Source organism: Diadema antillarum, unplaced genomic scaffold (assembly GCF_040938485.1).
Source record: "Diadema antillarum isolate AM-2024a unplaced genomic scaffold, OU_Dant_1.0 scf00000197, whole genome shotgun sequence".
Taxonomy (NCBI): domain Eukaryota; kingdom Metazoa; phylum Echinodermata; class Echinoidea; order Diadematoida; family Diadematidae; genus Diadema; species Diadema antillarum.
Window position 1 is genome coordinate 1070927 of NW_027271086.1, and position 139074 is coordinate 1210000.

The 139074-nt window shown below is 39.0% G+C and overlaps 1 protein-coding gene and 1 non-coding gene across 2 annotated transcripts; both read left to right on the plus strand.

Moving 5' to 3' along the window:
* Window positions 1–5850: 5850 nt before the first annotated feature.
* On the plus strand, window positions 5851–107088 carry LOC139723646 (dual specificity testis-specific protein kinase 2-like). Its single transcript, XM_071634872.1, is given in 12 exon segments — window positions 5851–6037; window positions 15445–15807; window positions 23120–23241; window positions 37487–37535; window positions 84013–84162; window positions 85145–85221; window positions 91695–91779; window positions 97821–97904; window positions 103279–103365; window positions 105034–105124; window positions 106239–106459; window positions 106462–107088. Coding segments are annotated over 11 exon segments (1692 nt in total). The 5' UTR covers window positions 5851–6037; window positions 15445–15513; the 3' UTR covers window positions 106894–107088.
* Window positions 107089–117796: 10708 nt separating this feature from the next.
* Window positions 117797–117868, plus strand: Trnag-ucc (transfer RNA glycine (anticodon UCC)). Its single transcript has one exon. It is a non-coding gene; the product is annotated as a tRNA-Gly (tRNA).
* Window positions 117869–139074: the final 21206 nt, after the last annotated feature.

Sequence of the window (139074 nt, forward strand, 5' to 3'; positions counted from 1 at the left end):
TAACTCTTTATGTGCAACGTTCGCATGCATGACTCAGTCGACGGCGTGCCCAAACTGATCGATAAATCACCAAATGCCTTAGGACAATGTAAGTTTCACTCATGATTCCATTCCTCTCACACGTATCTTGCATTGTGTGGTAATTGAATATCAAGCAGTGTTCTCTTATTGGATTTTCGGGTAAATTCTAGTTTCTGTCACTGTTCTGTGCGCAAAAGGCATGCATAGACAATCACAGTGGCGCGAAAGTACACTAGCACTTAAGTAATATAGCTAAAGGTTTCGGTATAATCGTGATATAGTCCCCACCATAGGCCCCACCGCAGTGCGCATGCACCCGCGGACTAGGGTTAGGGTATAGGGTTAGGTAGGGTTGTATTTAGTACGGACACGCAGCGGTGGGGACTATATCACGATTATGCCAAGGTTTCTACTGCCAGTACTGGTCATTTGAAAGAAAAATAATCATCTATTGGATGACAGATTTTTCTAAAAGTTTACATCAAGCAAAGCAGCACTTGGAATTTTCTCTAATGTTAACTACACATGTATTACAACTTAAAATTATTGCATGTCCAGCAAAACAAAAAATTATAGAAAATTGCAGGAGATGAAGAACAGAATGTTTTCCCAAAGCATACCTGCGTTGCAGTCTCAGAATAATGTGGCACACAGGGAGTCGAGTTTAATGGCACGAAAAGAGTTGACTTCCCTTGTTACTGCATTTGCACTTGGTATTCATCAATGGCTAATGCCAATGGTATTTCACACGCCACGGTGCGTCAATAAGCACCGATATACTGGGCCGTAAAGTGCACAAATGCCGTAAAAGTAAACCTGCAAAATTAGGTCGATGAGTATAATTCTTGTACGCAGTACAGTAACGAGTAGCTGTTCTAACCTTCGGCATATTTTTGCTAGTTTGCAGCGCAATGAATTCCGAATTCCGCGCCTGTGCTGTGGTGGCACTGACAGCGCTGTGCCAACAGTCACAGCACCCAGTACTTCGGCGACGAAAATTGAGCGGTCGTTGGGGTGCAGCCGCAGCAGTAGTCTAGCTCTACAGGATAGAGAAGCAGCCGGCAGCCCGTCTACTATAACGTCACGTAGAATATTCCCATGGACTTTTACATGCCGAATCATAGTAACTCACCATCCATCCCCTTCTTTGAAGCTATTTGAGTTTTCAAGTGGTCATAAGTGTAATCAGTTCGCAGAAGAATATGGATGAACAGCAACACAGCAGAAGGAGGCAGCAGCTTAACAGTCCTTCCCGATCGATCCCCAGCAGACCTTCAACGCTTCCGGTTTTCGCAAAGGATCAACGGATCTACGGAACAGTAAACGTAGAGGGCAGCAAATGCTCTTCCTTCATCAGAGCCGCGATCGCGAGCGAGAGCCATTTGTGACCCCTGCACCACAAAACAAACTAAAAGTCGCCAGACATGGATTTTTAGTTAAGGTCAGATTCTGAAAGAGCAGACTCTATGCTTTAAAATGATATATAACTCAATCCAAATGGACTCTCCTAGCCTATCTAAATATTGGAAAGAAAGTACGCACTCTGGATAAGTGTGAACTGAGAAAAGAGGCTCTGAAGGACAGGGTCTATTCAATCTTTACCAAGCCGCGCTAGCTGTGCCCTATGACTGGAACAAATGACAGGATGATAACCATCAGAGCAACAACAATGAAGGGATTACTCAATATCGGATTAGGCTGAAATTGTGCATGCTTTATTAACACATTCTGATCAATGCCAACTTTCAAAGCAGTAGCATCATCCCATCTAAAGTCACTAGAGTTGAAAATGATGAGCATGGACAGGGTTTTTAAGAAATGAAAAGAGGACTCTTTGAGAAACACCTAATCACACTATTCTACCAAAAAGTGTTTCAGAAAAACTGCTAAAAACCCAATTTCCTTTTTGTTTTATGATCCCAAACTTAAGTAATATATAGAAGAAGACTTGCTCTTTCAGAATATATGAAAAAGTCAAGATTGGCTAGGTTGACCCTATTTCACCTACAGGGCCGGCGCAGTGTTTTCAAAAGTGTGGGGGCCCACTTCCGGGTTTCATGAGCTAACAAGCAAAAAAAAAAAAAAAAGAAAAAATAAGGTCCTCAGCTCATCTCTCCCCGTCCACTTCCGGGTTTCTTCAGCTGACAAGCAAAAAAAAAAAAAAGGTCCTCAGCTCATTCTCTCCCCTCCCATTTCCGGGTGTTATAAAAACAAGGTCTTCAGAGAAAACACATAACCTTACCGCCGCCATACTTTAAGATCTCTATCTATTTCTATTTTAGTGCCACTTACGTACTTCCGGGTTGAAAAAAGTGTGGGGGCCCAAAGTGATGACACCTTATGTATTCCTTTGTATGGTGCACAAAAAGAGTGGGGGCCCGAGCCCCAACGGCCCCCACGGCTGCACCGGCACTGACCTATTTTCAGCTCTCACACAAAATCAGTGCGTGCGACTTTTTGTTCGTTTTGTGATGCACGGTCAGATTTTAAACGTATTGATCTGGCATACCGGCAGGGGTCAGTTTCATGAAGTCATCGATACCAGAAGTGAATCTCAGAATGGCCAATATTATAAGTCGCTCATCATGTAGCTTTTGAGCCTTTCAAATGCTATCCATTTCATGGAGTCTCTCATAAATGTGTCTTATGAGCGAAAGGTCTCTTATAATAACGGACCCCTGGTCGACGTATTTAGAATAGTTAGAATAAAATAAACATAGCTGTTTGTGGTGTCACAATACATTACTTTGTGACATCATTTCACAAATAATACCATCAATTGGAAAGTTTCGTCATAAAATGTGACGTAATTTTTTAAATAGTACGCCATGGGGTGTCAAGTATGCCAACATTCTGACATAACTGAAAAATATAATACCTACATTATTATTTTGTATTTTTATAAGTACTTCTTTTGTAGAATAATAGCTGCTGCTAAGTAGCTACAACATTATGCTACTTGAATTCATTCATGTTTCCACCTGTATTGCCATCAAGATAACAGTGAACAAGATGAAAAGGATGGTATAGTTCTGGTTGAAATGGGGCTTCAGGTTTCCAACAATTTTTTTTTTTAACCTCATATGAAATCTGAAAGAGCATACACTTTTTAAAGTGGGACCCACCATTTATCAGAACCACTTTGTTTTACTTTGTTTTTAGATATCTCGGCCGGTTCAAAAACAATTTTCCTCAAATAAACTTTTAATTCCTGTTAGAAATGTATGCTCTTTAATAGATTTGATACTGAGTGGTTTATAATCATCTCGCAAACATTCAAAATCTGAATTCCCCATCTCAACCAAAACTATATACTATTCCTTTAAAGGGAAGGTATACGAGTATTGGTGGAGATCAGAATTGGGCTTTAACTTTTTGCGAGATACCAAGAAAACACTTATGAAATAGTGCATAACATACCATTTTAAGAGGAATTCTACGTTTATTTGATGAAAATCGGGTTTGGAAGGACTGAAACATCCAAAAACAAAGAAATAATAATCGTAATAAAGTGTGGGTCCCACACTTATTAGAATCGCTCTGTTTCGGATATCTCAGCTATTTCAAAACCAATTTTCATCAAATAAACGTTGAATTCCTCATGGAATTACATGCTCTTTCATATTTCATAAGAGGTTTCTCATTATCTCACCAAAAAATATTAGAAACCTGAAATCAGGTCCCAACCAAAACTATACAATCCCTTTAAGGCATGGGTAAATCAGAAGAACACGAATGATGTTTTAGCGCGCTCTACACTTTAACACAAACAGGATTCAACAACTGTCCGTGTAATCAATGGTTTTGAAAAAGAAGAAAAGAGAACGGGATATACATTAGAACAACTCAGGATACATTTTCTACCTTGAAACGAAAAAAAAGAAGAAGAAGAAGTTCAACAGAGCAACTTTTTTTTTAATGAATTCTATAGGAGATGATTAACGTTCTATATGCCGGTGCCGGTGATTAAAAATAAATAGATATAACAAAAATGTGTTGCATACCAGAAAATTGTAAGTTTCAAACTTATTATAGAACCGTGTATATTTCGCTCAAGGATTGTTTCCTATAACTATTCCCTTGCGGAACAAATTATTGGTTTTTTCATGTTTGACTTGAATACCAAAATAGGCATATTATAGCCCAATAGCCTACCGTAACTGCAACCAAAAGAAAAGTGTGGCAAGACGCAATCCATGCATTTCTAATTATGTGCCTCTTTTCTTGAATTTCTCCGATAAAACTATTAACATGACTCTACACACCTAATTATAGTTTTATTGTGTTCTTCTTTCATTAGTATTTCATCAGTGTATGTAAGAAAGTGCACATACTCATTGAACCTGTGTTCTGTGCCTCAAACTAGATAATGTTGGCATGAAAACATCATCCGATTGGAGGTGATCTTTCAAACTTATTACAGGATACAGTGTGTAGGGTTTTGTTGATAGGGCTAACCTATTGCTATTGTCTAGATAACACATCTCCGCAAGGTTGAGTAAAAGAGCTGTTTCAATTTATTATGTTTACATGGCCCACTAGTGTGTTTAATGTTCCATGTTCGTAGTGAAGAGTTTGTTGGCAAAAACCGATAAGTCCTTATTTGTCAAATGGAGATATTTGCGATTAAAGGTCAAGAAAAATAAGGAGAATAATAAGAAAATTTCGCTTCTTTTGACCATAACTTCAAAAATGTATACCTTATTATGTAGTGACCAATATATCATTTGAAAGGTATTATTTTGTACTTTATGACAGAGACCGTACTTCAAAATCTTCAAAAATGAACTTATCGGTTTTTGCGAACAAACTCTTCGTATAATCTTAAGACACTTTGCCCAATAATGCATTATTTCACAGAAAGTGAACCTAACAAAAATAAAAAGTGATTAAAGCAACTTTGAGATAAAAAAAGAGAGAAAACAAAAATGCCAGTTGCGGAAATCTGGAAGTGTACTTTTTCAAAAAAAAAAAATTAACAAGATGCCGCGGAAATGAAATTTTTAATCATAATTTATGCATTTACGTAAAGCATCTGAATGAGATCTTAATACATTCTGTGTGTGAGTGTATGTATGTTTTTATTTTTAGTTGACCTGTATAGCATTTTTCATACAGCAAAGTAAAACAGAAGGAGGTAAGGGTGCATTCTCGAGGGAAACAATGTAAAACAATGATGTATAAAGAGTATTTTCACCACGTTTTGGCGTGGCATGTCCAATGGAGGTATTTTTTTTTTTCAATAAAATTACTCTTGTAAGGAGCATTCATCGGATAGTGACTCGGGCAAGTGACGCCCTGTTTTCGCCGAACGATCATATAGGAAGGAATCATTGTGCTGTAGATTTTAATTCCATTCGTATAAGTGTGACACAAGCTAATCCCGAGTCCTGACTCAAACCTCAAGTAATCCACTTCGGTCGTTTACAAGGGGGTTAATCTGTTTCATTCGGCATTCTCTCTGTACAGTCCGGTCTGTTCGTTTGTTTTTGCGGTCACGGTACAAACAATAGTGACGACAGGTGGATTGAAGTTTGCCGCCCTCTCTTGTGCTCATACCGTGGAACACTAGTCTACACACTACCCATGCCTTCGTCTGAATGGTGGTTTGTTGACGGAAATAAACAGGCCGGGCGTGGGAACGAACTCTGGAAGCTGGCTGCAGCTAGCGTACCATACAACATACGACTCCGAGCTAGCTCACCGAACTAGCTAGCTGTGCGTATCGCAGCTTGAGTGCTGTACTGCATGGTGATTTGTTACGCACGCCCACGTACAATTACAAGTGTATGTATCGCGTAGGCTTGAGCATGCATGTATGCATGCATTCACGATGTGATGTTGCCAGGTACTAGTATATCATCTACTGGACGAGATATCGTCGAGCGCCAGTGGCAAGTTTCACATCTATCGCTCACTCTGACCCCTGTTTTGATACGCGAGATCTTCGTTGCAGAATTTGACAGACGGTTTTCTCCCCTGTTTTCATCCCAGAATATGTCTGCCACGATGCTGGGTAAGTTGTTAATACTTTTATTTAGATTCATGCTGCTCAGACTACCAGCCCCCCAAAAAACCTGTGATGCTGACATGTGTACAGACGGAACGGAGCTCGTAGCCGAGCCCGAAATGTACATCTGTGCACGGAGCGCCCGGGGTTTATCACCCAGAGCAGCTCAACGACTTTAGATATAATTCCTGTAATATTATTAGGAGCTATTAGAGATTAAGAGATCTAGACCAGAGCCATTATCGGTCTATGACAAATGTTTAATGCATTTGTGCATGCATGCATGCAAATGACAATGCCCGACTCAGGCCCAGGGAACAAATTAATGCCATGGTTTGTTTTCGTGGTCACATGCATGCATGAGCATGGCCTTCTCTGTATTTGACTATGAGTCTTGTATCTTTGAATAGGGTGTCTGGAGCATTTTTGTAACTTTTGAAATTCTGTGAGAAACGAATTGTGAATTATTTCATATGAAAGAGAATTACATCATTAAGACATATTTCAAATTTCATGGCGAAATGATGTTTCTATCTTGAGAAATTTAACTTTGAAATCACAGCAATATCACCCCTTTTTTTACGAGCACGCATGAAAATGTGACCCAAATCATGTTTGCAAACAACGCCGAAAAGCTGCATTCGCGTGTGGATCCCCAGCGATCAGATAATGAGCGTACAGCGGTGAGAAAATCTGCGTAACAAGCGCAGAAGCCACTCCCCCTATGTGTTGTCATACCCTGTGTGCGCTGCGTGCGTACGTACGTGCTCGGTATTCAGTTTACATTCGATTTACATGTACCGTATTGAGCGCCCTACAACACGTACGAACCCCGCGTATGTATGCAGGCGCAGCTAGCTAGCAGCAGCTAGGCAGCCCCGCGGGTAACTCGGGGAGCCAAGCGGAGAGCATCGCGATTGTAGGCCAGGGCAGCAGGCATGGCGAGCATGGTTTGAAGAAATATGCAGTCGATTGTCGAGAGCAGGTGCACGCAGCTCGCGTGAAATGTACAAGCTACAACCTCTACAGCCACAGGCTTGGAATTGATGCCACATTACCACTATTCGTACATGCAAAAATGACCAAATAAGAGTCTTCCGAAATCTTTTGCACGCCCTTTTTGTCGATCGGGTGTTCGTAATACACCGCTGCCGCTACCACCACTAACGTTAGTTTATAAGGCCTACTTCGTTCGCACTTGGCTAAGCGGACGTGATTGTATTCACAACCGACTTAACGGCTTAGTGCCAGTGACTCGAGCATTGCGAGTGCACTTTCGAAATATAAATGAACAACGATAAGATCATAACCAATCCACAAGTAAACTAATAATAGTAGACAGAAATTTAGTAGAGTCTGGTTGTTTTGCAAGACGTACGTGATTTGTGAGCGTGACTGTATCCGATATGTACAGTACAGAGTGCATGCTATGCGTGTTGTAGGAGCTATCGCAAGCGACAGCGCAGTTTCCTGCCTCGTGATATGCACATCATACACAACACACACACACGTAATGACACACACACACACACAGAGGTAGCTCTTTGCTGGCAGCATCTGGCGCGCGCCGCATGCACATGCGATCCATCCCCATACACCGCAGAGGCCATGTGGTTTTAGACGGCGATGCGTAATCAAATTTACATATGCATTAGCCCCTTCGCGCGAAGTTACTATGGATTCTTGCATACGAAGCCCCGCCTAAAACGTTCGCTGTGACCAAAAAATTATTGCAAGGGGTATCTTCAAGGCGATATCCCCACACCTAGGCGTGGAGCTAGCGAAAAACTAGCGACACCATCGGATTCAGCATGTCCTCAACTACTAGTATGTCTCACGGCGATACAAATACCGAAGCAGACGCTGAGATATGGGGATAGATGTGCTTCTATCGATTTTTACATCAATTTATCGTCGGATTCATGTACCGCCATTCTGATAGGATATGGAGAAAAACTTCCTCTTTCATATGATACCAAATTTGTCAGGATTCGTTAATGGCATGGTCTGGGGATTTGGCAATAAAGGCGAAATTTGGCTCAAAAATGCTGGGTCAAAACAGCGTAGGCGCGCGGCTCCATTGCATTCTATGGGACTTGCGTGTTATAAGATAGGGGCGCGTTTTGGTCGAGGGTTAGCAGTGCGCGATCAGACACCCTACTTTGAATTGATAGGAGTCTCAAGACAGTTAAATTAGTGAGAGTCAGAGAGTAAATAGATCTCTATCTCTAATTTTATGCATGTTTTGTGTCTTCCAGGGAAGAAAAAGCAGCATTCGCCAACAATAACAGACACTGTATTACACATCACATGTACAATTTGTAAGGATCTAACGTTAGACTCCACAACTTGTAATGCACTTGTCAATGTAATGACTCACCCCACTACCCCCGGACATGGGTGCGTCATTTCCTCGTTTGGTCCGTCAAATTTGTGACCCACGTGTGCGTCATTTTACCAGCTATGTCCGTCAAATTTTTGACCGAGAGGTGCGTCAAAATCCCATCATTGTCGTCAAATTTTTGACCGAGGGGTGCGTCATGGTACGTCACTTGGCTATGGAAAATAACACGCATTATTCTGAACCGAGGGGTGCGTCATGGTATGCACTTGGTTATGGAAAACTGCACGCATTTTTGCATGCTACGTATACCAGTACCGGATACACGTACGTACCGCGAGTGAATTTACAGTGAGCGCTTTCCCGCGGCAAGTGAAAATCAAAGTCGGGAAGCGTTTAGGAGTAAGCCTAAGAGGGGAAAATGCTTGCCCGAATCTGGTTAAAAGCCACCCTTTCTCCTTACATTTTCTTTCCAACAAACTCATGAAATCACGCATACTCAATCTCAAGCCAGACGGACTGTTCAGCGATATAACGATTTCAACCTCACAGTACTAAATAGTAAAATCAAAGATCGTATACGGAATTCCGTATACGATCTTTGGTATACCGTTGCGTGGTGCGTACTGCGCGTACCTGCAGTAGCAGGCAAGTCGAGTGTTAGTGGTGCGCGACTCGCTCGCTAACGCTGTGCAATTCGCAAGTGAGCAGCGTGCTCGTTTATATTCCTCATCGAACGTACATCGTCCATGTGTTGCATTCAACCGGACTAGAAATGGCCGCGCACATACAGCGCAGCTGCAGACAAGTCATATGTATGGCTGTGGATTGCATGCACATACATTCGGAATATCGTAGCAGCAGAGTGATGTACGGTGAATGACGGTACGGTGCTTACAGGGCCAGGGTAAGGAAACTTGCCGAAACTTTGACAAATTGTGTTTATGAACTGAAAGAAAATGAAATTGCTTGAATAAAGCGTATGCAAAAATCCTTTCAGTATTTACGGGGGTGCGTCAAATGTACCGAGGATGTCCGTCAAAAAAGTGACCTAGGTGTTCGTCAAAAACCCCGTGTTGTCCGTCAAAAAAGTGACTGTGGTGTTCGTCAAAAACCCCGTGTGGTCCGTCAAAAAGTGACTGTGGGGGTGCGTCAAAAACCCCGTGTTGTCAGTCAAAAAATGACCATGACGCACCCATGTCCGGGGGTAGTGGGGTGCGTCATTACATTGACAAGTGCATAAGTTGTCAATTGACATGGTTGGTTTGAAGATGGCATAGAGTTTCAGGCCTAACATTGATGTTACCGTGTCGTTTGGTAGGAGAGTGGATCATATTACCAGAATGTTTGTGTGCATTTTATTTTTGCGAATTTCACGAGCGCCAAGATTCACGAAATTAAAATGCACATGAAAGTTCTTGTCTACACTATATGCATTGAACGCCAGTGGTCATCTGCAAAAATTTCATGCCACAAAAAGGCCGTCGGCTCCAATTCGCGAAAATTTCATGCCGCGAATATATCATGTTTTACAGTATACGGATGCCTGCCGGTCCTGACGTGGCCAGATAATCAAGTCCTGCTGTATTCACAGTCATGAAAATTACGAATATTGTATTGCAAAATTATGTAAATCATTCACCCCGATTTTGGGAATAGACTTCAAATTATCCCCTCTTCAAAAAGTTATCTTTAAGCACGGTGCAAGATAGCATTATAATTCCGGACACGATTTTCGTAATGGAATAATTGACATCTTTCACATCTTATCCATACACCAGAATCACTATTCATACCCACGATCACTGTACACATTTGTACCGAGCAGACAACAAAGAGAAAAATGGCAAATGAGACTCAAATTTTATATTGTACTGTAAAAGATCAAACATGAATTTTTCGAACAATTTACGCAATAAAATCTTGTGATAAATTTACATCTTCTCCTAAATCTGAGGTGAAATGATAAATCTTAGTGTTTCTATATTTAATGTGTTGCATTTTTGATGGTTTTTGCCCATACAATGCTCAGAGAAAAGTAACGCATGAATAGATTTCTGCAGTTTCTTCAAGATTCTTCTTTTTCTTCCATGTAATACTAGTAGTTCTACATACATGTACAGTCAACCAAACATGCCCTGTCACTGTACAGGCTAGCCGAAGGTGTATTCAACACTCTAGGGGATCTGGATCTAGTGTGTTAGCAGTCATGATGGTGCAGATTTAAATTTATACAGTGGCATTGATATCAAATGTGCTGTGAAAAGCTAATAAGATTTCATTAGGCAGTCACACAAAATTGTCATGTACATAATCATCACACTTTTCCAGGAACTATTTTGGGTTGACTCGGGTGATTGGTCAATTCATCCTGTGCATTACCCAATTGGCTTTTGCCCATTTCCCCCATGGAATGAAACTTGCTTTATAGAAAAGGAATGATTATTTCATGGTGTTTTGTGAAGATCCTTTCAAAATGTACAGGTGGTATAATGATAGGTCAGTTCTGTAGTAAAATCAAGTCCTTCTCAAAGAGGAGAAAGTATCATGAAATCTGAAATGCAGACAACCTGTTGTAAAGGGAGACAGAAAAAAGTGGTCTTTTTGGGCAAGTGGTCTTTATAGACAGTTTCATGAATATTTTCTACGTGCAGGTGTACTGAGGGGAAAGAATTTTACGGGTCTATAGTTGACAAGTGTTTTGGTTTTTTTTTCTTCTTTTTTTTTAGACCTTGGTGATTTGTAGCAGGCAGATATGATTACTGTACAGTATTTGTGCCTACAATGTATGTTTGCTTCTTGGTACAACAGTAAATTTGCTGCATGAAGGTTGCAGCTGAATTGAAGTTCTGTACAAGACACGCAATGCAGTACTCTCGTATTGACGCTGCATAAAAGTCACAAAATATTTTCTCCACTGGGGAAAACGCATGAAGTCATCCTTTGTGTGATGGGTTTTACCATGTAGGCCTACATGTATGCTCTTCGGTTATTGTGTTCGCATCATGCTGTGTACATCAATGATAGACATGAATGAGTTCCTTGTCCTAATTTCAATTTATAATCAAATGGATGTACACCTCAGTGCATTCATGAGTGGAAAGCAAGAAAGTGCAGACGTTCTCTGCCCTTTGAAGATGGCTGCATGGTCAGTGTGTCAACTGTGTCCACACTCTGCAAGAGCATGGACTTTGTATAAATCACGAGGCTAATTGTACCAGGTATTGTGTGTCATACATTTGATCTACGTATCTTCTAGGATTCCGGTTTTTTGGCAAAGCAATTTCTGTTGGTACGGCAGTGAAAAAGAGAAAGTAGAGACACAGGGAATCCATACATTGTGATCATTAAAAGATATGGCCTATAAAATGTATTACAGGCTTCCTAAAATGTTCTCTTTAAAATGTAATGTCTGTATTGTTAAAGTGATACCCCGTACAAAGAATTCAACCTAAACTCTATGTAATCCCATTCCTTATTAAAAAAAACAACGAAGCAAACAAACAAACAAACATACATTTTAACAAAACATTGTGAATGGCAAGCATAGGGTTAGTGTGACTGTAAAATATAATCTTTAGTGCTGATTGATATTATCAACCAACTTGTGACTGATGAGTCTGGCCTTTTCTGTAGAAATAGTCTGGCACCTAGCTGGGCCTTACATGTAGTACTATCCCATATGAGAACATTTGCTGCCAAGTAAAGTGCACATTATTTTGTTAGTCTTGAATTACAACCATCAGGTAGAGAGTATAAGAGAGCAGACATTGCCAAGTACGTCTGGGTTTTGTGTTTTCTGTAGACATTGTGTAGTACGGTTAGGTACAACTCTGTAGTACTGTCATCTGACAGCAAGTGGCCTTCAGAGCAAAACGTTTCTTTGCACTTCACCTGGCGGTTTTGTTTTCAAACACATGACACGGCAGTGTACACTTGTCCCTCAGATATAATATGTGTACCCTCGAGGATTATAAAGCTGTGTAAAAAGTCAGTTTCTGTGGTAGGTTCCACTTGAACAGACAATGGTCATTGATACCGAATGTTTGCTGTTACACTGACATGATGAGGTCAAAGATGGAACGCTATTTTTAGGGATGTGGTCACGTTTTGTGCATGTGAGTGTTGCGCTATACAAATTGTTCAGTGGCCAAAGTCAGTCAGGAGGGAGATATTAACAGTGCAAGTTTGTTTCACATCACATCCACAGAAACACTGAGGAGGAAATTCAGAGTAAACTTATGTGTTGTTTAAACATCACTTCTGAACTGGCTCTGAGTATGTAATGTTTTTGCCATACATATACATGCACTGTACATTGTATGCAGGCTTCTTTCAAAGGAAACTTTTCTATTTATTATAAAACGGGAAGGGGGAATAGTGGGGGATGATGCAACAAAAAAATTGTCCAGTATATTTGAAATCCTTGTCTCACAAGGAAGACAGGATCGCTGGAAGTGTTTGAACAGCGAGAGGGAATAGTACAGTATTTACACTGTGCATTATGTTGATTGCAATGGGCGTCACGCACAAGCATGGTTTCAGGATATGAAGGCTAAACTGGGTTCTATGCCTAGACTTCCCCTTTGCAAGCCTGGCCATCCGCCAATGATGGCATGAGGCCTGATTTGAAAATGGAGTAGACAGACGTCCAGGGTCGTTTGGACTCAACCTGATGCTTTTCCACTTTATTCCAGAATAACACGACAGAGTTGTTTAAAATCAGAATACAGCTACACTGTGTATGCATGTAGTGTAGATAAAAGTTTTGGTTTAAAAATTGTTTGAATTATCCTAAAAACAAACTTGAATCATATTCCTTAAAAACCTTTTTTTTTCCAGTCCTACTTGTAGTTACAGAGTGTGGATTTCAAGTCAAGTTTTGCTTAATTTTGGATGCATGTTTTTAGATGCTGAACAGTTAAACCCTGTAAAACTTGTGTAGGAGAATGACTCATGAACAGCCTGACCTTGTAGCTTCTGGGATGTCTCTTCCCACCTCCCTGGTGTGAGTGTATAGTACGTACAAACTGCACTACTGTAAAAGTGGAAATTTTCGCGGTGTTGAAATTTTTGTGCATTTCGCGCAATCAGAAACTAGCGTGAAAATAAAAGCACACGAATATTTTTGCTTGCCATACAATTGTATGTTCCTGTAGTTGATGTCTTGATCCTGCCGAATTGAAAACACGCGAAACTCTTCTTACCTCGCCGAGCGCGAAAAATTAGTCGCACGAAAATATCCACTTTTACAGTACTCTTTCATACTAAAGTACATCAAGAGTTGTGAGCGTAATCAACATTTGTTGTATGGGATGTCACATGCGGTTTGAGCAGTCAGCAAGTAAAATCCATCTTTAAAGTGTCTGAACAACCAGGATTTTGCTCAGACACCTTGCAAGAAATGTTTCAGAAACACTTGCAACTTTAATAGCAAACAAGTTTATAGGACTTTTACAAGTCTGAAACTGCTTCTAGATTGTATAGTTCTGAAACTCTGTTGTTGTTTTTGTGAGCTACAATGATGTAAGCTTCTTAAATTTCTCTGGTGGGACAGTTGATTTATAATCCAGTTTCCTTGTTGGAATAGTGAATCCTGTTTTACCAATAACTTTATTGTACTACTGTACATGATACTTCTTCCGAAATATTAAGGCTGATCAATGCATATGTGATGTGAGTAGGAAAGATTTCATCAAAATTCCGTTCTAAAATTTCCTTTAATACTCCCTCACTATACAAGTAAATATCTTCAGGATTGTGAGTCTGTGTAGTGTGAGGTGACTTCGTTTATCTTAAAATTAAATGTTAAAGGAATGGTATAGTTTTGGTTGAGATGGGGCTTCAGGTTTCCAACTTTTCTTTGTCAGATGAGAAACTTCTTATGAATTATGAAAGAGCATATAATTCTAAAAGAGGAATTCAAAGTTTATTTGATGAAAATTGGTTTTGAAATGGCTGAGATATACATGCAAAACAAAGTGATCCTGATAAAAGGTGGAACCCACCTTTTATTAGGATTACTTTGTTTTTGGAGATATAGTCATTTCAAAACCAATTTTCATAAAATAAACTTTAAATTCCTCGTGGAAGTATTACAGGGTATATAATTTCATACGTGGCTTCTAAGTATCTTGCAAATAGTTGAAAGTTGAATCCTCATCTCAACCAATACTATACCATCCCTTTAACACTGTGAAGATGAATACACACACTGTGTACATAACGTATGTGTCCTACAACAAACAGAACTTGTACACTGTATTAGTGATGATGGTGATGGTGATGATCCACAGCATTTGTATAGCGCCATACGTGTATCTGTTATAGAAACATTCAAAGACGCAGACTCCGAGAGAGTTAACAATTGAATGCCTGGTGAAAAATGTGAGTTTTGAGTGAGGCTTTGAAGTGATCCAGTTCGTCAATTTCATAGAGAAAAGATGGGAGGGAGTTCCATCTTAGGCGAGGAGCGATAGAGAAAAATTCGCGGGTCTCCGTATCCCTTGAGATGTGTAATGGGCATCTGGAGAGTAAGGCCAGATGAACGAAGACCAGGGGAAGGCTGCCAAATCCTGCAATAAAGATGTTTGAATTTTTTTTCAAATTCAAGAACCTTATAAATTACCAGTATTTGCATAGGAAAGGATATTGCCCAACTGCAATGTAGGCAAGTGGTACAATTGTAAAGGCATGGTGTTTCAGTATGATACACCAAGCTAATGTAAATCTTCATACATGTCTCATACTATGTTTGTTATATGTTTAGTCATGGAAAAAAGTTCTAAGTTTAGAAATATTGAGTGTGTACAATGTCATGCTTCCTCGCTCTATATTACAATGTATGTACGTATGTGCATCCCTCCTATCAACTGTGTTCCAGCGAGTTTAATGGGGATATCGTCGAGGAATACAATGTACATCATCCATGTGCATTGAGACATTGAAATCATTATTTATCTCTACTACATGTAAAACAGATGAGGGAGTTATGAGATGGCTATTTTGACCTGTGATTATAGAGAACTGATTTTATCAAGATTATTATTTTTATCTTCCAATTTATGCACAGAATCTCCAAGATGAGAACAATACTCTTAGAATACCCATCGAGGTGATAACCTTCCTCCATCCCATCACCATGGACGCCGTCCCGTCCGCCAGCAATGGGTGCCCCAATGGCGTCGGCAAGCCCAAAGGAGAAGAGGGCGACATCCCGCTCCCTCTGGTCGGTAGGCCGTCCCCGTCTCCATTGCCGGGGAGCCTCCAGCGGCGCTTCTCCACGCAGGGTAACGACTTCCACATGCGGTGCCGCGGTGCAGGGGAGTCCACCTCGTCCTTTGGGGGGCGGGCCTCACCCCTCACCAACATCGTCTTCTTGGAGGACTTCACCAAGGAGAAAATTGGAAGCGGCTTCTTTGCCACTGTCTACAAGGTAAAGTATGCTCTGTATTTAATGTACAATCAATTAAAATATCAAGATACTCATTGGCACCACCCCCCCCCCCCCCCCACAAAAACAAAAACAAAAACAATACATAAACAAGCAATCCAACTGCAAAGTGGTGGAAATATGAAAGAAAATATCTGCAGGAGTAAGATTAATTGAATTACATTGTATGTTGAGCAAGTGTCTCAATGGTTTTAAATCATCTTTATTAATCAACAGTTTCATACTTACATGTTAGTATACAGTCTGTATATCACTTTGAAAATGTTACAGGGAACTTCCACCGATAAGGCAATTCGTGCATCAGGCTTTGTGAGCATGTCTTGTCATAAAAAGGAAGAAAAAGGTCTTACCAGGGGAATGGAGAGCTCTCTGCTGTTATGCAGAGTCTGTCAGTTCTGAGAAGGTGTTTATCGACTTTGGTGTTTGTGCTTTCAGTCTCGTAGCTCTGAAGCTATTTGAAATCCCGTATATCATGATATTAAAATTTCCATTTTAAACCCTCCCCTCCCCTCGTTAAGAAGGGAAACATCCAACATATGTCACATTATGATTCAAGATATTTTTTCTCTTTTTGTGTAGGTCTACTCAGAAATGAAACTGATCTTCATATTCTTTCTTCAATACATTTTTTTTTTTCAATTCTGAGGGTAATTTGTTAAAGTTACCTTTTAAGAGAAAAGAAATTAATTCACGATGTAAGAGACAACAGTTTCACTTTGAAACTCATTAACATCTAGCAGTTTCAGTAGTAATGATCTAAAATGCGGATAGAAACATTGCGCAATACTGTTCAAATGAGGAATACCGTCTTTTTTATAATTCACCTGACCGAGAAACTGTGCACTGTAACTTGAGCGTTATACAAAATGTACCTTATTTTACCTTGTTGATAAACAGTAATTTTTATCCCCATGATGCCTGGAGTTGCTTTTTCTGCCATTGCAGGCATGTTACAAGTTACTGTATAGCCTACGCTGTTCTTTGCGCGTACAGATATTTTCACGAACGAGAAGGTCATAGACATTTTTGCAAGATGTTGTTTTCGTGAATTGACGCCAACGCTAAACATAAATGCACTAATATTACCTTAGCACATGGAGATATTTTTGCGTGTTGGTAAATTCGCAGTCCAAAGTATGTGATTCGCAAAATTCTCGAAAATCAAACCCTCGCGAAAATAACAGCTTGTACAGTACCGTATACTGGACACGTGTCCTGTAGCCATAGTGGAATGTCAAATGATAGGATGGTGTTCAGATGAAGGTGGGGGGGGGGGGGGGGGGGATAATGTATGCCGGGTCAGTAGGAGAAGAAGGAAGTACACTGCTTCAACAGGGTTGCTTTAATAATCTCCTTTTTGAGGCCTTTACAAATGACAAGGAATCATTGCTGCCGATACCGGTACTGGGCTCTAACTGTATGTTGGACTTCCCCCACAAGCAAAATAATGTTTACTCAATGTTGGCCAAGCTTCTGAGTATGAGCTTCACTGTGTTGCACCATCGAGCTACAATGTGTGAACGCTTGCAATGAAGGGAAGTAGTATGGAAAAAAAGACTCTAACCCCCTTTTCTTTGTTACAAAATACACTGTATGTGACTGTTGAAATATTTAAAGCAGCCTTGTGTCTGTGTCTTTGTGTTTTTATATTATCGTGTGCTTAATCAGTGAAAATAGATTACAGATGCCTGCAGGTTTTACATCAAAATAAATACTGTAGTACTTTGTACATGTATAGAGGAGACATTTGTTCACTCAGTTTTAGAGTGGGAGTAGCACGAAGCAGTCGTACAGTGTTAAAAAGCAAAATGCATGTAATATTTGAATCAACAAATACCTTTTTTGCCTTTACAATATCATCTGAAAAAAATCCTTCAACATGAATTGTAGGCAAAAATTGATGTAATAAAGCTGCCAGAACAAGGTAAATGTTAGTATGTGTCCTTTCAGCCATTAGTTTCAGTACGGTACCCACTAAAAGACCTTTGATATACCACAGAGTATTTAAATGTGAATGTGGCTTTAGTTTAAATGACAGCAACATATTGTAAATTTGTTCTACAAATGTGGGAGCAATGTACAAGGTAATTTTTGGATCTACTGTAAACACCCTCAAGCATTGCTCCATCATTTACACAGCCTCTGTTCAGTTTGTATGCTCAAAATGGTAGTTTGATCGGAATTTGTCATACTGTGCACTTCTTCTTTGGACGATATTTTATGGTGAAGCTATGATGGCATTGTGACAAGTTTTGTAAGGAATGTGAACTTCAGACTCAGACTATTGGCAATGGGGGGGGGGGGGTGGGCGACCACTCTAGGGGCAGTATAAAAGTCAAACTGATGTGTGACTTCACTGATTTTGTACTCTGTCATGTCCTTGAAATTTCTGTGGAACTCATCATTGTCTCACAGTGTAACCAAGAAAGCCAGTTTATTGTACTCCCGTAGGTTTTACTGTTCTCAAGGCTTCAATTGTGAAGGTGTATGGGAAGTCTCCATAGTTTACTCTCTCTATGTATTTGGTGGACATGGTTTTTATTCAGGTCATGGCAAAACTATTAAAAGTACAGTATGTACATGATGAAAATGACATGTGGACGCTTTTGTAAAATACTTATGTAGCATTGTAAGCCATTGAGCTGACATACATGCCGTATACTGTATATATACAAATCTGTAATAGTCCTGATTTTTCTATTTGTTTTTTCTTTTTATAAACATGTGGAAATGTTAGGATTGAAGATTTATACGGTACCTATAAAAAGTCTTACAAAAAAAGAAGAAGAAATAATCATACAATGAAATAAAGAGTTTTTTTTATGGAGGGAAAAAGTCCTTTTTTTCAAGTGGCCTGGAATATACCAACTGTTTAGAAAGCAGCAAGCAGGGACTCAAAGTTCACATGTTATTCCAATTCAGTTTTGTATCAGGTCTTGTGTACAATTAAGTTACATGTAGGACCTACAATGTATGTAGGCATTTACATTTGTATAACAAACATCCCCAAACATCCTACTGCTTCAGTGTACATGTAGATGTTTGTCATGACAAGGAAACTGCATTTGATATTGTACTAGCATCTCTGTAGCACAGTTGCTCCCTGACACTCATAAAGAACACTGTTCTCAAACCTGTCTTTTTACAAAGTTTTTATTTCTACAGATCCCCCTCCCCGAAGTTTGTTTTACATTCCTTGATGTCAAAGGTCGGCATCATGAGGGGGTAGAATTTTGACCCTCTTGCCTGGTTTCCATGGTAGAGGTTGTTGGATTTTTCTTTGTTTTCCCTCTCTGCAATAATACCACCATTTTTTTTTTTTTTTTAACCCATTAATCATCTTGGTAACCTGCCAAGGGAATTTCATTTTCATCAGAATGCTCCACTGTAGTCTAACCTGTAATTTTTGTATTTTTTAATGTGTATGAGTAAAACCACCATGTACCCAATTTTGGATATGACTGCATTATGGATTGTATGATACAGTACATGCAAAGTCACTGGAGAGGACAGTTTGATATTTTGGTATTTCTTGATATTGAAGCCATGATTACGTGTAGATTTGGCAGAGGATTGGAAGCCTTCACATGACATGTACTTGGTATAAATTTGTAGTAAGGAATGCCTGGAAAGTTTGCTTGTAATGGTTGCTTGGCTGATGAAATATTGTTTGTGCAATGTTGGAAGCCAGTGTACAATTGTACGCGTGTATAAAGGGGCATCTGATTCACAAATCACTTTGCTATGATTGTAGCTTTAATACACAGGTCTTTCAATATCAGCAGTTTCCATGGAAACATGTACGCATCTTGATACAGGGTCATCTACACATACAAATGTACAATAGTTCACAATGAGTATTGTAGCAGTGGTCTCTATTGCAATATCTGTAAGAAGTGGACCCCTGATGAATTGATATTTTCCACTTTTTACAGATTTTCATATAGGCCTACAGTCTATTGTATTTCAAAACTTTGATGTATCTTGGTCATGTGTCATGTTCTGCTTTATCGATACATATTTGTACATTACAGACAGATTCTCGTTGGGGATATCAAAAAGTATAAATTGAAAGAGAGATCATTCCTTGCCTGAACCTGATTTGTTATTGGCATTCCCAGTTTACTCAGTAATTTGTGAACATGTCTCTCCTTAAAGGACAAGTTCACCTTCATAAACATAAGGATTGAGAGAATGTAGCAATATTAGTAGAACACATCATTGAAAGTTTGAGGAAAATCAGACAATCCGTTCAATAGTTATGAATTTTTGAAGTTTTTTTGCAGTACCCGCTGGATGAGAAGACTACTGCAGTGTATGAATAACTTAGATGTCATATGCGTACAACAATATAAGGAAAATATAAAGAGAATTTCACAAAATTCCATCTTTTGAAAAAAGTACACATTCCCCTGACTTGTTACCGATAAATGTTATGGGTAATATTATTCCCCCTGCCTTTAGAAAGAGGCAAGTCAATTACTCTTTTATTATGCGAAAAAAGTGAAAATATGTTGAATTTTCTTTTATATTTTCTTTATACTGTTGTACGCATATGACTCACAAGCTGTAGTAGTCTCCTCATCCAGCGGTTCCAACACAAAAATTTAAAAAATTCATAATTTTTGCATCAATTGTCCAAATTCCTCAAACTTTCGATGTGTTCTACTAATATTGTTGCATTTTCTCAATCCTTATGTTTATGAAGGTGAACTTGTCCTTTAAATATGACCTCTCCCAATTTTCACTGAAATTTCTATCTGTGAAAAGGTTGCCCAATATCACTTCAATGCCATTCAAGTGCCAAATATTAGCTCAAACCACACATTCCTTACACTGTACAGTGTACATTTGTTTAATGAAGATAGCTGTAAGCCTTTATACTGTATTTGTCTAATTTCCTCTTCAAAGTTTTTTATACATGTATGAGAACTTTGAATATTTCCTACGGTTTGCTGTGAGATATTTACATCAGGAAATTTGTACTTTTTCAAGTTAAAGGTCCTGTTTACCTTTGGGAGCAGTGATTTAAAAAATGTTCAAGATATCACTTTTGATGCACAAATGTGTTGGTCAGTTCTGTCACAAAACATCCTACCATATAAATTTTTTGCAATAAAGCCTAAAATATAAGGAGATGTCACCATTTTTCTCATTAAACCATACAGCTGTAACTGTAGACGGTTTCATCTGGAGACATTTTTATTACAACTATTTTTCACATTTTGTATATTTAACAATAAGATACTGGTTCAAATTTTTACATTGGTTGTTTCTATCCCTAACTCACATTTTAGAACTACTTTGAAGCACTAATGCTGGGTTTTTGATTCATCTGCGAATGTTAAATTACGCCTTTAATGTCACATTCATAACATTAAATGCTTCACTGTATACACACTGTACACAATCACTGTATCTGTTTGTTATTAGTCATACACTGTACATAATTTAGCCTGACGCTTGCATAGAATGACAAATGATGCACTTCTAGCAGAGAAAGAAAAAAGATAAGGAATTGCCCATAACACTGTTTGATATACAAATTTTTGGGAAACCTGTTAATTTGACAAATTAATACATTTACAATATAGTCCTGCAGATTGTAAGCAGTAATATAGCATTTAATATGGCATCATCTGTAGTATTGATGAGCTGTTGGCATAATGGCATTGATTGTATTCCATGTCCTTTGTACATCATTGACTGATGGAGCCTTTTTCATCATTTTATAGCTTTAGCTGATACAGTTAATACCTTTGTGGGTGTTCCGGAAATGTATGCTAGATTAGCCATGGGAGCGACTGGGTGTGAAGCCACTGGACTTGAAGTAAATCACTGCCAAGGCTGAAGTGATCAGTGGCCTAGAATTTATCTTTGTTATGTTTTTTTTTGTTTGTGTGTGTGTGTAACTTTGTGATAGTATGGGAAAGGGACAAAAAGTTGTTAAGGGGAGGGGGTAGGGTGATAAAAAAGGTTTTTTTTGGGGGGGGGGATGGGGTAATTGAAGAAGTGAAGGTGAGACATTTTCTTCCCGTGGGTCAGTCGGGAGGGAGGTGATTAGCATTTTACAGAGCAAACACCTTGACATTTCAGCATCTGAAAATTTTATGACATCTGAAGCTGCTGTCAAATTTAGTCGTCTGTGGATGTCTGCAAGTCTGTGGATGTATTTCCAGTGTGAAAGTGCTACGTGTACACTGTGATCAGTAGTATCTTGTGATGCTATAATCTATGGAAGTGAATAGGAGACCATCTGCTCTCAGCGAAGTCAGTCAATGCATTAGCTGAAGCCAAGTTTTATGCACACATAATGAATGAATGCTTTAGGGTAGCCTTGCTTTGGGTTTTATTTCAGCTAATTATTTTTTTAATGCGAATTCAAATGTGTAAAAACTTGTATCTAAAAAGAAAGAAAAGAAAGGTATTTGTCCGAAAGAATCAGGTGACAGAAACTACTTTTCATTCACTCACAGCGACAGCTACCAAAAATATTCTGAGGACTACAGTATACAACGTACTTGTATGATACATACTTGGTATATATGCAATGTACTGTACATTTTAATGTACATTATCCCCTTACTTTCATGCTGTTTATGTGTGCTTTATCGTAAAGGATTACTTTGAAATCCCTCCTCCCCTCTCTACTCCATATGGATATCAATGTACATAGTATCTAATGTCATGGTGACACAACAATGAAGCACATTTTGTTGAGCTTTTCAATGAAAACATATTCTGGGTAACAGGGCATTGTGACACTTAGGTCATATTTAGGTCTACTGGGATAGAAATCACAAAGGTACCATGAGGCAACTGGTCTACAATTGTAATTGTACAAAACTTTGCAAGAAAAAATCATAAAGTCACAGTGTGATTTATCTCTATTCTCACACCCTGCTGTTACTTCCTTTTTTATATAATAGAAAAGGACTCGAATAGGGTTGTTTTTTTTAAAATCAAGACAATGTTTTTTGTCAGCATCAACAACTGTATGGCATGAATAAAAATCATATCTTTCAATATGTTGTTATACATAAAATAGAAGTGGAAAGCGTGTTGTGAACAAATAACAGGAGCACTCAATATGTGAATTCTGTCTATCCCAGCTTCTGCCTCCATCTTTCTGTTTTTCGTTCACTCAATTTCTATCTCTCTGTTCCTTCTCGTCATCCATGCATACACAAATTTTGTTATTATTACACTGTATTTGCTGTCTGAATTTCCCCCTTAAAAAAAAAAGAAGTAAAACAATCACTCTCCAACGCTGTCTTTTTGATAATATCCACAGGTGCAGCACCATTGCACGGGCCAAGTCCTGGCGGCAAAGATTAACACATGCGAGAACAACTGGGACAACGTGCAGCACGAAATCCAGTTCATGTGTCGCGTGTCGCACCCAAACATTGTCAGGTAAGTTGAACCATGGACCTACGAACCAAATCTCTCAGCTTGAAGGCTCACACAGGTATAATGCAGAGATGCTGTGTTTCTCAGCTGGCCGGGAGTGAGAAACAGCGATTTAGCAAAGCACCCGTAGGGGGTGGGTTGGAGCGGATGTCCATCTCCCCCCCCCCCCCTCCGCCCCCTCCACTTTAGCTTTTTAACTCACCTGAGCCAAAAACTCAAGTGACCTATTGCGATCGCTCTTTGTCCAGCATCTGGCATCCGGCGTCCAGCGTCCGGTGTCCGGCGTCCAGTATGTGTATCAACTTTTTACATTTTCAATCTTCATGAAAACCCCATCGCCGATTTTCACAAAACTTGTTAGGTAGCATGTCTAGGGGGATAGGATCTCAGTTTGTTCAAATGGGCACCATTGCCCCTCCTTGGGGGCCCCCAGGAGGCCTAATACCCCCCCCCCCCCAATTAAGGAATCTTTAAAAATCTTCTCTCGAAGCATCCATACTGTCACACAACTATTAACTCCTGTAGTCTATATAGAACATCCTGCACGGGCCCAATGAGGGAATAAAGACATTCGCTACAGCAATGCTGAGCACTGTCACTGGTCCTACGGTCAAAAAGAAAAAAAAAAATCACTGTTGGATCAGCAACTTTTCAGGGATTGCTGAATTTACTGGTCCAACACGGCAGGTAAAATAACAGAATAAATATAATATAGCATTGGTCGGGGCCAGTAAAAAAAAGTAAAAAAAAGTACAGGACTATACAATACGGAAAATGCATTAGTGTGCTAGCATACTCACTCAATACTACCACAGTTCGTGGTTGCTAGATATCCCCCTCCCACCCCCCCCCCCCCCCCCCCCCCCCCTTGAATGTTGTCTCTGCATGACTACTGCAAGCTTGGTCTGTGAAGGTTGGTGTCAAGTACAAGTATGAAATTTGCCACAGTACTTTTCACTCTCACATTGTGTTTGTCATTAAAATGAATTCATAGTAATTTATCGTCAAGCAGAATTTGAAGAGCTTTGCTGTCAGATAAATGTGTACTAATTTGTTATTAAATGAAATTAATAGTAATTTGTTGTCAAATGACTTTATAGTAATTTTGCTATCAAATAAATTGAAAGTCATCTGTTTTCTAATGAATTGACAGTCATTTATTGTAAGCAAATGATGTGCAGGGCTTTACATTGTTGGTAGAAACAAACTCTCCTGCTCAAAGAAGAAAGCAAACAAACATTTCTACAATTGTAGTTTAAATATTCAGTGTCAGTAGCACATGAAGACAAGAAATCCAAATTATCATAGATAAATTAAGTGCTTGGATCAGACCGTAATTACATGTATTTGTTCTGTAATTGAGGAGAATTAGTCGCGTGAGTTGCCCAGACAAATGTACCACTATTCATCATGCTTTTTATGTTCTATTATCGTTGTGTGTGTGTGTGTGTGTGTGTGTGTGTGTGTGTGTGTGTGTACCGTGATGGATCACAGTGTAGTCAGGCTAATCCATCACAGTGGTTGCCTCAACAGTATGGTGGCCTTAAAGGTGCCAATGAAAGCAAGAGACTGAATTTTGCATTGTTCTTTCAGAGTGCGAACTCGCAAATCGCACTGTTCCCAAGGGGGGGGGGGGGGGTCTTATGAAGGAAGAGAACCCATTTTGAGTTCGTAATTTGTTGTAGACTCCATATCGACGATTTGAATGCTGGTTGAACCAGTCAAGAAGTCATGTTTAACATGCTACTAATAGTACTGCTGCATCATTACATATCCCAACCCAGGAATGCAAAGCTCTTTGTTAGATCGTATTTGGTGGGTTTTTTTTTTAAATCACACTCCTGGCATTAAAAGATGTCATCGTCAGTGACAGGGAATACCAACTGAATGACTGTACACATTGACTGCAAAGTCCTCTTGTGTTTACCTTGGAGTTGAGAAAAAGGGGAGAAAAGCTGGTCTTTGAACTTTCTCACGAGTTTCATACAATGGCAGCGGAGAATGTAGCAATTGTTCATTCATTGTCACTTCCCTATGGGGCATAAAAACTGCATTGTACTACAGAATATATGCTGTGTAGTTGTCCTACACTATACGTTGCATGTGGCTACTGGCACTTTGCCAGATATTTTTACAGTCTAAATAAAAAATGTTGAAGACGGTTGAGGTGAGGCTAGCACACAGCACACTTCAAATTGTCTGAGCTTCAAAATACTCTTGTACACATGCCCCCCTCCACACACACACACACACACATACACACAGAGCCAAGGATACAATACTAGTCTATGGTTCAGACATCATTGGTTTGTTTATACAAATGCTCGTTATACTGGACAAGATGACAGCAGTACACTCGTTATGTACACTGAGTACTTTACACACTGTAGACAGCAGCTGCATGTGTGTATTTCAAAGTAATTGGCAACAAGTTAGATACAGTGCAAAGGAGTTTTATAGATGGAGAACATCTGCATACAATCTACGCGTACATATAGCATCTTGTAGACTTGATGAACTGCAGAGCTGCATACCGGTACACGATTTGCGGATAACGCAGACAGTATGTAATCGTTGAAGACTTAGGAATCCAGAGAATGCAGTGAATGTCTGACATTGACTGTAGATGTCATGATCACATTTTGTCTGCCTGTGGACCAAATTGGTTGCACCCAGACACTCGCTCACTGTCACTGTCAGTAAATTGTGGGTATGGTTTTGGAGCAGGTCTATCAAAGGTGAATTCACAAATTATCATATATACAGTTGAACCTCTATTATCCGGCCTCCCTTTATCCGGATCTCTCTATTATACGGACGCAATCTCGCCGTGATTTTTTTTTTTTTTTTTAATATAATTACGGGAGGAAAGGGGGATTCCCAACTCCTTGAGAACTCCTACACAAACACACATGAATTACACTTCCAACATGATTAACATACATTACATCAAATTTCCTTCCAAATTGCTTACCCTCAGACATTTTAACATCCCCAAACATCCCCAAATGTAACAATGAAAAGGTTGCAGTATACACATTACTACATGTGGTACTACAATGGGCTACATCAGTACTTGTGTATGTATACGTACATAAAGCAATGAGTCTCCCGTATCCGGCCAAATCCCTTATCCGGATGAGCCCCGGTCCCGACTTGTCCGGATACGAGAGGTTCAACTGTATTGTGTTAGGCAGTGATCTGAAAGATGCAATTCAGGTCAATAGGCCATTTCATCAACACTTTCTATCTTTGTAATGTATTTCTTCTGTTTTGTGGTTTAGTTGTTTGTTTGTTTGTTTTTTGTTTGTTTTTTGGTTGGTGGTTGTTGTTGTTGTATCTTTTATTCATTTATTTATTTATTTATTTATAATTATTATTATTATTATTATTTTTTTTTTTTTTTGGGGGGGGGGGGGGGAGTCCACGTGGGACCTACAAGTGTATAGTATAATTGCAGGTTGTTTAATTCACCAACAGATTTATTCTAAATTTACTAGAGTTCTGCACCTGGAATTCAGTTTATGTAATTTGCTTTTACAGATCATTCTCGGTAAGCCTAGGCAAAGCTTTTTGGTCGTCAAGAATGACCTTTTGTTATAATGGTATGCAAGACATTTGGTATTTACAATGTATGTTAAATAGAGTTGTACACTAGTATGGTCTTTTGTGATGAAGTGGTCATGAGAAATTTACTGTGAACATTGTACATTTTATTTTGTACACTACAGTAAAGTGTGTGTAAATTTTTTTTTTTTTACAATGATTACAAAATTTAGAACCTAGAATACAATGTTTGTTTTTTCTCAACATTTCAATGCTAAAAATGCTTTTTGATATTTGAATAGCATTAATGTTGCCCTTATCACGAATGACTGGATATTTGATCGTGGTCATACATGACATTGTACTGTACCTTTGCAATTGGCAGTCATCATATAGTTAAAGAACATATTTCCACATGCTCCAAATAGCAAAATTTTCCCATTAAAACAGAGTAAACATTTTACATGTATGACTCATACAGTTGTGCCAAACTGTGAAGTGTATTTAAAGGACAAGTTCACCTTCATAAGCATAAGGATTGAGAGAATGCAACAATATTAGTAGAACATATCATTGAAAGTTTGAGGAAAATTGGACAATCGATGCAAAAGTTATGAATTTTTAAAATTTTTGTTTTGGAACCGCTGGATGAGGAGACTACTACAGCTTGTGAGTCATATGCGTACAACAGTATAAAGAAAATATAAAGAAAATTCAACATATTTTCACTTTTTTCGCATAATAAAAGAGCACCTGACTTGCCTCTTTCTAAAGGCAGAGGGAATAATATTACCCATAACATTTGTCGGTAACGAGTCGAGGGAATGTGTACTTTTTTCAAAAGATGAAATTTTGTGAAATTCTCTTTATATTTTCCTTATATTGTTGTACACATGTGACATCTAAGTTTTTCACACACTGCAGTAGTCTTCTCATCCAGCGGTTACTGCACAAAAACTTCAAAAATTCATAACTTTTGAACGGATTGTCCGATTTTCCTCAAACTTTCAATGATGTGTTCTACTAATATTGCTACATTCTCTCAATCCTTATGTTTATGAAGGTGAACTTGTCCATTAAACAGAACATGTGATAGTAGAAGTTTTTCTGTTCCAACACCAGTAAGCAAACTCTAACTAGTATTTATCAGCCAAATGAAAGCCACTAATCAGGTATCATGCTTGCTTTTTTGTGTGTGTTTGATGTGGAACCTAATTCTTGTTAAATGCAGCGATTATTTTGTTAACGGAGAACGGTTCAGAGTATCGTCTCCATCAGAACACAGGCAACTGCTGATATGTGGCCTGTCCAATACAAATAGGGAGAGAAAAATATTGAAATACTATGTTGTATAATCACTATATAGACCTGTGTATTGTGTGTGTGTGTGTGTGTGTGTATCTGAGTGTGTTTAAAAAGGAGAGATAGTGTATGTGAGGGAGAGGTGTTTTGTGGGTACGTGAAAATAAAAAAGAAGATAGTGTGCATAGTTTATGCAGGAATGCCTCTGTGTGAAAGAGAGAAAGAAAGAGAGATGGGGTAGAGGAAGGGATGAAGAATATGGTATTATACAACAGTATTGTGTGTGTATGTGTGTGTGTGTGTGCACATATAAAGAAAGGAGAGAGAGAGAGGGGTAGAGCATGTTTTTATTACAGTGTGCACATGTCTCCGTGTGTGTGTGTGTGTGTGTGTGTGTGTATTAAAAGTGTATATTATGTGTGTGTATATGATGGGGTGGGAACAGACAGCTGCCTCTGCAGAGATTTCCTGCACAGAAGCACGGTGTCAGCCCCATGGAATTCATAAACATAAGAATTCCCATCATTGTTTGAATTGTTTGGAGCTGATATCACCGTGAGCTCGTTACAATGTACTTCAGGTCTAATTGTGTCATTTTAATGGGGACACCAGTCTGATACTTGAACAGTAGACTTTCCAGGAACTGAAAATTGTGCTTTTTACGTGTGTTTGGTACAACAAGGAGGAAGAAAGTTAACAAATAGAGTGGTAAAAGATTTAAACTGAAGGACAGCCTTTTAGTGAAAGTGGCCATCAAACTACAGATTGATGGGAAAGAATGTTCCTGGTCTGCAGAGCTGAGCTCTACACCAACATGCATCAGTGCAAGAGAATTTTAATATGCACTTGAGGGGGAAAAAGAATGTTGCAAGTGAAAGGGATGAATAATGTGCTCCTTAGTGATGCCTGAAGGATGTTAAAGACAAGTTAGTACTTTGAAAGTACTGTCTACAGTAGGAAGAGTGCTTACATTGTGTTTTGATGTACTTCATGTATTTACTGAAAAGCTTTCATATTAGGACTCAATTTATGATCATTTGCACAATACACATGCCTCAAACAAATCTTGGTACCCTTAACTGTGAAATTTTGTTGGAAGTCCCCCCCCCCTTTCAAACTTTGCTTCCCTAGTTGTTTGAAATAAAGATTATACATTTGCACAGTTCGTTTTCAGCATGATGTATTTCCTTGTTTCTGGATTCGAGTATTTTATTTTGAAATGTTCCATGTTGATTTCCATTTTATATTGATAATCGTGAACCTGCAATTACATTCTATACTTCAAACCCACAACATTTACAACATGTTATGACAGTAACACTCCTGCCAGTCTGGAGACGAGACTACACCACCAACTGGCATGGCATTTTACTGTCTTCAGTAGATAGCAATGCCTGTGCATACATAAGTTGTACACAATCCTACAGAGTCCGAGCCACATTGCATAACCGCAGAGTTTAACAGACTGTAGATTGCATCTAACGCCTTACGCAATCACAAGGATGGTAGTCTGTTTTGTTGTTGTTGTTTTTTTTTATTGTATACATGTACAATAACAGTATCATGTTGTACTGTATGCAGTTTGAAGCAAGGTCTGGAAAATGGTGATATTGAGGCTGAGAAGCTTCGAACATACTCAAGCCTTAAACAGAAAGAATGCTTTGTCAGAGGTCAGCGCTCAGAAGCCAGACCATATACATGTAGGCTTTGTCCAGACTGCAGCCTTAGTGACTGATGGCGTTTGGAGAGTTCTGACCATCGAAATTTGTTATTGGAAGGGGTATCAAAATGAAAAAGAAAATGTCACATTATTTGACATTTGTCTTAGAAATATAGATAACCGTACTGTAGTGCATGAGGTAGTAGTTCATGTAGAGTGCAAGATCCTTTGTTATGTGCTTTACATATATTGTATAATCTGTCCAGTTTAATACACAATTACAACAAATAATTCATAGAGGCTACATGTGTAGCACTCCTCAAGCTTTATAATCATCTGAAAAAGAGAGGCTTAGTTTGAAAGATTAAGGCCACCTGTTACAAAAACAATTTTCTGTCATCTGCAGATTCTAAACAGTTCTTTGTACTGTTAGTGTAATCCTGGGCTCCAGCAAACTACTTAATCCAGTGCAGTGAGCTGTAGAGATTAAAGGGGGAAAAAAAAGGAAAGGACAGACAGACAGATTGAGAGATAAAGGAAGTCAAAAACTGTTTGAAATGAAAAAATTCAGCGAAAGCGGAAATCTGCAAGACATGCTTTGTATCATGTCCTTCGATGCCTCCTCATTTCCATTTATCCGGTTATCTTTTTGCCAAGTACTCTCTAGTGCTGTGGCCGTTGTTGCGTATGTCAACACCGCTCTAGATGGCTGCCCAAGTGATTAATTCGAGCAGATCACCACTCTCAGCCGCTTTTCGGTTGGGAGTGTGTGATTGCGGTGCGATGAAAGCCGTGATACTTTGAGTAGCTCTTGTATCTTGCACCAGCAGAGTGGGCCTCTCTGGCAAAGACTTTGTATTATTATGTAAAAGAGACTATGGCATGATCTATAGATGCACATACCCTATTGTATGTTTACATTATTTGTTCTTTTATCAGAGCTACGAACATGTATATGTACCGTTCTTGCCAGGAGGAGGTATGCTCAACATCTGTGTGACTTGTGTTGGGTCTTTAAAAATATTCTAAGAGTCTGCGATCAAGGCTATGGTGATATGTGTGAACATACTGTAAATGATGTACCTACTAGTGTACAACTGCTCTGGCTTATGTTTTCCAGCCTAGACTTTGAGTTACTTTCACACAGAGCCCAGAACAGGTAAAACCTGTTCCAGAAACTGCCTCCAGCAGGTTGGCACAAGAAAATGGACCATGATACACTGCAGAGCTGAGTTTAAAACTATTTTGAAATAATAGTTACCTTAATATAATTATCACTGAGAGAAATTCCATAGTCTGGACATCCAAACTCCTGATGTAAAATGTTGACATTAATGCTGTTGTAATTGCACTCATATTTTTTTTTGTCACAATCCAAATTTTCAAATTTTTAGTGTGACAACAGAAATAATGTGTTTTATGAGATTTGGATTGCAATCCAAATTGCACAAATTTGTGTGATTTCTTGCAAAAAGTCTAGGTGTGCAGTTGATAACGGTGACTGCAAAGAACTTCTAAGATTTTACATTCCATAATGCACCATGCAGTCCCTCCTTGCTATCTTTTACTATGCTCTGGCTTCCCATGATACATTGAGTTGACCTTGAGATGTACACTAGTATAAAAGTAATACCATTCATAACATGCACCGGTCAGCTCATGATTGCGACCCAAATTTCGAAATTTTTGCAATGAGAAGACACTGATGTCATTGAAATCGCACAGAGCAGGGCTTTTGCTATTGAATGCCCTCTAGGCTTGAATGGCCATTGAATGTCCCCTATGAAGGTTGAGTATCTGTTGAATACTCCCTTTTTTCACCATTTTACAATTTTCCAATGCTGCAAGAGTTCATACCGCAGGAGGGGCATTGGAAATTATTGCCCATCAAATTTTGGTTGCACCCCACAGAAAAATAAAGGATAAACACTGATTATACTCAACAAAAATTGTCCTTGTTAATTGTGCGTGGCAGATGGAAATCAAATGCATGGTGTGTGGTGCTCTCTTGCATACTTGTACAGTACATTCAGAGGGGTTATCAAGAAAGAACTCTTCGTGGAAATTTAAAATGAAGTGGATGTCTGGAGAAACACCTGCATCTATACAGTGTACATAGAAGTGTATATGCGGACAATGTTAATCTGTAGTACAGTTCTCTTGTTTTTCAAGGTTGCTGTCTGATGTTCCGTGACGATTATTTTCTGATCACCCTTGGAGGCCACAAGGCTGCTGCTAATTTGGACCGTGTTATTCCATACCAGCACTTCGTGGAAAATGTAGATGATACAGTAGACATTGCAGCCGATCTTTCTTGTTAGAACGCTACTATATTTGTACCAAGCGCTACCAGCAAGCAGTCAAAAAAGCATAATGAGGTGTGGATGGATATCTGTGACCTCTATCTTTTGACACATGTTCTTCTTTAAGTATGGGTATACATACGGATTGAAATTTTTCATGATGAATAAAAGGGTCGTTCTGAATCAGGGATAACGTTTTCACACAGTAGTTGGGCTGCAAATACCAGTAATGCCCCCTTCATTCAGTTCGAAGCTTGTTTTATCTAGATGTGTTTAATCTCTTCTCAAGTTGTACGGAGAGAAAAAGAAATTGTGTGAGATTAATGGGCTGGAGACTGGTTCGTGACCTGGTTGTGACTTGACTCTCGCTAGTCGCGGAGATGTCTCCACAACGTCTCTTGGAATGTAGCCAAGTCTCTGGGAAGCCACGAGAAAATTGACATGTTCAATTTTTAAGAGTCTTTTTCCAGTCTCTCGCTGGTTGCAGAGACATTTCTGTGATGTCTACAAGTTGTGACCAAGTCACGGAGTCTAATTTTATTCATGAGGTCTCCGAGACGTCTCTGCAACTTTGCGGAGACCCATTAGTCACTTACCAAGCACGTTGCGGAGACGTCTCAGAGATGTTGCAGCGATGTCTTCATGACTTCCGCAGAAATGAATTAGGCCATTATCTTATATGGAGACATCTCTGAAGTTGTCATGGAGTCTCCTTCTTTGTTAGAGTGCAGACCATTGTTTTATCTCTCGAATCGCACAAGTCGCAATGACTGATCAGTCGCGGCAGTTGTGGCAAAGTCTCCGGTGAGATATGCCCTAAATAAAGCAAAGTTACTGTGAATCAGGGAGAGGTACAACGAGTGTATGTATCTGGCTCTAGTTAGGCCTGCATGACATTTTTTTTTTTTTATCTGCAAGATTCAAATAGTAACATGAATTTTTAAACTTTGATGATTAGCTTATAGTTTTAATTTAAAATACACTTCTACATTATACCTAATCTTTCAAATTGAACTTTTGAGTGAGAGCCCCACTCAATGATTAAACCACAAAACCGGAAGAAATACATACTGCAGTGTATGCAGCATTTATGGCGATATTAAAACGTGCTGATGTGTGACGATACAGTAGTGTACAACAAGCACTAGAGATTGACCTGGAAGCTTTTTGGAAAAACATTTTGTATGAGTGTGTACATATACGTATTTGGTGTTACAGTGTCTTTGTTCTTGTGTTGGAAGTTTGTCAATGATAGGGAGCCTCCCACACACTTTCGCGAGAAGTGAGAATGATCGGTTCAGGCAGAAACTTCTCTCCACCAGTGAATTTGACAATTTGACTGACCAAATATTGACTTTTGTGTCTCAGAATTGAACATCAAGCAAGGGCAACACATCCTTTAACTTCCTCAGTAGATGTTTCCAATTTAGGTGGTTTCTAATGCGCCCCAGGCTTGTTAGTACAGGTACACTTGCGCAGTGCTACTACTAATCGACCATGTCAGCAACGCCACTTCCCATCCTATTTGGTAAGCTTCTCAATGTTGGTGCACCACCTACACGATACGCTGGAAAAAAAAGAAATCATCTTTGTTCAAGTGATGCACCATGATGTACTCAGCAGCTCAGTGAGGTTGGTCAGCTTAAAGTTGCATCCGTGGATATAATTTCTAATGTCACGCAGATGGTGATTATGCAACATCTCAGGGGAGATCCCCTGATATGCATGTGACAGTGGTTTGCTTTGGGTTGTTGTTGTTTTTCTCACCCAAGAGTGTGCTTGGATGAGGCATCAGTTACTGTAAGTGGAAATTTTCGCGCATTTCGCGCAACCAGAAACTAGCGCGAAAATAAAAGCATGCAAATATTTTTGCTTGCCATATGCTCTTGTACGTGATGTCATGATTCCGCGGAATTAAAAACACGCGAAACTCTTCTTACCCGGCAAAGCGCGAAAAATTAGTCACGCGAAAATATCCACTTTTACAGTATGCTAGCATTGCATGCTGTACACACTTGGTTGCCGTGGGAATCATTTCAGCATTTCATGAAATTTGTCAAGTCACTGACAGCTGTTTTAAGCTACTGGAATCCTTGCATCTGATTGGCTGAGAACAAATTTGTCAGTGAAAATCACTGACCAAACACTCAATGAAATGCTCTCTGATCTGTGTTGGCAATACTTCTTTCCTGTTAATATATTTTGAAAATGCACTCAAAATATGACTTTTTAGTCTACTCATACGGTGTACGTCTGGTGCAAAGAGGGGATTCATCATCATGACATTTCATATTTCACTTTTGTTTTAGATAACTGTGTTAGATTTGTCCCTGTTTATCCAAATTTTTAAAGCAATTATGAACATGTCCTATGCAAACTGTATTCAATGCATCCCTGTACACTAATGCACATGCAAATTACATGTATAAAATGAGGGTATGAGAACTCACAGAATGTCAACTGACAGTATATTAAAGTTAAAGAAAAAAGATACAAGGACAAAAATGTGCTACCATTGCCCAGCCTGCTGCTCATCAGCAGATGGATGGTTGCTAGGCGACGTCATGTGACGGTGAAAGTGATGCCGACTTCCTGTCCGGATTCCGCAATAAGATACATGTATGCGCAGGGATAATGGTGTCCCCGTGGGAGATCAGATAATTTCTTGCAGTTGGCAGGTGTGACCGAAGCTCCTATTTACACTGCTTCAAAAGCCTGACTTCCTCCGCTAGTCCGCATTGCTGGAGGATTTATTTTTCTTCCTCCAAACCACCTCGTCTCCTAGGCAACAACCTCTTATGTCCATACTATTGAAAATTTGGGCTAAGAAAGTGTCAGCATTTACATTGCCACTTGCCAGTGAAATATAGCCACATTTAGGGGAAAAGATTGTTTGGATGAAAGTTGCGAGGCAGCTGCATCAAATTTGCAGATAATGGCAGAGAAATCACAGGCCAAAGTTCATTATTTTTATAAAAATTTGCATGTGCTGTCATGTTTTGGAAAGAAAGTTATGCCAAAAGAAAAATATTTGCAATATTTGTCATGAGACTTCCCGTGGTGTTGGTACTGTTGCATCATACAACAAGTAGCTGTAGTTGAGTGCTGCAGACTGCCAAGTCAATTATGAATTTAAGCATTACCTTGGGAAAAAATTTTATATAACTTAGGCGATTTTTCATTTCTTTGCAAGTGGAAAGCTCAAACATCACATTTTGTAATGTTGCAATTTTTCCCAATGAAAGGAAAACAAGTTTCGCCTGAATTAGGTGTAGCATGCAAACAAAGCTTAAATTGTGAGTTTGTACTCATTGCATGATTTCATTTCATATTGTTGCCACCAACATTTGCTGTGCACTCACACACCCTCTTTGTGTTTTGGGCAGCGTACACTAATTATTGGGCAAGTACAGTCAAAGGAATTAAAAAGCCTATTGAAAGTGTAGTACTCACTTTATTGCCTGTTAAGTGGGAGAATGGGATAGATATTGATTTAATCATGAAGGGAATATTTGCTTCTCTCTGTCTCTCTTCTCCTTTTTTCTTTCCTTTAATTTTTCACAATGTATCAGGTAGAACAGCTCCGTACGACTGCTCCTTTTAAATCACAAAATTTCATGTGGAGGCAGTCATATGTTTCTCATGTCATAAGAGATAGTGATATATTATATATCATAAATGTTTACAGAAGGCAGATGTGATATATTGATAGATGAGATTCTTTTCTGCAATACAATCTGATCCATGTAACATGCTATCTGAAAGTATCAAGTATCTAGATTTCAGTGGTGGATATGTAGAGCTGGGCCCCATTTCTTCTCTCTCCTCTTTCTTAAAAACACAACAACATATAGAGCTGCAGATATAGTTATGATTTTGTTCTTGCCGAAACCCATACCGTCTGCTAACCCCAGAATAGGGCTGAGACAGTATCACTACATAGAGAACAGTCTGAGATCTACAATTTGTAGATGATGCAGAAATAGCACAAATTGCAGCAAATTATAGTATGACGTATGCACGCAATTTCCTCCAATGATTTTGACTGTGAGGTGAGAGACTGCAGTATCCATCAGTATGGCATGCTGTCTTTTCCAAGTTGGAATTCCATCATCGGCATGGCATGATATCTGTTGAGAATAGTGACAGCACTGCGAAGTTACCACTGGGAAAGCACCTATGTCATACGACTGTCAGGTGTATTTTGACAGTGTCTTGTGTTCGTGACCTCTCATGTTTTTGACCTCTCCGTGTCAAGTAGAGTGTTAAGAGGAGAATGTAGATCTATTTAAAAACAGAGGCAGTTGTTTTTGAGTGATAGTTTCGATCTTACTGAGATTCATAGTACCATGTACGCTGTTTTGATAAATGTCGTGTTTCACTCCAGATTTTGTTTGGAGCTGCAGCTTTCGTGCTTTTGTTTCCATTCCAAAGCAACTTTTTCTCTCTTTCTGCTTTGGCAGTTGATTCTCTTATTTTGCCATTCAATTCAGTGTACCAAATTCTTGCCGAACTGACCTCAGTCTCAGAATACATTTAATGCTTTTAGAACCAGCTCTTTGAGAAATAGTTGGTGCATATTTGAAAGAGAATGATTAAAAGCAGCATTGAAAACAACTGAATAATGCAAGAATGCAGTTAATAAAGAAGCCAGAGATTGGCTTAAACTTGCACAAAAACTTTGTGAGAGGTACAAGTGTAAGATCACTTGAATGCATAAGTTGATTGAATTCAAAGGCTTCAGATATGTTATTCAATGGATTCATGGAAAAGAGTGTTAAACATACAGGATGTATCATGAACCATGAAATCCTGTATGAAGCATGCCATTTGTGTGCTACCACTCAGAAGGCCCTCATATCACAATTTTTTTCAATATATTTCGAGATCTAGACAATTAAGTCCTCATGGTATGAGTGTGTCCAATTAATTCTTAATGATTTTGGTCACTATGCATCATCTGAAAGATGGACACTTGCTGATTTCTACTTTCAGATTCAAGGAAGGAAAATCACATGATTGTTATTTTATGCATATTGTGTATTTGTATGTGTGTTTTTTTTTAATTTGAAATTTTGCAAAGAGAAGAAAAAAAATCCAGATGATTTCTACATAACAAAGTTATGTTCAACTGATGAAAATAGCTGTTAAGAAGGTCTGCAATTTAAGATATCCATTCTGATTTTCTTAAATGCTTCATATAGAAATATGATTTGATGTTTTGATGCCCTGTGGCTTTGATTGTATGCAGTTCATTCATCTTCCTCGCACTTCCTCCTCCTTTTCGGTGAAAAGTCCCCTTTTGTTTGAACTTTTTAGTCTCCCATCAAACGAATGAACATGATGTATCATTTATGCTGTAAAGGATTAATGGCTTTGATGTTCTGTACATGTGTATTATTCATCTTTTCCACTCTCCCTCTCTTTGCCTTTCCAGACTCATGGGACTATGCATTCATGAAGGGAATCTACATCCGCTGCTTGAGGTAATACATCCTTTAATGAATTAAAGTGAAAACATATTTTGGTAAGGGGTTGAGAACCCGTGTTGCAACATTTCATATTTGCTTGCTATATATATCGAAAGAGTCTACCAAGAAACTTACCTGGTTGACGCGATTTGCTGGGATGATGAGTCGTTTCGGAGTGTTCTGAGATCAAAAATAAAAGTCAGTATGCCGACTTTTATTCCAGAAGGATCCAGGTTAACTCGATCTCAGGGACAACTAGGCCCTATTTCAGACAATTAATACGCAGTTTGTGATCGTCATATTCTATACATAGACGCACATTAATTTTGTAGGCGCGCCAAAGAGGTTCGTTGATGTGCACGTTGTATCAACTCAGCCCATAACTGCGACCAGCCAAAATGCGAAGCGCTCCCATAGTACAACACTGTACAATCCAGAGGGACAACTCGGCCCCGCCGTCAAAGAGAGACCGAGTTGTCCCCTTTTCCGAGTTAGCCTGACCCCGATCGGGTAAGTTTTGAGATGCGAACATTTTGGTTTAAATTTCACATTTTGGTCTTTACCCAACGAATATCTTGTTATTACAGCATTATTCCACACATCTCTTAGGCATACGTGAACATTTTGGAGCGAAATTTGACAATTTTGCAGGCGTACCAGAACTATGCTTTGCCTTTTAAAAACCAGAGTAGATTTAGTACTGAACTTACTGCACATCCATCTTGGTAGTGTATCAGAGCAGATTGTGGTGCTGCAAGGGTGAGGGAGCTTTTTGCTCTTTAATAGCTAGACTTTTAAAACTAGAAAAAAACAACAACATTGTACAACAGTGTCATGTATCATCAATTCCTCTATCCTTGTCGGATATTTCCTGCTGCATAATCTGCATCAGCCAGTCTGCCTTCTCGACTGTTGTGTGCTGTGAAGCAAAGCCAAATTTATATGAGGCATGAAATTTTCACGAATTGAAGCCAACAGCCTGTTTTCGCAGCATGAGATTTTTGCGAATTGCCACTGGCATTCAATCCATATAGGGAAGCATCAAGAACTTTCACTTGCATTTTAATATCGCGAATCTTGGCTCTCGCAAAACTGAACTGTGCTAAAATTTGTGGTTTTACAGTACATGTATAACGTTTCAGGAGTTTTTCTGTATTTCCTATTGTTTATTGAAGATTTTCATGTCAATATGTTATTCACTGGCATGGCCCTCATTATCATAGTGTGGATTTGAACACACTGCAGACACATTGATATTCAAGCATACATGACCTTTTATTTATTCTTATTTGAGATAACTGCTTAATAATACTTATACATTCACCAACAGAGTGTGATATGAATCCCAGGTATGTCAACAGCAAGAGAAACATATCAGCAATACATAAATCTGTGTTACGATGTCGAAGTCATAGGCACACACCAAGTAGCTGCTTGTCGAAGGTCCTTAGATCACCCATGTATTTGATTAGCAGTCCGCAAAATTTTCGAACAGGAGCAGTGATTGAACTAAAGTGTACTTTGTTCATGTACATTTGCACGTTCTGCTGCACGTGCATGTAGGGAAAATATTGACGATTCAGTCGCGAATGGTATGTTAAGTTGGCAGTCTGTTGGTTTACGGTCACAAAATGTTTCACACAATGCAAATACACGACATACTGTACTTGGCACACACACACACCCCATACCTCCCTATCATGATATGATCTATTCAGTGGATGGCTATTCTTGATTATGTACAAATTTGTACACTGTACGTACAGGCTGTATACATATGAGTCACTCCTGGACAAGAGAGGAAATCTTGACCTTTAATATCTATTGATTATGAAAGAGTTTAAGTTATTACTCCCCTCCCCCTCGCCGTGAATATTCAGTGTTCATCAGTTCTTAAAATTATTACGAAAAAAGCAAACACAGTGATGCAAGAATTCTTTTTCAATACTTGATGGCCTTTCAGATTAATATTCTTTTCATTCACTTTCAATAATAATGTGAAAGTATGCAATCACATACATTTAGGACATAATGCATGAACTTTATCAAATTGAATTTCAAGTTTTCTTACAATTTCTGTACCTCAGAGAGTAGCTGGAATGACAGAAAAGCAGATTGTTGGCTTTTCATCTGCCATTACACTATTTCTATTGATGACTACAGTGTGGTATTAAACTTTATCAATAGCATATAATTTCACACATTAAGAATTTGAAGGTTGAAAACAAAGTTTGAAGATGTCTGTGCCTCAGAATATTTTGTCATGTAGCAGACCTGTTTATTTTTTTTTTTTAAATCTATACGAAATAGGAAATTATCATTGTACATACTGTATACCTCTATGGTTCTTAGGGTTTTCAGGGTCTATTTTGTCTTCGATCATTTATTGAAATCATTTTGCTGGTGACATATTCTATGAAACAGCATTTCCTAGGGGTGATGACCCTTTAGATATATCTTGCAACTTTTAGTACTAATGGCTTAATTTACATTTTGATTGAAAGAAAAATTACACCATAAAATGTATGCTGGAGAATATCATACAAAGGAAGTATAAACTCTACAAAACACTCCGATTGAATGAAAAGTGGCTGAAGAATTGCACACAACCATGGATACACCATTTTACAAGAATTGTATTCATACTGCATGATTCAGCAATCCAAAATGAGCTAATTGCATCATTCAAACTTAATAACCACACAGAGTTCAGAAGCCAATGGGCTTTCCTACATCAGTAATTTTCATCTTATCAATTGTGTTTATCTTATTCACCCTGAGACCAAGAAGCTCCTTGCTGAGACTAAAGTCTGTGTGGAATGATGTGTCAATTTAAACTGAACCTTGTCCTACAGGGCCCTATAGCCCCCCCCCCCCCCCCCCCCCCCCCCCTGCTCTGGGCTTACAAAATTTGTTGGATTGACCCTCAAAGGTCAAGTACTCCATCGATTGGTCTGCTATATTTTTTTTATGATGTCCTGACAAACAATTTATTTCAACAGGATTGCTTCATAGGTGATAGAAGTACAGAAGTATAGCCATCTGTTGTCATGATCTCATTTCTTAAAAATAGGACACAAAGTGAACGAGTATTGCCAAGTATGTATCTGTAACATCCAAAGCATTGTGAGATTACGCCCAGGCTACCGATCCAGTATTTTGTTCAGTCCCGTATGGATGCTTCTGTGTCTGCTGTTTTTCTTTCACTCTTCATACTCGCAGTACAGTAGGATTCAAGTGGTTTGAAAATACAAACACAGTGTTTGCCGATACATGGTTTCATATCCCTTTAAGATTATGACCCACAGACTGAAGTTGCTAGAGTAAGGCTCACCAAAGTCCAGTTGACTTTTTTGTTTTGTTTGTTTGTTTAAGGTAGGGGGAAAAGTCATACCAACATTATGACCGACTTTCAAAAGTGAAACATACATTTACTTTTTCATACTCTATGATATATGTTAGTTGCAATCTTATGAATCATGTCAAGGTTTCATCACATATACACACTCACACACACACACACACACACACACACACACACACTCGCACTTCATGCACATAATGATTGATTTTTCCTAGCGTATTGTAAAGTGAAACTCATGAGTTGCTGTCTAGCAAATATTCCCTGAAGTGCAGGCAAAAACTGCAGATATCATTAAAATCTGCTCAAACTACAGCTTTTATAGAAAATGTGCCCTCAAATCATATACCAGTATATATACATATGTAGTACCCGTTAAAATCTGAAATCACATTCTGTAATGAGCAGAAGTGTGCACAATGTATTTTTTATTGTATTTATGGGTTTTTTTCAGCCATTTGTCATTATTGCCATCTTCTCACCTTTTTTTCCCCCCGCTGTCATTGCATTTTCTCATTGAGGGAGCATTTTTTTCTGCCAGGTCAGCAGAACTCATAACTCGTATGCAGTGCTGTGCCCAAGTTAAAAAAAGAAAATAGAAAGAAAGAAAGAAACAATTGTAAATCGAGAGTTGAGCCAGGCAATTTACATTGTACAACAAACATGATATGTTGTATGTACTGGGTATGCAGTAGAGAAGTAATCATCAGTTCCACCGGCATTTAAATCAAGAATCTCTCTTGCAGAGCTCCGTAATTAATGTTGCAAGTTGCATATATACATGTAGTCGGCTGAGTGTTCGAGGCACCTAATAACGCCCTGCTCATAACGCCCTCCTCATTTTCAGCTGACGATATCATGTCCATTTCTCACCCTTCACTTGTACAAGTATGCCATTGTTGTCAAACTTACATGTATGTGGATACAGTGCATGCATTGTGTTCATTCTAAAAGGGGAAAAAAAAACACAAACATGACAAAGCAGAAGCTGAATATACAATTGTAGTTTTCAATATTTGTGTGGATTAGGCTCCGCCCACTTATCAAGGGAAGCCCCGCAGTACTTCCGCACACCATAGAAGGCAAGCCATTGATCTTTTCAGCTGTGAAGGAGAAATATAAATTGCTTCTCCATATAGGTGTGAAATTGTTAATGACTTGGAAGGCATCTTGTCAGCCGCTGGCATAATTTATGGTAGAGTGAAATATTTAGTTTGCTAGAAAACATGCAAGTTATTTGAGTTTGTTAGCATTCAAAGGAGGAAATGAGCAGAACATAATGCAATATTTCTTTTTGTGTAGCAACTGAAATTCAGTGAAAAATCTGCCCAAAGAAAAAAAATATATATATTTAAGGGCAGGAAAATTTAAAGTGTGGTGATGATTCCAGCAAAATTAGATTGACAATAGGAACCCTGTTATATAAACTTGTCTTGTACTCTGACATAACCTTTTCAATCAAAACAGAATTATTTGTGTATTTATTTCTCTCAGTGTGATATCCAAGGACACATTCATTCAGGACTGTAGATTGATGTTTTCATCAAATACACACCTCTGTGTTAATGATGGTCCATACTATACATATGTACACGTAGGTGCATCAGATTCTGTTTCTGTGGGTGTGAATATCAACAACAGTAACAACAACAACTTTTTGCGGTGTTTATAGAGCAGGCAAAAATCACAAATTTCAATGTCCCTCTTTGCCCCCATGGAGAATGGCCCATGTAAACACATTGATGCAATTGATCATACATCGCGACGCATTGTTCCACCCCCAAGAGTAAACTACTGGGCATCATCTTCAGAATGAGCTCAGAGCATCATCTAATACAGTACAATTTTGCTCACAGTGTATATTTGAATGAAACAGTGAAAGAAGAACAGATTGATGAATGTAATTGACTGATAAAGCTCTATAAAAGAGGTGCTTATTTGTAGTCTTGTGTATTCTTTTGAAGTACAGCTGTATCATCTATCTATACTGTATCTTATCCATTGAAACTTAACTTTGAAGATCTGCCTAAAGTCCCTTTTTGCTCATTTTTTTTTTGTTGCGTGTAACCATATTTATGGAGATTAGTGCACTCTGTGGTTTTTACATTTCTTGAGTTGTGCGAAGATAATCTCTCCAGTATTATAAACTAGATAGAAATGAAACTTGTAGTGCAGTATTAACTCTCATTTAATATATTATCATTTCATTATTGCCATCATTATCATCATTATCATTATCATCATCATCATTATTGTCGTCATTGTCATTATTTGTCACTGTTTTCCCAGCATTTAGAGACAGACAAATTGATTGCTTGATTGATTACTTTATTGTCTGCAATGGAAATTCTTCGTACACCGTACATTGGATATTACAACAAAATAAACATCAAATGTTCAAAGTCTTATACTGGTATTCATTGGAATGCATGAGCCTAGCTACATGTACATGTAGCAGTGGCGTAACTATGGGATGACAAGAATGGACTTGAAGCTTTTTGCCAGTAAACACATTCATTACATGAATAGAGTCTATCAACATCGAAGAAGAATACGTACATACCTAGGAGGTAATGCACATTGTTTGCACTTCCTTATTAGGGCATGATGGATTGCTCAAGAATTGAACTGTTCCATTCTGTTTACTGACCTTTTTTTTTTTTCAGCGAGTGCTATTCTCCTGGTTGTCGACAGTATATATTGTTTTTTTTTTTCCAACTTGCCTAGAGTATATAGACCGTCGATCTTTGTGTGTAGATCTTCTTCCATGTATCCAGGGCAGTGATCATAGCATGTCTCTCTGAGCGCTACACTTGAACAATTAGAGCAAACACGCATGCAGCAAGTACTGCATTCTTCTTTAGATGTCTCGCCAACTTTGCGTAACCTACGCAAATCCAACCACTTATGGTTGTACATGTAACATGTGTGTATGAGTGTATAAAATCTCATTTATGGCAATCTGATTTCCATAGGACTTGGGGTTGTGGGTGTAGCGTACCTGGACTAATCCTGCACACAGTCTTTCTTTGTGTATGGTGCAGTTGTGCATTCCCAATTACGCTGGTAATATCAAATTTTCTGGAGACGCTTTTTTTATATGAAGCATGAAATCAGATTCAAACTAGAGAAGCACTCTGAGAGCGCAGACCTCCGCCAAGCATGCAGCTCATTTCCATCACTGATCTTGTTCTTCCATAGAAATATCAGTGATTTCCACCCATACGTACATGTAGGGCCTACTTATACGTCATGCTGAAAGTGTTTATAATAGTGTGCTGAAAGTCTCCCGCTTTCGCAATATAGAAGCCTTTGTTACGTCATAAACCCTCAGCTGCACAGCGCGCCTCGCCCTAGCAGAAACTAGAGCACGCACTTTAGTGCGCGCATGCAAACCTCAAATACGCGCAGCCTGAACTCCCAAGTTCATTGACCCTACCTGCCAAAATATCAAAAATCCTTCATAAATTCCTAAAAAATTATCGGATCACTACCACAAGTTAATCGTTTCTTACTTGTATCATTCTAAACCTTTCCTGCAAGTTTCATCCAAATCCGTTCACTACTTTTTGAGTTATTTTGCACACGGACAAACGAATGAACGAACGAACGAACAAATGAACAAACCAACGGTAATGAAAACATAACCTCCTCCCTTGGCGGAGGTAACTAGAAAAGCACTCTGAGAGCGCAGACCTCCGCCAAGCAGCTTATTTCCACCGATGTCTTCCCGAAGAGATTTTCTCCTCTCCACCACTGGGGAAAAGCTCTTTGACCTCTTCCATAGAGATCAGTGATTTCCACCCATATGTACAGTATAATATTACATCCTGAAAATTCGCCCGATTTCCCAATATAGACGCCTTTGTTACATCATAAACCCTCAGCTGCACGGCGTGCCTCGCCCTAGCAGAAACTAGAGCAAGCACTTTAGTGCGCGCATGCAAACCTCAAATACACGCAGTCTGAACTCCCAAGTTCATTGACCCTACCCGCCAAAATATCAAAAATCCTTCATAAATTCCTTAAAAATTATCAGATCACTACCAAAAGTTAATAGTTTCTTACTTGTATCATTCTAAACCTTTCCTGCAAGTTTCATCCAAATCCATTAACTACTTTTTGAGTTATTTTTGCACACGGACAAACAAACAAACAAACAAACAAACTAACAAACAAACACACAAACAAACAAATGAACAAACAAACCAATGGTAACGAAAACATAACCTCCTCCCTAGGCGGAAGTAATTATGCGTAGATTCTTTGTCCATGGTATCATGCAACCATATTTTCTGTTCACTGGAGGTCGCCATGTGCACCGTGGAACATAATTGGTTCAAGTGCAGAATTAGAGGCATGAGTTCACAAAAATACATTACTGTGAAGAGCATCAAAACCTTGTCCGTGTTTAGCTCTCATTGATACACGGTTTGTAGTTCTTTGTCAGTTACCCTCAGTTGTTAAAGTTTTAGTGAAATGTAGATATTCCCTCTCCGTATAGGGAAATGTAGTTTCACCGAAGAAAACTTTGCTTGCTGTTAAGAGTAATGTTAGTCGAGATGCTGAATTACAGTTACGATTGCAATTACAATTCTAGTTATGAATTGTCTGTAGACACTACCCAGGGAGGCTTCGTGGATTATGCTCTTTTTGAAAAATTTATTTAAAAAAGGAGGGGAGGTGTGGCCTCTTACCGAATTTTCATCAATCACTTGTGAGCAGTGAGTAGGGCTCCTGTGCTGTGACTGCAGTGCTACCATTTAAAGAGCATGGTTTTTCTGTGAAAGTGGTTTAAAAGGCCACCAAAGATTCCGCCCCCAAAAACGCAATTTGGAAGTCAGTCTGCATACGACTGTTTCATTCCCCAATTCTGGCAAATCATAATTGACTGTCATTTGAATGACAATAGGAATTATGATTTGAATCATCTTGTGCGTTTCCAGTTTTAACACGGCAAAGGTGCCTATTAAATTTGAATCATGGTTCTGGTGATGCATCATTACACTTGTGTTTCAAATTATGCACTCTCAGTACATGTATGTGAAACACTCTTTGTAATATTTTTCTTGCTTTCTCTTTAATGTTGATATATTTGAGAGTAAATGGTACATTACAAGAACAGGTGCAGGAGATCCCAGAGACCCACAAGGCAACGTGTTCTTTACATCCTGTTACTGATACACTTACAGGACGTGTATTTGAATCAAGTTCAGCTGTATGAGATTAATAACGGAAAGGATATCCAGCTTCACATTACGAAGGGAACTGTGGATGAAATCACATCAGATAAGGCATTTACTGTTTAATGTTCCTTTAATTTGATAAGTGTTTGATTTCCTGTTTCTCTGCTCATATGTAAAACTACAACTTTTTCTCTGTTTTTTGTGGTTTACCCAGGCATTTTTGTCCTCGAGGGTGCTTCCTGTTCTGAACAAGTGGTGGCATTAAGATAACCAGTCTAGGTCAAAATCTTTATCCAGTTTATGAAGATTATAAGTTGCTAAGCTGATATCTGCCGAGTTGTGATACGACACGCCCTTCGCTAGGATGTGTTTCATATTTTTTTGATTCACTGCTTTATTGATATTTTATATTTTTGCCCACCCTTAACTAAACAATAACTGGAAAGTCAGCACATAAAGAAAAAAAAAAAATCCCTCGAGAAAAAAAGAAGAAAAGAAATAAAACTGGAAAAATATAGAAAATGCAAAACATGCATTTACAATGTATGCAGAGCTGAACATTAGCAGTGGCCAGGAGCTTCTAAAAACTTATCTCAGGCCACCAAAGTACCAAAAAGGATTTTAAGCTTACCAGGTAGCAATACAGAATTTGCTCTGCACTTTGCTAACAAAGGAATTACTCGATTGCCAACAGAAAAAAACAAACCACACAATTCTTTATATTCATATTTCCATTCTTGATGCGTTTCTGCTGCCACTTTAATTGCTCATGAAAGAAATGTTTTGATTATGATTATGCTTTAAAATGAATGATGCTATTTGAAATTCACATCCCTAAACACAGATGAATTTGATAATAGAAATGATGAAAATTATGGCATTTTTATCAAAATAAGTTGTGCAAGGAAAGGAGCAACTTGCATGCGGCAATGTAGTATAGTAGACAAAGATGGATAGTTTTGTATCTACATGTAAACACTGTCCCTGTTTGTGTCTGTGATAGGTGCTCTTTTGTTTTGTTTTGTTTTTTAATGGAGAACAAATGGCAAGCAGTTACTGGTGTCAGGCTGCATGGTCATGCCATGTTCAATGGCGCTACAGCATAAATATGTGTGATGCCACCAACTCATTATACCTACAATGTGTACAGTACTATATAACCAGAAATCTTCACTGCATGAAATTTTCGAAGAGTGAAGCTGACAGCTTGTTTTGTGGCATGAATTTTATGTCCGAATTACCGCTGGCATTTGATGCATATAGTGTATACAAGAACTTTTGTGTGCATTTTAATTCTGCGAATTTTGGCTCCTCGCGAAATTCTCGAAATTCATGCACACAAAAATTTCTGGTTTTATATGGCATTCACATCCGTGATTCTCGTGATATCATAAGACACATTCATGTGGAACAGTCCCAGGGGTTTGTTTGATAGAACAGTCACTGCCATTCAAATGTTATGATCATAAACAATAGCCTCAGTAGCTTGTCTTCTCCTTCCAATAATTATGGAGTATAAACTGCAATGTGTGCATTCACACCAACGGTGAGATATTGTGGTACAGTTGAACCTCTCTTATCCGGCCTCCCTTTATCCGGATCTCTCTATTATACGGACGCAATCTCGCCGTGATTTTTTTAAAAATAATTACGGGAGGAAAGGGGGATTCCCAACTCCTTGAGAACTCCTACACAAACACACATTAATTACATATTACTTCCAACATGATTAACATACATTACATCAAATTTCCTTCCAAATTGCTTACCTTCAGACATTTTAACATCCCCAAACATCCCCAAATGTAACAATGAAAAGGTTGCAGTATACACACATGTGGTACTACAATGGGCTACATCAGTACATGTGTATGTATATGCACATGTATATTAAAAGCATTGAGTCTCCCGTATCCGGCCAAATCCCTTATCCGGATGAGCCCCGGTCCCGACTTGTCCGGATACGAGAGGTTCAACTGTATTTCAAATGATGCTGCATTTTGCACCAATCGTACAGAGTTGTACAGGGTATATCTCATGTGACTTTACACACCACATGTCTTCTCCTGTATGAGACATATATGCATGAGTGCAATGCTTACCAGAAATATTATGATATTTTGTAAATGAGAATCGTACTAAGTGAATTACTGCGATATCTTTTACCCTGATATTTTTGCTGGTGAGAACGTGGCTGACAAATTACCAGGGTATTGAATACCACAGTAATTCCAGTATGAATGCATCTATTGTAAGTGGTTGGGGGGGGGGGGGGGAAGCAGTTTGATACTCAATGTGTATTCAACCAAAAATAGAATGTAATGTTGATACAAGTCAAGGATATGCTGCTGATTGAAAAGAATTTTGGAAACTGCCAGAATTAAAGGGGAATTTCTATATGAGGACAGACCATTAGAGTGATAATGGTGGGTGAGGGTCAAAAGATTATTGGGTTGTGGTTTGTGGTCTGTTCCTTGCCCTGATTAACCTGTGGTTCTAAAAGCACATTGTATACAACAGCACCATTTTTCGTTTATGTCTTTCTAGGGTAAATCAACCTACCTTAATAGTTTTTTCTTTTCTTTTCATCTGAAATCTCATCTGTGATTGATGACCTGGAAGATTTAGTGTATTTTCCGACTGTGGCAAGATTCTTTGAAAAGACCTCAGTAACATGTGTTGTAATTCATGCTTGAATCCTGGAATATCCAACCACATCAATATGTTTTTGTAATTTGTGACATTTTTCCAAAGGGAAGTATTGTAGGAGTCATTGTTGTTTTAGCCTAAATACAATACCACCACAAAAAAAAAACTAGTAAAAGCTTCATTTATTTGCAAAAGCAAAGGTCTGTCACCCAAGAACCAGGAAGTATGGACCATATGAGATGGAGTTGGGGGGGGGGGGGAGGAGAAATGTTAAAGGTACTGTTTACCATTGGGAGCGGTGATTTTAAAAATGTTAGATTCATCACATTTGATGCATAGTCTGCACATAGGTCAGTTGTATCACAAAACATCATACAGTGGACCATGTAAAAATTTTGCGATACAGCCTAAAATATAGGAGAAACATGTATCACTATTTTTCTCAATAAGCCTTAACTGTAGACGGTTTGTTCCAGAAATAATTTTATTGTAACTATTGTTCGCATTTTGTATATTTAACAATACTTACCATTGATTATCCTGATTAAAATTTTTACATTGGTTGTTTCTATCCCTAGAGTCACATTCTAGAACTATTTTGAAGCACTGAAGCTGGGCAAATATTGCCTTTAAAGGTGTATGGCCAGTTTATTACCAGAATGCCAGTGGACCGAAATCATGATATATCGTACAGCTGTACGTGTGTAGTTCCACTTCGCACACACTCAGATATGCCAGGCAGCAATGAGCTTTGTCTGAAATTGGCAGTCGTATACAGGTTCTCCCAATCTATTGCTCATATGCAGAGGTCGATTTCACAAATATGACTTTATTGGCTCTCCCCGGAACAAACACCACCTATCACAAGTCTCGCTTGCCCCCTCGTCATCGTGATTTGATTCTCAACATCGCGCTCGTGGCCGCAAATTGGCACGCCGCTCTGCAAGCGCCGCACTCTAATCAGATCACAAATCGGTCAAGCAGGGATAGGGGGTGTAGTAGGACCAATCGTGTTTTGGTCTGCGTCGAGTGTTGGAGGGCTGTCCAGCCCACAGGGATGAATTTGCGACCTTGGGGGAGCTTCAAGCATCCATCACAAGAGCGCTAAATTGAATTTTACCCATCTTTACCGCCCATTGCCCTCATTCATGGCATTTGACGTCCCAAATCAGTGCTTATGTAAACAAAATATATTGACTGCAGAATTTATATCACTTTCTTGGATTTCTAAATGATACAATGTGCAATTTCCTCTGGGCACGAGACACTGTAAAACTAGAAACACTCGCTGCATGAAACTTTCATGAGTTGCAGCCAACAACCTTTTTTTCGCAGCATGAAACTTTTGCAAAGTGCCAACCATGATGTGGTACAGCATACGAAGAACTGACATTCAAGGCGTTTGTAGACAAAATCTATTATGTGCAGTTTGCTCTCATGAATCTTGGCTCGTTGTGAAATTCGTAAATATTTGTGCTTATGAAATTTCCGGTTTTACAGTAGTATTTTTTACACACACACACACACACACACACACACACACACACACACACACACGCACATACACACATTGTATTTACAAACAATTTTTTTTTTAATGGCCATTTTTTTTCTTCCAGGCGGCCCTTTCAAGAACTTGTTTCTTGGTAGCAGAAATTCATTAAATTGTGAGCAAAGATACAAAAGAAAAGGAAGCTTTTGTTTATTGTCTTCTGTTGGAATGTTCCCTGAAAGAATTTGTGCCCTGTCGTGAAGATTTCCTCGTTCTCTTGATATTGATTCAGGACTGTTCACTGACATGAAGTACCACTAGCAGTCCTCCACCCCCCCCCCCTTTTATTTCTTTGTTGTTGAGGCATGTCGAAGAACAGGAGTGGGGCAAAGTACTTTTGAGACCAATCAACCGAGTGTATGCCATTCTCATAGATAATGTAGTCTGTAGAAAGGAAATTTTACTAAATGCTGTATGATACTGTTATGTTGCTTTGTGTGGAAACAGAAAATCAGTAGAGGTTAATTGGCAAAAATCAGGGGAAAATATTAATCATATGAAATATGTTATGAATTATAAAAGTTTGGAGAGTAAGATGAATTTTCAACTTGTGTGATGTAGGTGCTAAGTAGCTCTCCATTTTTATTTTGAAAGAAACTTTGACTGATTTTAATTCTTATTGAATACAATGTGTATATGGGTGCAGGCAGAACTCATGCACTGAGGAGGACATGTAAAGATTGATTAACATATATATACCAAGTACAGGTCTGAAGAAAATTTTTCTCAAAAGAAAAATTAAAAATTGATTTTTTTTTTTGCTGGTGAAAATCAAATAGAGAGCTACTCAACACCGACATTACACAAAGTTGCTAATTTGCATTATTTCCTGGACTTTTGCAGTTCATAATTTATTTGTGTGTGCATCTGAATTTTTATCAAATTTTGACTAATCTGTTCGGTCTTCACACAAAGTAATATATCAGGATGAAATATTCCCTTTGAAACTTGCAATTCTAAAAGAAAAGAAAAGAAAAAAGCCACCTGAAAATGCACTCTTCAGGACATAGAACTCTGTGAGAGAAAGTGCTGTCAAAGAAGAGTATAAAAAAAGATTAGATTTTTGGCCCAAAAGTGATATTGATACATGAAATAGATCACCACTGCCCTCAGGGCAAGTCGATGAAGTCCTGAACATGATGAAATGGAACAAAAGTCAAGGAACTCTGAATGTGTCGTTCACCGGTGAATGTGAACGCCTGGAGGTCTGCAAAGGACAGAGACTCCATGGTAAAACTACTGTAAAACGAGGAATGTTCGCGTGCATTTTGATTTCGCGAGAGCCAAGATTTGCGAGATTAAAATACACGCGAAAGTTCTTGTCTGCATAGAGGCAACTCGCGAAAATTTCATGCCGCGAAAATATCATGTTTTACAGTATGTCGCAATTGTAGATGAAAATTCAGCCATGAAGAGTGAAGCTCATATTCATTTTTAAAGTGGCCAAACAGTCTGCATGTCAGCTATTTGAAAAGGAAATGACATTTGAGAAGAAAAATAATGGCTCACTGCTATTTTAAATGCCAACTGATATTATAGTTGTAACCACAATTGATACCTTTCGAAGTATTGATTCCAAGTTATGTGCACAGTCAATGTTGTTGTTCTTGTTATCCTCAAATTCTTATTTTGCCTTCATTATGTGCATGTGTGTTTGTGTGTGTGTATGTGTGTGTGGGGGGGGGGGGGGGGGGGAGGAGGCAGCAGCCAGCTCTTCCAGGAATACACTAGATTTACAAACTAAAAGGGTGAATCCTGTTTGATAACTGATACTGGTTTATTTGAGTCACTTCAAGTAGTAAAAGAAATGTTTCAAGTAGTGAATGTTCATGAACCACCATGGGATGCATCATTTTCCATTTACAAGTGAATGCATGAATAAAATAAAATGAATGAATATGAAGTAGATATTACGAAAATGTAGGAAATGGGAAAAATATGATTTAAGATCTGTTCTTGGAATAGTACCACATCCTTACAGTATCAGATCTACAGTAGTATTTTATGATTGAAGCCAAAACATCAACTACCAAGTGGGAATCTGCCATTTCTTTGAAATAGCAAAAATGAATGGTTTACATTGTGTTTCATGTTCTTACCAAAATCTGTCCCGCAGGTCAATGCACTCTGCCAAATAATGACACTTGATGGCTACACACCAAAGTATTGTTCAGCTACAGTGTATTATTTCCCCTTCCTCCTTGCCCCTTGGCGACCTCTTTATTCACTGACAATTGTAATGGGACTTGTCAGTGTGAAAGGGACCTGCAGTCTAGATTAAAAAAAAAAAAAACATGAAAGAATAACTACTGGTACACAGGATAGGTACACACTAAGGTATTGTACAGTACATTGTATTATTTCCCCCTTCCTTTTCGCCCTTTAGAGACCTCTTCATTCATTGGCGATTGCAGTGGGAATTGTCTGTGTGAAAGGGACCTGCAGTCTAGATATTAAAAGAACCTTTAAAGAATAATTACACAGGATAGGTACACACAGACGTATTGTGCAGCTACACATGTACATTGTACATTGTATTATTTTCCGTTCCCTGGTGCCCCTTGGGGACTGCTTCATTCACTAGCAATAGTAATGGGAATTGTTGCTGTGAAAGGGACCTGCAGTCTAGGTATTCAAAAGAACCTGTATTTCATGCATGCTTTGGTGTTGTCAAAAACAAACTGACACAGTCAATACAACTGTAAAGCAAGATGTATTCGCAGCATGAAATTTCGAGAATTGCAGCCAACCTCCTTCTTTTGCGGCATGAAATTTTCGTAAATTGCAGCTGGCATTCGATGCATATGGTGTGAACAAGAACTTTTGCGTGCATTTTAACTTCGTCAATCTTGCAGAATTCACAAACTGAAATGCACAAGAAAATTTCTGGTTTTACGACTTTACAGCTGTACATCGTATTTAGTATGAATGACTTGGACATGTACAAAATACTTGGTATATTGTCATTGGCTAGTATTGTATCTGTAGTGTTGACCTGATAAATGCTGGCTAGATTGTCTTGGCCAAAGTTTGTAACTGAACATACACAAGCACATACACACACACTCAAATATAAACACATACAAACAAACACCCACACACACTCAAACACGCACATGCACACAGACATACACATGCACACAAAGAAGAATCAGTCACCAGTACTAATAGCCACTGTACAAGCAAGTAGCAGACAACTGGGACTTTTATGGCCGATTTGGCAAGCGGTGAAAGAAGCAATTGTGAAAGAAGCAATTGTGATGAATTGTCAGCAATTTGTCGTGAGGGTGTCATATGGGGGCGAAAGAAAATCTTCTATAGCAAAGATCAGGATGAGAAGGTCAGTGACACTTGGACAAGGATCTAACAACTTCCCCAGAGCCTCACTGTAAAAGGAATGAAATGAAATAGTCATAGAAGCTGAGAGAAGAAACATATAAAGAAGAGGAAATACTATCCCTAGCCTCCTCCCCCACCCCCCCCCCCCCCCCCCACCCCAGTTTGGTTAGTCTTTGATCAAGGCCAATGCCGAGGTTCCTTGTCTCTCCGGAGATTAGAAAGAGTTGCAGGCAGTATCAGTGCTCTTGTTGTTTTTTCCTCGTCCTGTGAATATGTGCCTGTCATATATTTGAAGGCCTTGATTGGAGGTTATAGTGGTGGGATGGTCTATGTCAAATATGTAGGGCTGGATTGGAGGGATACACTGGGTTAGGCTTACACGGATATGGGGTTGATAACCTACTCTAGCCTTCCATGGACAAGTCATATAAAAACAAACCAACCAATAAAAAAAAAATGTAGGATGTGAATTAATTCATGAGGCACTTTGAAGTGGGGCACATGTACATGTATGAACTTGGGATGGTCATTGAACCATCAAAACAGCATGAAATACATTGACAAATGAGAAATGTTCATAGAATGCAACAACATATCTCACAATTTATGAACAAGGCAAAATGCAATAATGTATCTCACAATACAAGTACACCTAAATGAACAAGGCCATTCTTTTCATTGAAGTTCTTTCATAATTTTGTCAATATTTTAAGCTTGATTTTTAAAGATGAAGATATTTTGTTCGTTTCAAATTCTTCCATAGCAGTGATGACTTTGGCCAGGGGAAGAGAGTTACAGTTGATGAGTAATTTGAATTATTATTGAAAGAATAATTAGTCTTTTACATCATGTACCTTGTACTCTGCCATGCTGAGAATTTTGAGTCCATATTCTGTCACTACTTAATGTGCAACTGCTTTATGATACATTATATAAAACATCTGTGATTTGCAAGTTACACACACACAAAAAAAGTGTTCCTCACCAGTTTGTGTGAAAGCACAGCACATTTAACAATTTCACATCTCATTCTTTCAACCAGTTTAGGACAGTTTGATTTTGCTACAACACGTATTTCCCATAGACGCTTGCCCAAGTATACTCGGGACTCGTCCTCAACGGCTTAATATCCGAGTTGACGTAAATATATTCTGTACTGTTCTGTGTGTTCTCTGCATACAAGTTGCCGTGAACATGAAGTGGAATTTTACTTTAATTCTCTACAAAGTCCCTGTAATTAAAACCCAGTGCTGCCTCATTGGAGATCATCATTCAATCACTCAAACCATCATTAGAGATGAAATATAGCTGTGTCATGCATACTGGGTGTTACATGATTTCAATAAATCAAGACTGCAAGTTGTGTGTTAGGGTATGGCTTGCTGTCAAGCAAATTATGTGGGCGTGATTTAACCCTTTTCGCACAAAGATCTTATGGGGCCTGTACAATTCTTGGATGGGGATTTCTGACTCTTGTATAGAATGGGTTTAAAAGGCACATGCTACATGTATTTAATTGCTTCCAACAGAGCATGTACAGTTTACAGAGTGTCTTATTTACGAGGAACGTATCTTCTTGTTTCGAGAGGAATTTGCAATATGAGAGACAAGGCTCGTTTTCAAAGCATTTACAAAAGTTAAACAGCGGGAGAAGAAAAAAAATATGAAGGAAATGAAACCAATACTAGTGTCAGATTGTGATACAAATTTTCTAGCAAACTGCGGGCAACACCCATCTATAATAATTATGTTTAGGTTTTATTTTCACTGAGAAACGTGCTGTTCTAATGTGGCTGAAACGTAATGAAGATGAAAGATGCAATTTCACTTTCAATGATATTTTATAAACATATCAGGTTCGATGGTGTAATGTTGCCTTTCCTCCACACCATAATTTCAGGGCGAGTCATGCAATGTCTTTTTCTTTCATTTCTTTCTTCTTTGCAATCACCAAATGGGGCATTGTACATTCAAAATTGAAAATGTTGTGAAGGGAATTTACACCCAAAACAAACGTTTGTGGATTCAATGAGAACAGAATGAGTAGAAAGAGCGTGTCAGTAAAGTTGGGGAAATTTGAACGAACTATTAAAAATGATCTACTGGTACATGTATGTCTGAAATATGACAAACTGAAACATTGCACTCACAAAGAAAGGAGAGGACAATTTGTGAGCATGCAGTATGAATAATCACTAGGGGGTTGCATGATATTGTGGCTGTGTGAGTGCAGTAGCAGACCTCAATGTGTTCAGGCTTGCTTCAACAGAAAGCTGGAAATGAAAGTGCAATTTGCTGCTGTTACTATTCTTGTTGTATTTTTCTACAAAAATGTGAGAGGCATTGTCAGTCAAACTTGAATGGCACAAAGTGCAAGCTGTCACTCAAAACTGGTTGAAGACAAAAACTCTTGATTGACGAGGAGATGGAAGTCCATGAATTGCAAGCAAGAAATTTAATATCCAGGCTGTAATGAAACTTGTGCTGTTGTTGGTTTGGATGAGATCTATATGATAAGAGTCAACTTAAGCATATAATTGTGTGTCACTTTTTAAAGACAACAAGAACAACAGAAATATAAATGCTGGACGGACCAGGCTTAGTTCCACCAATGTTATAGGATGTGAAACAGTATACTTTATTTGCTTCACTCTCCTTCCGTAAACCGAAGACCACTCTGATTTATAGTGTGCTGGTAGCCGACAGATCAACTGCAAGAACTCTGAAGTTGAGTTTTTAAGTCTCCCAGGTCTGCTGTTCAATATGCCATGGATACAGTTTCACAGATAGGTTGCTATCGGTAACGAGTGAGTTCAGGCCTTTGAAATCATTTTTTTCTAAGGATCCATGAATGGGTGTGGCGGACTCTTATCCAACCAGGAGTGATGTGACCCAGTTTATAAAGTACTATAAATTTAATCTTCCATATCCTTATTGTTACCTTTTGCCCCATTAGATATGGTTTCAGCCAGCTGCTACATAAATGATACATGTACATGACATGCAGGGATCCAGTAGGCATTAATACATTAAACCTTCACACTTTTTTATTATGCAGAAATTCTTCATCCAAGTATGAAGGTTTAATACCCATTGCAATTTATCTCCAATGTGAAAGCTGTCTGTATTTTAATACACCAATGTGAAGATACGCTACATGGAGATTGCATGATTTTGCTTCCTGTGGTTCTTAGATGATATATTTCTACAAAGAGAAAAGTTAATTCACCACAATCAGGCCTATTCAGAGTTTCAATTTGCATATGAGCAGAAAAAGGTCATTTGTACCAACAAGGATGTTGGACTTTAAATTCAATGAGATATAGCATATGTGATACAATGATTATTCATTATTGTAGTTCATGTAATCCTTGGCTTATGATGGTGCTTGCCAGCACATCCACCTGACAGCAAGCCTGGTATTTTTATAGCAATATTAATTGAAAAAGTTTGTTAATAGATTCAAAGCAAAATAATATGAAATAGATGCTTTTTCAAGCATTACCTGACAGACTGGGTCATTCAGGTCACCAGGGATCAGTTTTATGAGGTAATCTCATAAAAGTCTTTACATGAATCTCAGAATTGCCACAGTCATTAATATCTAGCTAAGCGAGACTTTCAAAGAGAAGTAAAATTTATTTCATGAAGTCTGTCCTAAATTTGTCCTGTGAGCAAAAAGTCTTTCGTAAGACTTTCATGAAATGGGCCCCTTGTCTACGCAAGATCATTCTTTGAACATGACTGTTGAAATAAGTTAAACCAGTTGATTGCAACCATCATTTATTTTCCACTTTCCCTACAAAGAAAAGCTAGTCAGGATATAAATCAAGCTCTGAGTGATAAAAAGTTCATTAATTTTGAGATGTCAAGTATGTTTGAACTTCATACATGTAGTACCAAAGCTAGGAGGTTTTAGGTTCTTCATATTTTCTGGGTGTTCTTAACTGCTTCGTGTAAGATGTGAAAGCCCTAAAGCACAGCAGATGGTACAATGTATGTTACCATTAGATGCAATCATTCCTTGCAACCAAGGTACTGTAAAACGAGAAATTTTCGCGTGCATTTTAATTTCGCGAATTTCGCGAGCGCCAAAATTCACGAAATTAAAATGCACGCGAAAGCTTTTGTCTACACTACATGCATTGAATGCCAGTAGCAATTCGCGAAAATTTCATGCCATGAAAAAGGCTGTCGGCTCCAATTCGCGAAAATTTCATGCCGCGAATATATCATGTTTTACAGTATTTTGCATGGTGTGTACATTATGTTTCTAGTCACATCTATGCCATCGTGGCTGATGCACCTTTAAGCTTATTTCACTTGGGTACAAAACTATGAACTTATGCAAGTGGTATTAATAAAACTTGATAGCGAGGTACAATGTCGACAACTGCCATCAATTAATCTTTGTTTAATGATAGGACATGATGCTGTAAATTACTGAATGTGTGCTCGGGTTGTCCATTACCATGTCATGCTCAAAACCTGGATGCTGTGCCACGGTCTCAGACATGCAGTAAAAAAAAAGAAGAAGAAGAAGATCTGTACTTTGAGTGAAATTGATTAACCCTTTGTGCCCATCAGTAGCACAGAAAACCCCATAGCATTGTACACACTGTCCAAAGTCTCTGGCATGAAATGGGTTAAGAGAGGAAACTTCAGAGAAAATATTAATGGGCATTTAACAAGATAAAGCAGTTTGCACACAGAGCCAGAATGTAATACCACATACTCTGTAGCAATGCAGGTGATTCTTTGTCAGGTCATCTTGTTCTCCTGATTTCATCTCACACAGATTCATTTCCATCATGTACAGTATGACAACTCCTGTGCCACCGTAGATTTTTTCCAGAATATAACCATGGTGGGCGTGTTGTCATTGCCCTCTTCTGGATGAAAGCTAGTCTGCCAATTGCTGTTGACCCCAATGATTTGGAGAGGTGACCACTTAGCAAGGTGTCAGGACCTATCCACTTGACCTCCAGAGGATCGACCTCAACTGAGGTCAATATGCACACACTGACAAAATAATTATCCCTATGGGCAGATCCTTTCTTCCTACCTCCCCCCCCCCCTCTCTCTCACAGAGTGTTCAGACGCAAAAAATGTGTACTAGAACGGTATAGCTATACCAAAGCGGTATAGCTATACGATGAAGTTATACGTCTGAACGCTGACTAACGGCACGACGTTTAACGAAACAACGTATAGCGAAACGATGGTCAGAGCATCATTTCGAACCAGAACTCGATAACAAATCAGCATCCCATCATGTCCATTATACGTCTGAATGCATGGTGACCATAGAACGGTATAAATGGGCGGGGCTTAATGGGAGTGCACATGAAAGGTGACCCCACACCTGTCACTCATGACCATAACAGCATGCCCGGTGAGAAACTGCACATCTACACAACGTTTTCCAGAACGGTCGAGATTAGTGTCTGAATCGTCTGTCGGCTGTACGATGATTCTTTATACGTCGTTTCTTTATCAAGTTTTGGTATAAACTGGCCTACGTCTGAACAGGGGATCAGTGTGTATGTGATACCAGGGAGGTGAGATGAACTCACCTCCCTGGCGATACCCACAGGTGTATTTACACCCTTTTACATTTTTGTAGTGGTAGAAGAGGAGGGGTGAAAAGGGGGCTTGGCTGTGAACAAAACTGTTTTCACACGTACTTAGAGTACATAATCCATGAAGCCTTCCTCGGTTGTGTATACGGACGACAATTCAAATCGTAATTTGAATTATAATCGTAATGCAGCATTTACGATTTCTCAACCCGATTGCAAACGGTCTTACTCCCAAGTCCACCCATCTCTTGTTTGCTGTGAAGATAGTTTGCTGTCGAGAATGATGAATCGAGGTCAATCTTATCTGATGTAATACCTACAAAAAAAGAGCGAAAGAAAAAAAAAGAGCCACTTAGTGGTTGTGGCATAATCAAATATGAGCCAGGGGTAGATGATGAACTGAAGGTGCTTGCTGATTGATGAGGATTTCTGCATAGTTTTGCCCATTCACTGAAAAGGTATAACATAAAGGAAGTGGTAGGCCTATAGAATGCGTATTGGTTTCATATGAGTCAAAGGATTTTTTTTTTCAATAGATAGGTGATCAGATTAATAGGCTGTTCATACCTGCGAAATATGATGATTTGATGGAAAAATCTAGGGTTGGATTGAATGGATTTATAATCACATTGACTTTTAGATACCAGATATTCATAGCTGGATAGGTAGATAGAAAAAGAAATGAGAGCAAGATAAAGAAATAGATTACTCAATGAGAAAATTGAAGAGGAATACAAAGACAGATGAATACCTTCATAATCATAGGTAAGAATTAGAAGAGACGTAGGTAGGAAGAGGATGGAGAGACAGACAGACAGACAGACAGACAGGCAAAGAGACGATTAAAGGGATGGTACAGTATTGGTGGAGATGAGAATTGGGCTTTTAACTTTTTGTGAGAAACCAAGAAAACACTTTATGAAATTGTACAGAACATACCATTTTAACAGGAATTCAAAGTTTATTTAATGAAAATCGGGTTTTGAATGACTGTAACATCCAAAAACAAAGTAAAACAAAGGGATAGTAATAAAGTGTGGGTCCCACACTTTATTAGAGTCGCTCTGTTTTGGATATCTCAGCCATTTCAAAAACAATTTTCATCAAATAAATGCTGAATTCCTCATGGAATTACATGTTCTTTCATATTTCATAAGAGGTTTCTCATTATCTCACCAAAAATGTTAGAAACCTGAAATTAGGTCTCAACCAAAACTATATGATCCCTTTTAAGGATAGAAGCAAATCTATAACCTCTGATAAATTTTCTGATGTTATCCCCACAAACCTCTTTGTTCAGGATTTTTTTTTTTTTTTTGGGGGGGGGGGGGAGGGGGGGGGGAGGGGGGGAGGAGGGGATAAGTTCTGTCTTTATGAACATGGCATTCATAAAGGAAAACAAAAAAAGTTGTGCAAAACTGATTGGAGGTGTGGATGATGTGAGAGTGACATCACAAATTATTTTTAGAAGATCTGATGCCGTTCCAAGATAACAATTTTCGCAAGAAGAGAGAATTGAGCAAGGAAGGAGCAATGGCCCAGAAATGTGTCAATGAAACTACTTTTCCAGAGCAGAATAGATTTCATTGTTGGTTCCCGAAGTTATTTTCAATTTCCATCCCTCCAAGCCCCAATCAAAGTCCAATAACCAGAAATGGGCCTTTGTTGTCACACAGAAAAAAACAGATGCTGGACTGTTCTTGAAAGACTGACCCACCGACCGTCCTGAGCCCATTCCAGGCAAATTGAGCCATTTATTATTAAAATATATGCGAGGCAATTTTTTTTTCCCTCAATGACAGAATCTTATTACCAGGGATATTGTCTGCATTGCTGTAGATACCAGTACATCACTCTGATGTCGCGTCCCTGTGTATGAGTCACTGGCAAGGTGGTTCAAAGAAACACAGGTTGGGAGAGAGGTTAGTGCCCTGGTAGGAAGTACACAGGTTTAATTGCCTGTGGGGGATTTGTTACAATCTTTTTTTGCAAGACTTGATAACTTGAAAATAAATGAGATTATCAAATTGAGCCAATGGAAAGCCAGCTGAGGACAGATATTTTGTTGTTGTTCTTTTTTCTCTTTTATTTTTCTCTTTTATTGTAGAGATGACAAAGGAAGATGAAATTAAATTAATCGAGACAGCTGAAATTCTACAAGGGAATAAATCATCCACGTATTTGCAGCGTCACATGCTATTAGATGGATTACAAGTAATGTCTGTGGTAAAAATATTGATTCATTTCAACAGAAATTTTATTGCATGATTTAACGTAAATCCCTTCATGCATTCACTGGTACATATCATTTACAAAAGTTATGAAAAATTGCTCAAGGCCTTGCGTGTGACATCTGATAATGTCTTCTTGTATACAATCTGAAAAATATGTTTCTGAAATGCATACTCCTTCTTTAACCCGTTGAGGACGGGCTAATATTGCTACAACACGCATTTCCTATAGACACCTGCCTGTGTATACTCGGGACTCGTCTTCAATGGGTTAATTGGGTTTTTTCTCAAAACCTCTCAAGACCTTTTGACTTTGTATGTAATCATATTGCTGATGGATCTGAAAGTGTCAAACTGTAAATGGGCTTCATAGAGCTTGTCCACCAGATGCTGATTTGAAAGTAGCCTACATGTAAAGGTTCAGAAAAGAGTCCCTCAAACCCATAACTTTATGGCGAGGAATCTTGGATGCTGATACTTTCATGGAGCACCTGTGCTATATTTAGTGCTACAAATACTATACATGAGCAGCCTTGCGCATAATTTCCACCCTTGATTTCACAGTAAGTAGGAGGCTGTAGCATCCCCTTTGGGATGAGACCGAAGAATGGAAGAACCCTTCTGATCAACAAGATGTTTTTCCGCCCCCAACATCACATCACCGTCAAGAGTGATTGGGTAGGCCCTCATCGTGGCGTTCTCCGCCAATCTCCTTCAGAAACCTTCATGGCTATTTTTGGCGGCGGCGCGATTACCGTCAATGCCACGCTCGATATGAGCGCGGCACATGCCCGACGTTCGACAAACACTTCATGTGTTGGAACGTGTGCAGCGAATGAATCTCAATGTACTGCAGGAATTCTTCATCATTCATGTTATTTTCTCCTCATGGAAAAGCTCAGTGTTTGATTTTCGATTTCAATTTCACTATCAGTGACTGTTTGTTTTGTTTTTTGTTTTTTTAGGAGGGGGAGGGGAGGGGGAGGGATGTCTCCTGAATTCATGAATTCATAGGTGTCAAATGTTACTTTTTTTGCAATACTTGTAGTTACTTGTACTTTTTTTTTTCTAAATATACTGCAGGTTTCATAGAAAATCAGTTTTTTTCCCCAAATTGTATGACTACAAGTTGTACAGATGTCTATGGTAGGAAAGGTAAAAATAACTGTTTTTCTTAACAAAAATTTGCCTTTTCAGTCCATAGAATACTGCAATGCTGTTTGCAAGCTTGGCATCCCTATAAATGCTTCATTTGATCGTGGTCGCCTACACAATTTCATGTGACCTTTAATTACAGAGGATAGTACAAGTTGTAAGCCTATGTTGACGGTGATAGTGACAATGACTATCATTTGTAGTGTCACTACAACACTGTGGCTATTACTACTAGTGCTACTCTTCCTGCTGCGACTACTACTACTACTACTACTACTACTACTACTACTACTACTACTACTACTACTACTAGTACTACTACTACTACTACTACTACTACTACTACTACTACTACTACTACTGCTGCTACTGCTACTACTACTACTACCACTTTTGCTGGGAGAGCTCTCCTTTCAGTGACTATTCAGATGAAAATATGATCAACATTATCATCACTGTTATCATCCTTGTACTCATTACCTATTAGAATTTCTTCCTATTCATGCCTGAGTTGTAAACCATGAACCTCTTTCATCAACATCTGTAGACAAATTGAATTGAATATAGCCAGGTAGATGACAAAGTGCATCCCCATTTACTATTCAATCTAATGTTGGCACAAGGAAGTTTTGTAAGGGATAAATATCCAGTTGCTGGTATTAAAAGGCATGCTAAGTGAGGGGGAATTTAATTACAATAATGGCCTTTTAACCAACCACTTTTATGAGTGTCAATGAGTGTGAAATGATAACAAAACAAAAATAAAAGAGTGAAAGACAAGACAAAATGAAACTAGAGAGGGGCCGTCAAAGGCGGCAGACCCACGCCTAAGTACAAAGTCGGGGTAAACATAATGTGCATTCGGTCATCTACCAGAATTCGGCCACTTAATTGCCAGTGTGCTTTATCACCAGCCAGTGAGTTCTACCAAAGATCGTACACTGAAGTGTACGATCTTTGGTTCTACAGTCACATCACACGCAAATCACATAATTACACATACGGTATTAACACTCATTCACGTACAGGAAAGTCCTTAAGTCTCCTCCAAAAATCCATCGAAAATCCCAAATTCCACCGTCAAAAGTGCAGAATCGGAACTTTTCCAAGCGCGCGCGAATTAAGTCCAGTTTTAAGAGTATTGTCTACGCGACGAGTCGCGGAAAAAGCGCTAAAAATCGAGAAATACGCTGTTTTCTTGCGGGATATTTTGATTATAGCAAGCCGAGAGTGTGATGATATCAAAGGTCGTATGAGTGTACGATCTTTGATGGTATCCACAAAAGCAAAAAAGAAAAACAAAATTTACGTACCCCCTAAAGGCAATTACCTATGATTAGTGTCTACGGGAATTATTCAATGCAAGGGTTGAATGCAAATGTCTACTGCACCAGTATTCGGCCACCAACGAGCGCCGCAACGTCCCCGGTGCAATTTTGCACCAACAGTGTAGAGCGCGATGCATTTTCAGCGGCCTTGCACACGCATTGACATTGAGCACGCATATCGTGCAGTGTGACTGCGACCGAGCAAAATGCTCCTCCAACGAAAAAAACAATCAATGTTAATTTGAAAAATCATCAAAATACGGGCCAGTTTGTGATGACGGAGAACGAACTTTCATAAATCTAGAAGGACATAGTCCCTCAAATAGGCCTAAACGTAAATTTCGGAATTCTTACGAACATTTGAGCAGCGAAGTCGGATCGTTGGGGAGTTTATGTCTTCGTATGGTAGCGGAAAATCGCAAAGTGAGAAACGGGAAATTTTCGGAATGGTCACTATACCATGGGGTCAAAACTTCAAGGTCACACAGAATTTGCAAGGGTCAACCGATTATCACCAAAATCTAATCAATTCTTTCCTGTCATTATCCAAACATTCCCTGAACATTTCGTGCAAATCCGTTTACCCGTTCTCTTGTTATCTTGTACACAAACAAACAAACAAACAAACAAACAAACAAAACTAGAGAGGGGCCGTCAAAGGCGGCAGACCCACGCCTAAGTACAAAGTCGGGGTAAACATAATGTGCATTCGGTCATCTACCAGAATTCGGCCACTTAATTGCCAGTGTGCTTTATCACCAGCCAGTGAGTTCTACCAAAGATCGTACACTGAAGTGTACGATCTTTGGTTCTACAGTCACATCACACGCAAATCACATCATTACACATACGGTATTAACACTCATTCACGTACAGAAAAAGTCCTTAAGTCTCCTCCAAAAATCCATCGAAAATCCCAAATTCCACCGTCAAAAGTGCAGAATCGGAACTTTTCCAAGCGCGCGCGAATTAAGTCCAGTTTTAAGAGTATTGTCTACGCGATGGGTCGCGGAAAAAGCGCTAAAAATCGAGAAATACGCCGTTTTCTTGCGGGATATTTGGATTATAGCAAGCCGAGAGTGTGATGATATCAAAGGTCGTATGAGTGTAAGATCTTTCATGGTATCCACAAAAGCGCAAAAGAAAAACAAAATTTACGTACCCCCTAGGCAATTACCCCTATGATTAGTGTCTAAGGGAATTATTCAATGCAGGGGTTGAATGCAAATGTCTACTGCACCAGTATTCGGCCACCACGAGCGCCGCAACGTCCCCGATGCAATTTTGCACCAACAGTGTAGAGCGCGATGCATTTTCAGCGGCCTTGCACACGCATTGACATTGAGCGCGCATATCGTGCAGTGTGACTGCGACCGAGCAAATGCTCCTCCAACGAAAAAAACAATCAATGTTAATTTGAAAAAAATCATCAAAATACGGGCCAGTTTGTGATGACGGAGAACGAACTTTCATAAATCTAGAAGGACATAGTCCCTCAAATAGGCCTAAACGTAAATTTCGGAATTCTTACGAACATTTGAGCAGCGAAGTCGGATCGTTGGGGAGTTTATGTTTTCGTATGGTAGCGGAAAATCGCAAAGTGAGAAACGGGAAATTTTCGGAGTGGTCACTATACCATGGGGTCAAAACTTCAAGGTCACACAGAATTTGCAAGGGTCAACCGATTATCACCAAAATCTAATCGATTCTTTCCTGCCATTATCCAAACATCCCCATAACATTTCGTGCAAATCCGTTTACCCGTTCTCTTGTTATCTTGTACACAAACAAACAAACAAACAAACAAACAAACTAGAGAGGGGCCGTCAAAGGCGGCAGACCCACGCCTAAGTACAAAGTCGGGGTAAACATAATGTGCATTCGGTCATCTACCAGAATTCGGCCACTTAATTGCCAGTGTGCTTTATCACCAGCCAGTGAGTTCTACCAAAGATCGTACACTGAAGTGTACGATCTTTGGTTCTACAGTCACATCACACGCAAATCACATCATTACACATACGGTATTAACACTCATTCACGTACAGGAAAGTCCTTAAGTCTCCTCCAAAAATCCATCGAAAATCCCAAATTCCACCGTCAAAAGTGCAGAATCGGAACTTTTCCAAGCGCGCGCGAATTAAGTCCAGTTTTAAGAGTATTGTCTACGCGACGGGTCGCGGAAAAAGCGCTAAAAATCGAGAAATACACCGTTTTCTTGCGGGATATTTTGATTATAGCAAGCCGAGAGTGTGATGATATCAAAGGTCGTATGAGTGTACGATCTTTGATGGTATCCACAAAAGCAAAAAAGAAAAACAAAATTTACGTACCCCCTATGCCTAGGCAATTACCCCTATGATTAGTGTCTACGGGAATTATTCAATGCAAGGGTTGAATGCAAATGTCTACTGCACCAGTATTCGGCCACCAACGAGCGCCGCAACGTCCCCGGTGCAATTTTGCACCAACAGTGTAGAGCGCGATGCATTTTCAGCGGCCTTGCACACGCATTGACATTGAGCACGCATATCGTGCAGTGTGACTGCGACCGAGCAAAATGCTCCTCCAACGAAAAAAACAATCAATGTTAATTTGAAAAATCATCAAATATCAAAGGTCGTATGAGTGTACGATCTTTGATGGTATCCACAAAAGCAAAAAAGAAAAACAAAATTTACGTACCCCCTAGGCAATTACCCCTATGATTAGTGTCTACGGGAATTATTCAATGCAAGGGTTGAATGCAAATGTCTACTGCACCAGTATTCGGCCACCAACGAGCGCCGCAACGTCCCCGGTGCAATTTTGCACCAACAGTGTAGAGCGCGATGCATTTTCAGCGGCCTTGCACACGCATTGACATTGAGCACGCATATCGTGCAGTGTGACTGCGACCAAGCAAAATGCTCCTCCAACGAAAAAAACAATCAATGTTAATTTGAAAAATCATCAAAATACGGGCCAGTTTGTGATGACGGAGAACGAACTTTCATAAATCTAGAAGGACATAGTCCCTCAAATAGGCCTAAACGTAAATTTCGGAATTCTTACGAACATTTGAGCAGCGAAGTCGGATCGTTGGGGAGTTTATGTCTTCGTATGGTAGCGGAAAATCGCAAAGTGAGAAACGGGAAATTTTCGGAATGGTCACTATACCATGGGGTCAAAACTTCAAGGTCACACAGAATTTGCAAGGGTCAACCGATTATCACCAAAATCTAATCAATTCTTTCCTGTCATTATCCAAACATTCCCTGAACATTTCGTGCAAATCCGTTTACCCGTTCTCTTGTTATCTTGTACACAAACAAACAAACAAACAAACAAACAAACAAAACTAGAGAGGGGCCGTCAAAGGCGGCAGACCCACGCCTAAGTACAAAGTCGGGGTAAACATAATGTGCATTCGGTCATCTACCAGAATTCGGCCACTTAATTGCCAGTGTGCTTTATCACCAGCCAGTGAGTTCTACCAAAGATCGTACACTGAAGTGTACGATCTTTGGTTCTACAGTCACATCACACGCAAATCACATCATTACACATACGGTATTAATAACCGGGGGGCCAAAAGCTAAAAACAGAGGTCGAGTTGCACTCTCTCTACAAACTAAGTAGACCATGCTTATTTTCAAGTTTTTATTGTAACAAACAACATTCCACTGGTCTACCTCAAAAAATTTGTTGCGAAAGCCTCCAAATCCAAGATGGCGTCCAAGATGGCCGCCATATTTACTGAATTTGTTATTTAAATGATAGAATTTGATAGAAACATCAAATTTCAACAAATGTGATGTCATATGAAAGAGAATAAAATTATCTACAAGTTGATACCATTTTTGTGGGTTATTGTGATAAGTGGATTGAGATTTTAAGGAAAAAACACTCATTTTTTGATATTTTTCTGAAAAAAGGAAAATCATGAAAATGCTTGATTCAGCTTAAATCAAAGAAAGACTGAAGGATTATCTTGAAACATCTCAAGAATTTTGTTTGACATATATTTAATATTTCGAGAAAATTAGGGGTCAGTACCATTTTTGATTCAGGAGTTATAATGTCTCAAACTTGAAAACTCACTACGTAAGAATGGCCACTTTAGTTGTGACCAAGACCTTGTTGGTCATAAAAAAGTCTGCGCGCACCAAGACTACTACACGCACCACTGGCACTGGCGCTGGTAGCAGCGCCAGTAGTGCGTGTAGTAGTCTTGGCAAATGCAGACTTTTTCTTTGACAAACAAGGGTTTGTGCCTGCAAACTAACTTTTCTTATCAAGTGGTAGCTCAGGTGATACTGATCGCTATCATTTCAAAGTAGATTGTTCTGAAGCAGATGAGATGAAGCAAACAAAATTTCAAATAGAGGTAATAGCTTGAAACTTGGCACCAATCTTGTTATAGATAGTTTAAGCTCAAAAAAAAAATCAAGATGACAGCCATCAAAGTTGACATAGTGTATTGCGCCAAATTAAATGTATTATTTCGATTTTGATACAATTTTGTCTGTTGTGATATCTTAAATCGTCTAAGGTTTTTATGGACACATTTTTAAAACCAGTGATATTCTACTCTCCGAAAAAGAAAAAAAAAACAAATCGAGTGGAAGTTTTTACTTTTGATGTGAGGAGTGAATAACAGAAAACGGTGAATATAGAGTGAAATTGGAGTGACTTTTGAGTGAAAATGTTCATTTTCACTCATTTTAGAGTGACCTTAGGCAGGGCTCCACACTAACTTTTATTTTTGGTGGCCCAACGGCAAATATCCGACCTTTTTTGGTGGTTTTTGGTGGCCCCGGGCCACCGGACCAACGTTTGGTGTCGAGCCCTGCCTTTGAATAGGGATCACTCGTCACTCTTCGGGTGATCCCCGAGGTCACTCTAAAATAAATGAAAATGAACATTTTCACTCTCGAGTGATCCTGATATCTAATATGGGAAAGCATCTACCAATGGCATAAGTTCAGATCAATTGTGACACTATAACCCACATGAAATCAGCCCAAAAACAATGTAAGAAAAATCTGATAACACTAAATACAGTTTCAGCATGCTTATTTGTAAATGTGAATATACGGCACGAATAATCAATTTGGAACATTTTATTCGAACAATATACTGAAAAGTAATTTCCCACAACACATTAAAAGCAAAGTTCAGAAATTGCCGCCATGTCGGATTTTTTTTTTTTTTTTTTTTGGGGGGGGGGGTTCGGATCAGAAGGGCTTTCAAGGACATCTACGGATCAGACATTATTATACATATACCATCATCATTCACGTATCTACAACAGCAGAGTAACATACAAGTAAAAAGCATATACATGTAGTATCTTTGATACAGAAGCATTTCTGTTTTTATCAAAGATTGGGCCTTACCCAAACACTGGAATGAGCTCCACCCCCTCCCCCCCCCCCCCCCCAAAAAAAAAGACCCTCAATATGGTTTATACTATAGTACAATATCGTTCGGATGTATAGAAACATGTAATAGACAGAAAGATAAGAAGATTAAAAATATATATCAAATTATAAGTTATAAGTTGAGATTTAACTTTGACGCAACACACTTAAGGTATTGTTTGCCATTGGGAGAGATATCACATTCGATTTATATGTGCAGGTTAGTTGTATTACAAAACATTCTACCATGTAAAAAAAAATCATAATAAAGCCTAAAACATACGGAGATATCACCATTTCTTTTCAAGAAACCATAACCATGATAACTGTTAACAATTTAGTATTTGAATTTGAATTTGAATTTGAATTTAAATTTGAATTATATAAAAAAAAACATTCTTATCAGATCTATTTAGTACATCTAACAATATTTAGCATCAAATATACTGATTTAAGTTTGTGCATTAGTTGTTCTATCCCTAACTCACAGTTTAGAACTAGCTTGAGGAATTAAGTAAAGCTGGGTTTTTGTTTTACGTGCACTAATGGGAAATAATGCCTTGAACGACAACCTCGATTAATTACCGCCATCTTGATTTTGTGTGGATACTGTTTTTATCGCTAATTATTACACATTGGAAAAATTTGTGCCAAATTCCAAGCTCCTATCTCTTTTTGGAAAATACTTTCTGTTCAATCTTATCTGCCTCAGAACAATCTACTATGATGAAATGCTACAGTAATAGCGACCAGCGTCATCTACCACTTGGCATGAAAAGTTAGTTTGCATGCAGGTACTTGCAAGTCACTAGACCATTACAGTATTACATGTGACCATGTAAACACATTGTATGCAAACTTTATAATGCATGAATATAATTTTTTCAAGTTTTAGATGTTAACTTGTCAACAGTGTATGATATTGCCTGTAATTCCAGAAATATGAATTATGTCTCAATCTCAGTAAATCTCAATCTCAATCGCAGGTTTCAAAATAATTCTTCAGTTCTTCTTTGATAAATACTAAATCATGCATTTTTATATTTCTTCCTTTTTTCAAAAGAATATAAAAATATGGATCCCCCCCCCAAAAAAAAAGAGAAGCAAACAACCCCCCCCCCCCCCCCAAATTCATCACAATACACAGCTTAAGTGGTATCAACTTTTAGGAAGTTTTGCTCTCCTTCATATGACATCAAATTTGTTGCAATCCAATGTCTCTATGAAATGTTAAATTCAATAAAAATGGCGGCCCTATTGGACCGCATATGTACTTTGGAGGTTTTTGCAACAAATCTACTGAGGTGTACTTACGGAACATTGCTTAGTATGCTTAATATTATGTATGGTTTTGTTTATAGAGAGAGTGGAACTCGAAAAGTAAGCAAGATCTTGGATTTGACCATCTGTGACGTCTTTGGGAACAGATGCGTGCAAATATATATTATGTAAAATGGGATTTCAAGTTTGAGATATTATAACTCCTGAAGCAAATACAATACTGACCTCCAAATATTGATTATATGGGAAAGCTTTTAATTTCTGCATGGTTTTCATAAACATTTTTAATTTAATTTTTGTAACTTTTTGAGAAATATTCATGGTGCATTCTGAAAAATGTCTCCATAAAAACCTAAGATGGTTTGAAATAGCATTAAAATGTTCAGAATATATAAAAACAATATAAATAGACACCAAAACAGACAAAATTGTATAAAAATCGAAATGATACATTTACTTTGGCGCAATACACTATGTCAGCTTTGATGGCCTGCAATCTTGAATTTTTGAGTGATTGATCCAAATTTTGTTTTAAACTTTCTATAGCAAGGTTATTTCAAGCTTCTACCTCTATTTGAAAGATATTTTTTGCTTCATCTCATCTGCTTCAGAACAATCTACTTTGAAATAATAGCAATCAGCGTCACCTGAGCTACCACTTGGTATGAAAAGTTAGATTGCAGGCACAAACCCTTGTTTGTCAAAGAAAAAGTCTGCGTTTGCCAAGACTACTACACGCACCACTGCCTGCAGTGCCAGTGGTGCGTGTAGTAGTCTTGGCGCGCGCAGGCTTATTTTACGACCAACAAAGTCTTGTCACAACTAAAGTGGCAATTTTTACATAGTGAGTTTTCAAGTTTGAGACATTATAACTCCTGAACCGAAAACGGTACTGACCCCTAATTTCCTCCAAATATTAATTATATATCCAACAAAATTCTTGAGATGTTTCAAGATAATCCTTCAGTCTTTCTTTGATTTATGATGAATCAAGCATTTTCATGATTTTCCTTTTTTCAGAAAAATTTCAAAAAATTAGTGTTTTTTTCCTTAAAATCTCAATCCACTTATCACAATAACCCACAAAAATGGTATCAACTTGTAGAAAATTTTATTCTCTTTTATATGACATCAAATTTGTTGAAATCTGATGTTTCAATCAAATTCTATCTTTCAAATAACAAATTCAGTAAATATGGCGGCCATCTTGGACGCCATCTTGGATTTGGAGGCTTTCGCAACAAATTTTTTGAGGTAGACCAGTGGATTTGTGTTTGTTACAATAAAAACTTGAAAATAAGCGTGGTCTACTTAGTTTGTAGAGAGAGTGCAACTCACTCGTTAACCCATCCCCGTCACATCCCACATATTTCGTGGGTTTTATTATTTATGACCAAAAGAGGGCGTCCTATGACCTGAGACTTGGCCAGGAGCTGTAGAATGATTTTAGCCAATCACAGAGATCGTTACTGGGACTCTGAAAAATAATCTATGCATAGAAATCTATTTTAGAATGCCTCTTATTGGCCAAAACACCTACCAGGGGTTCGAGCCTGCTGAGAAACTAATCAATATTCATGTTTACAGCGCGCATGCATCTTTGTTGCTCCAGCAACGGCAGTGATTTCCTACGCGCGGTATCGTGTTATCGATAGCAGTTGAGACTTGTTGCCCGATACCTGTTTACTCACTGTGGTTACGAAGGTATTGCTGTGTCGCATTACGTTAGTGTGACATAAGTTCTGTAGGGTTTCGTCCATTTCTCTCATTTTTCTCTCTTTTGCTTTCATTTCACTCTATCCCTTTATTTTCAGAGTACAGCCGTACATCTGATCGTGTTGTGTTCCATTTTTTGTTGCGTGATTATTTCGTTTGCAGCAATTTGGAGGTGAGTTTTTGTTCGAATGTCGGTTGATTGATTGAACGTCGTTGTGTGTGTGTGACCATCGTACTTTTCGTGTAGCCTACTGTACTCGTTTCTACCTACCGTAAGTGTCTCCGCAGCAGCTCCGTCCTTCGTCATCAAGCTTCGTGTTTTCATCGTAGTATTTCTCATTGTAGTTTTTCTTCTCCTTTTTAGATTTCGGTGCAAGATATTCTGTATATTTTTTTCTACGGTAATTTGCCTTTGTTGTCGATCGTATTCGTGTTTTATTATTTTTCCACCTCCATTTCATTTTTGTGCTGCAATATGTCTGCGAGGTATGAATCGTATGCTGATGTGTTTGGTTTGAGTGACGAAGATGAGAGTGATTTTGAGGGTTTTGCGGTGGATGAGATCGGTGGGAATGACTCTAATGATGACAGTGATGTTGGTGAAAGTTCGAGTGATGATGGTGATGGTGTCATTGGTGATGATGATGAGAGTGACACTGACAGTGACACACAAGCTGACGCTCAGGAGTGGTCTAGAGACCTGCATTCTTTTTTGGCAAGGTCCTTTTCAGGACCTCCACCTGGACCGACAACAAAACTGAATGAAACGTCTACAGTGCTGGATTTTTTCTTCTTGTTGTTTCCTTTGACTTTGATCCAGCACTTGGTCCAGGAGACAAATCGGTATGCTGCACAAAAGCGGCAAGCCAACCCAAATCTCCCTAGGTGGCAGCCTGTGTCGGTGGAAGAAATGAAGTGTTACCTTGGTATTCGGCTGTACCTCAGCATAATGCCTCTCCCAGAAATGCGCTGGATGTGGAGCTCCGATGATGTTTTTGGCCATCTCCGTATCGCTAAGTTCATGTCTCGGAAACGTTTTGAAGGAATTAGCGTGAATTTTCATGCTAATGATCGAACTCAACACCGACCAAAAGAACATCCAAATCATGACAAGCTGCACTTGGTTAGACCGGTGTTGAATGAAGTTTTGGCAAACTGTGTGCAGCAATACAATCCTCACCAAAATTGTTCAGTTGATGAGGCCATGATTGCTTTCCGTGGCCGTCTCGGATTCCGCCAGTACATTCCAAGCAAGCCGACGAAGTATGGGATAAAGGTGTGGATGAGAGCTGACCCTGTGAATGGATACTGCAATGAGTTTCAGGTGTATGTTGGGAAAGAGAAGAGAAGAGGGCGTGAGAGAGGGTTGGCAGCACGTGTAGTGACTGAGATGACTGAACGGCTTCGGGGGAGACATCATGTGGTGAACATGGACAATTTTTTCACTACGATTGACCTGTTTGAGACCCTCCAGCAGAAGGGCACCCTTGCTCGAGGGACGGTTCGTCGCAACCGTCGAGGTTTGCCACATGCTGAACTTGCCGAGCCTAGGCTGAAAGTACAGGGTGAGTTCAATGTGCTCCAGCGTGGCCAGCTTTCAGCCTATGCTTGGCAGGACAAGCATCTTGTGAACCTGCTCTCTTCAGCCGATGATCCTACAGCACAGACAACTGTTGATCGAAAGCAGCGAGATGGGACTAAGAGGGTGGTCCCATGCCCTGTCGCTCTCCGTGAGTATAACAACTTCATGAGAGGAGTCGACCGAGCTGACCAGCTGAGGACGGAGTATCCAACCTTCCGTGCGAGTCGGCGGTGGTGGGTGTATGTCTTCTGGTTTCTCTTTGATGTGGCCGTAGCTAATGCATTCATTCTCATGAATGAATCTGAGGCCCATCAGAGGGAAACCAGAAGTGGACGCCCAAAACCGCTGACTCAGCTTGAGTTCCGGAAGCGTTTGGCAAAACTTCTCCTCAGCAGCCATGATGATGACGGTCGTGATGACCAGAATCATGGTGGTCATGCTCTTGGGAAGGGACCATCTCGGCGAGCGTGCCAGGCGTGCAAGAGAGAGAGGCGGCGTTGTGAGACCCGAACGTTCTGTGTGAGGTGTGAAGTGGTGATGTGCAGCAAATCCTTTGCTGCATATCATGGATGGTAGATGGTGCAGGAGAGAGCAGCGAGAGCATGAGGTGTAAGTGGTGATGTGTTTGCAGCATATGGGTGGTAGATAGTGTTTTAGTGTTCTGTTTTGTTTGAGAGTGGCATCTCACTGTGATCGATTTTCAGTTGTCAGTGCTGTCAGGATACCAAATAACGTTTCATTTCTGTTTGTAAATTTTTTATGGTAATTCATTGTAAAAGCAATGTAACATTTCAAACTGGACTTCCTTGAGGAAAAATTTATCAAACTGCTAACATGAAAACAAAAACTTCACATTACTCTGTTTTGTAATGTTTCTAATGTTCTAATTCACATATGAGCAATCACTGCAGGAATTTAACTTCCTATTTTCTTTTACCTTGTTCAGTTATTCAGGTTCACTTCAAAAATTAATTCAACTAAAAGCTAGACAATAAATTTGTATTAGGTCCAGTTTGAAATGTTAGCTTGTTTACTTGTTCATTGTATTCACAATTGTACATGTATAGTTATGATGTATGGAATGCTACAATAAAGAGAGCCTGCAGAGCAGGTGTTTTCCATGCTGTCCCTTTCATTTCCTTCTCTCTTTTTTCTTTGCCCTTGGATGAAAAAAAAAAAAAATCCTACTTTGCCATGTAAAGACAGAACACATAGCAACATCAAATATCATGACATTTGTAAATATTAGAACCTAATAAGCAAATGATAATGATTATGATAATTATAATAATAGTAATAATACTGTAATAATAATAGGTATAGTAATAATAATAGTTTTAATAATTTAGATAATAATGATTACAAAATAATTCTAATGGTATTTGGAAATAAAAGAAAAAAATAAATCAACTATTGTAATTCATGTTTGGACTATAAATGATTTCTTATGATATAAGATATTTCTTGTATTATATGAAATTATTTATAGTGCAAACATGAATTCTAATAGTTGACTTATATTTGTCCATATTATTATTAGCTCATTCAAATGTGCAAGTAGTACAACATAGTTTGATAATGATCAAGAGAAACCTGAAAACTATCGTGGTAAAAAGTGATATGACAGGTACTTCTGACAAAGACTGCTTCATCTGATAATGCCTGAATTTCTGTAAAAGAAAAACAGAGAAGGTAAGATTGTAAAATCAGTAATGCCACTGATAAAATCACATTGGCATACATTTACATCTCACAGGAACTGCAGTAGTTGTACGACTACATAACAGCTGATTACTTATGCATCGTTGCCATGATCGCGCGACGTAACTGCAAAAAGGAGCGTTGAATTTAGACTCGAATCAAGAACTCTTCATATTATTATTATATTTGTTATTCAAAAAGAGAGAAATTTTGGAAATGAAAACCCTCAAAAATATTTGCATTATGTTTCAAAAGTGTACAATAAATATATAAGTATTCATATTTACGATTCTATAAAAATCTGGAATTACCACCCAAATATGAAATAAAGGAAGGGCTTCTATCAAGGCAAATTTCGCCCCAAGAATCTGTAGCACACCGTATCTGGTGCATTCCTTGCGTTCTTTGCCACATGACAAAAAGCACCTTCACTTCATGCAGTACGCGTTCTACAGTACAGTACACACGCTGTTGTATTGGTAGCTGTATGAAGTTCACCGATCTCATTCTTGATCTCGTCGTGCGAGGAAAACTCAGAAATACTATTCTCAAACTCAGCCAAACGTGAACTGGGAATCTACATTAGAGTGTTGAGACCGTTTGCCGATCGTTTTAGTGGATTTTGATTTCGCTATTCGTTTTAGCTTTCGAAAGTGTGGCTTTTTTACATCGGATTCCTTTGTACCATGCCACGTTTTCGTTTTTCCGAAGCAGCATAAACCACGTGTTTACAACTGCGTCACATGTACGGTCTTTGTTTTCCCACGCTATCGCGATCGAAGATTGAGAGAGAGCGATAACTCGTGTGGTTGGAGACATGCGGATTTCTGCACAGGGTGAATGAATAGTCAAACGTATCGTGATTGTATTACAAATCTTTTTTGTGTGTCTCTGAAAGTTTGAAATATGTTATCTAAGCATAAATATATCGTGATTCATTCATAAAATAGATTAGCAATCGCAAAAAATCTCTTTTATTAGAGTTACTTCATGATGTTGCAAAACAAAACCCCCGTGACTGAATGGAATGTCCCACAGTTGTCTCCGAGGGAGTCGAGGACATTGTGGACGCTTCGATTTACGTATGGGTAATGTGTGATAACAACGGGGTTGAAATGAAGAGGAAATACGAAAAAAATACACACAAACGTAACATTTCTTTCAGAATTCATACAGTTTATTATTTTCTTTCACATAATTCACACAAACTAGCGCTGTATTGAGTCAACTAAGTGCACATTCGCTCGAGTGTACACGCATCAACCCTCCTGCCTAGTGGGAATGACACAGGCATTTTTTCAATGACGTATGAATGCCCTTCGCGTGTAGATCGCGCCGTAGGGAAGATTGCGCCCAAGTTCACTGCCAACTTACTAGACAGGCACAAACTTACAGATTACACAGAGGCCCGTACGTGGATGGGTTAAGTAAGCGACTTTTTGGGGTTTGGCCCTCCGGTTATAACACTCATTCACGTACAGAAAAAGTCCTTAAGTCTCCTCCAAAAATCCATCGAAAATCCCAAATTCCACCGTCAAAAGTGCAGAATCGGAACTTTTCCAAGCGCGCGCGAATTAAGTCCAGTTTTAAGAGTATTGTCTACGCGATGGGTCGCGGAAAAAGCGCTAAAAATCGAGAAATACGCCGTTTTCTTGCGGGATATTTGGATTATAGCAAGCCGAGAGTGTGATGATATCAAAGGTCGTATGAGTGTAAGATCTTTGATGGTATCCACAAAAGCGCAAAAGAAAAACAAAATTTACGTACCCCCTAGGCAATTACCCCTATGATTAGTGTCTAAGGGAATTATTCAATGCAGGGGTTGAATGCAAATGTCTACTGCACCAGTATTCGGCCACCACGAGCGCCGCAACGTCCCCGATGCAATTTTGCACCAACAGTGTAGAGCGCGATGCATTTTCAGCGGCCTTGCACACGCATTGACATTGAGCGCGCATATCGTGCAGTGTGACTGCGACCGAGCAAATGCTCCTCCAACGAAAAAAACAATCAATGTTAATTTGAAAAAAATCATCAAAATACGGGCCAGTTTGTGATGACGGAGAACGAACTTTCATAAATCTAGAAGGACATAGTCCCTCAAATAGGCCTAAACGTAAATTTCGGAATTCTTACGAACATTTGAGCAGCGAAGTCGGATCGTTGGGGAGTTTATGTTTTCGTATGGTAGCGGAAAATCGCAAAGTGAGAAACGGGAAATTTTCGGAGTGGTCACTATACCATGGGGTCAAAACTTCAAGGTCACACAGAATTTGCAAGGGTCAACCGATTATCACCAAAATCTAATCGATTCTTTCCTGCCATTATCCAAACATCCCCATAACATTTCGTGCAAATCCGTTTACCCGTTCTCTTGTTATCTTGTACACAAACAAACAAACAAACAAACAAACAAACAAACTAGAGAGGGGCCGTCAAAGGCGGCAGACCCACGCCTAAGTACAAAGTCGGGGTAAACATAATGTGCATTCGGTCATCTACCAGAATTCGGCCACTTAATTGCCAGTGTGCTTTATCACCAGCCAGTGAGTTCTACCAAAGATCGTACACTGAAGTGTACGATCTTTGGTTCTACAGTCACATCACACGCAAATCACATCATTACACATACGGTATTAACACTCATTCACGTACAGGAAAGTCCTTAAGTCTCCTCCAAAAATCCATCGAAAATCCCAAATTCCACCGTCAAAAGTGCAGAATCGGAACTTTTCCAAGCGCGCGCGAATTAAGTCCAGTTTTAAGAGTATTGTCTACGCGACGGGTCGCGGAAAAAGCGCTAAAAATCGAGAAATACGCCGTTTTCTTGCGGGATATTTTGATTATAGCAAGCCGAGAGTGTGATGATATCAAAGGTCGTATGAGTGTACGATCTTTGATGGTATCCACAAAAGCAAAAAAGAAAAACAAAATTTACGTACCCCCTATGCCTAGGCAATTACCCCTATGATTAGTGTCTACGGGAATTATTCAATGCAAGGGTTGAATGCAAATGTCTACTGCACCAGTATTCGGCCACCAACGAGCGCCGCAACGTCCCCGGTGCAATTTTGCACCAACAGTGTAGAGCGCGATGCATTTTCAGCGGCCTTGCACACGCATTGACATTGAGCACGCATATCGTGCAGTGTGACTGCGACCGAGCAAAATGCTCCTCCAACGAAAAAAACAATCAATGTTAATTTGAAAAATCATCAAATATCAAAGGTCGTATGAGTGTACGATCTTTGATGGTATCCACAAAAGCAAAAAAGAAAAACAAAATTTACGTATCCCCTAGGCAATTACCCCTATGATTAGTGTCTACGGGAATTATTCAATGCAAGGGTTGAATGCAAATGTCTACTGCACCAGTATTCGGCCACCAACGAGCGCCGCAACGTCCCCGGTGCAATTTTGCACCAACAGTGTAGAGCGCGATGCATTTTCAGCGGCCTTGCACACGCATTGACATTGAGCACGCATATTGTGCAGTGTGACTGCGACCGAGCAAAATGCTCCTCCAACGAAAAAAACAATCAATGTTAATTTGAAAAATCATCAAAATACGGGCCAGTTTGTGATGACGGAGAACGAACTTTCATAAATCTAGAAGGACATAGTCCCTCAAATAGGCCTAAACGTAAATTTCGGAATTCTTACGAACATTTGAGCAGCGAAGTCGGATCGTTGGGGAGTTTATGTCTTCGTATGGTAGCGGAAAATCGCAAAGTGAGAAACGGGAAATTTTCGGAATGGTCACTATACCATGGGGTCAAAACTTCAAGGTCACACAGAATTTGCAAGGGTCAACCGATTATCACCAAAATCTAATCGATTCTTTCCTGTCATTATCCAAACATTCCCTGAACATTTCGTGCAAATCCGTTTACCCGTTCTCTTGTTATCTTGTACACAAACAAACAAACAAACAAACAAAAAAACAAAAAAACAAACAAACTAGAGAGGGGCCGTCAAAGGCGGCAGACCCACGCCTAAGTACAAAGTCGGGGTAAACATAATGTGCATTCGGTCATCTACCAGAATTCGGCCACTTAATTGCCAGTGTGCTTTATCACCAGCCAGTGAGTTCTACCAAAGATCGTACACTGAAGTGTACGATCTTTGGTTCTACAGTCACATCACACGCAAATCACATAATTACACATACGGTATTAACACTCATTCACGTACAGGAAAGTCCTTAAGTCTCCTCCAAAAATCCATCAAAAATCCCAAATTCCACCGTCAAAAGTGCAGAATCGGAACTTTTCCAAGCGCGCGCGAATTAAGTCCAGTTTTAAGAGTATTGTCTACGCGACGGGTCGCGGAAAAAGCGCTAAAAATCGAGAAATACGCCGTTTTCTTGCGGGATATTTTGATTATAGCAAGCCGAGAGTGTGATGATATCAAAGGTCGTATGAGTGTACGATCTTTGATGGTATCCACAAAAGCAAAAAAGAAAAACAAAATTTACGTACCCCCTAGGCAATTACCCCTATGATTAGTGTCTACGGGAATTATTCAATGCAAGGGTTGAATGCAAATGTCTACTGCACCAGTATTCGGCCACCAACGAGCGCGGCAACGTCCCCGGTGCAATTTTGCACCAACAGTGTAGAGCGCGATGCATTTTCAGCGGCCTTGCACACGCATTGACATTGAGCACGCATATCGTGCAGTGTGACTGCGACCGAGCAAAATGCTCCTCCAACGAAAAAAACAATCAATGTTAATTTGAAAAATCATCAAATATCAAAGGTCGTATGAGTGTACGATCTTTGATGGTATCCACAAAAGCAAAAAAGAAAAACAAAATTTACGTACCCCCTAGGCAATTACCCCTATGATTAGTGTCTACGGGAATTATTCAATGCAAGGGTTGAATGCAAATGTCTACTGCACCAGTATTCGGCCACCAAACGAGCGCCGCAACGTCCCCGGTGCAATTTTGCACCAACAGTGTAGAGCGCGATGCATTTTCAGCGGCCTTGCACACGCATTGACATTGAGCACGCATATCGTGCAGTGTGACTGCGACCGAGCAAAATGCTCCTCCAACGAAAAAAACAATCAATGTTAATTTGAAAAATCATCAAAATACGGGCCAGTTTGTGATGACGGAGAACGAACTTTCATAAATCTAGAAGGACATAGTCCCTCAAATAGGCCTAAACGTAAATTTCGGAATTCTTACGAACATTTGAGCAGCGAAGTCGGATCGTTGGGGAGTTTATGTCTTCGTATGGTAGCGGAAAATCGCAAAGTGAGAAACGGGAAATTTTCGGAATGGTCACTATACCATGGGGTCAAAACTTCAAGGTCACACAGAATTTGCAAGGGTCAACCGATTATCACCAAAATCTAATCGATTCTTTCCTGTCATTATCCAAACATTCCCTGAACATTTCGTGCAAATCCGTTTACCCGTTCTCTTGTTATCTTGTACACAAACAAACAAACAAACAAACAAACAAACAAACATACAAACAAACAAACAAACAAACAAACAAACAAACAAAAAAACAAACAAACAAACAAACAAACATACGGAACCCTTTACATAACCTCCTGCCGATTTTCATCGGCGTGGGTAACAAACAAACAAACAAACAAACAAACATACGGAACCCTTTACATAACCCCCTGCCGATTTTCATCGGCGTGGGTAAAAACAAAAAACAAACAAACAAACAAACAAACAAACAAACATACGGAACCCTTTACATAACCCCCTGCCGATTTTCATCGGCGTGGGTAACAACACTCACTGCTGGTGTCTACAACATTCATAGACAAGGGTTTGAAGTGTTTAATTATACCAGGGGCACCTCCCTGGTTATACAGTGTGTATGTGCATGTACAATAGGCGTTTTCACATCAGCCCGATGTTTCGAAATAGCGCGCTATTTGATAATGTGAACACAAATTAACGCGCTTATTGTATCGCTCTGATTGAGAAAATTTCTCAAGTCCAACTCAGGAAATTTCTGAAATAGCGGGATAGTAGCGCGCTATTTGATAATGTGAAAACGACTCGAGAAATTAGCACAATGCATCCCATTATGCCTAGCGTGTGTGACCCGATCGATCAAGGCAAACTGCACATAAATCACGAGGAATTTTTGAGAGGGCACACCCATTACTTATGCTGTTTGCACATACTCAGCTGTCGAATTAGCTCGACAAAAATTTGGGCTGATTCTCTTTGGGCTGATGTGAATAAGAAATGAAATAGCGCGCTAACTCGCAATCGCGAAAAATTTCTCGAGCTTGGATTTTTATCGGGCTGATGTGAAAACGCCTAACGGTTCCTCCGACCATCTCTTTTGTGTGTCTGTTTCTAAAGTGTGCAAATAATTTATGACTTTTGATGCCTGAAGTTGTGTACATTGTAGTGCCTTATTCAGACCCAGGCTATTATACATGTAAGTATGTTCCAACATCAGTTCGTGATCTCAGTATAGACAGTATGCTTTGTGATGATGACAGTTCATGTCTCTTTACTGTACAACGTGTAGACGTCTGCGTGGCTGCATCCAATGAGAGCAATCTTGAGGAGACGCGAAGGCTGAACGTTTGTAGAGTTCATCGTGGATAGCATTTATAACACAAACAAATAAACCAACCTGGAGAAATGTCATCCACCAAAATAGCACCAGCTACAAGCACTGTAAATGCTCCCAAAGAATGTTGTTTTTGCAAAAACAACCTAGTTATTCTACAATGATCATATTGAAACATACTACTGTTTTCAGAAGTGCTTTGCAATGCTTTTATGTGCTCCGCATGCATAGATTGAAGTAAGATTGACTGCATCATATAGGTACTGAAATAAAAGAGAAGTCTCGATCAACCACAACTCTACGCAGTCATTAAGAGTTCAAAGGGATCCTTGGTGTGTTTTTCCAAGTAGTAGGAGATCAAGACTGAGTTGTAAATTTGCAAATTGCTTGCAGTGACATCCTGTGAACTCTTTTTCCGAGTATCGAAGGTATAAAAGACAAAACCAAAAGTGATGAATGGTCAGCGGCACTGACCAGAAGCATGTTGTATTGTGGTATGAACTATTTTTCTTCACCACGGTCCAATGGACATTACTGTTCCTGGGAACTCGGGATGGACAGGGAGTATCTTTGTGGTTAGCTTTTCCTATCTTTCCCTGTCTGGAGATTAACCAATAGAGATTACATTTCATTGGTACACTAAAACTTAAAAGCTGTCTTTGTCAATATGTGCTTTCTCAGTGAATTCTCCTTTTTTGGGTCTTTGCGTACTCAACCAGTGATGTAACAATGTTTTCATTTAAAACAGAATCTGCTGTATGGATGCATGATGTTGTTACTTTGATAGGGATGTTTGCTACAGTATCACACTATTTATTTCAAGATTTAAAAAGGGTCTCATCTGTCGTATAGCATTCCGACATGATGTGAAAGGGACTTGGCCATAAGGAGATATTCTGCTTTAAGGGCAGACCATAATTCTTAGTAGAAGAAGGGCTCAAAATTCATCTCACACCTTTTTGAATATGCTTGGAATGCATCAAAGGGTCTTCCAAGAAACTTGTGTGGCTGATGCAAGATCAAAACGGTAAAATAATTTCAGTACAGTTAAGACCGAAATATGCCAAAGAGAGTCATTTTAATGTGCATATTGTGTAAAATTTGGTGTCGTGCTTGATTAAAATTGAAGAAAAAAGTAAATTCTTTCATTGATTTATTCTGCGTTGTTTGTTGACTTACAATTTTATTCTCCTATGTGTCAGTATTTATTCTTCTATGTGTGCCAAGATTTCGCTCTGATTGTCACAAGTGCAGCCCAATCGTATCCTCTGTACTTGAATGGAACAGGCTAGATCATTCAATTAGATCAGCTTCTTCCATATATTCATTTAAGAGATTGTTTAAGCAAAGTTGCTATTTGTAAGTAACACACGAAATTCATTCTGGGCTTTATCATTCCTGTATAATAGCGTTTTTAATTGTTATTTCGGCATTCTGGTGAACTCTTGCTGTGGCATGTACTTTTTATGTTATTTTGCAATGTACAGTATGCTGGTATGTATCTACACTGTATTATGTCATCTTCTGTATATACGTTTTGCTATTCAATGTACATACAATTGTATGTTCATCAATATTATTCAGGGCTCCATGGAAGACCACTATTTATTGGTGAATGGACTACCCTGACAAAAGATTAGAAATAAATAAATAAATAAATAAATAAATAAAAGTATTTGTACCGTCTGTTTATTGTGTTTGTTTCATGCAATGTCTTTTTATTGCGTCATTCATGTTTTCATGCTTTCATCTACGTTCAGTGTACACTGCAAACTACAGGTTCATTAGCTTGGAAAGTGTAAGATTAAAAAAAAAGACACTATAAAAGCATGTGGTTTCTCTATTTTTGTTCTTGCAGTACATCAATGGAGGGACGTTGACAGGGTTGCTGTGTGACAGCCAGGTCTACTTGTCGTGGCCCATTAGGATCGGCCTGGCAACGGACATCTCCGGCGCCATGGCTCACCTGCACAAGAAGTGTATCATGCACAGGGACCTCACCTCATCCGTAAGTACAGTAGACTCTGGTTATAATGAAGTCTTCGGGACTGGCAATTTTCTTGCGTTATAACGAAATTTCGTCATAACCGAACAAATAAACAATAAAGAACAAAGAGTGGATAATTTTCCGGCCTGAATTTTTACTTCGTTGTAACCAGAATTTCGTTATAACTGTGTTCTTTATAACAGGATTGCACTGTTATTATAGGGGGTGTGGCGAAAAAGAACTGTTGGAGTCGCCTTGGTTACAGAGCAAAATTTAGTTTCTCCAGACCAGTGTGGGGTAGATACACTTGTACAAGTAGTTTTCTGCTTGAATCATGCTATTTTTATTGTAAAATATATGTGCAGTTCATAATGCATTTGCCCATGCTCTTTGAGAAAAAGGCTCTATGGTATGAGAATAAATTTTCTTTTGAGCTGGTGTCTATGAATTATCATTGTAATGAGTACAGTTTTGATTTTAAGTATTGCCGGTATTGTCATCACTGGAGTAAAATAATTGTTATTGCAGCTGTTGTCCCGCACCAATCAAGAGGATGATGTCATCATAATTACCTAGACGTTATGCTGTATATTCTGTAAATGTATAAACTGTCAAGAAAGAAACCTAGTAAAAACAGGAGGTTTGCACCGCGATTCACTCTAAAAAAATGTCAGTGTTGAGATGGAATTGCTTAATACACATTTCACCAATCTAATTCTTTATTAAAGAAAACAAATTTTGGTGTTTTTGTTGTTGTCTACTTTGTCTACTTTCTTTTTGTTAACTCTCTCTTGGAAATTTGGAAGGATGGAGCACTTATTCCTGAGGTCTTATAATTGATGGATTGTGTTAATAACAATGAAATTCATTTTTGATATGTTCAATGACTCTTCTTTATCCCTCAAGCATTATTACAGTTGTTCAAGTTCATGTGAAATGCTGAGATATTTGTCTAAAGCCTAGTTTCTGTATTTCATTTTTTAAATTTCTTTGTGTCTTAAAGAATGTGCTGATCAAGAGAGTCGGTCTGGACAGGCGAGCTGTGATCTGTGACTTGGGCCTCTCTTGTCGGTTTCCACGGTGAGATGTCGAGGATGTTTGTCAAACCCCGCTATAAACAGGGCAGGGGCCTAGATGAACAAATTTTATCCTGAAGCATGCAGTACACTTGTAACTACATTGCATGTTATGCTGGCTGCCACTCAATCTCAAACATACAGACTGAAGTATAACTACAATTTGAGCTGATGTTAGATGCAGTCAGTTAAAGAATTGATCATATGGACAGATATGGTCCATTACTTGTTTTATAACTATTGACAATGATATCATTGTTCATGGTAACAGTAAAAAGAACAAACTTCTCTTGATATGTCAGGGGACCTGCACACACAGGCATGATCATGTGGGACTACTGACTATAAATCAAAATAGTGAAGTTTCATTGATAAAGACCCTCCGCAGATACCCAGCCTTCCTCACAGATTCTTGCAATGTTACAAACATTCTGTTGTCATAATGTCGCCATATGTGAGTATGCACATTGGAAATTACTACAAATAAAGACTGAGATATCTAAGTCAGATATTTGTCTGTATTTGGCTATCCGTAATGCAAATGCTGCATATTGTACATTTTTACAACATAACACAATGCAGGAATATATGAGGATGTTGCCAAAAACAAAAAACAAAATTATACAAGCATGCAAACTATATGACTTGGTCTGTCCCTGAGTCAATGTTTTTAATCTTTACTGCCCAATTTGCCCATGTGACCAGAAGTGATGTGACTATTGATGAATATCTGGACAAAAAAAAAAAAAAGGGAAGGAAGCTGTAAGTTTGTCATGGATTTTTATCGTACAAATATTTCAAAGTGTCCATCAAAATGTGCACGCCCGGAACATGAAGAGAGCTATTAAACGTACAGCTGTATTTGATTTCCCTTTTTGTCGACGAAACAATGGAATTAAATGAACCAAACCGGGTTAGCGTGCAAAATAAACAGCCCAATTTTGGTGGGGAGAGAGGAAACGGCACAAAAGGGAGAAATGGCATAGAATCAAAGCTGTAAAGTTAAACAAGCTTTTTTTGAGGTCACTGATCTCGTAGTTGGGAGTGCAAGTACCTGTGGTCTGACGCAAAATGGTCATTTAGTTGATAGTGGTGACAATGACCGAGTTGTCAGGGAATTACCCTTTCTTGCCGATTGTTCTTCAGTACTGTCTTTTCTTTATCTGTGTGTTTGTGGGGGGGGGGGGGGGTTGGGTGGTTGTCCCACATCCCTTTTTTTTCTCTCTGAAAAGCCAAAATTTAGATTGTCTTGCCATGTGCAGTCTGTGTCAAAACAGCTGACATCCTCTAATGTACAAAGCATGAGTCACATTCAATGCATACATGTAGTTTTCTCTTTGTGTGATATATTCCTCTACCAATTTTCTAGCAACTCCTATTCTTGCTGATTGGGTGCTGTGTGTGTGTTTTAAGTCCTATCATTAGGTGATACGGTTATCGCCAAATTACAATTTATCTATACTCAATTTCAGTAAGTATAGTTACAATATAGTGGCATATTTCGTCCAGGTATAAATCACATTGTCATGTAAACACACACACTCGCTATATTTCCCTTTGTTTTGTATTGGATGCTTCATTGCTTTTACTGCTGGAAAATTTCACAGGCTTGTAGCTGTAAGAGCTCTTCAAACTGATCATACATTAATGACAAGATAAGATATAGCAATTTTGGTTGTGCAAATAAGGGTCAAAGTTCATATTTGAAAAGACCAATGTTAAACTCAAGATGATCTTTGAAACACTTTATTGTCATGTTTCACTTTGTTCGTGTCAAGGACGACATGGTACAGATACACTGTACTAAGAAATCCTGTTAATCAACTTAGGCCTTCTCTCACACGCAGACACACGCACGGGATCTCCATATGGTTTGCATGATAGAAACAATTTGATCTGAATTATGCACGTCCAAAAAAAATCGACTTCACGCACATATATTATACAACTTTAAGCCGATTTATTACATCGTTTTCATTGTCGATCACGGGTGACCGATATAAGATGACCCCCAGCGTATCACCTAACTCGTCTTTTAAGTGACGAGTTTCATGTCTCATTTCTGTTGTGTTCTGTGTGTGTCTCTCTTAACATGAGCTCAAAATTGCCATACAAATATGTTTTGAGAAGAATAATAGTAGCTGGTTTTAATATACATATAGCAAATTCAGACTTCTGAAGAATTTCAATGTCCTTTACAGGCTCTTCTTACCCTGGTTACTGTAGATACATTACCTCCAACCATCTCTGACAGTGCTCACTCTCCACTCCCTTGGGAACATTCCAGCCAGTCGCCACGGGGAGGGGGAAGAGGACGAGGAGGAAGGGGGTGTGGGGTTTCGGTGTGATATCAGAGACATAATTAAACACGGAATTCAATAGTGTTATTCTCTCTTTATTTGGTGAATGTTATGTGGCGGTAGCTGTAATTCTTCTGTTTAATAGGTATGTTCTGTGGCGGGGCTACGTGCTTGGCGAGTGATTTTTGGGATTATTGGGGAAGTCCACCCTGACGGATTTTGGTCGGAGCCATTGCTCATATCCTGGATATAACATTATTCATACCTATTCCAGCTGATCCGCAGTGGGAGAAATATCAAGGTCTAATGAGCAATCTCTTCAATGTGTACACAGTATATGTTGTACATATGTGTTTCCTTTGCGGCATTGTGCAATCGGTTTCGGCCATTGCATGATACTAGACCTACCAGAGGAAACTCTGGGAAGACTTAATGTAAAACACTTTCTCTGTTGGCAGTATTTTTAGTATGAATTATTAAAAGGGTTTGGTAGGATTCTGGAGTGCGCTGCAGAATATTTAGAGTTGCCATGTCTACCTGATTCTGCAGAAGAATTCATGAAATACTCAGGACTAGTGTTTAATCGGTTAAAGTGAATATTCCGCAACGAAAACAAGCAAATACACACACGTAAGAATAGCATCGCACTCAAATAAAAGAGGATGTGTATAGGCCTACTAGACTTCATGTGACACCCATCAATGAATACTGAAAATTACCAAAGGACTCGGAACCAAACCAGAGATACGTGGTTTCCCATAATTGCTGGGAAAAAGAATATCATAGGGCAGTCTTTTATACCATGTGGTAAATGAGGCTGGTGGTGATGAACTACAGACTGAAAATCATTTTTGCAATTTCTCTCAGAATGAGTAACCCAAAAGTTGTACATTTGATTGAAACAAAAATACAACTGTAAATAGCAGGATGCAGTAAGAACCGGAAATGAGCCTGATGAAACTGAAGTAAAGTCAAACTGCAATGATAGAAGCAGTTTCATTGGACAGAAGCAACAGAGAGATGTGCGTTTCTACTCTGAATCTGTTAAATGTTTGTATCTGGGCATATGGTCCTTTTTTTTTCCGTAGTGTAGTTAATAGCACTGTCACAGGCTTGCCTTCAGATTGTGAGGATTTAGCTCTTCCAAAGGTGAACCCTTCATTTTTGGCTCACTCATCCTTCATTGATTGTGGCAATCTTCTTATCCCAAAACACCCAATGGCGGAGCAGTGTCACAACATCACTATTTTGCATGTTTCAAACATAGAGCGTGGCTTCGTCTACATAAGTTTATTGACCTTGCATATCTTTGGGTTTGTACCTTTACATTGTAATTGAGGTGTGACCCGTTTTGATTGTGTTACGGATCAAGTCTGTTGCATGCCAATACTCACTAATTCTGTCCTTGTCGAGAGAATTTTCCAACATGATCAGATGTCAATACCAGCACATACACAGAGTGAATTTGAAAACAAAACAAAAGCAGAACAAAACAAAACAAAAAACACACGCACACAAAAAGAACAAAACCAAACATCACTGATAGATATCACAGTAGCATGCAGTTCAAGCTCGCAGTTGAATTGAAGCAAGGTTGCAAGTTTGACGAGGTTTCGGTTACTTGGGGTGAACAAAACTTTCTTGAAAATAATGCTAATTGCTTCTGGCAAGTACACCCATGAAGTGGAGGGGGTTAGAATACCACAGCAACATGGAAACATATACAATGTAAATGAGACTCGTGCTTCTACTAGGCATCAGGGGAAAGTGAGAGTTCGGTTGATTGACGACGACAGAGTTTTAGTGATATTTTCATGGACGGGAGGGAGTGCATATGGAGACATACAGGCACATTTAACATACCAACATGTACCTGGTATGTAGCAGAGAAGAAAAGGCTGGGCGAGAAACTGAAGAATGAGATTAGAATGAGTGTGTGGAAATATGCATGAGTGGAGGATAGAAAGAGGGAGAGATGGACTGATGGGTGGACAGAGGAAAAGTAGGAGACAGTATGTTGAAGGCCATTCATATCATAATATGTGCCACATACAGAGCTATAGGGTGAGAGTGAGAAATAGACCAATGCTAGTAGATAGATACATACAGATAGATAGATAGATAGATAGATAGATAGATAGATAGATATAACAGATAGATAGATAGATAGATAGATAGATAGATAGATAGATAGATAGATAGATGGATGGATGAATAGATAGATAGATGGATGGATGAATAGATAGATAGATAGATGAATAGATAGATTAAGATAAATGAATAGATAAATAGATAGATAGATAGATGAATAGATATATTGATAGTCTGTAGATAGATAGATAGATAGATAGATAGATAGATAGATAGATAGATAGATAGATAGATAGATAGATTATAGATAGATGGATAGCCAGATGTACAGACAGGAGGGAATAGGAGGAGAGTTTTAGGGGTGTTGTTGGTCATTCATTCATATCACATATAGAGAAAGACGGACAGACAGACAGATGGATGAACAGACAGAGTGGAATCAGAGGAGAGTTTGAGCAGTGTTTTAAAGGTCATTCATTTGTATCACATACAGAAAGAGAGATAGATAGACAGGCAGACAGACAGGCAGACAGACAGACTGAAAGTGTGCTTACAAAGATAGATGAAGTGCTGAAGTTTAGTGAAGTGATGAAGGCACATAATGTAACACATACAGAAAGAGAGAGCGGGGGTGTGCACACACACACACACACACACATACACACACACATGCAGATACAGAAAGATGAAACAGACAAACATACATACAGAGAGATTGAGTAGAATGAGATGAGAATTAGTATTAAGCATCAAGGGCAATTCCTTTCGTGCCATCTAGTATAGTGTACAAGAAGATTTGAAATGTTATTGTTGCTGCAAAGTATTTCCTTCCTTCCTACATACCAATGTCCTGATAAGCATGAGACATCGTGCTGTACCGTATAGCTGCCGAGATAATACAGGAATGTCTGGGCTGACGTATCCACAGAAACATCAAAGGATGAAACGTGCTTTAGAGTCTTATTCAAACTTCAATTTGAACCTCAGTGTTGAACTCTCGCCAAAAGTGAGCAAAAAGTTAACCCTTTAGCAACTAAAGATTCTGTACATAATGGCCTATGGTTCCCTGGAAGGTACAGCAATATTACTCTCATTTGAAAGCCTATTAAAGGACAAGTTCACCTTTATAAACATAAGGATTGAGAGAATGTAGCAATATTAGTAGAACACATCATTGAAAGTTTGAGGAAAATCAGACAATCCGTTCAAAAGTTATGAATTCTAAAAATTTTTGTGCAGCAACCGCTGGATGAGAAGACTACTGCAGTGTATGAATAACTTGCGTACAACAATATAAGGAAAATATAAAGAGAATTTCACAAAATTCCATCTTTTGAAAAAAGTACACATTCCCCTGACTCGTTACCGACAAATGCTATGGGCCTGCCTTTAGAAAGAGGCAAGTCAAGAGCTCTTTTATTATGCGAAAAAAGTGAAAATATGTTGAATTTTCTTTTACATTTTCTTTATACCGTTGTACGCATATGACTCACAAGCTGTAGTAGTCTCCTCATCCAGCGGTTCCAACACAAAAATTTTAAAAATTCATAACTTTTGCATCGATTGTCCAATTTTCCTCAAACTTTCACTGATGTGTTCTACTAATATTGTTGCATTCTCTCAATCCTTATGTTTATGAAGGTGGACTTGTCCTTTAAGACTTTACCAAGACAATGGTATGTCACAGACGTAATTCTGACATACTTTTGTTGGCCTTTGACCTCTTTCAAATTACATTTAAATTATATAGTCTATATGAAAACAATAAAAATGGTAAAGCATAAAAATATAAAAAAGTTGACGGGTGGTTTTGGGGAATTTTAGAGAGTAATAAGGCGGGCAGTGTGTTGTGAGAACATTCCATTCTAAAATGTTAATGCCCCCTTTCTGTTTTGGGCCCCTAACTCCCCTGTCCCTCACAGTTCCTCACACTTGTTTTGTTGCAATAGTTATTAGTCACACAACATGAGCATGGCCTTAATAGTCTCTGTTCAAGCACACAAAGTGTATTTTTATAGTGCTATATTGATCATTTCAATGTTTCCCTCTATCTTCTGTGTGTGTGTGTGTGTGTGTCTATCTATAGGGAGCACTCTGGCCTGAAGTCGCCTGTGGGAACCCCCTTCTGGATGGCGCCAGAATGTCTGCACTTCAAGCCATACGACGAGAAGGTTCGTTCAGGTTAAAACTTTGTACAATCAAGTAAAGTCTGAATGACACCATCTTTTATTTTTGGTGTGATAAGGGTTACATTGCCTTGCACAGAGTGATTCACTGCAGGTGGATACATTGACCATACACGGTGTAACAGTGAGGTACAGGTAAACTGGAGAACATTAAGTAGTTGAAAGAGGCAGAGAAACAATAAAGCTAACATTGCCATATATAGATTCAGTTTGTTGCAATATGGCACTTCTAAATCCTATGAGGCAAAAGTCAGAGAGCATTTTTAGCTCACATGAACCAAAGGCGCAAGTGAGCTTTTGCGATCATTCATTGTGCGGTTCGCGTCATCCCCGAAATGCATCCAATGGTCAAATTTTCTGCAAACCTGGCAGGTACTATTGCCAGTTTGGAAGAATATTCAGATGGACACCATGTCCCCTGGAGTCCTTTGAAAGGCCACCAAGTTTGCTATGCTCTTCCCAGGTAACAGTCTGTCAACTCATGAATAGCACCTGACTCGCGAAATTCATGCAAAATAAAAACTGCACGAAATGTTCGGCGTGTACAGGAACTCGAACATTTTTTTAATTACTGCTCCCAATGGTAAACAAACCTTTAAACGCCACATATCATTGCTAAAAGTTGGGAGGGTGCGGGGGAGAAAAGAAAAAAAAAAGCAAACTTGTAAACAAAATCAAGTAATAATGAAAACCTCCAGAGAAGCTTCTCTATGCATGCCTGAAATACTTGTGTACCTGGGACACTTTGTAAGAATGGGAAGTGTTCATTGTGCCCCCGAAAATCATGATCATTGTCTTGGCAATGCTGAAATTGAACTTCCCACTCAGGTACCAAACAAAAAACAGAACAGAAACTAAACTAAACAGAGCAGAATAGAACAAAACAGAACAGAACAAAGCAAAAATATTTCCTAGGTCCCTGAATATTCAACATATCCAAAGTTGGCTGTATAGATCACCTGTGTAGTGGTTATAAAATATACAAGATATTTTATGAGAGAAAGCAAAGATAGTCCATCTCCCCTCTTCCCCCCCCCCCCCCAAAAAAAAAAAAAAGAGAAAAAGAAAAGAAAGAAGACAGCAGATGGGAGACACTGATGGAAATGATGATTGTTACAAACTTCAAAAGTCATCTTCAGAGATGGGCAAGATCAGTAATTGATCAGCAGACAGGATGTTCATTGCTAGTAAATTGCGAGTCTGGGGCCTCCAGAGCCAAGGCTCCGTTCCTTCCGATTCGATCACCACCATGGAGCAGATTGGTTGATAAGTTCCGGAATGGTTGAAGGAGATACGAGATCCTTGGTCGCCCCCAAAGACTTCCTCTGCAACTTCCTCAACTTTTTAAGGCCATGGGAAGTTTTGATAGTGAATCTGCAGTTCAAGAGAAAAAAGTGTTTTGTAGCTTTGTTTGGAAATGATATGGTTGGCGATTTTGTGAATAGTGGCAAGCTGTTTTTGGTTCCAGAAAAAAAAGAGGAACTTAAATAGAATCAAAACAGAATGCACTTGTTAATGCCAAATTTGGTGTGACCTGTTGCTTATATTAAGTTGTTTAATCTTTCTTTTCCCCCTGCACAATTATGATTTCATTTGAACATAGTCTGATAGACAATCTGAATTCCTTTTTCTCTGTCATGTTAGAGAATTTTTGTCTATTTCTCTCTGTCTTTTGCATATTAATCTAACTTTTTGCATCTAGTCTTTCTCCAATACAAGATACAAAGTAAAATTCAGAATGGCCAATTTGAGGATGGCTACATGATAAACTGTGCAACAAAATTATACAACAAATATGATGGATTAGAAAAGTTGTAGTAGTCAAACTATTGTCTCTTTTCATATGGCTTCTTACCATGTCTGTTAGTCCTTGTGCTTTAATATGGTGTTGCATATTTGATTTTAATGTTCCTCTAAATTGTTCACTATATGGGATAACTATATAAAATGAAACTTGATATACAAGTGTGCCTCGTATGCAGTTACACATAGGACCATAAAGAAGATTGCGAAGGACAAAGATCTCAGCCAGCGATACATTAATTTGTTTCTGAGACACTTGAAATATTGGGAAGGGCGCATTTAAATTTTATGTACTGTAAACTCTGCAAGTATGTATCACCTGTTCTTTATTGTCTTTCATGTGAAGGATATTCTACTAAAAGCGTACTACCTCTTTGACCATTTTTATTTGGGGGGGGGGGTGGTATCAAAACTCCATTAAAGGTCATATACTCCTTTTGCAAATGTCACAAAAGTTTGCATGGTTGAAGAATAATGTCTCCCAACATTTTGTATAAAGTCTTTACCCATACAGTAATACACCTTAGAGTTTCTGAAGAAGAAATGAAAATCTAACCCCATGTCATGTGAGTATTCTCTCACCTTTTGTACCGAGAGTAACAATTGGAATTTTTTCGGGGTTCAAATAAATTCATTGGAAATTTATAGCACTCATTTCCCTCTCCATCATAAAAGGAGTTCTCAGTTTTATTATTCTGAATTATTCTGAATTACCTACCTTTTCAATACACCAGCATATGACAGGAATCTCATTTTCAGGATTGCAAGAGTCACACATATACTTTAAGTTTTCATGCCCCTTCTCTTGGGCCTTACACACTCATTAATGATAAATCAAGCATGAAATCAATAAACTCATATAATATCATTGGTATTTATGGAAATCAAGTTTTCCTTGCAGTCAGGTAGTACCATGTGACTTGTTTTCATTCTGATTTTTTAAAAAAAGTGTGGGGAGTAAGAAAAAGACTGAAAGATGAAATAGGAGTTCAACCGTGCTTGAATCAAGCTTGTGAAAATTCAGTGATCTGCAAAGTTAGAGCTTCGTTGGGGTCCAAACTCTGGAGTCAGTATTTCACGTTTGTGCAAGCCATCTATTGTTTTGTAAATTCCAAATATTTGCCTTGTGTGCCAATATATCAGGCAGCCTGAAGATTGGGAATAGTATTAAACGTAGTTATACAGAGCTCATGATACAAAGATAAGAGGGGAAAAATCACAGGGTAGGAGTAATCGTTCTATCTTTCTTACCCAAACTGTACACTGTAGTTTGAAGGTTGCCTTTGAGCTCAGAGTGACTGCCAATAATACAATCATTGTACATATTTTTCCATACACCCTCTGAATGCTAACACACATACAAATATTTTGTCATCAGCAAAGAAAAAAAAAAGGAAGACATTTTATGGAATTTCATGCACCGGGCAATGGAAGGTGAGCTCACATCTTTGCTACATCATGGACTTGTCAATTTCTGGTTGATTAATTGATAATACCTTCAAAATTCTGTCACATTATTTTTTATCCGAATTTGTGCAACTTTCACTACCCTGTTCCTTTCTATTTCCAGGCTGTATTCAACAAATTTGCATTCAGTGTAGACATTCCCTTCAGCCCTGTCAGTGCCATATCGCAATGACTTTGATACAAACAATGTCAAGGGCAATTCAAGGTTGAAGGCCTTAAAAGGGTTTAAAGGCCTACAACAAAAGGCATGGGTGTGGCTTGTGGAGGCAGTAAATAGTGGTTGGTTTTCAGAAGGAAATTATTTTAAACTTTTCCTGCACCAAGCTGTTGGGGTAATCTCATCTCATAACAGCAGAGGAGATGATTTGTTTGATGTATAAACCTATCAAAGTAACGAAGCAAACAGAATGTGATTTTGGCTTTTCTAACCTCTGGGACGTCCACTTTGTGTATCATTCATTCATGAGGTACTGTAGGATATTATTGTCTGGTATATCTTCATTGTGGATGTGGTTGAGGTTTATTTGACCCACTGGGTCACATCAGTGATCCATTATGGGCGATTGTTTATAAAAGAAGCTTCATTGAGAGGCCCTCTATAGTTTACTGTCAATAAGGACTATGGAAGTGTTGGGTTAAACGTCACCGCTTCACTAATGTCACCGTGTCACTAGTCCACATGTGATAGACCTTGCCCAACGTTACACCCTTCCGCCACTTAACAATGCAAATGTTAGTGGTAGCCATGTGGCACCATGATTTAGAAGTGTGAACGACGCTGTTCAGAACACTCACTCCCTGGTTGAGTCCTCCAGCAATACTGTGCCTCCCCCCACCCCCCAATTCAAACCAACGGCCTACGGGATCTGGCTGGGTCCCTGTGAGGGTTTCCTGAGACTTAAGAATCTCTATGGCAACAGATTAATGATCACCAGTGTGACGATCATAGTACAAATACCGTAGGCCTTGTTTATGTTGATGTCAAGAATATTGTACATATGTGATCTTATTAAGCATAAAGCTGTAGTAAACGATCAAGTTTTGAATGAAACTGCAATCGAAAGTGGTTGACTCTGTGTCTAGGGATGCTGAAACTCACACATACCTACATATTTTTATTCTATCATTTGGGCTAGCAAAAGGAAATTAACATTTGACAAGCATCTACTGCCGACGATCATGTATACAACAAACCCTCATTACCATTGTGTGTATGTGTGATTGCTAGCATCATTTTCATTTTAATATGAAAACGTGATGTGTTTATTCAATTCATTTGTCAAACTTTTTGTTGTGACTACTGTATTACAAAGATGATATGCCGCTATTAGTTTCACTTCTGAAGCTAGGAGTTCTGTAGACATCAAAGTGTTGCGGCTCTTTCCAACAGGTTTAATAGTATTTGTTCCCATTGAGGTCAAAAATAGGAATGTGCAAATTAATGACAAGGAACTGGGAAGAAACCCAGCCCATTAGAGTCAATATGTCATCTATTTCCAGAGCAAACATCCATTTATCAACCATTGCCAGGCTGTTACTGTTTGCTTTCATGTTTAGATATAATAAGACTTTGTATTTTTTTTTTTTTAATTTCAGTAAGTGTTTATAGACTGTTTTAGTTCAGTTTTTGATTAAAGGTACAATTAAGATCAAGAAGATAGTAAAATATATTTCAAGATCGACATCAAAATGATGGGATGCGTGTAAGCTTTTAATACCTATCCCTAAATGAGTGTGTACAGTACATGCTTGTCTTAAACTGGCAGTGGTCTTTCACCTATTATGTCTTGTTTGAAGAAGAGTTGTAGGTGAACGTATCAGACTTGATGGGCTTATCAGGTATGTGGTTGATCTAGTTTCCTCTTTCACACAGACTGTTCATATGATTGTTTCACCTTGTTACATTTTTTGTGTGTCTCAAGGGGCAAACCACAGTGTGTCTAGACTAATGCCGCTGTATTTTACACATCTCACTGTGGTTGTTATATGGACAAAGAAGTAGATTATTCAATGCCCAAAGTTTAACCTTATTAGTTGAAAGGCTACTTGGGTGGGACGAGTAGGAAACTTTAATATCCAAACCCCAAGGACAGAGCAACATTGATTTGATCGTTTCAAAATGTGGTCGACAATAAAGTTCAAATGACCCTCCCCCCCCCCCCAAAAAAAAAAAAAGTTAAAAAAAGCAAACAAGAAAGAATATTGGGTGCTGTCCTACCAAGAAGGCAGAGAAAGTCACATGTTTAGAATGATGGGACAACATACAACCTTTGACCTGTATTTGTTTGAGGTGTCTTTCTGGGTCAAACTCCCACAGCGTGAAATGTTTAGTTATTGCATGCCGTAGCTGGTCGGCATACTACACCATGTGGTGACTGTCAGCTCATATTGAGCATCACACACTGAATCTCTGTTATGTCCCTATATGGTGTGAATTCATATTCAGCATACATGTAAATCACAGAAATATTTGTGTTATTTCCAGCACGATGAAATTGTGTGTCAGTCAATTGTCCACTCCTGTTATGACGTTTGAGTATCTTCCAAAAGAAAAATTAGCCATGCATGTAGTGACTCATTCATATCAGGGCAATGACAAGATATGAAATGAGAGTTAAAGACAAAGTTTGAAAATGTGGTTGAAAAATCACTATTTAGTTGCTCTACGTGCTCTTAGTTAGGAATGAGAAAGTTTTTGCGCTCCTCACTCCATGTGCGTTAACTGTTTGTGATTCGATGTTGTGCGCCCTCTACAGGTGGATGTCTTCTCCTTCGGCATCATATTATGTGAGATCATCATCAGGGCCACTGCCGATCCAGACGAGCTTCCACGGCGCAAGGTATAGTAGCCCCCTCCTCTGCCTCATTACACCCAACCCTTGTCACCCCCTCACCCCTCTTTCCCCTCTTCCCCTCTCCCCTCCCCCCCCCCCCCAGCATGCAGTGCTATTAATGGGTCTATCTCAAATCCATGTGGGGTTTCTGCCTAGTTCAGTAGCAAATTCGTTCATTTTTATTTCATTTTAATAGTCTTTCATCTTCTTTTTTTCATTTCCAAGCAATATACACAAATATTACAAATGATGAAATACCAGTATATTCCATGTAACATTATAACGCATCTAAATGTTTTGCTTCAAATCCCAAGAAATCTGCAATGAAACACTTCCTGTTAAAGAGGCAGCTGAAGTTAGGAATAGGTGGTAGACCCCTTCAGGTGGTGTGATAGGACCTTTCTTTTGACTTTTTGAGACACTAGTTCAGTGGGGGACAGGGTCTTAAACAGCTCCTGAGTGAAACACTGCATTGCATGAATAGGTGAAGGTCAAAGGGCACATTTTTTTTCTTCTTCTTTTTTTTTTAATGAGGATTGTGCAGATTAATCATGTGTATCAAGGTCTTGATGGCCTTGTTGATAGATAAGCAGCAGCAACCTTGCACAGTTCGTTTGGTCTGAAAGATCAAACGTGAAAGAACTCACCCGCCCGTGCCTCCGACCAGATTCATTTATAAAGTTGAATGAAGGGTTGCCGAACAGATGCTCAGTGACTAAGAGGTGTGTCAAATCAGTCTGATGTAGTAAAAGAGTTACTGTGACTTGTGTATATGTGTGACCGTGTTCATGAAAGAGCGTGAGACCTGTAGCCCTGGATGAGGAGCGATCCAGCTGCAGTCACCCCCTCATGGCCAGACGCGGCACGGGTGCCAAAAAAGCGCAGGCCCCAGCTCACCCCCTTATCTTTCGCACCCAAACAGTGTGATTCAATGTATCCTGCAGATAATCCCACCGTGCTATCTCTCTGCCAACACTCCCTACTTCGGCTGCCCAGGGTTTACCCCCATGCACTCTGATCGCTGACGAAGTGAACGCTCTTCACATGTCACATACAACTGCCATTAGTATATTGGACTATGGCCTTTGCATGTCTAAGCTTGAAACCTGGTGCTGTATGATGCAGACACTCAAAAGATAAACCCCTAGCAAACCTCAATGACAGAAGATATTCAGAAAGAATTTGCAAGGCAGATTTGCTTCTTCAGTCAAATGCCAACCTGAAGCCAAAGATTAGATATCATATTAATACCAAACAAAATGCAGCTTAGCCATGAGAGCCATTTAAGATAAAATTTGTGTAATTTTTAAGTCATACGAGGATCGATAACATCGCAATTATAGGAATGTGATATCATTCAGATCTTTCAGGTTAGCAGACATCCCAACCATACTGAATTTTTAGGAAAGAATCTGAATTTTGACCATTCCTAGCTCTTGTTTCAACAGGAGTTTCCTATTTTTCTGGATAATTTTACTACACACTCGTATGGGAACTGCTCTTTCTTTTCTACTTTGAGCCAAATCATCCCTATTTTTCAGTCAGAAAGGTTGGGAGGTCTGGGTTAGAACCATATTTTCAGACATTTGTCTGTAAATTCACACTTTTCTGACCTCAAGATGATACGGGGCGAGTCTAACAGTATTCACTTTGAGGACTGTCAAGAAAACTATGTACTTTGAATCAAACTGTCCTGTTGTCAGAGTTACTTTCCTCAATAGATTTAATATCAAGGCTCACTTCCACATTGTTATCCAATTGCATTTCAAAGTTTCCTTTGTCCATCACTCTCTCTCTACCTGCCTCCTTTCTTCTCCCCCCCCCCCCCCCTCTCTGTCTCTCTAATAACAAAGTAATGATAACTTAAACAAGAAATGAAAAAAAAAAGCAGAAGAGAATAGTCACTCAAATTTTGGCATAGCATCCAAAACACGCTTCTCACTGTGGGTGTACAGAATTCCCCTCTAAAGAGGCATCTGGGCCAGTGTTATCGCTCCGTCTTCTGTACCGGAGACCTTGCTGTCAGGAAGCTGTAGCGCCACAGTGTCTGAAATTTCATCTGAGTTCCTCCTTACCTAACCTTTTTTTTTTTCCTCTATCTTGTTTGAAATATGTTATTTTGTCTTTATTTATTTTTTTCTGCTAGCTTGATGAAGTGGAAGGAGGAAATAGTACCAGCAAGCATTGGGGCAGAGGGAAATGAGGGGAGGGGAGGGGAGGGTCTAGCTCTCTGTGATTTGTTTGTGAAGTTGCCAAATATAAGCTTCCTCTTAAAAGGCATTGAAGTCCACTGCACACTTGTTGAGTGGAAAATGTGAACCAGCTAGAATAGTGCAGGGAGGTCTATGATGAAAAGGGATAGTTCTGTTTGTCCCCAGAAGTCTGTCACTTTGAATAGTTAGTTAGTATGAAATACTTTGGTTTTTTTTTTCACTTTTTTTCTAGAGGAAGGAGGTGGTGTGATACAGTGTATATCAGATATGAGAAATACTGTGTTATTCATATACATTCATGTTTTGCAGTCACAAATTCCATATGATTAGATTATGTATTGTTTGTGGGCAGATAAGTCTTTTATGAACCAACCGTCTTAAAGGGAAAGTTTCCCAAATATACATGTGGGTTGAGTAATTGCAGCAATATTAGTAGCACACATTAGTGAAGAGTAAAGAAAATCTGACAGTCTGTTTGGAAGTTGTGAATTTTTGAGATCTCAGTGCCACCATTGCTGAACGAGAAGACTACAAGAGTTTGTGACTTCACTGCAGAACAATGATATATAAAGAAAGGATTAGAGAATTACACAAAACTTTATTTTTCATGAAAAGAACACATTCCTTTTTACTTGTTACTGACATATGTTAAAAAGGTCATATCATTCCCCCTGCTTTCTGAAAGAGGTAATAGTCAATTGCTCTTTCATTGTGCTTGAAAAATAGAATTATGTTGAGCTCTCTTTATGTCATTCTGCTGTGATGTCACAAACTGTTGCAGTTTTCTCATCCAGCAATGGCAGCGCCAAAACTTGTAACTTTTGGACGGATTGTCTCATTTCCCTCAAACTTCAGTGATGTGCTCTTCTAGTATTGCTGCATTCACTCAATCCACATGTACATTGTACATGTATATTTGAGGGTATTAAATTCCCCTTTAATATGCAAGAAGATATTCACCAACATGGACCACTAAAGAATGCAAATCTTTGCCCAACCTGCTATGTGTCTCTCGTCATGTTAACCAGCCCTCGATAGGATGCATTACGGACGCACCTCCATGGTGTCAATCTTCATTTGTTATCAGTACTTGCCTTACACCTCAGCTGGATGGCATGTAAAACACACACTTGTTTCACCTCTAAGCAGTGTTTGGCTGGTGCGGCAGTGTGTGATGATTGCCCTGCTATCCAGATGATGTAGATGAGATGTAGACCTGCACCCACATAAGGTTACCACGATAGGTAAATCCAATCGTGAGGATGGGGATGGAGGCGGGGTACCAATCAGTCATCCACCCGTCCCCTCATTTGGAAGTTTGTTTTCGGTCTTCTCCACAGCACCCAACTTCCCTACCCTCAAGCCTCCCGTTAATCCGACACCCACGTTTGAAGTTTTCGTTAGCTCTAGATTTAATCTTTAACAGGATGCCCTGAAAAAAAAAAAAATAAAATATGTAGAGTCATTCTCCAGCCTTGGTAGAAGACATGAAACTTGGCTGTATTTCAGAGGCACATTGTATAGCGTGCCATCTTTAGGATTACATAGACAAATAAATGTCTCGTAAATCAAATACAAGAAAGGAAGGCATTCTGGCATCACATTAAAGGGAGAGATCACACAGTGATGCTGGTGTTGTCACAGTCAGGGGCTCCGTGCCTGTCATGTTCGGAAGGGTTGCCACTTGTGATCAAAGTGCAGCTGACCTTTGTACTCCTCCTGGATTTCCCCCCCCCCCTCCCCCCCCCCCCCCTTGAAGATGGAGTGATGACAGGCCCTTCTGGGAGGTATTCAGTACACCCAATTTTTAAAATAATGTCACAGGCAATGTTATCTAAGAGCAGCAGCACACAGCAAGGTGTATGGGATTGGCACCATGCTTTTTTTTTCCTCTGCCAGAATATGATGTGTCAGCAATTTTCCCATGAACTTTCTCTCTCATGCACTCCTCTCCTTTGAACCATACCTTTGCTCATCTATCATGATGTTTTCTCTTTCACATGAACTAAAAAAAAAAAAATGAGTGGCACTGATTGCCTACTTTGTGATAATCAGCTTCATGGCCCGTCGCCATTCATTTCACACTCGTCGTCAGAGTTAATCTCTTTTCAATATTTTGTTTTTACGTGCCTCTTTGTCGTTTGTTCTCAGGATATGGCCCTAGGAAGTAGTTAGCCTTCCTCACTTGATGCTGAATTTCATTAACATCAAAACAAAAAATCCCAAACATATGATTTGCTGTAGTCAAGAGTGTAAAGTCCGCACTGTTTCGCAAGGTTACCTATAGGACCCATAAAATTTCATTGGATGATGGAAGTCTGGATTTGTATGTCATTTGCTTCCCCATAGGAATTAAAAGATTGATTGAATTTTAATATACACAAAATGTGTTTTTACTTTCAAAGTTTGGTAACGTCTTTCAGTTGCCTCAGACCTATGATGAGTTCACCTTTGGGAGTTTTAGTGACCAAAAAGAAAACTACACTTTGAAAGTTGTATAGTTTTTTATCAATTTAGCCAGAGATCATTATGTAGAATATGAGTGCATGTGAGTCAACACTCCCCCCTCCCCCATAAAAAGACAACAAACAAACAAACAAACAAACAAACAAACAAATAAACAAACAAACAAACAATTGTTCCTTTATAATGGATTATGAGAATGAAGTTTCCCACCCAATATTCTGTGTGAATGTTGCATTGTTGCGACTACGCATCAACATAGCAGTGTTGCTCCATTTGAGAATACATGTACATTCATGTCTTCGGCAGTGGCGCATGTTATCAATCTCACAATTATGAATGCAAAGATCATGGGATTTGCATTTTTTTTTCAAATATTATATATACATGTATGTATATTACTAGAATTCATTATTTCATAGGTTTCTATACCATGCTTTGTGTTCCACACCCAAGACACACAAAATTCACACATACAGTGTATACAGGTGTCATGGGATGAACTACCAATGTAGTCCAAAAGATCAAGGTATTCTCAGCGTGAGTCAGTGCCAAATTCATATCTTGCACAGAAAGACATCCATATATTGTATAGGCGCTTAAAGGGAGTGATTTGTTTACTTTACCAACTGCATGTTTGTTTGCTTTACCAACTGTGTGTTTGTTTACTTTAAGAAATTTGTATTTGTGTTTGTCTTTTGTAGGACTTCGGTCTCGATGAGAAGGCATTCCAAGCTCTTGCCGGGAACTGTCCAGAGCCTTTGAAGGAGCTCGCGTTTCTCTGCTGCAATGTGAGTGTTATCGTTCCTTTTCATTTAAAGGGATGGTATAGAGCTTGTAGTTTTGGTTGAGATGGAGCTTCACGTTTCCAACTTTTTTTGTGTGAGATAATGAGAAACTTCTCATAAATCATTAAAGAGCATACAATTCTATGAGAAATTCAAAGTTTGTGTGATGAAAATCTTGTTTTGAAATGGCTGAGATATCCAGAAACAAAGAGGTCCCAATAAAAGATGGCCCACCATTTTTTTTTAGGACCACTTTGTTTTAGTTTGTTTTTGAAATCTTAGCTATTTCAAAACCGATTTTCATCAAATAAACTTTGAATACCTCTTAGAATTGTAATCTCTTATAATACATTTCATATATGGTTTCTAATAATCTCCCCGTAAGTTGAAAAACGAATCCCTCATCTCAACCAAAACTATACCATCCCTTTAATGCCTCTGCCACAAAGCGTCGCTTGAGGCATTATGTTTTTGGGGTGTCCGTTTTCCATCCTTCTGGAATGGCAAAATGCATGCATGCTTTAAAAAAAGAAAAGAAAAAAAAAGATATGGGTTAGTCATTGGGTCAAGGTCAAGAAGAAATGCTAAAATTACACTATTTTTATCCAAATTTTGAAAATGGCTCAAAGTATTGTCATGAAAATTGGTATATAACCAGATACTGATTATTTGCCAAACATGTGAATTCATTGCCTCTCGGTGGCAAATGTTCTGGAAAGGTACATGTATTTTGAGAATAATACCCTTTATTGAAGGAATACGCTTACCATCAACATTTCTTGTTTTTCCTATACTCAAGGGGAATTCATAAATACCCTCAATATGGACATCATTTCTTGCAAAGTAGAGAAATAAAAATGCTATAAATGTGAAAATTTTGAGCACATACAAGGAGGAAATTAAAGGGAAAATCCAGTCCAAAAACAAGATAATCTGATTAAAAAAAATAGTAAAATCTTAAGAATTCAGTGGTAAAAATTTGACTGAAATCGAATGAAAAATAAGGAAGTTATGAAATTTTTAGATTTTGCATCATGTGTGGACAACAATATAAAGAAAATATACAGGGAATTCCACAAAAATGCATTTTTCATGAAATTACACATTCCATCAACTTGATACTGACATATGTTAAGGGTAGCAATTATTCCCCCTGCTGTCTGAAAGCGGTCAGTCAAGTGCTCTTTCCTTATGCTAGAAAAGTGAATTTTTGTGGAATTCCCTTTATATTTTCTTCATATTGTTGTCCACACATGACATCATAACCTCAAGTAGTCTGGTCATCCAGTGGTTCCAACACCAGAACTTTAAAAATTCATAACTTTTGCATCGATTGTCCGATTTTCCTCAAACTTTCACTGATGTGTTCTACATTTGTATTAATGTTGCTGCCTTCACTCAATCCACATTTCTCATTGGGTTTTGGTTTCCTGTAATGATGCATAACCCTATACTGCATTGGATTACATGACTGAAAAATAGCAGTGACAACATTTTTCCCCTCCAGAAACTTATTGTTCTGATTTTGAACTACTTTTGCAGGGTTTAAGCAGAAATTGTGCTTTGTTTTGTTTTGTGTCGCTTTTGTTGTTGATGATCTCTTGTATTTTCGCTGATAATGTACAGACTCCAAATACCTATAAGTTGCTTTTTTTTTTCATGTGGCTATAGATGAATCCGTCTAGCAGACCTGGCTTTGTCGATGTGGAGTTCCAGCTGCAGCACATCAAGATCAAGCTTGGCCGTCAGGAGAGAGACAAAGGTACAATCTTCCCATTGCCATGGCGATTTCCGTCCTCCCACTTTGGAGTATCGCTTGGTCGATGCTTAACCTTACTGATGTATGTACACTGTGACAAACAATGTGACAGCTTCTCTGTTGGACGAGATCTAAACGGTGCTAGAAAACGAAACCATCTCAAAATTGTTCACAGTAGATGATTGTACATAGATGTACTCTTCTCATTTGTATTGGGCATTGAACCTGAATGATTGTCTTGAGAGTGGTGTAAGTCACCCGGGGTCAAGCAAAAGGGGTCGGTACTGCCCACCTGTTTCCCTGGAAACCCAGCTTGTGAGAAATGGTGCTGGTGGCAGGAGCTACATGTATGACCACGTCAAGCATGGAACCTCCGTTCTGCACGTAGTCCTGTGCCCATTAATGCTTGACTTATAGAGTCCAGGCTCATTTCACAGCTGTACTGTGGTGAGGGTTCATTTGCAGAACATGTAAGCTATACTGTACAATTTGTAGCAGTAGTGAGCAGGAGAACAAATGTTCTGTGCTCTGGTGGTGAATTCGCAGTTGGGAACCAGATTTATGGGTCCAGAAGTAAACGGTATCCCTTTCAAGAGAAAAGTTTGATAGCAATGTCCCACCTTGGAATTGAAAACAATGCATTTTTGTAACAGGAGGTCATATTGCCGCAAGTTGTGCATTTCGCAAATGTTAACCAACTCAGAAAAGTCACGAAAATAAAGACATGACAAAATGTCTGATTAATCTGATATCTGAAATCTGATTGATGCTTGCTTTTATATCAAAATGTAAGCTCTGCCTAGCCTGCTAGCTCCTATGGTTATTCAAGTTTCTGATATCAAACTGTCATTTCTGTGCTAGAGCTGGTGTTCATCTGGCAATTGATTGACTAGTCAAATTTAGAAATGAACCGCCAAAGCAAGTTCATCGTTTGAGAGTGAGCTGCATTTCTGGGAAAAATAAAAAATAAGAAATTTGCAGTGAGAAAAGTTATCCGTCTGCAGATGCAGAATACAAACCAACTGAGAATAGAATGAACAGTTTGTAGATGAAGAAGTGTGATGTGACAACTCATTAGTGCAAATGATGTGATGCTTCTGTCTTGTTTCGATGCCAGGTACTTTTCAGCCCAGGTCTCGTCGGCACACGGTTTACCTGAACGTGCCCAACACCCCCATCCCTGCCCCGCCCACATCGCCGACGTCTCACCGACTGGTGCGCAGCAACTCGGACCGGGGCTCACGGGACCGCAGACTGTCCCGGCAGGGGAGCCGCACGAATCCGTTCAACACGTCACTGCTCCTGGGCGGCCGGAGGAAATTTGTGAACTCGGGGCGGGGGAACATCTGAAGCAGCTCTCGCCGGACATGTCCATCAACATCGAACAGGTGCTGTCCACTCTCTTCGGACCGATGGAGTTCACGGAAATCTTTCAGAAGCCGGTCAAGAGGAGGCTGTCCGTATCGCTGCCCTCCTCTCCCGAGATGCACCGTCGCGAGATGTCGGCGGACGACGACGATTTCTTCGAAGACTTTATGAGCTGGGCCAGCTCCCCCGAGCCAACGGACCAAATCCCCGACAGAACTCCCCGGACGTTTGACGAGGCGGTAGAGGAGGAGTCTCCCCCGCCACCAGTGGGAGAGTCCAGCAACGCGTGCCAAAGCAGTGAAAAGTGCGATACCAATTGCAATGGAGTGCTAGCAACAGGGGAGAGCAGCACCTCCGGTAACACAGAGGGGGAAACCTTGAGCAATGGTGTGAAAGTGAGCTAGATGAACTCCTTGGTGTTGCACCTGCATGATTTTTATATCTGCTCCCCCCTCAGGCGGAATGGAAAATGCCATATAGTCCACCATTACACAGTCCCGTGGAATCCACCACAGCAGAAGAGGGGAAACAAAGGAATGGATATCAGAGGGAAGTTTGCCTGTGGGATTTTCAGACGGTGGATAGCAAAGTATTAAAAAAACAACAACAAACATGAAAGTGTGTTATGGGTTTCTGCCAACACAGAGACTCCAACTCTCCCGTTTTCGACGGGAGATCTCCCGCCGAAAACCCATTTTTGCAAAGTCTCCCGTTCTCCCGTTTGAGATTTAATTTCTCCCGCCCTGGCTCTGTGTCTCCCGTTGGAAAGGATTTCTTACTTATTGCTATTGTATGTTGAAAAAAAAGCCTTAGATAGCACCAGAGAGCATCTAGAAGCCTAGGAATTTCGCTCTTCGCACACATCAACTTGGAGTCTCCCGTTTGCTACGGGTTTCAGGCGGGAGAATCTCCAGATCAGAAGGTACTTTGGGTTGGAGTCTCTGCCAACATCATTGCAAGTTTGTTGATGGAAAACTCAGCAAGTATTATAAGTACGTTCTGACAGAGACCATGTAATGTGCTCTCTAAAAATATGATAACTTGTGAAATAATGCTACAACTTGCTAATGCTTATTCTCATACATATTTTTTTTTTTTCCAGCACTTATACCATTGTATTTTCCCCCTATCCTGCAGTGCATGTATCTTTCGGCCGATGATAATTATGAAATTCTTGAATCCGGAAATGCAAATGAAAAATCAAACTGTAGGAAATTCACTTTTGTCCATTGTAGAGATTAAAACTGCAATTAATGATGAAGCAAAGATAGCAGCAGATTCTTTAATGTCACACCATACTAGATGCATACATGTATAAACAAGGTAGGCCATATATACATTGTAGGACAGATAGAACTGAAGAAACATAAGATCAGAATCAATATATCACAATCTGTTTCTAGTGTGCCGTTAGTCGAATCATTCCTTTCATATGTGCAAAGCACCTACTATATTACATTATACAAATAGTGCATGCTCTATGATGCACTATACTGGATTAGAGAACGACAAATACTAAATTATCCCGAGTGCTGTTTTGTTTCACCGAGGCCGCAGGCCGAGGTGAATAGAACTGCACGAGGGATAATTTAGTATTTGGAGTTCTATAGTCCAGTACTGGTGCATCAATAGAACATGCACTAATTGTTATAGTAAATAGGTCCCTCGATCCACATGTATTTTCCGTAGGTCTAGGCCCTATAATTTTAATCTAACAAGACTCACCGTACCGCCGCCACTGCACCAACCTACTGTAGTTTACGTACACATACACAGCGCGTGACGCTAGTACAGCCGCGTATGCGTATTGTATACATCACAGAGCAGACTCGCGTATAAACTCCTACATTCTGCGTCCAGTGCTCTACGCGCGCATACGTTACATGCTTGGCCCTACGTCCCTCCCTGCGCGAATCTCTTCGTATATAAAGCGTAGGCACGCACTGTAAGCGTTCGGTATAGTGGCACGGTCGTGCCACTATACCGGAATTTTTGCACAATCACGTGATACTATCCAACCAATCACAACGCAAATTTCACTCTACCTATTTACTATAATGGCATATTAAACTCCAGGAAGGGCTATCATTAACACCCTGCTGCCACTACGTCAAAAATCGTCAGTGATAGTGTGCACAAACCAGTAGCAGGTGACATGTGCGCAGTTTTAATGTTGACACATTTAATTGACCATGAGCCTCACCCCTGTAAAGGTGCGAAGTCTCTTGAAGTTGGTATCCACTCAATGATGTTGTTTGTATAAAGACCACACATGTGGATCTGTTGTGGCCCTTTGGAAATATGTACCACAGGTACTCAGTCTTTAGGTCACTGGTTCAAATCCACTGGCGGCAGCAGTTGTGCCCTTCAGTGAGATATACTCTTTTGACTGGTCCTTTGGAGGGGACGTAAAAGTTGTAAGTCTCACGGCAGTTTGCTCAAAAGTATGTAAGTGCTTCCTTTGTGGCCATGTTAGGAATGAAAGCAGGTTTCTCAACAAACAGCGCACCATAGACAGAAACTGCTCAAATGGTACGACTGTATAAACTTTGCTTTGTGTGAGGGGTGTGGAGAAGTGTTTCAGCCATAAACAGTCCAGTGGAGACAACCAGAACACCGTTCGTGTATCATGAATGAATGATCGTTCCTTCTTGCCAACTCTGTGTGTCCAGTTGTAGAGAAGCATGCATGCTCTCGAGTGCTTCTTTCTCATAGATTAAAAGAAAAATAATATGACCAAAAAAATAGATAAATAAAAGAGTAACACAATGATTGAAAGCTGTATACGCCATATATTTTGCAGGGTTTTTATTTTGGTGAATTTTCGCGAGTCGGTGGCGATTTGCGAATTTAACAACACATGAACAACTCGCTGATCTCGACACAGCTGTGACGTGCACAGGAACATTTGTTCGTTCATTACTGTATTCTACAATCACAAATGAAACCACCCTTAAAATTGTCGCGAAGTCCCAATATGCACACACACACACCAAAAAAAAAACCTCTCTGAATATATGGCATATACAGTTGATGTGATGCAATGAAAAAAAAATTCAAAAAATGTGATCTTCCATTAGTAAACTGCTAGGTAGAAAAGATGCTACTTTAAGTCAGGGAGCGCACTGCAGTACAATCGCTTGTCGTAATAGTTATTGGGAAAAAATTAAAATAAACAAATTAACAGACAAAACTTCACAGTGCAGAGTTCTGTGAATGATTCTTGGGGTGCTGACTATGAATGTTTGCCATGTTTCTGTAATTAATGATATTCACTTGTTGTAGATGAGTCCTGCAGTGCACATCTTTTGTGCATCTGATATTCAAGCAAATGCACACAGTTGTATGCTTTCTCCTCTACCTACAATTGTAAGAACAGTACATGCCTTAGAACATGCATGCAATACAGTGAGTACCAAATAGAGCAAGGTATATTTATGTACTAGGAAGATAAATAGAGGTATATGTATATTTTTCAAACATGGGTAAAACACATTTATGGCCAGGAAACTCTGCACTCATTATTTTTCAGCTACAAAGATATATGTACTTGAACAGTAGAGGGCAGCCTCCATTGAATCGCCATGCCAAGGGGGTTCGATGGTCTCCACGTCTGCCATTAGTCACTAAACTGTGTCAGTAAGAAAGACCTGCATGCAGATCAGTGTGGAACACAAATTAACTTTTATGTCTCATAAAAAAAGTAAATAAAAATGAAAAAAAAAGAGGAAACTATTTACAATGTATGCCAGATAGAGCTGTTGTATTTAGTTGCACTGACAAGAAGTTCTGCACTAATATAAATGCAACAACAGTAAAACAACCTTTAAATGATGCTTCAGACTGCATCACTACCACAGCATGGAAGGGAACAACCAGATATTTCTCTAAGTTTTGCCCATCTTAGTAATGGCAGTGTTTCGTACATTCACTGAGCATTTGTGTAGGAAAGAATAAAAAGTTGTTGGGGTTGTATGTAGTCCATCTGCCAACTCTCATGGACATGGTGTCAACAGTATTTCACAAGAGCAGTCAGTTTGTTTTTGAAAAACTTAGAGTGTCCATCATACAGTTTTCAACTCCACTTCTTGGTTGGTTGCACACTAATTACTTTAACTTGCTACAGTGTGCTCTCTCCAGATGTTGTGCCAGTAAAAATCTCATATCTCTTCAAAATCTTCTCTGCACTCTCGTCTCTATGACAAGATGTCATTGTGGGACACACACATGGTCGATTGAAAATAAGCAGTAAGCTCAGTGAAAGAAGCATGAGAGTTGATGCACTACATGCTTGGTATCCAGGCAAGCCAATATGTTTTGATTGCAAGAGATTGATAAATTGCCTTTCCTCATCGTGAATTAACACAAGTTATTCAGTATTTTTAATAGTAGTAGCCGTGATCAAAAAACAAACAAACAAACAAGAAGCCGAATAACCGGTATTTATTTGTGTAGATGTAGGGCAATTTCTTAATCAGTTACAATTAAAACAACTCTACGCAAGAATTATCAGTTTGAATAAAGTGTTTTGACTTCGACGTACTGAAGAGGCAAACCAGCTCTTTTTGACAAGACATTTTTGTTTTGGCTTTGGCTTACCCTCTGGACTTGAGTGGTCTTTAGGATGATATTTTCCCCCATATGACTCCAGCTGCAATTTGAATACCAAGACATTAGGGACACTGCTCTGAGCCGAGCCAGGTTGTATGTAACCCATTGCCTGTTTGCTCACCACTGGTACAACACAACATCATCCTCGATGTTATATATGTCTGCACAAAAGCAAATCATGGAAGCAAGCCCCAAACCAAACAACAAAGAGGTTCATTCTTGTCTGAAGGTATCTGAACACTTGCTTCTGAGTCAAGCATCTGATCGTAGACACTTTATATGCTTTAATGAGGTGCTCGAATTAGGTCATAATATTGTTTATGATTTGATGCAATGTGTCCGCCATGTTGTTATCGAAGGGTTTAACATAATAACTGTTGGAGGACAATGTATCTTTATTTTACGGACTTAGAGGTATGCCAATATAAATCAGATTCTGTCGCTGCATACATACCAACTACCTGTTCATTTTAAACTTCACTGTGTCTGTTCTTGGGGGTACGCTCGTTTAGTGTGCTGTATAAGGCGGCACACTGTCTATACTGACAGAAAACACTGGTGTCTTTTTATCTCATATTCAGGTATTTGCATCTGTACAGCATTTGCTCTACTGGTAGTTTTTTTGTGTGTTTTTTTTTTGTCGAGAAACATTGCTGCCTCACAAATTGGACATACAGTTTGTACGTTGGGTCATTAATCGCTGAAATTGTGTGCATCACAGACATGTTTGTATCAATAGAAGGTATTTGTGCATTGAATTCTTTTTCTATCTTTCCTTTGGTGACATGACAGTATTTTTGTTCAATATCTGCAGTAAAGTCACTTTTTTTTTCTTTGCTCTTTGTGGTGATAATCAAGCAGATGTAATTTTTGCTGTTTTTTTTTAATGAATTAAAGATATCTCTTGGATGTTTTGAATGTTTAAATCATTTTTTATATTTGTTCACTTTGTGTGAACATATTTTGATTTTAATGTAAAGGACAAATGAGTTTCATTCTTGAAATCAAGTGGCACGGTAGCCAGTTGATTCTATACTTACTTTATCAATTCCCTATAATTTACGTATCAGCAATTCCAGTTTGTGTCCAGAATGAATTCCTGGAGCTCTGTATGAACCATATATCATGGTTCATTAAAGAATTTTTTTTTTTTTAACAAACAAACAAAAAGGACTGGGTAGGAATTGAACAACAAAGACCGTGTATGCAATGTGCAGATCGTGGAAAATGCCATTGATACGTTGCAACACACGTCAATATTTTCTTTTTTGTTTGTTTGTTTGTTTGTTTGTTTGCTGCAAAGTTGAAACATTACCTTCAGCATTTTTTTTAAATAATTTTATTATCTTTTAAGACTCTTCTCATTTCTGTGCAATAACCATGAGCGCAAGAGCATTGGAGGCTCCTGGCAAAAAACAAAACAAAACAAAACAAAACATGTGAAACTAATGTTCTTGATGTCTAAGAGTGAATACTGTACGAGCTAAAATTTTCGCATACAGATATTTTCGCGAATTGCTACTTGGAGGACATTTGCGCGTGTTGTTAATTTCGCGGTTGCGATGGTCTAACTGAACGTAACTATTTGCGCGTTGTTATTTTTGCGTGTTGTTATTTTCGCGGTTCAAAGGCGATTCGCGAAATTCGCGAAAATAAAACCACCGCGAAAATTTCAGCTCGTACAGTATGCTGTACCTGGTCTGTCTGATTTTTTGGTTGTTGTTTCTTGCCAGGCCAAATGATATATATAATATATGATTTGCATTTTTTTGTTTGTTTGACATATCATTGCTGTTTGCTTGTGTTTGTTTCTTTTTTAATCTCTTTATCCGTTTGTTTTGAATGTATGAATGAATCAGGAGTGAACAATCATTTATCATCAGTCTATATCAAGAGTTGACGTGAGCATTTATTCCCAGTATTGATGGATTGAATGAAAAGAATAGATTTATGATGGTGTGTCCTAAAATATGAAGGCTTTTGTTTAGTGCTTTTTCCTTGTGAGAGCATGACATTGTCAACTTGCTCACAGTTTTATGGTCCTTTTTGAGTTGAAGTAAATGTGTGTGTAAATATGGACAATCAACTTTAATAGTCTTTCTGTTAAACCATTACATAAATTAGAAGCCAACCCCTAACTTGGGTATGATTGAATCCTTGATTGAAGCAGTTGTATTTAGTTGCTCTTGCTTTGATGTGAAGAATAAACCAAAGTTTGTTGTAGAATCGTACTTACAAACCAAGATGAAGTCACAAAGAAGGAAAAGTATGAAACAGTTTTGAGGGGAAATCTTAATCTGTCATATACAATTGTGTAAGATGCAGAAATATTACTTTACATTATATCACAGGAAAATGATCACATTTCATAATTTTTTTTTTCCTGTTGGTAATATCTCTACTACTATCTTAAATCATGACCTTCATATTGAAATGCACAAAATAGAAGTTGCAAATTTTCCATTACGTCCGGAATACATATGTTATGTTAAAATCTGATTATTTTTATGCACATGTTTTATTTGTTTTGCAATCTTTCTTTTTCATTCTGTGAGTTTGATGTTTGCAGGCAATGTTTTTGTATGAAATATTTGAAATGAACGGTTGTTGAAGCAATACTTAAAATATATACACCATCATCACAAAATCCCATAATGGATTTTGATGTTTGTTTGATATATCTGTTTGTTTGTTTGTTTTATCTGTATTACTGCAAAGCTGATGTTTTATTGGTAGAAATTCTCGTTGATTGCTCTGTACAAGGTTAATGTAAATATTCTTCTCTTTAATGTATGACACAATGTCTTGGAGCTTTTATCATTTAGATAATGTCCTTTGAAGTATACATTACCGTGCCATTTACCATGCACCTCCAATGTAAGGCTTCATGATGCTAATATTTATACCTTTATATATAGGTATATTTCAAGTTCAAGTGCAGAGGTTTTTTTTAGTTCTTTTTTAGGGGGGGGGTTAGGGTTAGAGGCATTCTTCCACTGTATTACTGGTTACAAGATGAATGGCAACAGATGATGAAAACATTTGATTTGTTGATGAAATATATACTTCCTTTTTAAACATTGCCATGGATTCCCCATTTATTAAAGTGAATCGCTTTTTTCTTGCAAAGCATATTGGGAATACACCGGTGATTATTCCAGAGAAATATGTAAATTGATGCCCGCATGTCCAAATGTCTCGGGGAAAAGCGGATTGACAGAATCCCCACCCACACACCCCCCCCCCCCCCCCCCCACATCCTTTCCTGCCTGCTTGCATTATTATAATTTGCTTTATTTGTGTGTTTGTTCGTGTGTGTGTTCGTGTGTTATCCTGTCATTGATTATTTTCTGTGTACTGATTTTATGAGACACCCCTTGTTCCTGCACAATGATTATTCATTTTTTTAATGGTCAATGTTGCGTGAATATGCTGAAGAGAAGTTGGGGAATTCCTGAAGAGTTATATTAAATCGTAAGCACTCATGTTATTTTTTTTTTTTTTACTTGTCTTTAAATGATAATTTGCTAAATCTTATCCTGAATCCAACTTTTACTGTCTGTTAGAAAATTGATGCCAAATGACCAGCTATAAGAGCATAGGTGGTGTGGGTAAATCTGTAGCAAGAAGAACCTCTCACAAAAAAAAGTATGTTTCTACAGTTGAACAGGGAGCATCTGTCCTTTTGCATCTGCCATGTTTTCTTTTTATTGCGAGATGATTTAGGAAAGCAGAAACTTTGTTTCACTGTTACTAGAGACTCCATTGTGAACAATCAATGTGTATATGTGTGTGTGGGGGGGGGGGGGGGATTGTTTGGCTACGTACTCCCTGCCTCTGTTTTTTTTTTTTTTTTGGGGGGGGGGGGGGGGGAGGAGGGGGTGAGGGATGGGTATGGGCCAGAGGCAAAGTCCATCGCTATCCCCTTTTCTGTGTATTCTGCTATGGGGACAAGTAATTGTTACATCAGAAAGCGGACCAAACTATTTGAATTCCTCATTGTAGGTTTGGACAAGTAAAATCTCCTCTTTTTATTTCTTTAATTTTTTTTAGTACCTCCAGTCAACCACACCCAATCTTCGTTGATACGATTTCTTTAAATAAAGTGGTGACACGTTGTAGACCTTGCCTGAGATGCAAGGACTTCTACCAAGCGCAAAGCCCAATGAATGGGAGGACCACGAGAAGCCATTTTCATAGCAAGTCGCCTTCGATGAGGTGTAGAGAAAAAAAAAGGAAACCAGAAGAATTATCAGAATGTAGGTCTTCCAATGTCAAGGCAGAATGACGTCACGTAGACAATCTGATCGATTTGCATGTGTTAAATGTTTGCAATGTTTCACTTGTAGATTACTTGCAGGTTATTTCCAATCACGACATCGTTTACAGAAGAGTATTTTGATAATGCTAAATGTGTGAATTTCCGAGATGCACTAAGTACACTTGAAATGAACATGGTAGTAATCAGTGATTGTGATATTTTTCTCCTTCTTCTTCACATTTTGTGCCGGGCACAAATATTATGTTTTTAATGAATAATTGATTTCGTTTCTCACTGGCTGTTATGAGTTGCCACTTGTTACGGTTACACTGTTGTAGAAATCAAAATGAAGAAAATTATATCGTTTGCATCTTGTCTTATGTAATAAAGGTGCATCATTTACTGTTCAATCTCAACGAGTAATTTTAGTGATAATTATGTTGTGTATGTGCACGCCTTTGCCAAGAAAAAGGGACAAAAAAGTTACGGTTCATTCAACGTTTTATACACTTTAATTAAGTTTGAATGAAGTTGATTGGAGTGAGTGCATGTGGGCAGGCCAGCCCATGCAGTATTTTCCTTAGATCCAACGTGAATTTCCGCCGATGTTTTTATTGTAGTTGACGTTTGTTGACAGCGTTGTGTAGGATAAGTGAGATAGAGGGAGGGAGAGGGAGAGAGAGTGAGAGAAAGAGAGAGAGAGAGAGAGAGAGTCAGTTGATTCGGGCGTCTATTTACCTACACACTTGTCAAATTTTTGCTCTTTTCTCATTCTTTTCGCCGACTCATTTCTAATCAAGCCGAGGTGCGTGATGTATTAAGAACGAAAGCCGCCAGGTATTAAAGCCGTCCCAACCACACACAAACACACTTAATATCTGTAATATTTCCGATTTTCGAGCGCGGAGGCGAGGTAGACGGGGAGAAATAGAAGAAGAATAGATTGATGACGTCATAATTGCATTGTTTCTCATGCCTCATACCTATCGCCGCCCGGAAGGATGCGTATTTTTGTTTTCTTTACTGTATAGCACGTGAGCACGTAGCATGTGTTTTGGTTGTTGAAAGAGTCGTCACTTTTCTAGTGGGCCTACTTAAACAACAACAACAAAACTGTATGTGCGCGTGTAATTATTTTCGGACAGATTTCGAATTTTGGAGAATCATACTTTCCGTCTTGTACGCAATATTCTTGCAAAATGTAAATATTTAAAGGGATCGTACAGTTTTGGCTGAGACCTAATTTCAGGTTTCTAACATTTTTTGGTGAGATATTGAGAAGACTCTTATGAAATATGAAAGAGCATGTAATTCTATGAGGAATTCAATGTTTATTTGATGAAAATTGTTTTTGAAATGGCTGAGATATCCAAAAAAGAGCGATTCTAATAAAGTGTGGGACCCACACTTGACGATCGCTTTGGTTTACTTTGTTTTTGGATGTTTCAGTCATTCCAAACCCGATTTTCATCAAATAAACTTTGAATTCCTCTTAAAATGGTATGCTCTGTACAATCATAAGTGTTTTCTTGGTATCTCACAAAAAGTTAAAAGCCCGATTCTCATCTCCACCAATACTGTATTATCCCTTTAATGTACTTGAGGGGTAAGATATGTTATAAATCTATATTTATGTCTATGAAACAATGGTAATTGAGGCTTTGTATAGCACATAAAACTGATCAATACGACATACGCGCTTTACAATATAATCTATTTTACACGCACACTGACACAAAAACATTGACAAAAAATTACAGTCAAAATAACAATTAAAAAATGACATGAAAAATACAACACCCAATACAAAGTGTATACATTGATATGACTTTGATAAAAGAAAGAAATTTTTACTTTCCAAATAGTAAGTCTTCAAAGTGGATGTATACGTGATGTCAATGTAAGAGACTGCCAAATATGCTGCGGTATCAAATTCCATAATCTTGGGACAGCAACCGAAAAGGAATTATGACCAAAGAATTCTGCATTAACTTTAGAAAAGAAGAGAAGTGGTTAATGCTGGGATATAAGACTCCGTATGGGGACAGATAGGGTAAACAGTTCCTTGATATAAAGTACATTTGTACTGTGGACTGATGTTATTTGTGCTTTCTAAACAAAACGAAGAATCTTGAAAATGAGACGCTTTTCCATAAGAAGTCAAGAAAGTTTTTTTTTTAAAATCTATTTTATCTCTTATTATAACAATAAATCTCTACATAGAAGTAATTATATTCTTTCACGCGTACATGTAAAAAATGTATGCATGTATGTATGTGTGTGTGCGCGTATGTGTGTGTAATGTGTATATATATAAAATATATATGTATATATCGTTATTCGTAACTCTCTGCCCCAAAAAGGAACGTATGCTAAAGAGTTGAAAGGTTGTTCCGTCGGGTATTCGAGCTTGGGTCTGCCTGAAACGCTATGACGTCTCCGTGGCCGAGCGGTTAAGGCGTTGGCGTTCCATGCCAAAGACCCGGGTTCGATTCCCGGCGGAGACCAATTTTTCAACTCTTGCGCTTTTCCAAAAAGGAGGAACAGTAAGAGGAATAGCGATGTCAAAGCTACGCTCCGATTTCTCCTCCCTTTGTCATTATCTCACACACACACACACACACACACACACACACACATATATATATATATATATATATATATATATATATATATATAATATCCCTAAAGCAATGTCGGTAATAACGATATTGATTCATTGTACTCTTCACAGATTTCTTCAAAAGCACTCAAGATCGAAACATTTCAAATCGAATCTATTATCACGACACGAATGTTGACATCAATCTAATATGTGAAGTGATATCAAAATATTATATACCTCATAAGTGAGATTCGTATCACTGATTGGTCAAAAGTATATCACGTGACAAGGTGTAGTCCCGTCTATCTTGCCTTAGGGTTTTCATGTAAGTGATAGAAAGGCAAAATCCTCGTGATAGAAAGGTAAAACCCTCGTGATAGAATTCGTAAACCCTCCGCGACTTTTGTACACATAACAAGTACACTAGACTTAGCGCGGGGTGTCCGCAACCCCTCCAAGGACGTTCACTACGCGCATCGTGTAAACACATGCAAAATCATCGCACTAGCGCACAGCAGGCATGTTTCAACGTGGCATGGTGATCGAGCGCTCCTCCGTGATTTGAAGGGTGAGCTGGATCAAAGATCGTACACTTTGTCTTTAGGATTTCTTAGGATCCCGAAGCAGAGACAAATCTCAGCATGTTGGAAATATCGAATTAAAACACGAGCGACGGGAAACTGGATGTATACTGTAATCTTCTGCCAAGATTTTATGCAGGAGCTCGCCGAAGGCCGTGTGACTTTAACTGTGAGTACCGTGCGTACTGGGTTGTCTACGAAATGCACGAAAAACATACAAGCAAGCGCAGGCTGTGGCCTGATTTTAGGGCTAACGTTTAGGCATAACAGTTAGAATTTACTTCGTATTTGCCTAGCACTAGATCTTGGTTAAGTCTTAAACGATGAGGTATATAAAACAAATATTGATTGCTCTGTATTCGAATGGTGGTGGAAATTATCCTCATGAGCAGTCAATATTTGTATACCAGTATGATAAAATGTCGCATAATAATCCCTTCACTCTTTCACTGTGTAAGTCATTGAATTAAGTCAATTCTTCCATCTATAGTCCGACCAAGGAGGTTGGTCCGACCTCTGTTGTCCGGTCATGTCAGGGCTGGCGCCCGTCCGGTTATTTAAAGGAGACCTCCGGATGATTTTTAGATTTCTACATTTTGAACAACTATAAATTAGTGATACTAAGGAAAGCGTTTCAGAATTTGTGATAATTGGGATGAAGAATAAGAATATTTTCAAAATTTAGAACAAATTGCAATGAACAAGGATGATGACATGGCAGAGTCACGGTAAGAATGCATGAGTTGGGTCTCAAGGAAGCAGAACAAAAGAAGAAGGCATGCATAGATTATACACAGGTGAATTCGCAAGCAAGCGGTATTAAAAGAATTACACAGCTACATTTCTGAAATATGTGAACCTCCTATGTCATCATCCTTGTTCAGTGTAATTTGCTTAAGGTTTTTCAAACCATTGTTTCTCTGCTCAAGAACCACAATAAATTCCACAAATCTATACATGGTGTTGTCGATCAATGTACTACATGATGTGAAATTATGAAAATCGTCTGGAATGTCCCTTTAAAGCCATTTGGACTGATATGGGAGAAGCGATGTTTATGCATAATTTGTAATTGCGATACAAGTAGGCTGCCGACCCAGTGGCAGCTATACGTAAGTAGTGTACACCGGAACAGCAGTGTAATATGCTAGCCTACTTCAAATCATATAATCATGATATCGAGATATTTCACTATAAAATTCGTAACATGTTTCTTTAGGGAATATCATAGGTAAATTGCGTGTGTTTTATAAGAGTTTTAAATGTGTTTGAAATAGTTTTTTGTTTTGTTTTGCTTGCTTGTTTGTTTGTGTGTTTTGTTTTGTTTCGTTTTTGTCCGGATAGTAGAGAAGTCCAGATATCAGCGAGCGGGCCAGATCTAAATAATCGAGGTCGGACTGTATGCCAAGATTGATAGAGCAACAGTCAAACGTTGTGGGAAGCGTGGACCGACGCACCCTTCTTATCTTATTGATGGCTTCTTCACGTTTGACGTCATAAATTCGCCTCAGTATGACGTCATGAAACCCGTCGCTCTTTCCCTACTACGAGTATACTGTTGATTGTCGTGCGGGAAGATTGAGGAAACCCGCGTGCAGAGCGTTGTTTACGACAGTTCTCTCGTTGTACAGTTAGCGGAGTGAGCGCGGTCTTAAGGACAATCCATGTTGCCATAGAGACTCGCGGACAAACAATTCTCGTCTTCACCATTCCTTTTACCAGTGTATCCATCATGCAGAGGCTTTCACATATATCTTTTTTTTTTTTTGTTAGTAAAATTGAACCATAAATCGTCACATTTCACACAGCTTGAGTTGATTTGCCTCTCACTGTCTCAGGAGGATTCTGAACGATTTTATTTTAGCCTCACCTCGGAAAAGTTTACGATGCCATATCGCGTCTCTTTTTTCCTTCATCGCCTCTCGTTCTGTCATGATCAATATCATTGTCCTGAAATTATTCTCCTTTTTTGTATTCTTCTTCTCATTTCTCCTTCCTCATTCTCAACTCTCCTTCTTCCCTCCTCCTTTTACTAAACTCTTCCCTTTCTTCTTTTGCTTCTTCATATTCATCATTTCTTCTTCTTCATCGTCGTCTCCTTATTACATGTTCCTCTTTTCCTACTTCCATTGTTCTATTCTATTCTCTTTCTTTTTTTCTTCATTTTCGTTTCTTTCTTTTTTCATTTTTATACTCGCTTAATGCTACTGCAGGCTTCAACTTGGAAGTGATTACGGTGTTTTGTGTTACGCTTGCATACGGTTCCGCCACCACCTTTATGAGTTATCACCCTTTTATAGTCTACACTAAAAAGAAAGAAAAAAATTAAATAGGACCCGAAGGGTATCCTATACACTCATCTCAAGTGGAGTTAAGTGGGGCTACAGTACGTCATGTCACGAGTGTCATGACTGGAGGAGGTGGCATTTGATCCCCCGACAAAACAACAACAGCGACAAACAAGCAAGCAATCAAACAAACAAACAAACAAACAAACAAACAAAGTAATTCAGACTTGATGCTTTGCTGCATGAAAGCGTTAACGACTGATCAGGCAGTTTGTTTCACATGGAGCGAACGTTTGAATAATGACCAGACTCTAAAATGAAGGAGCTCTCGAGCGTTGGTAGTTATAGATGCCGACTATTTGCCATGCCTCCCTATATTAGACAGATAAAAAAAAGAAAAGAAAAACGAATGCGGTTCATTATAATTCATACTCTTATTCCCAAGCAAGTTCAGAGTTTTAGTAACTGTCGAAATTTGGGTTTGAAGGTATCACGCAAGCTTTCGCACAATAACGCAGTTTATTTGTTATTTATTTATTAATTCATTTATTTATTTATTCATTCATTACTATATTTATTTATTTTTTTATTACTTCATTTATTTATTTATTTATTTATTCATTTATTCATTTATTAGAGGGGAGCACCTATTCGGTAATAATTGCGCTAAGTTTGTTTACGAAAAGTATTTACTGAAAGGTTTACAATATTTTTATCATATAAAACATGCAATGTATATATCATCTAGCTTAGCATGAACATACTAAACTAGTAAGAAAGACGTGCAGTTTGCAGGTAGAGTTGTATTGTCTCAAGAGAATCGAATATTGAGAACACGAACCGAACATGCAGGTTTTGATTCCATAATTATGTGTTCTTTTTCATCACCATCTCTGATGTGTACCACGACAATATGTTTGAAGTTGTGGCGCAGTGGCTTGATTGAAGAAGAAAAAAACCCAGAAAATCATCAATATTGATGACAAAGTTGATTAAAATCATACTTTCACTATAAAATTAATCTATGAACAGACATCACCTTGATACCTGACCATGTATACAGTGGTTTATGGTAGCACTGCTGCCTATGGGATATCTTGACTATGACATAGTGTATAGCCCTCAGGTTTTTTTTTGCTCTTGTGATTTAAAGGGGATGGCTAGTAACTGATCAGGGGGAATCAGTGGGAATGCTAGGTGATGATTGTTCCAATCCTTGTGGGATTCATTTAAGAGTACATTATGTATCTATTGTTGTGTGAAAATTGTTTGCTTCAGAATGGTCTCATATTCAAGTAATGTGCAGTTTAATGTTTCCAGGTTAGCATGCCTGTACAGTGACGGGGCATTAAACTGCACATTACTTAGATATGAGACCGTTCTGAAGCAAATAATTTTCACACAACAATAGATATATAATGTACTCTTAAATGAATCCCACAAGAATTGAAACAATCATCCCCCAGCATTCCCACTGATTCCCACTGATCAGTTACGAGCCATCCCCTTAAACGATGGAGTTTTAAATAACAACAAACCTTTTTGCTTCGTTTTAGCACAATATAGTAGAGACAGTGGTAGCATATGTAAGAGCAATAGAAACAAAATTTCGAAAAGAAAAAAAAACAGAAGGGAAAAGGCTAAAGATATCGTTGAACAATACCTTTAAAGTGTGCGCACATTACGTAAGTACATAAGATATATCGAGCCATGTAGAAGATAGGAATTTCTCGTCTTTTGTTTTCCGTCATTTGCTGGAAGCAGGAAACACAAGCAGCTGGCCGGAGACTGTCTCAATAGACCACGGACAACGACCACAAACCAGGGCGTCCTTTGCGCCAGCATCTCGATCACGTATGTGGCGATATCTCGCTGTCTAACCACAACCAATAAGACCTGCATCAGTCCCTTTGTAGATGAGGAACGAAAATTGGGGTCACGTAGGTCGAAAAAACAAGAGGAATAGGATATATATATATATATATATATATATATATATATATATACGTATATATATATATATATATATATGCACACATACTATACATACATAAACAGAGGAGAAACGTAAACGTATATAGACCTATAGATGTATATAATGTATATATACATGTATATATATATACATATATATATATACAAATATATGTATATGTGTGTGAATATATAAATATATATATATATGTATATTATATAAATATATATATATATATATATACATACTGCACATACATGCATAGAGAAGGGGAAGCGTAAATCGACCCTGTTATGGTTGAAAACTTTCACACATAGAGAATATGAAGAGAAGAAAAGTAAATAACACTAAACTTTGTTTAGTGTTATGTTACTTGTCTTTCAGTTATGTATACATATATACTTATTTTCCTTTACACGTGAAATTTTGAAATGGAGTCTGTTGAGAAGATTTTTATGCCTTAGTGCATGATAATAAATGATTTGAATCTTGAATCTTGAATCTTAAAAGTAGGGCTGCATGTTGACCTTACATAATTTATACTATCATATCCGAAATATATATTTAAAGCACAAGATTGACAATTTCAAAGCTAAAGATTGACAATTTCCTGAAAACGGCAGAAGCATTCCATAATATTTCTATCCTTGTTTATCATTATTCAAACGGTAAACACACATAATCTTACTGAATAATATTCGTATACAGATTACACCAACGCATTGTCGCCTGGCAACGATTTTTCGTAAATGACTTTTTAAGAGTATTGTTTGTGTAGGTTGGTGAAAGGTGTTTTGAATACTTAGAGCATGAATTCTTTGTTTGTTTGTGTTTAATAGCCAAATTTGCATTTGGGCAGTTCTTGTATTCAGATATTCAGTTGATCAGCAGCCAACATTTTCTACCGAAATATGCCCCGAAGATACGACATTTATTTTGCTCCTCAACAATAATTCTTCGATCGACATTATTTTACTCTCAACTCTGTCATAATTGCATGACAATGTTCGCTTTTCAGTTTTATGCCTGAAGCGATAGTTTTGCGACATTAAAAAATCATTCAAGAAAAAAAAAATTGTACGATATTTCCGTTTCTTTGTTGAATAAATACATCGACAGGTGATTGAAATAGGTGAAACTGGAGTAAATCTGGAGTAACCATCGATTCATATTTGTTGGTTTGACAATCCTTACGATTGTTCTTTTTCGATAAGTGTAATTTCTTTTTATGTTACATTTCAAATGCTATAAGATAAACACGATAATTCACTTGCCGTTAGTAAGACTTTTACGGATCATAATGCATCTGTACATAACTCAACAGAAATTGTTTCGCATGAGTCCCAATATTTGCTACAACTAGATTTTGAACAGTTTATCAATTTCCAATCAAAATTCAAAATACCAAGTTTTCAACCATGCACTGTCGAACATTTCAGGTTCTAGAAATTGCTAGATCTCTGTACCGTTCAATGAACAATGACAGCCCACTTATCGCACTTTCCCCCTGAAAATTAATGATTGTCTTTTCTGTTATAACGTAAGTTGTTGATTATTTCATGACATTGTACAACAAAAAAGCACAAAAATCAAACGCATTTTGTTAATCACAAGGTTTGGCAAGAACTGTTACAAAAAGGGGTCCATCATACGTCAGCAGTTAGGTAAGATGAACACTTCACGTGGAAACCTATCATAATTATACCTGCACGTGACTGGGGCCGCGTCACTACACTTGTAACACTTTCATTGATCGCATTACGGATCATCCCGGATCCTAAACCGGGCTGTTCTGGCGTGTGACACCACGATTTCATCTTATAATTTATACGGTGTCTATATATACGGACAGACAAGGTAGCAACGCGGACCACACCGGAAACGCATACGGAACTATAAGACCCCGTTTACAGTAAGTGAAAAGGCCGGGCTCGGCCGCGGCCGAGCCCGGCCTTCATTTCACTGTAAACGCGCAAAAGGCCAAATGCGGTACCAAAATCGGCCAAGCTCTGGAGGTAGTCTCGGCCGCGGCCGAGCCCGGCCTTTTCTCACTGTAAACGCAAACTGGGCCAAATGCGGTACCAAATATAGTCTGGCTTCCAGACCCTCTACCCTCTACCCTCTACTATTTCGCTATTCAGGATATCAACGCCCTCAACGTCGAAAACTAGTATAGTTTAAGGTGGATTTGTCCTGCAGAGGTCTTTGCCTTCGGCATAGGCCGCGACTTCGTCGCCGCGGAGTCCAGTTGGCTAAGAGTCTGGAAACCAGACTATACCACATTGCGACCGGCGCCCTCCCAATAATAGTGTTTGTTTACAAGCAGGGCGCCACTACGACAAAATATTTAAAGGTTTGAATTAAAAGCCCGGGCCGAGCCCGGCACTGTAAACGGACAAAATTGCGGGGCCGAGTACCGCAATTGAGGCCGGGCTCGGCCCAGCCCCGCACTGTAAACGGGGTCCTACACGGATTTCAACAGTTCGTTGGACCTATATACCAGTCTGCAGCATCTTGTTCCTGCTTCTCAAAAAAGTTTATGACTTGTTTTCTTACGGTTTGGACATGACTGAAAAAGTTGTATTCGTTCGTATCCCCGGAGTATCTGTCGACGGAGACACTGTCGATGGAGCAATTGGTGGTAGAGTAATTGTTGGCGGAGCAAAATGTTGGTGAAGTTAAATATCAGCTGAGCAACTGTCACTGGAGCAATGTGGGCGTAGCAAATGTCTCGGAGCATTTAGATATTTCGTTCATTTTTTTTTCGGAGCAATTATCGGCGGAGCATAATATGTCATGGAACCACCTCGAGACACGGACAAGTCACAGGTTTCCACAAATATAGGAGGAATGCATGCACGGAAAATTGAGATATCAGAGCATTGATTAAAGTGATCATGTGTGGAATTGCTCCGAAAATAGACAAAATGCTCCAAGCGATTGTCGACGGGCATATAATGTGTCATGGAACCGCCTCGAGACACGGACAAGTCACAGGTTTCCACAAATATAGGAGGAATGCATTCATGGATAACGAAAGTATCACGGCATTGATATAAATGGCCATGTGTGCACATGCCCGAGTACGCGTTAGTCCTCTCGTTTGTTTGTTTGTATGTTCGTTCGTTCGTTTGTTTTTCAAACAGAGAGGTATAAAAATATAATCGTAGACTCTAGTTGCAAATAACAAATAACATATATAACATAGAAAACATACATAACATTTTCGATTTGGCATCCTTCGTCTGTTTCTTACCTGTTTCCACAAATCTTGAATAAAAAAAGAAACATGAAGTAAAGTCGGTCCAATATGTAATATAAGTGCCAACATACCCTGGAAATGTAGCCCCATATAGGGGACGTCGATGGGGGGTGGGGGGGGGGGAGGCGGGGCAAATATATCATCTTGCCCCCCCCCCCGCAATAATTCGCAAGATATGGAAATTTTCTGGCTTTTTTGATAGAAAACAGTTCAAACATTTTACCCAAAGTGTGCACAAGATTAATAAATTTCAACTCTGAAAAATGCAATCCCACACCCCCGAATATTTCATCAAAAGTGTGCACCAGAGCGGCTGTGGCTTCAGCTAAAACAAATGCAAAAGTTCGGTGGGAGGGGCTATCTCCTTTCAATTAACCCCTCCCATCTTGGTTTCCTTCCACAGATTTGATACAATTTGGGGATTTAAAATTGCCAAAATTCAATCAAAAATATGTCTACGACATATTTTCACTTAATATCTGAAAATGCAAAAGTTCCCTCACTCATGGGATGGGCGTCGATCCTGGAGGGCAAGTGGAGCAATCATGTCATTTTGACCAAAAATGATTCCCGAGATGGGGAAATTTTATTGCTTTTAATTAACCCATATTGTGCACCAGATCTTTGAATTTCAATTCTTAAAATGCAAAATCTCCCATGCGTGGGACCCTTCCCCGTCAGGTCCCCTTCTATACATTACAAGACGCTTGGAAACTAACAAATTTCCAATATATTTCACCAAAAAGGTGCACCAAATCTGTCATTTCAATTCCAATAAATTCAAAAGTTCCCTCTTCCTCTTTTAATTTACCCTTGTCCCGCTCGGTTCCTATCCATAGATTTCGACTCGGCACACTTTGGGGATTGACATTTTTTCCCGGATATTCAACAAAAAGTGTGCATCATAGACCGTTTTATTTCAGTTCTAAAAATGCAAAAACTCCGTCGTGTTGAAGGGGGCTACCCCCTCCCTCAACTTCCTACACTTAGTAGACAGAGATGACGCACACGCGGAATAAGAGCTGAGATACCGCGATTTAGTCGCGAGTTATAGTCATTTACATTTCTGTGAATATTATTTTTTATAGGGAAAAAATCCAAAAATTTCACCAAAAGTGTGCACCAAATCGCTGATTTTCAGGTATAAAAATGCAAAATCTCCCTCGTGTGTGTGTGTGTGTGGGGGGGGGGGGGGGGGGGGCATACCCCCCTCCCATATACGGGGCGCCAAGTGTAGCATGGTCTCTTTCGTTACGAAGTTGGCATTTCGTCGACGAAATGAACGTTTGGTGCACGAAATGCACCCCATACTCCCACACCCTCGCACAGATCTTTCACCTCCAAATAACCCCTCCCCTCCAAATCGTGAAAACGGATCTATGCAGCTAGCCCTACTCTTCCATAAGATATTCTCTTTCTCTGTTGGTATACATCTTATTTATTTATTTTTTTGATTGATGAAAATAAAGTCTTTCTCCTCCAGCACGGCCAGTTTCAAGCTGTGTTTGTGGCTGTGTGTGCGTGTGTGTGTGTTTAAACTTTAGCACTACTTAGTATATCCAGAGACATTATGCAAAATTTAAGAGACTGATTTGATTTTCTTGTTGTTGATTTGTTTATTTTACTGTTTTCCATTAAGAAGCTATCGTGTTACTAGTCATGATGCTTTTTAAATGTCTGTTGAACACTGCGACTAAAGCATCACTGTCTATTTTGGACATGTCTCATATAATCTTTTCTGTCCCAAGAGCTATATATTCATCCCACTACACACACACACAAAAACACACACACTCACCCTCTGCTCTCTCTCTCTCTCTCTCTCTCTCTCTGTCCTTCTTTACGTTTGACCTTCATAGTTTAAAATGTCAAGCTGTTATTAAGGGTTGAAAGACAGAAAGAGAGAGAGGGGGAGATAGACGTCTGTGCTGAATTTTCCCCTGCAGGCTGGCATTATCGACCATCAAACAGCGGGCAGATGGCCCCGACATCCGCCATCAGCCGCCGGCTCCAAAGGGGAGAGAGATCGACGGCTAACTGCACAAGACAATGCTTCAAAAAGGAACAGCACTTCCTAATGTCCGTTGGATCGATCAATTTTGGTGTCCTTTTTTAGATTTTTATTTACATTGTTGCTTTCCAATCCACAACGAACAAAAGTTACCCTTTATGATATTGTCAACATTTTGATACAGAAACTTTTAAGATAGAAGACATTCAGCAAAGAACACATATCTTAAGTTCAGCGTTTAAGGCTAGCCTGTGAACAAAACAAACAACAAAAACTTTGGGGAAAATATGTGACGAAAACGAAACGTAAACCCTTTCTTCCAAATCTCTCTCCCTGGGCTCCACTTTTTTTATCAAAAACGAAACAAATGAAAACAATGTCAATTTGTGTTCAACTGTATAATCCCTCCTCCATTCCCCCCCCCCCCTCCCGCCTCCTATCACACCCTCTGTGCCTGGGTAATATGCAACAAACGCATTCTTTTTCAACAGAAATATTTTCTACACAGACATCGTTTTAATGGGTGCTATATCACCGAAAGGTCATCGTGACTTTTACGCGATCTGCGGCACAAACCGACGCATGATATTGTTGTTGTTCTTTTTACCCAATCATTCGACGTTACCCCCTCGCAGCGATTACACGAGTTATTGATCTTTTCGACGTCTGTGACGCCATAACACCTTGCCCTTTAATAATCACGGGTCGACGAACTATCCAAGATACACGGAGGGGCTTGTGAATAATGTCAGCAACACCCGATCCTATTTAAAGTCTTTATTTACGCGTTGAATCTAGTAATTTCGTAAATTTTAACATATGGGGGGGGGGGGTGCAGAGACTAACTATTGCAGCTGAATATGGGCTATCCAGCCATCCTCTCAGAAGGAAATGAAACCAAAAAACAACACACACATCTGCATGAAGACACCGATGGTAGCTGAGCTTGGTATAAAGTTTGCTTTCTATGGGAGTGTCGCCAGCCGCGAAGGGGCGTGGCCTGGCTGTACTATAGGGTAAGGGAAAACAATACCGAGCTAAATCCTGATACTGTAGAATGAAATAGTAGCAGAAAGAAGCATCGAGATTACATTACTTTCTCTGCAGTGGTGCTGTTATCAAATAACATTTATATATGATCGTATTCATCATGATCCTCTTTTAGGTAACATTTACCATGTTTTTAAGTAGTTGTGCGCATTCAAAATTGCTGACCAAGTTATACCTCTCTTCCTTGCAAGCCCCACTCCCCCCCCCCCCCCCCCCACTTTCCGCACAGCCACCACTTGCACTAGATTAAGACTGCAATTATTCATTACCTGCTGAAATGAAAGGAACATGAGGATTACCATCGATCGTATCTTATCACATCGACCCGTGCAGCCATTGTACTCATAAATGTGTCAGCGTAAATCAAGCTACCTCTTATTGCGTAACTAATTATATGATGTCTATTGAGAAACTGAATAAAGATATGAATGAGATACTAAACTCGAAATAAAAATCGAAAGTAGGATGTGGTATCACTCATAATCGTCCCAGCGAATAAAGCCCCAAAAGACTGCGTACAGATTGATGGAAATTTCTGACATCAGGACAGACTGCCGGAAAACGTCCTTAAAAAAGAATTGAAATGAACCTCGGATGTCATAAATATCACCGCACAGATTAGAATTCTCTCCCACGCCGATATTACCCTACCCATTTGTACTTCATTCAATTTCCTCCTGACTATAGCCTACTCACGAGTAGTATACATCCATACCATTCCTGCTCTCTTCTCTTGGGGTTAAAAAAAAGTCTAAAAAGCTTAAAGCTGATGAGATTATACGAGGGAATGAACTGACTTCCGTGCCAAAAACGTCTCCCTCCGCGCTCGATAAAGCGTGTTATGAAGCGACTTGTTTGTCTCTTTTTCTCGACTCGATTTGATTCCATCTCTGGATTATTCCCCTGTAGACACTGTTGACATTTTCCACAGTCTTCGTCTGGAATATAATGTCCCCGGCTAACAACATGACATCACATTTTGGCGATCTCTCTACCCTCTGCCTTTTGCAGTCGCGCCGGGCGCGGCATTTAGCGTGATTCGTCTCTTAACCAACGCTGCAGTATGACGTCATTCATCTCTCACGTTTGACGTCATACCGTGACCGAGTATATGGCGCGTGCATTGTGTCGCACGCGGCGATCGGCGATACCGCATACGTGAAATGAATCCATACGCGGTAGACTGATTGCATTTACTCTCGCCACCAGTAATTGTTATCATGGTTGTTGTCGTTGGTGTTGCTGCTGCTGCTGTTGAAGGCCTGCTTTAAATGTATTAGTTTTTCTTTCTACGATATGAAATCGTAGGACGTGCTTCATCAGGTTTAAGCCACATATATAGGATCGAAAGGAGCACATATACATTGTCATTAATGGGGTGGAACAGGTTTGAATGTCGGTAATGTCGCTTTCTGCGTTCTTAGCGAGAGTAAGAAAGCCAGAGGGAGACAAAGATCTCCGGTCTATTAATATAATTTTAGAGGCATACATTTCAAAGGATGAAGGTTAGCGGAAACGTGTTTATGCGGGCACATGGCATACGCGAGGTTGTTTGTGGTGTGTAGTCTGCTAATTTAGTGGTATTTTTGGAAAGCATCGCGGACGATGATAACGATACGCATCCAAATTAATGATACGGCCACGGAGGAGATCACAAAAGCTTCTAGCTATATGTTACCTTGGCAGGCCCGACACAATGGCCTTTTGATGCAAACACACAGAAACCCGCGCATCGGTGACCCGCGTAATATCCGACGGAAGCCGGTTTGTTGACCTGTTCCACAGCAGCTATGCATTACAAACTGGATCACCCGTCACGCCTGATTACGCGGGAATCGCCTTTGAAGTAAGATCGCCCAACAGGTGTCCATGAATATGATGATATTGCATGCATGTAGTTCATGTCAAGTAATGAGTATGATACATTCTACGGGTATAGGAACAAATCAATCAATCATATTGATAATTGTGATAACACTTGAGGCGAGGGGGATGATCATTAAAAAAAAAAAACTTGATCATTACAAAGACTTTATTGTTCATGGCTGATCAAGTACATTTTGAGCAAATCGGATTATGTAAGTTTTACTCGTGGAAAATCAATACAATCTGAACATAGGTTTGAATCCTCAACATACAGTCACTTCCTTGTTTTTTTTTCGGAATACGAATTCTCTCTTGATAACATAGACAGTGTGAAAGAATTCGAGAAGAGCGAATCAACAAAAATCTAAGGAAAGACCATGCTGATTTTTTAGCTGTTAAACTCGAAAATACCGTCGATAGGGTAAGGTGCTACTACAGGTAGGCCTATGGTGTAATCGGGTCCAATTTACTCTGAGAAAAAAAAAAATTAAACTAAGTGTCTATAGTGACGATCCAATAGGAGATACGGAGAGATAAAAGGACAGACATGAAAATATGGCGAAGATGACATTATTTTCGTCATACACCATACTAGGAGTATATGTGCCATACCAAACACAGCACGATATCACATGATGTGCTTCATGTTTATTCTTGGACTTTGCACACCGCCACTGAACGCTTTGCCGTCGGTCTCGTCTTATTAATGAAAAAGTAGACCTTTAAAGTGTAAACGTGGGCGGCGGACATTATTGCCTCATTGTGTGTGTGTGTGTGTGTGTGTGTGTGTGTGTGTGTGTGTGTGCGTTGATGTTGCTGCTGCAACTGCTGCAGGATGTATAGCGTCTTGTTCATAATGTCTTTGACCACAGATGATAACTGATACAATTTTTTTTTTTTTATCTGGTATTACACACAAACATGAAGTTACACTCACGCGTACACGCACGAGCACAAGGTCCGCGCGCAGATCTTGTTGATCGACACAATGATCACTCTAACTGACACATGAAATCATCAGTGCATGTTTGTACACACGCACACACACACACACACACACATACACTTTACAAAAATATGATACATAGACACTGTTGCGTTCTTATAAGTTAAATAAGCGCATGATTAACCACCTGTTAATATAGTCCAACCCCAATTATCCGGTATTGTCGAGACTTGCCAGATAAGCGAGATATATGCTTAATCACGACACTTTTTAATAAGCAAGTTGTGTTGGGGTTATGATACCCAAGGTATTGTTGATTTGCTGCGATGATTAACGTAATTTGAACATGTCTCATATTTATTCAAAGATATTGAAAAGAATCTTACTTTATAGTGTCATGAAGGTTTTCTTTTCTCTGTCACGACATCATAAGTCGACTAGACTAATTTGTGAGTGTGTTCCGATCTTCAGTAGATATAGACCTCATGACTATTAAAGGTATACGCTAGGAAAGTTCACATCGCAAATGATCATGTTTGAACTGAATGTATGGCGTGTCATTACTTCTCTGGAACCCCTTGAAAATTGAAAATAAAAACCCTTGCCGCTGACACAAGTAAAATATTTTTTGAATGGAGAGTTAAAGACAAGAAATAAAAAGATATGTATACTGCTTTCATTGTTTATTTCCATCACGTCTTCCTCTCCAAGCAGAGTGGGTGTGAAGGATTCTGTTTATTATATGAGGGCTTAGAAACTTTTATGTGGATACATGCCACCCACAGAATATATACAAAATTGTCTCTTTATTCAATGTATCTCCTATATACAAGGCAAACAAATGAAGAGCTTGCTTCCAAAAGGCACTAAATCCATCATTTTTCAAAAAACAACAAGTAGAACTACAAACAACAACCACAACAAACTTCGTGTCATAATTCGACTTCTTTTCATGGTCTTTCATAATTTCGCTGCATATCCCAAGCGACACCGTATAATCTGTAGATCTTTTGCTGTTAAATAATTTCATTTTTTTTCCTTTTAATCTTTTTATCTTCAGGAAAAAAATCCTCATATGCTGAGTACATAATATAGATAGACCTTCCGGAATAGCACATTTTTCTAATCACACCATTTTTTAAAGAATCATGCAGGCCTATGTTATACTCGAGGCTAAGAGTCTAACTATATACTCAGCTGCTTTTAGTTAATCAGGTCATTTATTCATGGTTCCGCCGCACAAGACATCTTTTCTACGAGGAAATTGAGACATTTTTAGTCTTCGGAAATCCTTTGCATGCTAAGATCATTTCCGTGTCGTCGTCACTCTACGGGTAGAAAAATGTAAGACAATCGCCCTCTCCGTCTGATGTGGGCGAAAATCTGGGTTTCGTCCTTATTAGGAATTAACTCTAGCGTGAATTTCCGATCGCCGAAATTGGCTAGCGAGCTGTGATAGAGAACAAAATTACAGCAGGATGACATTGATGGCCCTGTAGTCAATGCAGGTGGTTTTCTTGAAAAAAATAGATACAAATTCTAAGAAAAGGCATCATTCCTTAATGATGCATAAATATGTGTGTGCGTGTGTGGGTGTGTGTGTGTGCGTGTGCGTGTGTGTGTGTGTGCGTGCGTGTGCGTGTGTGTGTGTGTGTGTGTGTGTGTGTATAGCCAACATCTAACTTCTGGGGGCATTTCATGAAGCATTTTGTCAGACATTTTTTCCTGACAAAATATTTAAGGCTACTGAAATCTGATTGGCTGAGAGCAAATTTGTCAGAAAAAGAAAATATCCGACAAAACGCTTTATGAAATGTCTCCCTGAATGTATCAACTTTATAGGCTTATTCCAGTTTGATGCAAGTTGCGTGTCATGTAGACTCATTTATTATAATAGGCCAGTTCACAGTTAGCAATAGTCTCCAATGACCTCTGAACCTTACAGACTTTCCAAAACATAGAATAAACTTTGGATTAGAAGAGCAGTTGAAAACAGCCAAGCATAAAGGAGTAAAATTTACAAGTGAATGTTGCATGAACGCTGGAAAAGAATACACATTCACCTGTACATTCAGATGTATACCTATCTAATTCATACATGAATAATTGTATCATAGTTGTTATGGAGACTTATACAGTTTTTTTTCAAAATACCTCATTTACAAGTCAGTTTTAAGAGAAGGTCTGAAATGACCGTCATCAGCACATGCTCAGATTGTAGCTGTCAACTGGCTTATTGGAAACTTTTATGATTCACAGCATTGGCCTTCATTGTAATACAATGAAAAATAAAATATAATTAAAAAAAAATTTTGTACTCGCGGTGGCATATAGGAATTTTCCATTGTCTTAGATAATGTTTCAACCTTTAGATACGCTTGCTCCCGAATACTAATACATGGTAATTGATTCTTTTTTATTTATAACTTCGTTATGACTCAGGGCTGATTGTAAATCTTCGAACCACGCACTGTTTGAATGATGCCGTTATGTCTGTCAGTTGTCATAAGCAATGTTTGTCCATGAGCATATTAATGCATGGGATTGCATCGCGTGATGATGGCATTGATATCCAGGACAGGATTGTGCCTGAAGCAAGTGACTATAGTAATATAATGCTCGAGGGGATCTTTTCAAAACCTTGCTTTAACCCATAACATTCAGAAATCTGACTAGTTCTGGGCAAAATCTCAGAAATGCTGGAAAGGGAGCAGGTTAATTACTTTCGGCCACAGAGCTACGACTTGTAATTTCCACAGTGATTTGTCCATAAAGCTGTAAGCAAAATTCCTTTGCATAATAAAATCTTATGATATCAAATCCTAATCCCTTTGCATATTTCTTATGCTGAGAATCTAGGAAAAGATGATGATCCGGCAACACAATAACGATGTTGATTGTTTCTCTTTCGGTTTCTCTAAGCCTTTCAAAGATATTTTTCTCTGAAATTTTCATTTGAAACTGTTAAAATTCTACGTAACACACACATTATACATTGTCAAGAACACGTCCCTGTTGTCCCAAAGCACTTGCAGGGTAGATTCGATTTTATTTGTATTACTTCTGCATCTATTTCTCTATACTTCCGTGTCCTTTTTCACCCATCCCATTATTTTTTCGATATAATTCTGTCAAGGATCGCTGGATCTGTCATGCCTTTCTGTCCGTTCTATTGTCTTCCTGTCATGTTAGTCTTGTCTCATTCTGTCTTGTCTCTTGGTCTCCCTTTATTAGTTTCATCGTCTCAGCCTCGTTAGATGTTTATTTCGCGTGTGTATGTGTGTCTGTTCGTTACTCTGTCTTCTTAGTGGGCTTCCAGACCTTTTTTCAGACTTTTTATTCATAGTCTTTTTTTCCCTTTGTGCATCAGCTTATTTTTCTATTTGACATTGACCTGAGGGGCCCACATTCTACAAACTTTGTCTTTTTAGTGGGTCCCTCCATTTTTCGAAGTTTGCGTATTGTTATTTCGTCTTTATCGCTTCAATTCTCATGACAACGTATTATCAGAACAAGGTTCCACAATTACATTTTTCTCAGTTTACTTTTTGATTATGCGACCTTTTTCTCTGTTACCAAGCAAAGTGAAAAGTCTATGTTCTTTTCGAAAAATGAAATAAAATTTGAATTGAATTGAATATGTAATCACAGGAATACAAACATCGATATGATATGACACGTTTTATCTCTAAACATGTTTGCTCCATGCTTGTCAATTTGAGACATTTTCGATTAAAGCTGCTAAAAAAGAATAAATAGAAAGAAAATATGGGATATTCTTAATCATAATCTCCAAGAATTTTCCATGTTATATGTAACCGGTGAGGTATCACTGGGTATGTTCTATATTTGCTATATCTGATGATGGACTTACTGTAAAATATCTTCAAATGGAACTTAACTCTGTCTGCGATCATGCGCCTCATATATAATTACATATATACATTATCATATCTATCTCTCTCTCTATATATATATATATAAATATATGTAAATATATGTATATATATGTATATATTTATACACGCTTGTGTGTTTGCGTGCGTGAGTATGTGTCAATGTCCTGATATAAGTTAGTGTCGAATCCCTCGATAACCTCATGTAACCTCATGTAAGTACATGACTGAAATCAAAATGAATTTGTTTGTTTGCTAGTGCTCAAAGTGTGTTGAGTGACATCTTTATCTCTCAGCTATCTCTCAAATATGCTGATGCTCTGCCAGCCATGAAACAGACTGTCATCCAACTTCCTCCTTCTGCCCGCATCACATCACTTTGGTCGTTTTCACTTCCCGTTGCCATGGCGAAGTGGGGGTGGTGCCAATCTATAGCATCGTTGGTATATTCACCGCACCGTGGTGGTATAATTTGCGCGCCAAGAGAAAAAAAGAAGCCAAATGGACAGCTAGATTGCATGAGTGGGAAAGAGGGAGAGAGAGAGAGATAGTGAGCTTCCAAATGCAAGCTAACATACTGAATAATTCATAATCCCGAGTAAATGGTCGGCTAGGTTCAGATCGCGCATAATGCGAGGCAGTGTGTAGTGGCGGGTTTGAGCCCAGTTGCCTGCTTGCTACCCACCTATCAATTCGCACGCTGAACCAACGAACTTTGCTATGTCAGCGGTTAGCTACTGAAGATAGTAACGTGTTGTAGCTGCGTGCATACGATCACTCCACGCGCGGTGCGGGAACGGTGAAAAGGGTTTCCCGCTGTGCTTGCTTGCCTTAAACCCCTTTCTACCGATCGCACAGGTTGATGCCGTGTGCTGTGCTTGTAGGGACATCCGTGTGCTACCAAACCCCTTGAGCGTACGTTCTCGTTCAGGACAAAACATTTGAGGAAGAATTCCCCGCCGCATAATCACCGTTAACGCCACAAAATATCCCTATAAGTAGAGGCGGTGAACCAAATTCGAGCACTGGCCACATTTTGGGAGACGATGTGCTGGTACGGTACAGCGATTGACTCTAGGATTTGACGATCGGATTTATCACTCCCGTACCCGGATACAGTCGCAATATCTGGATGGGCTGTTCGCACATGAACCAAAGTGCCTTGGGAAGGTCACAACCTGCTGGTAACTGGGAGCAGTAACCTTTGATCCTTGGTCTCCAGTCGGACAGGGGCTCAAGGACCCTGGTCGATCAACAGGTATGGCGTCACATTTTGTATATATTATTTCATGTGTAGTGGGGGCTTAATGCGGAGTGAACTTGTACCCGTCGTCTCATTTTTTCCCTACTCTAGTCTTTGCTACAACGTGGTAAACGTATATCAGTGTGGTTTTGTATGTATTTTTAAGTAGGCATCGACCAACTCAGCCGTTTTGGATAAGAAATAACGCCAGAAGTCAGCAGTGAATATCAGTGATTTCGATTTTCATTTGTTTTCGATGCCATCGAATTTCCAGCAGACCTATCCTGTCGAAATAAGTTTCAACTTTTTCAAATGGTGAGTTTTGCATGTATAATCTAAGTGCTTGTATGTGTGTGTTATTTTCTCTCGATAAATAGGTCTAATTGAATGATATTAATTAAAGTGTACCCCATTATTTGAGACAACATAGTGGCAAAACCCCACCCCTTGTAACACGCTTATCATTTGATACACAGACTTGCTCGTGGTTTGAAACAAATTGTTTTTCATCACGATATTACTGCGTTTTCAGATGCGTTGAACTATTTCTTATCATAATCATTCGAGTTCTCGAGTTCTCTTCCCCACTTAGTGCATAATTGATCTCTATCATGAATGAGCATTCCCCTCCCGTCTTCCCACAGCAATTAAGTGGCTGCTACTTTCACAGTTTGTGCTGCTCAAATTCTTAATCAGTGAATGTGTCACATGGCTATATAGACATACTGGGCTGACATAATTTCATCGTACGCTGAACGGGGGCCTCTCTTGCAGGCGGATAATAAAAACCCTTGTTTCGCCTGAATTGGTGCATTACTTATGCTAATAAACAGTGAACCCAAATAGAGTCGTGTATAACTATGGAGCCATTGGTGGCGGGGGGGGGGGGGTGTCAGAGGGAGTGAGAAAGAGAAAGAGAGGGAGAGGGAGAGGGAGAGGGGCGAATTCATGAAAACGCGGCAAAATCATTACGGCGGTCGGGTCGTGAGGTACATCATGCTCCTGTATAATTAACATAAAGCAATTTCCCATCCATTTGCTTCCAAAAAAGACAATTAAATAACGTGATGACACGGTATGTATACACGGAAGCTGGTTAGAGGTAGTTAGAGAACGGACACCCCCCCCCCCCCGTGTTAGTTTATAGATATTATATTAAGACTCTAAAATAGGCGAAGAGTTTTGATGCTAGATATATATAGTACCAAAGAAAAAGACCATGTTATGTAAACCACCGATGGTAGCACTTTATTCCTTCCATTATGAAGCAAAGGGGCTATGAGAAAATGCTCGTTTGCCATGGTGTGTTAATGGATGGAATGATTTTATCGTAATTCCAAAAATAGCAAGCCATTACCTGCTAACGAGTTTGCAGGAATGCATTATAATCAATAGAAATAGCTTTCATTTTCTACATTTCCCCCTTTCCTCACTATTCCCCTTTAAAAACTTTGTCTCGATGGTGTTGTTTATAACATTCATAGATTGCTTCGGTGTGCCGAAAACACTTCTTTTTCTTGACTATCCGAAGATAAGCATACCAGAGTTTGTGTAGCAAGTTTTCTACCATTACTTGCATATTTCATTTAAGTTCAAAAATGAATCTAATTGTAACACCACTATATTATACTTACAAATATTACCTGTTGCCAGCTGCGACACTTGAACAGACCATAAATTTCGACATGTTTCTGACATGTCTCATGTTTCATGTTTCGACATGTTTCAGACCATAAATTTCAACATGTCACATGTTTCTGGGGTTTTTTTAAGCACTAAGTAGAATTAGACTATTTGCTTTGAAACAAATGAACCGGTTATCAACATGGAAGTGAGGGATTCATGTATCCATCAGTATTTGCTTTGAACCAAATAAACCAGTTATCAACATAGAAGTGATAGGTTCATGTATCCATCAGTATTTGCTTTGAACCAAATAAACCAGTTATCAACATAGAAGTGATAGGTTCATGTATCCATCAGTATTTGC